General features: G+C 40.8%; 3 protein-coding genes across 6 annotated transcripts in view; 2 read left to right on the top strand and 1 right to left on the bottom strand.

Annotated features, from left to right (window-relative positions):
* Window positions 1-9669: 9669 nt before the first annotated feature.
* Window positions 9670-36034, bottom strand: yod1 (YOD1 deubiquitinase). 3 transcript variants are annotated; one of them, XM_078546561.1, is made up of 4 exons: window positions 35905-36034; window positions 21737-21952; window positions 17234-17931; window positions 9670-10721 (listed from the first exon to the last, which is right to left on the bottom strand). In XM_078546561.1, the coding sequence occupies exons 2-4, from the start codon at window positions 21948-21950 to the stop codon at window positions 10593-10595; spliced, it is 1041 nt and encodes a 346-aa protein (XP_078402687.1). In that variant the 5' UTR covers window positions 21951-21952; window positions 35905-36034; the 3' UTR covers window positions 9670-10592. The 3 variants fall into 3 exon arrangements, with proteins under 3 accessions (XP_078402687.1, XP_078402686.1, XP_078402688.1); XM_078546560.1 differs by lacking the exon at window positions 35905-36034 and adding an exon at window positions 35664-35809 and having other exon boundaries at window positions 21737-21964; XM_078546562.1 differs by lacking the exons at window positions 9670-10721; window positions 35905-36034 and adding an exon at window positions 35664-35809 and having other exon boundaries at window positions 13993-17931; window positions 21737-21964.
* An 88-nt stretch (window positions 36035-36122) lies between these two features.
* Window positions 36123-98674, top strand: LOC144683500 (6-phosphofructo-2-kinase/fructose-2,6-bisphosphatase 2-like). 2 transcript variants are annotated; one of them, XM_078546563.1, is made up of 15 exons: window positions 36123-36244; window positions 44051-44199; window positions 51589-51714; window positions 57204-57300; window positions 58884-58950; window positions 60431-60505; window positions 61522-61578; window positions 62895-63019; window positions 66470-66677; window positions 67035-67181; window positions 67520-67624; window positions 70786-70915; window positions 73972-74034; window positions 80556-80620; window positions 95029-98674. In XM_078546563.1, exons 2-15 carry the CDS (start codon window positions 44160-44162, stop codon window positions 95086-95088), a joined length of 1365 nt encoding a protein of 454 aa, XP_078402689.1. In that variant the 5' UTR covers window positions 36123-36244; window positions 44051-44159; the 3' UTR covers window positions 95089-98674. The 2 variants fall into 2 exon arrangements, with proteins under 2 accessions (XP_078402689.1, XP_078402690.1); XM_078546564.1 differs by lacking the exon at window positions 44051-44199 and having other exon boundaries at window positions 36158-36244.
* A 17158-nt stretch (window positions 98675-115832) lies between these two features.
* LOC144684071 (complement component receptor 1-like protein) overlaps window positions 115833-117830 on the top strand; it is a 49091-nt gene continuing 47093 nt past the window's right edge. The window contains exons 1-2 of the mRNA XM_078547786.1: window positions 115833-115923; window positions 116808-116978. Coding sequence (XP_078403912.1) covers window positions 115833-115923; window positions 116808-116978 — 262 coding nt within the window. The remainder of the gene's footprint in view (window positions 115924-116807; window positions 116979-117830) is intronic.

Below are 117830 nucleotides of genomic sequence, written 5' to 3' on the forward strand. Positions count from 1 at the left end.
GATCAGAGCTTGGCCTCAACTCCATTTCCCCACCCATTCCCACCACCCTCCATTCTCCTTTGGTTCAAAAATCTATCTCAGCCTTGAATAGATTCAACAATATGCCTTCCGTTATTTTCTGGGGTAAAGAATTCCAAAGATTCACAATTCTTTGAGAGATAAAAATTCCTTCTCTTCACGGTCTTAAATGGGTGACGCACCTCGTTCTGTAGCTACGACCGGGGACGCAGGGGAATCTATAGCATCTACCCTGCAAGTCCTCTCCAAATTTTATATCTTTCAATAAGATCGCTTCTCAAACTGCAGAATTATAAAGGTTGAACTTCAAAAAACATCAAATGACAGGAATTTTATTGAATAAGCCTCTGTGCAGCAAAAAACATGTGGTAAACATGAATCCAATGAAATTTCTTTTTATATACACAGCACTCATGACCTACCCAAATCAATGGAATCTAAACCAGTTTTATAGCTCAAATCACTCTACTTCTGCGGATTAAATGAGTGTTTAGTTCTCATTACAGACAGTTCTATAATATCTCTCATGCATCAAAGTTTGCAAGGTTTTTCAGATTACTTAACTGGTTAGGATGACGTCATGCTGAACTATGGTGTTTGAGTGCTTCTCAACTATAGATAATGGATAAACATTACTTCCGGAGTTCTTATTTAACGCTCTCACTGTCACTCCTTGTCCTATTAAGTTTTGTGTAATATCTAACAAACCCTGTTAATGTTTAATTAAAACTAAATTCCTTATGTGCTATAAATGAAAATGCAGTTGTGCCAAGCAAGTCTGTTAGGAATCACAGGTAAGGTAAGGGACCTCTGTACAAAACACAATGATGGCTATTCTTTCCAGATTCAACTCAATGCAATGTGTACCAAGCATACTACTTGTTGCAAAGATTTCTTTTTTTTTATTCATTCAAGGGATGTGGGCTTCACTGGCTGGGCCAGCATTTATTGCCCATCCCTAGTTGCCCTCGAGAAGGTGGTGATGAGCTGCCTTCTTGAACCGCTGCAGTCCATGTGGTGTAGGTACACCCACAGTGCTGTTAGGGAGTGAGTTCCAGGATTTTGACCCAGCGACAGTGAAGGAACGGTGATGTATTTCCAAGTCAGGGTAGTGAGTAACTTGAACGGAAACTCCCAGGTGGCGGTGTTTCCATGCGTCTGCTGCCCTTGTCCTTCTAGGAGGTAGTGGTCATGGGTTTGGAAAGTGCTGTCTAAGGAGCCTTGGTGAATTCCTGCAGTGCATCTTGTAGATGGTACACACTGCACTACTGTGCGTTGGTGGTGGAGGGAGTGAATGTTTGTGGATGTGGTGCCAATCAAGCGGGCTGCTTTGTCCTGGATGGTGTCAAGCTTCTTTAGTGTTGTGGGAGCTGCACTCATCCAGGCAAGTGGGGAGTATTCCATCACACTCCTGACTTGTGCCTTGTAGATGGTGAACAGGCTTTGGGGAGTCAGGAGGCAATTTATTCGTTGCACAATTCCTAGCCTCTGACCTGCTCTTGTAGCCACAGTACTTATATGGCTAGTCCAGTTCAGTTTCTGGTCAATGGTAACCCCCCAGGATGTTGATAGTGGGGAATTCAGTGATGGTAATGTCATTGAACATCAAGGGGCAATGGTTGGATTCTCTCTTGCTGGAGATTGTCATTGCCTGACACTTGTGTGGCACGAATGTTACTTGCCATGAGTCAGCCTAAGCCTGGATATTGTCTAGGTCTTGCAGCATTTGGACATGAACTGCTTCAGTATCTGAGGAGTGGCGAATGGTGCTGAACATTGTGCAATCATCAGCGAACGTCCCCACTTCTGACCTTATAATGGAAGGAAGGTCATTGATGAAGCAGCTGAAGATGGTTGGGCTGAGGACACTCCCCTGAGGAATTCACATGAAATTTCACACATGAAATTCTGATTTAGCTGTAACCCTCTCCCCCTCCCTAACAGATCTTGATCAGTGTTATTCAGATTAAGTTGGACTTGGAGAACCATCTGAATATCTATTATGCCCCCATTCTGGGTTGAGAAGCAAAGCACAGGTAAAGGATGGTAAGGGGATGGAGTATATCATTGATAGTAAGGTACACAATGGAAAAAAAAGGGTAGTGGTCCTCAAAAATTAGAGCTTTTTAATAATGCTAGGGACATGGCAAATAATGATGGCAGCAGCTTTGAAAATTTTCCCACATCTGTATATCTGAATTTTAATCAGAAAGCTGCATATTGTCTGGGTCTTGCTGCATTTGGACATGGACTGCATGGATTAAGAATTGGTTAGTAGGCAGAAAACAGAGTAGGAATGATTGGGTCTGTCTCAGAGTGGTAGGTGGTGATTAGTGGGGTACCGCAGGGATCAGTGCTTGGGCCCCAGCTATTCACAATATATATCAATGATTTGGATGAGGGAACCAAATGAATAATTTTATCCCCAATCCCACATGCTTTAATTTTACACACTAACCTCTTATGTGAGACTTTATCAAAAGCTTCCTGAAAATCCAAATAAATCACATCCACTAGTTCTCACTTATCAATTCTGCTAGTTATGTCCTTAAAAAACTCCAGTAGGTTTGTCAAATATGATTTCCCTTTCATAAATCCATGTTGAGTTTGTCTAATTCTGTTGATATTTTCTAAGTGTCCTGTTAACATATGCGTGAAAATAGACTAGAATTTTCCCTACTACTGATGTTGGGCTAACCAGTCTGTAATTCCGTGTTTTCTCCCTCCCTCCTTTTTTAAATAGTGGGGTTACATTTTCCACCCTCCAGTCTGCTAGGATTGTTTAGGAAGATGACAACCAGTGCATCCATTATTTCCATAGCCACCTCCTTTAGTACCCTGGGGAGTAGATTATCAGGCCCTGGGGATTTATCAGCTTTCAGTTCCAACAATTTCTCCAGAAATATTGTTTTAGTAATATTAATTTCCTTCAATTCCTCCTTCTCACTAGACCCTTGGTTCCCTAGCATTTCTGGGAAGTTATTTGTGTCTTCCTCCATGAAGGCAGTACTAAAGTAATTGTTTAATTGCTCTGCCATTTCATTGTTCTCTATTATAAATTCTCTTGTTTTGAACTGTAAGGGACCTGCATTTTCTTCACTTATCTTTTGCTTTTTACATACTTTATAGAAGCTTTTACAGTCCACTTTTATGTTCCTTGCAAGTTTACTCTCACACTCTATTTTTCCCCTCAAACAATCTCTTGGTCCTCCTTTACTGAATTCTAAACTTCTCCTCATCCTCAGGATTGCTACTTTTTCTAGCAACTTTATATGACTCTCTTTGGATCTAATACTATCCTTAATTTCTTTTGTTAGCCATGGCTGGGTCACTTTTCCTGTTGTATTTTTGTGTCAGAGAGGAATGTATAACCGTTGAAATGCATACATTCATTTCTTAAATATTAGCCATTGCCTATCCACCATCAAGCCTTTTAATGAAGTTCCCCAATCATTCTTAGCCAACTCACGCCTCACACCTTCGTTGTTTTCTTTGTTTAGAATTAAGACCCTAGTTTCAGATCGAATTACTTCACTTTCCATCTTAATGAAGAATTTTATCATGGTATTGTCACTGTTTCCTAAAGGATCCTGCTGAACAAGATTATTAATTAACCCCTTCTCATTGCACAATACCAAATCTAGGATAGCCTATTCCTCGGCATGCTGGTCTAAAAAACTCGCTCATACACACTCCAGGAATTCATCCACCACAGTACTATTGCTAATTTTGGTTTGCCCAGTCTATATGTAGATTAAAGTCACCCATGATTACTGTCGCATCCTTGTTACATGCATTTCTAATTTCCTGTTTAATGCCTCCCCCGACCTTATCACAACTGTTTGAGGCCTATAGACAACTCCCATTAATACTTTCTGCTCCTTGTTGTTTCTTAGCTCCACCCAGACTGATTCCACATCAAGGTTTTCTAAGTCAATACTCTCTCTCGCTATCGCGCTGATTTCATCCTTAATTAACAATGCCACCCCACCTCCTTTTCCTTTTTGCCTGTCCTTCCTAAATATCGAGTACCCTTGGATATTCATTTCCCAGCCTTGATCACCCTGCAGTGACGTCTCCATAATCGCAATATCGTACCTGTTTACATCTATTTGCGCTGTTAATTTGTCTACCTTATTGGGAATGCTCTGTGCATTCAGATACAGTGCATTTAGACTTGTCTTAACATTTTTACACATTTTTTCTGCACTATGGCCCTATTTTCTGCTAGCCCTGGTTTCCTCTGCCTTCCACTTTTGCTTTCTACTTTTCTGTCTTTCATTCCTATCTTTGTTTCCCTCTCTTTTGTCTCCCCACTCAGGTTTCCACGCCCCTGCCAGTCTAGTTTAAACCCTCCCCCACAATACTAATGAATATCCCTGTGAGGATATTGGTCCCAGTCCTTGCTACCACTGGCTGTTCACCCTCCCTCTTCAGAATGTCCTGTAGCCACTTAGTGACATCCTTGACCCTGACACCAGGGAGGCAACATACAATCTTGGTGTCACTTCTGCAGCTTCAGAATTGTCTCTGCCCCCCTTACAATTGGATCCCCTATCTCTATTGCTGTCCCACTCTTTTCCGTCCCCCTCTGTGCAGCTGAGCCGCTCGTGGTGCCACGGACTTGGCTTTTGCTGCATTCCCCTGGGAAACCATCTGCCCCAGCAGTATCCAAAACAGGAAATCTGTTAGAGGTGGAGATGGACCCAGGGAACTCCTGCACTACCTGCCTAGTGCTTTTACTCTGTTTGGTGCTCACCCATTCCCTCTCTGCCTGTGTACCTTTTATGCGCGATACAAGCACCTCACTGTGCATGCTATCCACAAATACCTCATCCTTGCAGATGCTCCGTAGTGACTCCAGTTGCAGCTCCATCCGAAATGCGGATTTCAAGTAGCTGCAGCCGGAGACACTTCTTGCACACATAGTCGCCCTGGACACTGGAAGTGTCCCTGACTTCCCACATTGCACAGGAGGAGCATTCCACTTTGCCAATCTGCCTTGCCATTACTTACCCTTGGAATTACTCCATTTACCAAGGCCGTTGCTCTTCTGACTGAAGGTAGAAAATGAAAGGATCCCTCCTTCCCTCTTCACCAAACTCCCCCTCTCACCAAACTCCAACTGAAGCACTCTAATGCAGCCCAAAGCAGCACTCCAGTAGTTTTTGCAAATTATCTGTCATCATTGAAAGAAACCATGCTCCTTTATATTAATATAAAATGACATTTTGCTATTTTTAAATTTGCTATCTACTTAGCAATTCTAGTTATGGCGTTAATTGGGGGGTGGGGGGGGGCGGTGGGGTAATTCAGGTCAGAAGAAATTCTTTTCTCTTTAATAGCACTTGATGCTAATGTAATAGATTAAGAAATCTCAATCCAAATAAACAATTGAGTGCCCGCAACACAAAATGGTGCTCATGTAGCTAAGATTCATCGTAACTTCAGGAGAGAAGAAATTTAGGCAGATGAGTAGACAGCTGAGAAATAGACTGGGTTACTGCAATATTTGGAAAGTCGTGGACCCTACCAGTGTCTTAGATGACCACATGTGCAGGAAATGAAACCAACTGCAGAACCTTGAGCTCCGGGTTTCAGAGCTTGAGCGGTGGTTGGAGTCATTGTGGCGCATCTGTGAAACTGAGAGCTACGTGGACATGACGTTCAGAGAGGTGGTCGCACCGCAGCTTAGGAACTAGGGGCAGAAAGGGAATGGGTGGCTGCCAGCCAGTCCAAGAAAACTAGGCAGGTAGTACAAGAGTCCCCTAGGCTCCTACTCACAAATCCGTTTCCATTTCGCATACTGGTTGGTTCCTCAGGGTAGTACAGTCAGATTCATGTTTGTGGCACCACAGGCAGCTCTGCTGTCCAGAGGGGAGGAAGAAGAGTGGAAGGGCAGTAGTGATAGTGGATTTGTTAGTTAGATGAACAAACAGGCATTTCAGTGATCATAGATGTGACATCAGGTTGGTATGTTGCCTCCCTGATGCCAGGGCCAAGGATGTCACACAGTGGCTGCTGGGCATTTTTCTGGGGGAGGGTCATCAGCCAGAGGCCGTGGTCCACGTTGGTACAAATGACTTGGGTAGGAAAGGGGTATAAGGTCTCGAAAGCAGATTTCAGTGAGCCAGGAAGGAGATTGAAAAGCAGGACCTCTGAAGCAGTAATCTCAGGATTACTCCCAGTCCTATGTGTGAATATAGAAATAGGAAAATAGAGCGATTGAACACTTTGCTGGAAAGCTAGTGTAGGAGGGAGGGCATCAGATTTTTGAGACATTGGAACCCGTTCTGGGGAAGGTGGGACTTGCATAACCCAGATGGCAGATGGTCTACACCTAAACAGACTGCAGGATGGAATAAATATCCTCGCAGGCAGATTTGCTGGTGCTGTTTTTGGGGTGGGGGAGGGGTGGGGGGGGTTGGGGGCAGCTTAAACTAGAGTGGCAGAGGGTTGGAAACCTGAGGGGTAAATTCAGAACAGGGAATAGGAGATGGAGAAATAGTGAGTGACTCTGAAAAACAGAGGCAGCACAGGTTAAAAAGTGTACAACACTGGAATTTGGCAGTGTTAAAAAGTGTATATGTAAATGCAAGAAGTATAGCAAATAAAGCCAAATGAGCTGAGGGCACAGAAAGACACAGCAGCATGATATCATTGCTATAATGGAAACTTGGCATAAAGAGGGGCAAAAATTGCAGCTCAACATCCCAGAATGTAGTAGGATAGAGAGGGGGATAAAAAGGGGGAGGTGTTGTATTATTGATTAAAGAAACAATTACAACTGTGAGAACGGATGATATACTAAATGAAGCAGCAAATGAGGCCATATGAGTTGAGCTCAGGAATAAAAAAAGGGCAGCCACACTGCTAGAAGTATACTCTAGACCTCCAAATAGTGGGAGTTAGAAGGGCAAATATGTAGGTAAATTTCTGAGTGCAAAAATAACGGGGCAGTAATAGTTGGCAACTTCAACCACCCTAATATCAATTGGGATACAGTATGAAGGGCACAGAGGGCTCAAAATTCTTGAACAGCATTCAAGAGAACTTTTTCAACCATATAACATGGCCAACAAGAGGGGACACAATTCTAGATTTAGTTTAAGAGAATGAAGCTGGACAAAAGGATGAAGCAGCTATAGGGGACATTTTGGAGATAGTGGCCATAATACAGTTAGATTTATCATTATGGAAAATGACAAAGATAGAATGGGGGTAAAAGTTCTAAATTGAGGGAAGAAAATTTTACAAAGCTGAGAGGTGAACTGGTGAAAGTGGGCTGGATACAGCTACTAGAAGGGAAAACAGGGTCAAATCAGTGGGAGACACTCAAAAGCGAGATTCTATGGGTACAGTGTAGACATATCTCCACAAAGAAAAAGGGCAGTACTGCCAAAACTAGACCCCCTTGGTTATCTAGAAGAATACAGGGTAAGATAAAGCAGAAAAAGAGAGAGCTTGAGAGCACAAAAATCTTAATAATGTAGAAAGCCTATAGTATAGAAAGTACAGGGGAGAAGTAAAAAAGGAAATTAGGAAAGCAAAGAGATGCAAAAAAATATTGGCAGGTATGATCAAAGAAAACCCAAAGATGCTTCACCAGTACATTAAGAGCAAAAGAATAACCAAGAAAGGGTAGGGCCTATCAGATGTGCATGGTAACTTGTGCATTGATGCTGAAGATGTGAGAAGGGTTCTCAATGAATGTTTTGTCCCTGTCTTCACGAAGGATAGGGATGATGCAGACATTCTAGTTAAAGACGAAGAGTGCGAAATATTAGGTACAATAAGACCATAAGACATTAGGCCATTCGGCCCATCGAGTCTGCTCCACCATTCAATCATGGCTGATAAGTTTCTCAATCCCATTCTCCCGCCTTCTCCCCGTAACCTTTGATCCCCTTAATCCCCAATAAGCTTAATGAGAGAACAGTACTGGAGGGACTGGCATCCTTGAAGATGGATAAATCACAAGGATCAGATGGATTGTATCCCATGTTGTTAAAGAAAGCCAGGGAGGAAATAGCGGACACTCGGTGGATCGTTTGCCAATCCTCACAAGATACAGGCAAGGTACTAGAGGATTGGAGGTCTGTGAACATTGTACCAATATTTGAAAAGGGTGCAAGGAATAGGCCAGAAAAATGTAGGCCGGTTAGTCTGACTTCAGTGGTGGGTAAATTATTTGAATCAATTCTGAGACACAGGATAAACTGTCACTTAGAAAGACACAGATTGGTCAGTATGGTTTTGTTAGGAGAAGATCGTGTCTTACTAACAGAATTTTTTGAGGAAGTGACAAGGAAGATTGATGAGGATAATGCAGTGGATGCTTTTTACTGGATTTTAGTAAGGCATTTGACAAGGTCAGAAAAGTGAGATTCCATGGGATACAGGGGAAGGTGGCGAGTTGGATCCAAAATTGGCTGTGACAGGAAAGAGTAATGGTCGATGGATGTTTTTGGGAATGGAAAGTGGCTTCCAGTGACATTCCACAGAGCTCAGTGTTGGGGCCCTTGCTGTTTGTCATATATATTTAATGGTTTGGACTAAAATGTTGGGAGGGGGGATGATTGGGGAATTTGCACATGACACAAAAGTTGGCCATGTAGTTGATAGGTGAAGAGGATAGCTGTTGTCTTCAGAATATTAATGGTTTGGTTGAGTGGGTGGAAAAGTGGCAAATGGAATTCAATCCACATAAGTGTGAGATAAAGCATTTGGGGAGGGCAAAGCAAGGGAATACTCAATAAATGGGAAGATATTGAGAGGGGCTGAGGAAGTGAGACACCTTGGAGTGCATGTTCACAGATCCCTGAAGGTGGCACAACAGGTGGATAAGGTGGAAAATAAAACATATGGAATGCTTTCCTTTATTGGACAAGGTATTGAATACAAAAGCAGGGATGTAATGCTGGAACTGTGTAAAACGCTTGTTAGGCCACAGCTGGAATTTTGTGTACAATTCTGGTCACCACATTACAGGAAGGGCATAATTGCTCTGGAGAGAGTGCAGAGGAGATTTACAAGAATGTTGACAGGGCTTGAAAATTGCAGCTATGAAGAAAGATTGGATGGGCTAGGGTTGTTTTCCTTAGAACAGAGGAGGAAGAGCACTGACCTAACTGAGATGTTCAAAATTATGGAGAGGCCTAGATAGGGTAGACAGGAAAGATCTGTTTCCCCTTGCTGAGAGGTCAATTACCAGGGGGCATAGATTTAAGGTGATTGATAGAAGGATTAGAGGGAACACAAGGAAAATCTTTTTCACCCAGAGGGGGGTGGGCGTCTGGAATTCACTGCCTAAATTGGTGGTTGCGGCTGAAACACTCAACTCGTTTAAAAGGTACCTGGAGCTGCACCTGAAGTGCTGTCAACTGCAGGCTACGGATCAGGTGCTGGAAAATGGGATTAAAAACGAGCAGCTAGCTTCTTTTTCCTCTTTTGATGGCCAGCGCAGACACAATTGGCACCCTAACTTTTCTATGGCTCTTACTGGCTCTAATGGCCTTTTCCTGTTACCAACCTATCAATAGTACAAAATCTTTTAAATCGCGAGAGCTCTGACGAAAGTAAAACAAAAAACTGAATTCCTACCATCGGAGGTGAAGGATACATGCAGGTATAAAATAGAATCCGCTCATGTAACGTTATATTCAATTTATTTTTGAAAAAAAGTATAAATTACAAATGACCTTTTATTCAGCAAGTGAACAAAGATGGATACAATAAAATTCATGAGCTTTTTTCCCGACCAACGGCATAAACACTGTACTCAAGTACTTGCAGCAGCAGTGAATTGTAAACAGCTTAATCTTATAATGCTGAAAAGTCATACTCTAACAATATTTGAGGTCTATTTTAGCCAAAATTACATTGCAATTTAAAACTCAGTTAAAACCATCTATCCCATTTTCACCAAGTCACATTGCATAAATAACGTTTATCATTAGACATAACAGCAAAAGGATATATATATATATGTTATGTACAATATACACACACACACTAAAATACAATTAAGCTCAATAACCGGATTGCTGAGAGAGGTCCTGAGAAGCACCAATCCGATACGTGCATGTTAGCACATTGCCCCTGAAGCAGAGAGAAATGCATTTGCAGATTTTTAGAAAGGTAATGTTTATAAGTTAATATTTTTTAATACACACAAACAGGTAATAAAGAGGCTATGGCTTCAAATTCAAATGCAGTACCTAACAGCTTCAAAAATGGATATACAGTACACCATGAAGTGCAAACATGCCAGTTTTGCATATTTCACAAATCCTTTAGCATTATATGAACTTCACAAGATGCAAGTGATGCATTTGTGTCTGTTCTTCACCTGTCCTGTCCCAATCCCATTTTATTTTTACTTCTAACAGCCATATCATTAGACTAGAGGTTATCCTAGACTGGTGATAAAAATGCAGGAACCACTTGAATTTACAAGCATTTTTCTTATACTCAAGAAAATCAAGTAGTAGCAAGCACTATACTTTTAGTCAAATTAGTAGTGCTGAAAGACTGTGCCTGAATACTTTGGATTCATACTGCAGGGTTTGATGTCACCATTGAGCGTGAACGGATGTCAACTTTAATCCCCCAAAAAGGTGCAGTGGTCCTGATATAAAAGTAGTAATCTGAATTTTGTATTTAGATATTCTTGGGTCTGTAGAACATATCAGGTTCATGATCTGCAAAACAAGATTGTTTCAGTTCTAGATTTATATGCAGCATCCCATTACATCGCAATATAAAATGACCAATGCATCTCAACATGCAAGGGGATTAATCCAAGGGCTGAATTTAATATCTGAACTTGGGTAAATGGAACAACATAGCTTAAGGCGCTGGAACTGATCAATTCCATAATATTGCCAAGGATATTTCTGGTCCTATTTTCAAATACTTAACCAAAACAGCATTTTTGGGTGGGGATGGGGTTAATGGAACTCAAATTAAATTTTGACAATTTATGTATCATAAAAATTAATTGAAATGTACATTGACAATTATAACTTTATTAGATGAGAAGGAACTTCTCTGTGACAACTGCAGTGTTCATGTGCCATAACATTTTCAAAATTGTTGCAGCTTCAACCTTTGACCAATTTATAGAAGCTCTACACAATAAAACTTTGATACTCATGAATTCACTGATGAATAGACCTATGTACACACACAGATCTCATTGTTTAGATTACTATTTATTACTGTTTATCTTGAAAAATTGATTTTTCCAAAGTTATTTGTCATTCACTAAACATAGTAAAACAATATTTAGTGGTTATACTGACCTATGTTTCTGTAAACAGGTGTGTTAAGTAGTCTTCCCAGAATAAAAAGATGTTATAAATTATATAGAAACTTAAATAGAAGTAAGAGTTCATATCAATAGTTTAGTTAAAACAGTTAAATAACTTGTATTTTATGCTGTGAACTAACCACAAGGTAGCTGTAATTTTATAATAAGACTAGTATACCAAACCAACAGAATTGCAATCTTCCTTTTCCATGGTTGAGCCTTGAACTAACTTTCTTTTCCCTTAATAACAGCTTCCATTTATATAGTGTCTTTAACATAAAAACATTTAAGCTCTTCACAGATGTAGGGGAAACAAATGCTGAGCCAGAAAAGGTTAATTGAGGGACCGGAAGCTTGGTCAGAAAGATGAATGTTGATTGCTTAAGGGATTTAAGAAGGGAATTCCAGAGAGTCAGAACCAGGTTTTTAACACTAGGTCTTTCATTTTAGTTAAAAACAAAATAAACAAAGAATGGTATATTGGCTTCCTGCCATCTTATGTTTTGCTATTGAAGGAGCATTTACCCATTTAATTATCTTATTGTTTAAATATTGGAACCTGTAGCACCTGAATTAATCAAATCACACCTCCCCCACACAGAAAAAATAGAAAATAGAAAATCTCTGTTTAAAAATAATTGCTCAGTTTCGGGCATTCTAATACAGCAGTCATCTATACCTGAATCTGAATACACCTGAAGCAGCAATTAACCATCTTAAACAACAAGTTTGATTAATTACTCTGAAACCTGTATCAAGTATCTTGCTTAAGCAACAGTAAAATTTAATGTCTAAAAGTACCGGGCAGCAAGAATTACCCTGAAGGCATATAATTACATTATTAATACATAAAAATCAAAGCTCTTGTATTACAGGACAGTGGAATCAATAGATGACAAATATTACCAGTCCACAACAAACACTTGTTCAACTATACAACAAACATGTACTTACTGTACTTTAAACACAGGCTCGTTGGGGAGGTTTATAAAAAATTAGGATCAGCATTTGGCATATAGTGTGCACAAACTACAATTGAAATATATGTTAATCCATTGCCAAATACACTGATTTGTCTGGTGGATTCAAGTTAATTTTCTGTTTGTTCATGAGTTAATTTGAAATTCTTTCAACTATACAAGTCATTTAAAATAATTTAAATTAATTTTCAAGTATACCTCAAAGATCTGATAAATATGAAATTGCAATTTTTAAAATGAAGTTAACTTACAATATTGTAAATGGAGTAAACCTATCAATGTAAAGCCTCCACTGTTCTGACTTTACACTTGCTTCACTTTTGACCTTATCTGTTAGTTGCAACAATTTAAAGTTTTGAAGCCATAACTTGGGTCAGAATATATAGGGAGGAAGTTTAATCCTTGTGGGCAATTTTGTAATTAATCACTCAATTTTGTCACTCTTGCACCAATCTCCATTCCCAGCAGCTAAATTAACAAAACTCTATTGCTGCAAAGGTGTCACATGATACATTGCAAAACACTCATGTCCCGGGCTTAACTACTCACTGCTCAACTTCAGTTTTGGGAAAATGAAAATTCTTCTGTAATATCATAAGGAAGCCCCCACAAGAGTTACCAACTAGGAAATTACCTAAGGTGTCACAGGGCAATTCTTTGGCCTACTGTTGAGCATGATGTCTTGCTCTACACTATTAACTATACATTATCTTGCATGCTCTTGCTATCAGTATGAATGTAAGACTGTTAATTAATGTTAATTGGACATTAATTGCTTATTCAAGTTTATTTTCAAATAACATTACACAGTCAGATTAACGTAACATGTGATTATTCCAATAGGACCTTTTTTTGAAAAAAGAAACCAGTTCTTTATAACTTTTTCCCTATGTAAAATATGCATTATGATCATGTTCACACTGGATGTAAAAGAATAGTCATTTATCATCTAGGTTAGTATTTTTGGTTTCTAGTCATGATTGTTATATTTTTATTCTCCATTAAACTTTAACAATTTATATTGTAGATGTACATTACATCTATAGGTAGAATAAACTCAGCATTCATACATTGACTCAATACAGCAAATACAGGAATTGCGTGGGCTGAGCTGCATTAGTTGGAAAATAAACTGAACATATTCATAGGAGAGAATACGTAATCCAACTGAACCCGAGGGTTTTTATATTTCCACATAGTACAAGAAAGAAATCTCTAACAAAGCAATTAAAAATTTTAAAACTGGAATTTAGTTATTATTTGCTTTACTGGCAGCATATATACGTATGTATACAGTACTCAGAATATACTAGTGTCAAAAATTCAGTCTTATTATGCAATAATAACCCAAATTTAATGTTATCTCTGTATAATTAAGTACAGAGGAACTTTGCCAACTATCCCTGTTACAATGTGGATGTGACCTGTATAAAAGTAATCCCTGCTCATCATCTTTCAATTACAGATCATTAAAAAGCACAGATATTTTCCATTTACTCTGAGCTTATTTACAATTTTGAGTCATTTATTAATGAAAAAGGCACTATGTTCCAGTATCGATGCTGTTAAGGGTTTTGGGGCATCATGTAGATGTTAACATTGGATGAGGCCAAACTAGTTTAGATCACTTTTAAGCTAATAAGCAGCTTTGCTACTAAATTAATATTTCATAAATTTGTCTTTTATGTTGAATAACATTTAATAAAATGGAATAATATTGTACACAATTGATTAATCCCAAGTAGCTGCATGACAAAAATTAAATTACTTAAATAATGTTATTTCAAATTTGTGTGTAAAACAAACACCACCCCCACCCCTCACCAAAATCTGACTTTGTATTAAGCCTTGGTGCCACAAAATGATTGATGGTGCTCTTAAAATTTGATTTCTACATCTACAAGTTCAGGCTGCCACTTGGAGGCTCTGAGCAGTACTACAGCTGTTTACAAAATGCAGAGTAAAGGAGTCTCATGCACATTTAAGCTACCTGCAGAAATGTTAACAATTCAATAATTTACTGACTCATGAAGGCTCATCAATTAAAACCATCGCTAAGTGAGAAGTTTGGCAAAAACATTCTTTATTTGGTTGATGGAGCATGGAGTTTTACCATGTAAAATGAGGGATAGATAATTTTACCTTTAAGAAAAAAGTGAGATCAGGGCAGAATGATTAGTTTGGTTGATCAGCAAAGACACAATGGCTCTTCCTTTTCTGTTATAAACTTCTATGGCGTTATATGAAGTACTTCAAAGGAATATGTTTTTAGGCAATAAACGTGTTACTGCAAAGGGTGAACTGGCACAAAAACGTAACCTGGCTTTTCATCTCTAGCCTACAATCTGCTAGCTTTTCATTTGTAGTCTTCAATCTGCTAGCCATGTAAAATAGGTTTCAACCAACTCAATCCAGTTCCTTTTGGATAAGTATCTACAATGAAAAACTGCTTTTAATTTGATACTAACTTGGTGACATGAGAAATAAAGTAATACACTGTTCTTCTGAGATGCAGCCCAATACGTGCTCACTTTGGGGATAAGGCACATTATTGCATCTGAGTAAAGAGAGTATTATTCTGTATGTAAGGACATTATATTTGAATCAAGAGTGCTTGATATAAAAGGGCCTGAAATATGACAGTTATCCAGTTCAGAGCATGATCTGCATTCATTTTGCTGAGTTAATAAATCATAACCTTATTTGGCACATTGATGCATTTCCATTGCAATTTATGTAACGTGGTTACATTTTACTTAGTTAGCAATACAAATTAATAGTACAGGATGAAAAGTTATTTTCTTCTACTCTATAGGAAAAAACTGAAAACATATCTTTTAGACCTTGTAATAAGAAGTTGTTACAATAAGAACAGCTAACTGCAGTCCTCCGTATGCTAGCAGTAGCATTAGGACAATTGGCTAAAGGTAACATTTGCTAACTGACCAATCACATCTGATTTGTTATTTGCAGTCGACTCAGCTTAAATTAATAACACTAAATTCTAAATCAAGTTTCAGAAAATGGCTTAAAATTTGACAGATAAGGCAAAATTGTAATATCAGAAATAGTTCTGATGAGGTCATCGACCTGAGCCATAGATGCTGTCTGATCTGAGTATTTCCAGCATTTTGATTTTATTTCATGTTTAATTTTGCTATATCATTAAAGTTTCACCATGCATAAAAGTAATTAAAAAATCTTTAAAAACAAACCCATAAATATTAAAAAACCTATAAGCATTCAAGTGGAATAACGCTGATATTTCTTTCAGGTTTATGTATATACTAAGTAAAGAAATCATAATTGTGATCAAAAGAGTTTAGTGCTGCATCAAATAACATTTATATTACTTTGGAGTAAACGTAAATTAAAAGTTAGCTCTTAAAATTAGCTTTAGAAAGCTATAACTTTCGAAAGCATTTCTTTGTCTATGTCTGGGAATGACCAATACATCAAATGGTCCTGATTCATTCACAATTTAAATGAGACACGAGCCACTTTTCCTCACTAATCTCTTAAGGTAGAGACCAAAACCAGAAATCTTCAGGATGCAGGGAGGATCTTAATTTTGCTAATGAATCAGGATGCACAAAATTTGGCTTAAGTGCGATCAGATTATACATAAAGTATTAATACATATGCAGCTTGTCAAGTATTCTACGCATAGGAGGCATTATTGTGTATTTGACCTTGATTCATTAAAGGCTTCCAGACTGGGTCATCTACAGACCTGCTTTTTGTCATGCCTTTGGTTTTATTTTGAAAATTAGTACTTGAGTTTCATGTGGGAAAATAGAAATCTCGTTGCTCATTTACAAACTTCATGCTGAAAACTCATTGAAAGACTGTTTCCATAGAGATGCAGCTTTTTAAAATACTTGTGGACTGATTCTTGATTCTATTTTCATTAATTTAAGTATCCATATCACCAGTAGATAATCTTTCCTGCTTCCATGCAATCATAATTGGAAATAAACTTTTAATTTTAGCCTGAATGTAGTATGTTGACAATGTAATATCTATTATGTTTTAAGTAGACAAAAATGTGGTGAGCATTCCATAAGGTGTCAGTTGCATTATATTGTAGTTAAGCAGATAACTATTAGTCCTGTGATACACAATCCCATTACACATATAAGGGGTGCACATTTCAGTTCAGAGGAATTTCGACCTACTCATGGAAGCTCTTTTTCTGCTAGCTGTCAAAGTAATTAGGTAAATGTTTGAAAAATAGCAATGACTCAAGAATGGTTTATCTAAAAAGATTACAGTACTCCTGAATTTGTCAACACAAGTCAGGGTTAAGGTAGTTGTTTAAGGGTGCACCTGTGATTTTCATGAGCTGATCACAAAACAGTTGTTAAAACACAAAAAAGACTTTCCCTTGGAGCAATTGGGCTACTTTAAATCTTAAGAATCCTCAAATGAATAGTCATAACAAATTAGTTTATAGGTTTACAGCTCATTTTTCTAGAGTTATTCTGCAATAAAGACTTTCCAAATGTGAGACTTGCGCATGTATTTACCTATACAGAATGAAAACTACTCAAATTTAAGATTTAAGAGAAACCACTGATGATTTACATATTTGTGACCAGAATTCTCAGGCATCTAATACTCTATTGGGTAAAGTAATTTTAATGGCTATCAAATTTGGAAGTGTATCTTCTATTAAAATATGAATCTTTCGTTAAATACAATAAACTAGGATGAGAGAAGTCTAATGCCATTTCTACCATGTAAACAGGAATTCAAGAATGAGGGCCAATTTTTTCAAACATCCAACAATTTGATCAGCTCATAGTTTAATCATCCTAGAGTAAAAAAATGCTTTAATATTCCATTTCATTCCTAGAGATTAATTATCCCAGTAGATTCTAGGAATGTGAGGTAGATAACAGTATTCTGGCTCTCATACCTCCCCAAAGTTGGTGTGTCCAGTCTCTTTCGCATGCTCCCTAGCCTCTACCTGACCCACCAGCCCCTTTTGGCAGATTACACATCGCAATGTGAATCTACTCAGATCAGTAAATTGTCGTTTCCTTCTAGCTTCGTCTGCCAACTCGAGTGCTTGAGCAAGCACAACATCATCAGCGGTGGAGAAGATGGTTTGTGGGGGTGTTTCAGGATCTTCAAACTGTCGTTCTAATGGGTCATAATGGATCCCATCATAGATCAGGAGGACACGTTTCATGTGGCCTATATCCTCCCCAAACCTGTCTACTCGAACAGTTTGTGTGTCCACTACACAGATCTCACACTGGTAAAACTTGGATAGAATAGAGATTTCAATGGCTCCTCCCCACGTGTCATTTTGTCGAATCCAGTTGCAGTAATCCCAATTACTTTTTCCTAGTACAGCTTCTGTGTACGAATCAGGGTCACTTGCCACAATGTGTGCTATCAGGTTTCGCATTTCCGGAGCACAGGTTGGCTCACAAACACCACCTTCTACCACGTAGTGGATGCTCGTGAAGAGACATGAATTGTCTGCAGGGACAACATGCCGGGTCAGCTGTGGGAAAATATTGTTATCTGAGCTTTTAGCACCAAATTTTGACACGGAGGCTTTGATCTTCAATGTATCCCTTTCCTCTTCCACAATCAAAGTATCTCCTGCAGAAAAATATAGTGATGCGTTTAATGCATGCTTACTATAGTACTGGTTCAAGAGTTACTATCTCCAAATAATTATAGGTGACACAACCATTTACACTAAAATAGAAAATAAATGTACAGAAAAATATGAGACACTTTTTAAAAAAAGGCATCTACAGCAAGAAAATCTTTAAAAGTCATGCATAATATTGTAAAGAATGTAGCTCGTCACAATCTGCTTGTGATGCTGATTATGATGCTGATTATGATGGTTTGTGTGGATTGGCATCAAGCAGATTATGTAAAATTCTGTAGTGACTATTTAAGCACATTTTTGTAAGTCAGAAATTTTTGCAAAGATTTGAAAAAAAGACTTGCACTTATATTGCTCTTTTCATGACCACCAGACATCTCAAAATACTTTACAGCCAAGGGAGTACTTTTGAAGTATAGTCACTGTTGTCATGTCGGAAATTGGGATATTAAACTGGGTTGTGAGAATCACAGTAATCTTAGTTATATATTGTAGGTATATACTTCATATATATGTGTGCACTTCTCGTTCATCATTCTTTAAGTGTCACACACTGCCCAAATGTTTGCATCACACTTAAAAATAGCATAAAAGGAACAAAGCCAGCCATTTCCAATTGCAGAAAATTTCTCCAGGAATAGAAGATATTGAAGTCATGATCCCTGCACACATCTTGATTGGTCCTGTCACAAAACATCTACATCTGAACAACTAACCTTTGCGTAAACTCACCCACACTTCCATGTTAATTAAACTTTGCAGGCCTTAAAGAGGTATGTTTTCCATTGTGTATTATTCCTTGGTGTCCTTATAAATAGCACAGCTCAGTCTTTTTGCAAGCCTTGCAAGAGAATATGTCTACATTTGTTTGTCTCATTTATTATCCAGTACAGAATATACCCACACACTAATATTTCCACAATTTGTTATCACACTCCCTATTGCACCAATCACATTCTACTATCAAAATTATAACCATGACATTTTCTCATCAACTTCACCTTCAGTCTCTACAGCCACCCCAAGAAACAATTTTAAGACAGTCGAATGCTTTTAAACATTTCATCCGCTAACTCTATATACATCCACGATTCTAGCTGCCTGGTCCCAACCACCAGAACTTGCCCTATCTCCTGCCCTCCATGCCTGGGGCTCAGCCTACCTCCTATACCCACCTGCCAGCAAACAAAAGTCAGCTTTCAACCTAAGTAAATACACACAAAAATAAACAAACATTAATTTAAATCAGTAGTCTAACAGCAGTCACAATTGAAGTTATTCTTCACATAAGTTTCTGTTGGCTAATATTGGAAAATTAAGAATTCTTCCTACTTCATGCACCATTTTCTTTCTCATATGCAAATCAATGGACTTCAGTTTGAGGTTTTTTTGGTTGATAATTTACTTTTATTTTGTTGTTAAATAATGGCCTGGTCCATATCAGTCAAAGAGCAACACTACAGAACATGTACTAATTATGAAAACATCCAATTAAATAATGTTTAGTTATGCAGCCCTAACAGATCTAGTTTTTTTTATTTTTGCAAATTATTAACAATGATCTCCTCCAAAGGCTCAGTGGATAAATGCACTGCTCAGAGGGATACTGATGTGTACAAGTCACAAAGTCCCAAGTTTGATCCCTGGTCTGTTCTGACTCTACTGATCTCAGTTAGGGTTGTTATTATGGTGCCCGCATCCCAGCCTAGACATGGAGAAGGGACAAGTTGTCCATGGTTTTCACTGCAGATTTGCTGCTGGAAATGCAGCATGTGCATCAATAGGATCAGGCAGTGTTCACTGCCTGGATTCTCAGACATTGATGACTATCACTCAGGAATGGTTCCAGCTGGCAGAGGCACCAATAGAACCACACCCCAAGCCTGAGTCAGTGCAGTTAGAAAAAGGGATGCGGGGGGGTGGGGGAAGCAAGGGAAGAGACAGTCCAGTTTTCACCACTCCACAAGTTTGTAAAAATTGTGGGTTGTGCAGATAAGCATCTAATTTTATTTAGGGTCATCATCAATAGCAATAAAATACTCAGGCAAAAATAATGAAAATCACTACTTACTTAGTGGACAACCTGAATGAAATTTATCCTTTCATTGTGAAATATCATGCAACAGTAAGAATCAGGTACAGAAACATCCAAAATTCTGGAAAACATAATTTTATGTCATGTTTTTGGATCAGTAACTAGCAAACAGTCTGGAGATTGCTGGTTGTGTTCTGTACCTGAAAAATAAATTGCACTATGATAGAAAATTGCTCAAAAGAACATAAATCTACTTGGGCTTGTATGGAACTCAATAGAATTTGGTTTAACAGTAAGATAGCAAAATAATAAATCAAAGTTTTGCTTTGTCTCTGGTGGCACCTCACTGAAAATAACATTGGATATCCCAAACCAATATAAGATAACACATTGACTGCAAAGAATTGCAAGGATGGCTTTAAACTTCAAACTACAAGGGCTAAGCTGCAGCAATTTGACTGTCATCTGACCTTGGTACTATTTATTTTTAGGATAAATTCCAATCTTATTTATAAGGAATACATGTTTGGGATTTAGAGCCTTGTTGGATATTTTTTTCTGACAGTGGCTGATGCAATTATAACCACCAATCGATAGCAAGTTTCCCCAATTGAACCACGATTTAAAACTGAGAGTCTTTTTCCAGTGATTATATCTTTCATTGAGATTTTGTGATCTGATCTTTCTGTAGCATGGTATGACCAAAATAGGCAAAAATAAAATCTATGCATGGAAGGGCAAGCCAGCTCCAGAGTGGAAGAACTGATTGACTAGCAGTGATTATCAATTTCTGCTTACCTACTCTTTGTATGAACTAGGCAGTTTCACAAGAAAAGACATGAACATTAGATTCATCAAATGTGCTATTCTTACCAAACAAACTATTGGAATTATCATGGTGTGGTTCTAAATTTTCTCGTCAAAGATTAATGAGCCATCACATTGGTCTCGTGAGCAGCTTACGAAATTGCGTCAGGTTACAGTTCATAGCACCCTCGCCTTTGAATCAGAAGGTTGTGGGTTCGTGTCCCACTCCCGGAAACCAAGAACTGTGAATGTACTCAAAAGAGTTACAATCTGTGACTGTTGATAACTCGAAAGAGTTACAAGTAGGGAGGAATTTGAAGCTGTTGGCCTTTTCAATCAACCCACATTTAAAACAGTTTACTGACAGAGAAATTATAGATTGTGAACAATGTAATCACAATACATTAGAATTGGTTCAACCATAAAAACAGGAAGCAAAGAAAGAAAATCGTGCATATTCTTTCCTAACAGGACATGTCAATTTTACGTCTTTTGAGAAATGAATTAGGACAATTCTCATTTTCGAGCTAAGAATTGTCTATTAGAATTTATAAAATGTCTCCTTGCTCCAAAACAACCTAGTGCAAATCCAGCTTATCAATATTTAATCAATCAATCAAGCCTGGTCACAAGAGCATAGAGACCAATATGTGAAGGGCGGGGGAAGAAATTAGAAACTGATTTCATAAAAACGGCCTTACTGGGCAAGTGCTATTTAAAATGTTACTTATTTTTAAATAAAAGTGATCAGTTTTAGATTTTGGTCTAAGAACCTTATAATTAGTATAATACCTTCTTTCAAATTTTTCACAAAATACACCCCCCAACCACACCACATCCCCCCCGATCTTTGTTGATAGTGTGGCTCTTGCAGGCATATGACTTTGGGTAATTAAACAGCAGATTTTTCATTCTTCCTTTGTACACATTGCCCTTAATGCACTTACCAGATTTGATAGGACAATCTTTGAGAGGCATTTCTCCATTACGAACATCTAAGCTGGATGGAGGAAATCCCACCATGATTTTTTGTAGTGCACATGGAATTCCAGTTAGTTCTTCTACTTTATCTTTCAACTCTTGGACACAGGACGCTGAAGTCAGCCCTTGCATCAGGTGAGTTCCATTCTTTGCTTTACATCGTAAACGTATCATTGTCATTTCTAGAGTACAATGTGAATGGTTGAATGTGCAATAAAGTATCCATCTCACAACATGCTTTACCAACGATGATATGAATTTTTTTCATCATCTACACATTTATACTATCTGAATTAGATACTAGAAAATCTAAAGGTTTCATTTGAAAAAAGAAACATGCTGTCGAAGCTTTTCATCTTCCATTCATCAGGACAGATTCCAATCAATCAGCAGCCTGTCCTCATGCAGCATAATTGTTGTTCCCTTTGAGATTTGGTATTCTTGCGAATCTTTGACAGCATGTCTCTTTTTTTCAGCAATACTCAAATTCTGTACTACCAAGCAAATAATTTAGAAGTTATTTAAACTACATCACACTATATGTTAACATAACCCCAATTATCTTTTGGGTCCATTGCTAACAAACAAAATAATCCATTTGCCACATATTCTAATGGTAAATGTAAACAATCACATTTTGCTTCTCCAATTTAAACAGAAACTCAAATCACTGGAATAAATTTAGTGAAACATAAAAGCTATTATTTTCTCTGCACTCAGTAATTATTTTTGACAGCCTAATACAAAATCTCATGAGCAGGGCAAGGTGGTGGTCAAATATTACTAGATCCAGAGGTCAACGACTGCTTGGTTTATCCTTGGCCTCTCCCATTTTTCATAGCATGCTGCCCCTTGGTGACATGATCCGAAAGCACACCGTTAGTTTTAATTTGTACGCTGACAACACCCAGCTCTACTTTACCATCACCTCTACTGCTAAATTATCAGACCTCTTCTCCAAGGTCCATTACAAAATGGGCAGAAATTTCCTCCAATTAAATTTTGGGAAGACTGAGGTCATGGACTTCAGTCCCCACTTCAAACTCTGCTCCCTAGCTACCAACTCTCCCAGGTTGCAACGTTGGTGTCTCATTTGAGAGGGATGAGCTTCTGACCATATCCCTGCACCATCACTAAGATCACCTATTTTCACCTCCACAGCATCACCCGACTGCACACCTGGCTTAGCTTATCTGCTGCTAAGACCTTTGGTTCATATCTTTGTTACCTCTTGAAGTATTCCTGGTTGGCCTCCAATGTTCTACCCTTGTATGCTTAAGGTCATTCAAAGCTCTGCTGCCCATGTCCTTACTTGCACCAAGTCCAGTTTCCCCCATCACCCCTGTGCTTGCTGACGCACATTGGCTCCTGGTCAAGCAATATCTTAATTTTAAAATTCATATACTTGTTTTCAAATCCCTCGATGACCTCACCACTCTTATCTCCTTAATCTTCTCCAACCCCACAACCCTCAGATATCTGTGCTCATCTAATATTGGTCTCTTGAGCATCTCTGATGTTAATTGCTCCACTAAGGCAATGCTTCAGTTCCTTAGGCCCCAAGCTCTAGAATTCTCCCCCCAAATCTCTCCAATTCTTTGCCTCTCTCTCTTCCTTTAAGATGCTCCTCAAAACCTACTACTCTGACTAAGCTGACTGGCCATTTGCCCCAATACTGCTTGATGAGACTGTTTCTAATTTTGCTTTATAACACTCCTGTAAAGTGCCTTAGAAAATCTCCTAAGGTGCTGTATAAGTTGTTGCTGTATATGGTACCAACTCCATGATCTATGGCCAGATATTTTGGTTCATGTCAGGCTACATTGCAAAAGAACAGGGGCAGACCACTCAAGCCACCCCCACCCCCCCACCCCCGTTCTGCCATTGAAGTAGATCATGGCTAATCTGTGCCTAAACTTTATCTACTCCAACTTGGTTCCACAACCCTTTGTATAACAAAAAGCTATCAATCTCAATCTTGATTGAATTAACTGACCAAGCCACAACAGATTTTTTGGGGGAAAAGACTTCCAAATTTCCAATGACTTTTGAGCAAGATGAGTTTCCTGCGTTCAGTCTACATAGCCTAGCTCTAACTTTAAGGTTATGCCTCATTGTTCTGGACTCCCCCATCAGAGGAAACAGTCCATTTCTATCTACCCTGTCAAATCCTTTAATTACCATATACACCTCAATGCATCACCCCATAATCTTTAATATTCAACGAAATACAAGCCTTGTATGTGCAAACTCTCGAGTTAATAATTTAACTCTTTTTAACCCAGGTATCATTCTGGTGAATCTTCCTCCAAGGCCAACATATCCTTCCTCAGATGCCAGGCCCTGAACTGAATGCAGTACTCTACATGGAGACCAACCACAGACTTAAACATCCAACATAATTTTCACTTCTTTGTATTGTAGAACCTTTGCAATAAATGCCAATATTCCATTAGCCTTTCTAATCATGTGTATCTGTCCACTAGCTTTTAGTGATTTCAGTGCTTGTACTTCTAAAGCCCTCGGTTCTTGCACGGTTCCTAGCTTCTTAACATTTAGAAAATACTTGGATTTATCATTCTTGGGTTCAAAGTCAATGGCCTCACACTGAACTCCATCTTCCAGATTTGCCTACTTACTTCATCCATCAATAGTCCACTGCAACTTGCTGCTCCCATCTAGGCTATTGACTGCACCAGTTAGTGTTGTAAGCAAACACTATACCTTCACCTAAATCATTTATAAATATTGTGAAAAGCTGAAGTCCCCAGTACAAATCCCTGCAAGACAGCATTAATCACATCCTGCCAATTGGGAGTACATATCATAGATGCTGCCTGACCTGATTATTTCCAGCGTCTACAGTATTTTGCTATTGCGTATTTTCTATCTTTTACATCCTAACCAATTCCCTACCATTGCCAGTAAGTTTCCTCCAATTGCATGCAATCTCATTTTTGTTAACTGTCTCTTCTGCAACTCTATGTAAATAATATCCATAGACCATCCATAATCCACCATTTTTATTACTTCAAATCTTCAATAAGGTTCACTAGATACAACTTACCAGTTCCAGACAAACATGATCCGATTAGGTAGTGAGAGAAATGGATGTTATTTTCTTTAATATTTTTGGGGAATATCATGTTATTCTGTGAAGAAGGCTGTGTGTGTGTCTGTGTATGATTTAATTCAGCTGGGCAGAGATTAATAGGAGATAGGTTGATCGGGGGGGTTTAAAACATGAAAACGATAGAGGCATTAGGTTTGAGGTCCAAGTAAATAGGCTGCATCTAACATTTGCATTTTTAGATAAGTTGAGAGATTGTTTGAATATCAAAGGGAAGTTAGAGGTGACACGAAATATGTTTTCACCTCACAAAAGTTCCATAGGCAAACAGAAGTGGGGATGTTATATTTTATTGACCCGAAGGCAAAGACAAAATAGAGATAGTCATTTGGTAGTATAGAACTTGAGTATTGCTTAAAAAAGAGGCATGAAAGATTTTATATTTGGAAGGATTTGAGTTTCAAAGAGGTGTGAGAACAATGGAATCTGAGATGAAAGAGGGAAAAGATATTTTAGAGTTATTGTAGCTGTAATCTATAGCTATGGAGCTGGTAGCTCTGAGATGGAAGGTGCAGGTTTAAATCAGCCACCAAGTCAAGCCAGAAAAGTCTTCGCCTCCAAAAAGCAGTTTTATGCTGAAGTTTGGATTTCCACAGCAGAGTGGGAGAAAGTTAAAGGTGTGCCTTTATTAAAGCTACAGCAGTTTGCCTTGGGTACTGGATTTTTATAGTTAAACATCAATAAGGGAATGTTGCATGGAAGGTGTTTACTTGTGGGCCTGACCAAGCAGACTATCTTTTCGGGGGAATGTGTTGTAAAACTAACCTTAATTGTGCAACTGTAATCTTGTGTGCTTAAGTTTTCTTCTATTCTTGTTAATAAAACTTTTAATTTTTAAAATCCCATAAGTGTTACTAGACTTCTTGCTGCTGAGATCAGTACGACAGCTTATTTTCAGAATACAAAAAAAAAGGGTATGACCCGTAAGCCAAGGTTTCCTCTGGGATTTGTCTGTGCAGCAATTAACAGCTGCTCAGTCACTCTATTCCTAAAATGGATTTGATATTAGGAAAACAGGCCTATAATTTCCTTATTTCTTCCAGGCTTCCTACATAGAGTGACACTGACAATTTTCTGATCCAAGAGGGAAATTCCTGAATCTAGGGTATTTTGGAAGATCATAACAAAAGCTTCTACAATTTCCTCATCTACTTCTTTCATTATTTTTCAATTAACATCTTTAAAATTATAACTAGTAGATTCCTCCCCTTGATTTTTTTCTAGTTTTCGTCGTATATCTGATATATTATCCTCATCTTCTGTGAAGGACAATACAAAGTATTTATCCTGCTTTTCAATAACAATATCACCATCTATTTTAAGGGTCCCACATTACCTTTAAGCCACCCTTTCTCCTAATATACTTGATATCCCTTGTAATTTTTTCTTTTGTTCTGTTTTCCCATTTACTTTCTTTTTATCCCATTTATATTCTTTATTCATTGTCAATGGGATCTCTACAGTTGTTTGCATTTGTATAGTATTAGTTTTGAACTACCTTGTTGACCAAGGTTGCATGGACTAGTTGGGCCAAATGGCCTGTTTCTTTGCTGTAATTACCTGGAGTGATTAGAGTTGGAATTTGATTGGGAGAGAAGCAGATGATTTAATTTGTGGTTTACAAGATTGTCAAAATCACCTTGTTGCCTGAACTACCACCGGTTAATTCCAATAATTGTTTGTTGAGGAAGAATGAGTTTAAGCTAGCTTGTACCTTAAAACAGGTTTATTTCCAAGACAGCGAAGCAAAGTCACAGACTCTCCCAATTCCTCCCAGACACCAAGAGTGAACTGGTTTACATAATCTTACAATGATTCCCTAATTCTTCCCTAATTGGGGACAGCTATGCTTAATTACCAAGTTAAAACATGCAATCTATTGCAGCACAATTTCAACATTACCACCACCTACAATACCTCAATTACTCATTATTCCTTATGCAATCAATAAAATTGCAATTATTACACAACAGCCCCAGAATCTGATCTCATAAATCTCAAGTGGACCAGCTTATTTTCAGTGGCTCACGAGTAACAAAACCTCTACAGAAAATAAAATTAAAAATTAAATAACTCCAAAAATACCTTTACCTAGAGGGATTTTTGCATGTCCTTTATTTCAAAATGTGGTTTTACTTACAAGTCATACAAATAACAGTTTAAAACTCAGCTTGTTTGTATAGAAGGCGATACTTTTAATTCATTCAGCAACTGTACTGCAGACTGATCATTTCCAGACTCAGATTTCTATTGAAGAAAATTAATTAAAACTAGGCTTTCATCAACATATGAATTAGGTACAGGAATAGGCTCCTTGAGCCTGCTCCACCATTCAATAAGATCATGGCTGATCAGAGTTTAACCTCCACTCCACATACCTGCCTACACCCGATAAACAAGAGAGTGAAAGGTTATCAAGAATCTATCTAGCTCTGCCTTAAAAATATTCAGATTCTGCTTCCACTGCCTTTTGAGAAAGAGAGTTCCAAAGATTTACGCCCCTCAGAAAGAAAATTCTCATCCGTCTTAAATGATTGACCCCTTATTTTTAAATCGTGACCCGTGGTTCTAGATTGTCCCACAAGAGGAAGCATCTACTCCATATCCACTCTGTCAAGACCTCTCAGGATTTTAAAGGTTTCAATCAAGTTGCCTCTTATTCCTCTAAACTCCAGCAGATACAAGCCTAGTCTGTCCAGCCTTTCCTCATAAGACAACCTGCCCATTCTAGGCATTAATCTAGTAAATGCTTCCAACGCATTTACATCATTCCTTAAATAAGGAGACCAATACTGCATGCACTACTCCAGATGTGGTCTCACCAGTGCCCTGTATAACTGAAGCATATTATCCTCACTTTTGTAATCAATTCCCCTCACAATAAACAATAACATTCTATCATTTATATTGCCTTTAACATAATAAAACATCTCAAGATGCTGCAGAGGCATTATAAAACCAGAGCCGCATGAAGAGATATTCGACAGACGACCAAAAGCTTGGTCAAAGACTTCAGTTTTAAGGAACGCCTTAAAGGAGAAACGCAAGATAAGTCAATGGAGAGGTTTAGGGATGAAATTCCAGAGCTGAGGGCTTACACAGTTGAAGGCACTACTGCCAAAGGGGGAGCAATTAAAAACAAGCACAGGAGTGATGCATGAATGGAATTTAGTGAAAGGCTATGATCAGGAAGGAATTTTAGTTACAGTAGTTTATTATTCTGGGAATCGCACAAATTGCAACAGAATGAAAATTGTTAATATGTTATTCTTGTTGTTACACTATAGTTATCTAAACTTTTGCTTGGGTGCCAACCCCGACTCCTTTTGATTCAGCGGCTTATGGATTAAGTAGGAGTGGTAGCATAGTAGTTATGTTGCTGGACTAGTATTCTAGAGGCTTGGACTTTTGGTCTGGAGACACAAGTTCAAATTCAATAGGGTAGCTAGGGAATTTAGATTTAATTAATTAAATTAATTGAACAAAAATAGCTACTATCAGTAATTGTGACCATAAAACTACTAGATTGTTGTAAAACCTCTGGTACACTAACGTCGAATACATAAGGAAATTTAGTGTCTTAACTCAGTCTGGCCTGCATGTGACTCCAGATCCACAGCAATGCGGTTGCCTCTTAGCTGTCCTCTAAAAAGGTCCAGCAAACCACACAGTTGTATCAAATTGTTACAAAAAAGTCTAGTTAATAAATACAGGTGACCTGGATTAGACAGAAGCACTAGATATGCCAAAGGCACAGCCAGCCTACTAAACCTGCAAAGTTCTCCTAACTAGATCTGGGTACCTGGGCCAAAATTGGAAGAACTGTCCCACAGATGAGTCAAGCAACAGCCCAGAATAATCTTTCTTACTCACTGAATCATACCTTACAACCAATTTCTCAGACTCGTCTATTGCATTCCCTGGGTATGTGCTGACCCACTTGGCAAGTCAAATCCACCAAAGGTGGTGGCAGTCGTGTACAGTCAGGAGAAAGTGGTTCTGGGAGTTCTCAGCACTGAATCCAGACTGCATAGTCTCATAACATCAGCAAGGCTGCCTTGTGCTGATTACCACTTATCACCTTCCATCAGTTAATGAATCAGTACTCCATGTTGACCACCACCTGGAAGAAACACTGAGGGTAGCAAGTACTTGAGTTGCGGAGTACATCATCACAGGTAAATTGGTAGCAACTCTATTGACCAAGCTGAGTCCTGAATGGAATAGCTTCTAAATTGAGCCTGCAACAAATGGTGAGGTAACCAAAAACAAGGGGCAAACTTACATAACATTGGTGGGAGTGCCGACCACAGTCCTTGTGAAGACGAAGTTCCATCTTCACAGAGGGCACTTTCTGTTCTTTGGTGTGGCACTGCCAACCGTGCTAAATGAAATAGATTCAGAACAGATCTAGCTGCTCAAAACTAGGCACCCATGAGGGGCTGTGGGAAAACAGCAACAGAACTGCAATCCGACACAATCTGTAATCGTGTGGCCAGGCATTTCCCTCATTCAACCATTACCATCAAGCTATAGGACCAACTCTGGCTACAACACAGGACTACGTGCATATTAAAGAACAGAGCTAATTTGTCCCATAGTCAACATATCAGGTCAAAAATCTGCAGTCCTGTCACATCCAGTTGTGAATGGTGGAGGCAGCCCCAGGAATAACTGCATCCTCAAAGATGACGAAATCCGCCAAAGAAAAGGACAAGGCTAAAGCATTTGCAACTATCTTCAGCCAGGTGCTGAGTGGATGATCCATCTCAGCCTCCTCCTGAGCACCTCAGCATGGAAGATGACAGTCTTCAACCAATTTGGTTCACTTCCATGTGATTTCAAGAAATGTTCAATGCATCGGATAAAGCAAAAGCTATAGGTCCAGACAATACCCCAGCTGTAGCACTGAAAATTTGCGCTCCAGAACTAGCCATGCTCCAGCCCTACCTGTTCCAATACAGCTACAATATTGGTAACTATCCGATAATATGGAAAATTGGTCTGCTGTGTCCTGTTCACAAAAATCAGGTCAAATCCAATCTGGCCAGTTACCATTCCATGAGTTTATTCTCTATCATCAGCAAAGTGATAGAAGGTGTCACTAGCAAAGCTATCAAGCTGCACTTACCAACAACTTGCTCACTGATGCTCAATTTGGGTTCTGCCAGGGCCACTCAGCTCCAGACTTCATCACAGCCTTGGTCCAAACACAGACAAAAGAGCTGAATTTCAGAGATGAGGTTAGAGTGACGACCCTTGACATCAAGGCAGCATTTGACCAAGTGTGGCATCAAGCAGCCCAAGTAAAATTGAAGTCAATGGGAATCAGGGGTAAACACTCTCCACTGGTTGGGGCCATACTTAGTATAAAGGAAGATGGTTGAGGTTTTTCAAGACCAATCATCTCAGCAAGACATCACTGCAGGAGTTCCTCGGGGTAGTGTCCTTGGTCCAAACATTTCCAGCTGCTTCATCAATGACTTTCCCTCCATCATAAGGTCAGAACTGGGGAAAGTTTGCTGATGATTGCACAGTGTTCAATTCCATTCATGAGTCCTCAGATAACGAAGCAAGAAGTTTGTGCCTGCATGCAGCAGGACCTGGACAATAATCAGTAGCAAATAACATCTGTGTGCTACCAGTGTTGGACAATGGCCACCTCTAGTACTGAGAGCAGAGGCACTGGCAGATTACTAGGGAAGCTGACTCAATCAGCAGAGCTTTATCCCTCTGCCGCTTGGACTCAGTTCTTGCACTTCTTACCAACTGTTACTTTTTTGATGTCTTCCACCTAAAGTTCAAAGTCATAGCTGTGGGTCTAAATTCTGGCCCAAGAGAAGTAGCAAAATGAACTATATTCAAAACCAATGTACGCTGTTGGACCACACATTGTGGAACAATAATGCAATGTGGTTGAGTTCCCTGCCTTAACAACACAAGTATTAGGGGCACAAATGCAACAGAGTCCAGGAAGCAAGTTGGCTTGGTAACCCCTTCAATTACAGGTGGCCTGTAATCCAGGAAATTAAAATAGGGGTGTGAGGGAGGAAGGAGACAAAGAATAAAAATTAGAGGATAACCTATCCTGAGACAGAGAGGTGGATCTGTACTACACAACCTAGAGGCAAAAAGATTTGAAAAAAATATTTTTTGGTTTTCCTCAGCACTGTATGTACTTATTGCTGTAGCACCCTCAAGGACAACAGCTCTGCTCAATTAATTTAGGCTAGTCAACCAATTTTCATATATTTAATGTGCAATAACATTGATAACAGGATAAACAATGTTGCAATAACAAAAAAAGTAAATTCTACAAGAGATTCTCCCTTGCCAGCTATTTAGTTTAGTACAATAGCATAGCAATTGTGCGCTAAAGCCAAATTGCTTCCTTATTAAGACAATAACTCCATGCAGGCTTGGATTGGAATTGTCAGGAAGGCAGGCTTTAGTACACCTTCCCCGACCCCTCAAAAACTGAGCAAACTTATCTTCATACTAGAAAACATGAACAGTGGTGTCAACTATAGCTCAGTGGTAGTCCTCTTCCCTGACTCAGAAGGTTGGGGATTCATGTTCCATCCAGAGGCTTGAGCACAAAACCTATGCTGACATTCCTTGTAAGTATTGAGGGATTGCTTTATAATCAGAAGTGCCAACGGGGAGGCGATGGCATAGTGATATTGTCGCTGGACTAGCAATCCAGAGACCCAGGGTAATGCTCTGGGAACCCGGGTTCGAAATCCCGCCACAGCAGATGGTGGAATTTGAATTCAATAGAAAAATCTGGAAAAGTCTGATGATGACCATGAAATCGTTGTTGTAAAAACCCATCTGATTCACTAATGTCCTTTAGGGAAGGAAATCTGTCGTCCTTACCTGGTCTGGCCTACACATGACTCCAGACCCACAGCAATGTGGCTGACTCTTAAAATGCCCTCGCAAGCCACTCAGTTGTATCAAACAGCTACAAAGTCACAAAAAAAGGTTTGAAACCGGACGGACCACTTGGTATCGACCTAGGCACCGGAAACGACAACGGCAAACTCAGCCCTGTCGACCCTGCAAAGTCCTCCTTACTAACATCTGGGGGCTAGTGCCAAAATTGGAAGAGCTGTCGAGCAGGCCAATCAAGTAACAACCTGACAGTTATCCTCACGGAATCATACCAGGCACCACCATCACCATCCCTGGGTATGTCCAGTCCCACTGGCAGGACAGACCCAGCAGGGGTGGCGGCACAGTGATATACAGTCAGGAGGGAGTTGCCCTGGGAGTCCTCAACATAGACTTCGGCATCATGAAGTCTCATGGCATCAGGTCAAACATGGGCAAGGAAACCGCCTGCTAATTACCATGTATCGCCCTCCCTCAGCTGATGTATCAGTGCTCCTCCATGTTGAACACCACTTGGAGGAAGCACTAAGGGTAACAAGGGCACAGAACGTACTCTGGCTGGGGGACTTCAATGTCCATCACCAAGAGTGGCTCGGTAGCACTACTGAACAAGCTGGCAGAGTTCTAAATGACATAGCTGCTAGACTAGGTCTGCGGCAGGTGGTGTGAGAACCAAGAGGGAAAAACATACTTGACCTCATCCTCACCAACCTGCCTGCCGCAGATGTATTGTCCATAACAGTATCGGTAGGAGTAACCACTGCACAGTCATTGCGGAGACGAAGTCCCGCCTTCACATTGAGGATACCCTCCGTGTTGTGTGGCACTACCACTGTGCTAAATTTCAAACAGATCTAGCAACTCAAGACTGGGCATCCATGAGGCGCTGTGGGCCATCAGCAGCAGCAGAATTGTATACAACCACAATCTGTAGCCTCATGACCCGGCATATCCCCCACTCTATAATTACCATCAAGCCAGGGAATCAACCCTGGTTCAATGAAGAGTGCAGGAGGGCATGCCAGGAGCAGCCCCAGGCATACCTGAAAATGAGGTGTCAACCTGGTGAAGCTATAACACATGACTATTTGCATGTCAAACAGCATAAGCAGCAAGTGATAGACAGAGCTAAGTGATCCCACAAACAACAGATCAGATCTAAGCTCTGCAGCTGTGCTACATCCAGTCGTGAATGGTGGTGAAAAATTAAACAACTCACTGGAGGAGGAAATTCCACAAATATCCCCATCCTCAATGGATGGAGGGGTCCAGCACACCAGTTGTAGCATTTGCTCCAATCTCCAACCAGAAGTGCCAAATGGATGATGCATCTCGGCCTCCTCCGGAGGTCCTCACATCACAGATGCCAGTCTTCAGCCAATTCAATTCACTCCATGTGATAACACTGAAAGCACTGGATAGTGCAAAGGCTATGGGCCCTGACAAGATTCCGGCAATAGTACTGAAGACTTGTGCTCCAGAATTTGCCGCACCCCTAGCCAAACTGCTCCAGTACAGCTACAACACTGGCAACTACCCAGCTATGTGGAAAATTGCCCAGGTAAGTCTTGTACACAAAAAGCAGGACAAATCCAACCCGGCCAATTACCACCCCATCAGTCGACTCTCCATCATTAATAAAGTAATGGAAGGGGTCATCAAAAGTGTTATCAAGTGGCACTTGCTTAGCAATAAACTGCTCTCTATTTGGATTCCGCCAGGGCCACTCAGCTCCTGGCCACATTACAGCCTTGGTTCAAACATGGACAAAAGAGCTGAACTCCCGAGGTGAGATGAGAGTGACTGCCCTTGACATCAAGGCTGCTTTTGACAGTGTGGCATCAAGGAGCCCTAGCAAAACTGGAGTCAATGGGAATCAGGGGGAAAACTCTCCGCTGGTTGGAGTCATATCTAGCACAAAAGAAGATGGTTGTGGTTTTTGGAGGTCAGTCATCTCAGCTCCAGGACATCACTGCAGGAGTTCCTCAGGGTAGTGTCCTCAGCCCAACCATCTTCAGCTACTTCATCAATGACCTTCCTTCCATCATAAGGTCAGAAGTGGGGATGTTCACTGGTGATTGCAGGCTGTTCAACACCATTCGCGACTCCTCAGATACTGAAGCAGTCCATGTCCAAATGCAGCAAGACCTGGACAATATCCAGGTTTCAACTGACAATGGCAAGTAACATTCATACCACACAAGTGTCAGGCAATGACGATCTCCAACAAGAGAGAATCCAACCATTACCCCTTGATGTTCAATGATATTACCATCACTAGCTCCCCCACTATCAAAATCCTGGGAGTTACCATTGACAAGAAACTGAACTGGACTAGCCATATGAATACTGTGGCTACAAGAAAGAGCAGGTCAGAGGCTAGGAATCACATGACGAGTAACTCACTTCCTGACTCCCCAAAGCCTGTCCACTATCTACAAGGCACAAGTCAGGAGTGAGATGGAATACTCCCCACTTGCCCGGATGAGTGCAGCTCCTACAACACTGAAGAAGCTGGACGCCATCAAGAACAAAGAAGCCTGCTTGATTAGCAACACATCCACAAACATTCACTCCCTCTACCACCAACTCACAGTAGCAGCAGTGTGTGCCATCTACAAGATACACTGCAGGAATTCACCAAGGCTCCTTCCACAGCACCTTCCAAACCTACGACCACCATCATCTAGAAGGACGAGGGCAGCAGACACATGGGAGCACAACCACCTGGAAGTTCCCCTCAAGTCACTCACCATCCTGGCTTGGAAACATATCGCCGTTTCTTCACTGCCACTGGGTCAAAATTCTGGCACTCCCTTCCTAACAGCACTGTCGGTGTACATACACTCCATGGAATGCAGCAGCTTAAGGCAGCAGCTCACCACCACCTTCACAAGGGCAACAAATGTTGGCCTAGCCAGCGAAGCCCATGTCCCATGAATGAATAAAAATAACCTTCAGGATGAAACCCCGTCTGCCTTCTCAGGAGCACATAAAAGAACTTGTGGCACTATTTTTAAAGACATAGGGGAGTTATCCCCAGTATTACAGACAACATTTAACCCTCAACATCACTCAGATGTATTATATGATCATATTGCTGTTTGTCAGACATTGATGAGCACAAATTGGCTGCCATATTTCCTACTTTATAACAGTGACTGCACTTCAAAAGTGCTTAGTTTGCCATAAAATGCTTTAGGATGTCCCAAGGTCATAAAAGGTACAATGTAAATTAAAATTCTTTCTTTCTTCAGCAATAGGAATAATTTGAACATTATTACAGTACTGTTTCATCATTTATCTGCTTTATACTACAAACACTAATGTTTGTGAGATCAAGTATGGAGCCACCTAGATATTTGCTTCTGCCAGAGACAAACTAAATTAACTCACCAACACACTTCGAATGAGTTTTTTTTTTAAATGTGCTGATAACATTAAGGATGTAATCAAGCATAAATTTCAGATAAGCTTCACAAAACAAAATGTAAGCGTTAATCTCACTTGAGGCAAATCCAGGTTGTACCCGGACGAATCAATTATTCATTCATTACTCGTACGATTTTAAAGCCACTAAATACATTATGCATTGCATTCTACTGTCCGACTATAAATTAAAGCCTACGTTAACTTTTCCATTAGATCCATGTTCCCCATCAATTACTTTTCACCCCATCGACACATTTCCCCACCTTTCCATTAACATACTCTGCTCCCTACACCCTTTTGTACAGAATTATTTTGTCCCATACAATCTTGAGCAACAGAAACGGTCCATTACCCCATACTCCTCAGTAATGTCCAAGTGTTTAGGGCCTCAGTTCCCTGGGTAAATTACCTTTTGCGGTGAATGCGCCGGCGAGATGCCCACAAACAGCGTCTCAATGGTAACCGGGCCTGGTAAACCACCCCCAGCAACCGACCCAACTTTCTTTATTAATTGCTGTTCCTCTTAACGGAAAAACCGAGCAGGCTCAACTACCCCATAAACACGTTCTATCCCCTTTACTTCAAAGCACAACATACGTTTCACAAACAACTATTTACCAATAAGGGCAGGACCAAAGTTGTGATCAGGCCACACCAACAAACACAAACACTCACCCTCGACCAGTCAGCACGTTGTTACTGCGCATGCGCCTGACATCACAAAGCCGGAATCCTTTATCACGTGGTCAGCTTCAAACCTGACTTGCCGCCGCCGTCCCTTCCCCACACACCCAACTCCCCTAGTTTCCCCTCAGGTGGTTTCAACCCACTCCCTCCGCACCCCCCCACCCCACAACCAGATAGTTTCAACCCGCACCTCCACCCACCCACCCACCCTTTCTTGGGCAGTGGGCGGAGACGCATCGACGTCACAATTGTTGTGCGACGTCACACGTAGGCGGCGATAGGCGCCTTGGACGGGGAGCCGGTAAAATGTCGCTGGCTGTGAGGAAAGGTAAGTTAGAAGGACGGGAGGGGGGTTAGTGGAGTTCAGTGGAGTGGAGTGGGTGGGTGGTGGGGGACTGTTGCTCAGGTTTTCCAAGGCCGAGACATGTTTGGAGCAGATGATGGGCGGGAGCATCGTCAGGCTGTCAGACTTCGTGTGTACTTGCAGCTGAGTCTCCCTGACCAAAGGTGGCCGGTGCAAGGTTACAGCAAACTTGGGGTGGGTGTCTGGTGTGCAGATTGAGTACAATCCTCTTCACACACACACACAAAATAATAACCGCATATACCCAAAATCCGGCTGGAGTTAACGTTTCAGGGGAGCAACCTAAGCATGAGGCAAAATGTTGTTCCCATTAAATCCCCAAGTGTAACAGCTGCGGGTCCTGAGCATCTGATATAAAAATAGAAATTGCTGGGAAATACTCGGCAGCGTCTGTGGAGACAGAAACAGATTACGTTTGAGGTCGATGACTTTTCATCAGAACCTTATCAGACTTGAAGGGCTGTGGAGGAGTGGAACTAGCTGACTTGCTTTTGCAGAGAGCTGGCGCAAACTTAGTGCCCCAAATGTCCTCCCTCTTGCTTAATGACCATTCTATGATTCTATGAATAAACTTCCCTTCAAGTCAATCCTAAATTGCTGACCCCTTATCCTTCAGACTGTGAATCCTAGTTCTATACATTGTGGTGATGAGGAACCACTTCTCAGCATCTGCCTTCTTGGGATTTTATGTTTCACCTCTTATTCTTCTGAACTCTGGAGAGTATAAGTCCATTCTACTTCATTTCTGCTCATGACATCCATCTCATCCCAGGATTCAATGTAGTGAAATAAAAACAGAAAATGCTGGAAAAACTCAGCAGGTCTGGAAGCTCCTAAAGAAGAATCATACGGACTTGAAACGTTAACTCTGTTTCTTTCTCCTGACAAATGATGTCAGGCTAACTCATCTGTAGCTCCCAGTTTTCTTTCCCTACTTTCTTGAACAGCAGTGTTACATTTGCTACCTTCCAGTTCACGACGATCACCCCAGAATCGAGGGAATTTTGGGAAGATCAAAACCAATGCATCAACGATCCTTGCAACCACCTCTCTTAGAATCCTTGGGTGTAGGCTGTTGTGGACATATTTGTTTTGTAAAAGACTTAAAGATTTAAGATAGAAATGAACAGATGTTTCAAAATTGTTGATAAAACCGAGACACGATTTTCTAGATGGTATCAAATTATTGTAGTGAATGTACCATTCAGTGGAATTGCTAAAAAAATGAGTTTAAGAATGCTAAAAGGAAACTTTCTTGAAATGGCACTTGGCAAACCTGCTTTTCATTTTTTTTGTGGGGTGTGGGGGGAGGGGGGGGGTGTTGGGAAGAGCCACTATTATTTTTATTTTGCCAACATCACAGTCAAACAATGCATTTTCAACCATGTATTATGAATAAATGGTCAAAACGCAAGAAATTTATTTCCTTTTTAAAAATCCTGAGAAGTTATAGAATGAGTTTATTTGGGATGGGATGTGAAGGAACTAGGAAGAAAAAGTCATCCTGTGTGTTCCATGAATGGTGTTGAATTGATGAATTGTGTGGCTTGAAGGAGTTTTACTGGACTTTATATTTAACCTGGTCAAATCAACAGATTATAAGAATGTAATGTGAACGTTCTTAGGTCAGACCACATTTTTGTTCAGTTTTGGTCACTTAGTTAAAAAAGACAAAATCCAGCGTTGGCTGGAGGTGATGCAGAGGAGAGGAAAGAACATGGGGAGAATCTTGAACAAAAACAAAAATACCTGGGAGAATCTTGTTTTTTTCCCCCCGTTCTGAAAGGAGTTGACTAAGAATGTACCTCACTGAGATATCGACAGGTTTCAGCTTGTGTCAGGAGCAACGTTTTTCATCTGAAGAATGGACTTTGGGTAGGATAGTGGAGGCAAGCAGCCTGGAGTTACTTGAGAACTAATTAGATGACACTGGAGGTGAGAGACTGTCAATTCATTCTGAATGAATGAGCTAGGATGGGCCAAATGAACATCTTATATCTATCAAGTGACTAAATTAAGTGAGGAAATTACATAAAACAATGGCTTAAAATACATTGAGCGAGGAGTGAACTGAGTAGCAATGTGAGTTACCACACTTTACACTCATATCTTGGATTATCAAAATCCTATTGGACGAACGGATCGGAATATGAGAGTGTTGGAAGGCATGAAATGTAATTGTGTTGATGTTATTGTAAATATACTGCAATTTTGGTTTTGCTCGGTATATTGTTATTCAAATACAAACAAAAATAATATTATAGAAGACTTGCAATGGCTTCTGCTCCTGGTCCTTTGGTGTTAGCTCTGATGTACCCCGAGGATCTATTCTTAACCCTTCCTATTTCTCATCTACATGGTGCCCTCAGCGACAACATCTGAAAGCACAGCATTAGTTTTTGCATGTACGCTGACACCTAGCTCTACCTCAACATCAACTCTTTTGGCTTCTCCACGGCTGCTAAATTATCAGGCTGCTTATTCAACCTTGAGGGCTGGATGAGCAGAAATCCCCTGTAATTAAATATTGGGAAGACTGAAGCCATTGTTTTCGGTCGCTTCAAACTCCGATCCCTAGCTAACAACTCCATCCCTCTCCCTAGAAACAGCCTGATGTTAAGCTAGTCTGTCTGTGACCTTGGTGTCACGTTTGACTCTAAGATGAGCTACTGACCTCATCTGTGCTATCATTAAGCCCATCTATTTCCATCTCTGTAACATCACCCGGTTTCACCCCTCTCTCAGTTCTTCAGCTACTGAAACCCTCAATTATGCCTTTGTTACCTCTAGACTTGACTATTCCAATGCACTCCTGGCTGGTCTCCCACATTCTACCCTTCTAAAATTTAGATCATCCAAAACTCAGCTGCCCTGGTATTAACTCGCACCAATTCTCCTATGACCCTTGTGTTCGCTGACCTACACTGGCTCCCAGTCAAGCAATGGCTTGATTTTAAAATTTTCATCCTTGTTTTCAATCCTTCCCTCCCTATCTCTGTAATCCCTTCCAACCCCACAACCCTCTCAGATATCTGCACTCTAACCTGTACAAAAAATGAAGAAAGCCTTTCATTTGTAATTGTGTTATTCCAGAAGACACCTTTTTTTTTTAGATTTAGGGTTCTTCACTGTACCCACTGTTAGCCTGGAAAGGGTCTGAGAAGAGCAAGCAGTACAGGCACAGGTTTACTGCTCAAACTGAGTGAAATCTGGGATTAATAGTTGCATTGCGAATTGAGAATAGTCGTGTGGAAACTTCAGAGAGATCAAGTGACTCAAATGTTTAATCAACTAGAAAATCTTGACTAACTAGTCTAGAGGGACCAGTGAATGTTTACAGCTGTGAACAGCAAGAACAAATTGTAGGCGCCTTTTGGTGAATGCTGCTACGAAACCTATCTATTTTTCACCATAAAAATTACGCATTAATGGCATGCAACATTATTAACATATAAAAGATACAGCAAAAATGGAGTATATGAGATACGCCATGAGTTGCATTGTGCCCTGCTTTGCTGCTATCCTTGATCCCCTCCTATCTCTCATCTACATGCAGCCTTTTGGCAACAATATCTGCAAACATATCAGTTTCCACACGTACACTTATGACACCAAGCTCTTACCTAGCAACCAGCTCCTTTGACCCCTGGTCCACTGTCTCTAAATTATTGGACATCTTGTTCAACATCCAGTGCTGGATGAGCAGAAATTTCCTCCAATTAAATATTGGGAACACAGAGGCCATTGTCTTTGGTCCCCAGTGCCATCTCCATCCCTCTCCCTAGCAACTGCCTCATCAGCTGTGTGGTTATCGGTAGGAGGTTTCTTTGCCCATGTTTGACCTAATGCTATAAGACTTCATTCTACCTGTAGCCAATGGTGAGGACTCCAAGGCCGACTCTCTTCCAACTTTATACCATTGTGCCAGCACCCGTGGTGGGCCTGCCTGGTGGTGGGCCAGGACATACCGAGGGGTGGACATGGAGGAGCCTGGGACATTGTCTCTAAGGCATGATTCAGTGAGTATGACTATGTCTGGCTGTTGCTTGACTAGTCTGTGGGGCAGCTGACATAATTTTGGCACAAGTCCTCAGGTGTTAGTCAGCAGGGTTTTGCAGGATTGACATGTTGTTTCCAGTGCCTAGGTGAATTGGGTGGTCTGTCCAATTTTTAGCTTTTCTGTAGCAATCTCATACAAGTGCAAAAAAAAATACTGTAAACACTCAGTCGGTCAGGCAGCAGCTGTCAAGAGAAACCGAGTTAGTGTTTTCAAGTCAATGACCTTTTGTCAGAACAGAAAGGTCATTGACTTGAAACGCGAATTCTGTATCCCTCCACAGATGTCTGACTTGCTGAGTGTTTGCGGCATTTTTTGTTTTCATTTCAGATTTCCAGCATCTGCAGTATTTTAGTTTCATGATACAACTGAATTGCTTCCTCGGCCACTTCAGAGGGCAGTTAAGAGTGAATCACATTGCTGTGCATCTAGAGTCAACTGCAGGCCAGACTGGGTAATGTTGGTAGATTTCCTTCCCTAAAAGGCACTAATGAATCAGATGGGTTTCTCCAACAATACAGTAGTTTCATGGGCACCATTACTGAGACCAGCCTTTTAACCCTCCTTCCTCCAGGTACCATGCCTCAAGTTGGTAACCGTGGACTTCCATTGGATTGGGTCCATGATTATGCTTGGCAAAGCACTGCAGTAGTTTGCTGTTGCCTTCTGCAGTATGGCTCACCAGGAAACTCCTGCTTTTTACTGCCAGCCATCAGGTGTATTGGAAAGACTTACAGGCTGATAATCAACCTGTTTGGTCACATTATGCATGTACCTTTTGTGGCCATCAAGTCCTGAAGTGGGACTTGAACCTGAACTTCTGGCCCAGAGATAGGGACACTACCGCTGCACCACAAAAGCTCCTTTTCAACCCAGATTTATTTAATTTTAAATTTAAATTTTGAACCTGTGGCTACAGAGCAATAGTCTGGGCCACTAGATTATTAGCCCAGTAATATTTCCACTATGTTACTGTTCTCCTTGATGAGAAGTACAAAGCTGTAGTTCCTTGTTAGGAAATCTCAGCATAAAGCAGGGTATAGTTTTAAGAGTAGCACACAGGTTTTCCTGTGACAGGACTTTAAATGCAAATTTATTCAACTAGATTAAATGATTTTAAAATAGCTAGCATTTTCAAATCACTTCTTATAACAGTAAACAATGTAAATATTTTTCGAATGTTTTACTTGAAATAATGATTATACAGTCCAAATCTTGCCTCAGAGACTGCTGAGGGTAAGATCCTTTCCTTTTTTGAATGGAGGTTTACATTTGTTGTTTTCTAGTCTGCTGGGACCTTTCCAGAATTAGGGAATTTTGGAATATTACAACCAATGCATCCACTATCTCTGCCTTTAAAACCCATTAGTTTTTCTAGTACTTTTTCTCTGGTGATCATGATTTGCCTCTTGATTTTCTACTGTTCTTAGGATGCTTTTTATATCTTCTGTGAATATAGATACAAGATATTTGTTCAAAGTTTTCCATTGTTAATTCCCCAGTCTCGCCCTCTAACAGATCAATGTTCATTTTAGCTTCTCTTTTCCTTTTTATATACTTGTAGAAACTTTTACTATTTTTATATTTCTTGTTAGTTTTCTCTCATACTCCAAATTCACGCTCTTTATTGTTTTATTAGTAATTCTTTGCCGGTTTCTAAAAATGTTTTCAACTTCTTGGCTACCACTAATCGTTGCAGCATTGTATGTATTTTCTTTCAATTTGATACCACGCTTTATGTCTTTAGCTAGCTGCGGATGATGCATCCTAACCGTGGAGCAGTTCTTTCTCAATGCAATATATCTGTTGACAGTTATGAAGCCTCCACTTAAATGCCTGCCACTGCTCCCCTTCGTGCCCTTGTAATTGCCTCTATTTAAGTTTAAGACTTTGGTTTCAGACCCAGCCTCAAACTGAATGTGAAATTCTACCATGTCATGATCATTCTTGCCTAGAGGATCCTTTACAATGAAGTCATGAATCTTGTCTCGTTACGTTACCAGGTCTCAAGTAGTCTGTGTCTTGGTTGATCCAGAACACATTGTTCTAGGAAAATGTACTGAATACACTCCATGAACTCAGGATTATTGCAGTACCTTTCTTACAAGCCCCCAATATTTCTTGATTTATACCCTGTCCTACAGTGTAGCTACTGTCTGTGGGCTTATAAATTATTCCCACCAGTGAATTTTTTCCTTTGCTATTTCTTATATCCATCCAAACTGATTCTACATTTTGCTTCTCCAAACCAAGGTCATTCACACTACTATCGAGATCTCATCCTTTATTAACAGAGCTACCCGACCTTCTTTTCTTTCTTCCTGTCCTTCCAAAATGTCAAATATCCTTGAATATTCAGGTCCCAGTGAGCATTCTGCAAACTTTGAGAATTGAGAGATAAGGCAATAATGTAGAGGGAACTGTTTAAAAACTATAATTGAAAAGGCAATGTATAACTGAAGCATGTCTTGGCTTTTTTTCCCCATGTTCTTGCTTTCGTTGGGTGCTTGTCACTGCCTGTTATTACCTTTACCAAGTTCCACTGAACCATTACTCCTGTGCTTGCTGAAGTACATTGGATCCCTGTAATGCCTGATTTTAAAATTCTCATTCTGGTATTCAAATCTTTTTATGGCTTCACTTTCCCAATCTCTGAAATTTCCAGCCCTACAACCCTCTGAGATCTCTGCACTCTCCCAGTTTTGGCCCCTTGCATTTACTTGATTTCTTTCAGTCCACCTTTGTTGGCTGTACCTTCAGCTGCCTAGGCCTTAAGCTCCTTTACCTCCTTAAATCTCTCTCTCTTTCTTGCCTCTCACCTCCTTTAAGTTGCTTCTCAAAATCCACCATTTTGACAGAAATTTTGGTTACCTGTCCTAGTATCTCTTTACATAATTTGGGGAATTTTATCTGAGTGCTCCTGTGAAGTGGCTTGAGACATTTTATTGTGTTAAAGATGCTATATAAATACAAATTGTTGTACCCACGGCTCTAAGCGAGAGAGAGTTATAATTATTTCATTTTCACCCATGCTGGTTTTCAGACTCTGATATATTTATAGCTTTGCATTTAGACTTGAACACTTTCTAAAGGTTGTGAGAAATGATTTCTCTTAAATGGTTTAAAATGTAAAAATGGTTAAGATAGCAGTAGAGATGGTGGTCATTTCACGAAGCTTAGGTATATTTAATATTTCAGAGTTGGTCAGTAATAATTAAATGACTAAATTCTAAAGGGCAGAATGAATATTTAACAATTGAGAGCATAAAATTAGACAAGGCAAGGGGCAAAGAAAACTCTGTGATATGTCATAACAATGTAACAAAATAAACATGATTCTGAAGGGACTAAGACAAACTTGTAGACTGAGAGCAGTTTTTATCACAATAGGTTTCAGTAGATTTACTGACAGAACCCGCCCCCAAATCACCTCCGGCCCACCCAATAGCAAAAGCAGTGAAACTCCTTAACATTACACTTGTGCTTGCACTGAGCAGCACAATTGGTGAACAGATGTCAAAAATGTTTGCTCCCAGATTTGTAAGGGTTTTGCTTCAGTCCCTGGAAATATCTTGTCATTTTGGCCCTGCTTCATGTGCCCTTCACTTGCCCCTCTCCTTACTTCAGGACTTTGACTCTCTGCTACTACTGCTATTGCCCTGATCAAGGAAAGTCCTACAATGTCACTACAATTGCTCTTGATTTTTCTCTAGTGGTATCTTTGGTGTCTGCTATTAAGGAGAATATCCGTACCTACTCTCTGAAGGAAAAATTCAGTTTAAATAATGAAGAAACTAAACACTGAAGACACAGAAAAACAAGATGCTTATGAAATTAAAAGGCCAGGTTCTAGATAAGAGATGTAAGTAATTGTAAAGACCAGAATATTTGCATTAGATAATTTTAGTACTGTTAAGTAAAGCACAAAAACTTAATTAACAGTATAGGCTGGATTTCAGTGTAAGCAAAGATAGGCAAATACACATAGCAAGCTCAGGCTTGTTATAAAAATTTAAAACTGGAATTGTCTTGTGTTCTTAAACAATATGTCAGTACTTTTTCGAGGCTTACAATCCTTCCAGCTGCCCATGGAGCTAAACTTTTGATGCTTTTATTTTGATCATTCTTGTGACATTTTAGTCTCTTAATGTTGACTTCCCTGTTCCCTTCTTTACTGACTACTGTTGTTTATTCTTTATATCTATCTGCATTTCGGTCTTTCTAGACTTGGTGAATCTCCCTGCTTTTTGTCTCTTCTCATTTAACTTGGGCAAGAATATTTGTACTTCAAGGAGAGATTAAAAAAGCATGAGTAGGTTTCTGCATCCCTAAAAAGATTTCTTATTTTTTTGATATACTAAGATAAACCTTGCAGATCAATTCCCAATAGACATCTACTTGCCATCAACTGCTTCCCTGATCGAATTTTTTTTCTCTTGGATGGAATATAGTATCTAAACTATATTTTTGATGCACCACTTCAGAGGACAGTCTTTGGTTGATGTCACAAAGGGACTGCATATAAATGAGAAATGGATGAGGGCTAAGTATAGATCCTCGGAGGATTCCAGAGGGAGTGGGAAGAGAAGCCATTTTAGGTGATGCTCAATTGGATATATTGTTAGAATCATATCTCCTCTCAAGATTGAAGTTTTCTTTTACAAAATGGAAGGACTTGGTATGATCTGGTCACCTGGAAACTGTAAACAAGCAGGCCTCTTCCAAGGAATCACCTGACCTATATTGCACTTGAGAAGAAGTTGTTTGTTTGTGTTGAACTGCAAAGAACTTTAATTAATGAAAAGCTGGGAGACAAAAAAGGCAATCACATGGGAGGGAAAAAACTGAAATTATGAACCTGCTTGTTTTGAAGGCAGTCTTGTTAGAGAACAAGCTGAGGAAAGAAGGCTACCTTGACTGGCTGTCTCTCTCTACCTTGCCTAAATATTTGTGAGGACATTGACTTGTAGCCAGAGATCCCTCATCTGAGTGGAACTAAGTCAGTATTTGGACCTACAAAGTTGAACCAGTTGGTGAGATCTTCCAGGCATCCATCGGGACCAGCGGCACACGACAGAACTCCAGGTCAACAGCATCAAGACCCTGTGGACTTTATCCTTTATTTTATAACGCCAATCCTCCAAAGCCCATCTTTGCAGAGAGACTCTATCTGTTTGTCTTTTGTTTGTCTGTGTGCGCTGGGGAGGATTCTTTAGGAAGAGATAGATAGTTATACTTTCCGATTACAGTTGTGTGTTAGCCAGTACTTGTAACTTATTAGAATAAGTTTTGTTTTAAAATAAATTAATCATTCTGAGTTTTTAAAGGAATCCAGGTCAGAGTCTCTTTTCTTCTGGGTACTAAATGTATAGTTACGCAATTGACGATTTCAGTAAGAAAGTTAAACATTTAAATAATGGTACGGCCTGCAGAGTAGTGGGGCTTGATAATTTGCGCACTCCTCCCATTCCGGTCGTAACAATATAAGAATGGAAGCTTGTGAGGGCATTCTTATTCTCATCCAGCAACTCTATAACTGGTCCTTTTCTGGCCATTTAACCATGCAGTCTGTCATTTTCTGTGACATGATTGCTCTGTATCAAGTACCTGCCCCTGCCCCACCGCCCCCTACCCCCAATATTCTATAGCAACCATTCTATACCACTATTGCTCCTCTCCTTTAGAAATCTAATTAGTCTGTAACAGGAATTTGACCTTGGAATGTAAAGTCTTGCTACATTTCCCTTCTATGTTAGTGGCAGTTTTTGCACCTTGTACCTTTCTGGTCCAACAGTGACCTAGAGGCAGGAAGTGGGGAATGTTGTCAAAATGGGACAGGAGCAGGTCAGTGAGCCTCTAGGCAGCATTGGTTCATACAATTTTAAAGTTCCAACATTATTATTCAAGACTTGAGTGAATGCATGTGATATAATCAACGCCAATGTGAAGCCTGGAGGTTACACAACAGCCTGGGTTAAAATTTCTTGCAGTTGTATATGATAAACTCTGCTTCCTCTTCATTAAAACTATTCCACCTAGCTATACGGTCCATGATGTTCTCCAGCTTCCTATTGCGGTACGTTCACTACATATGATTCTTTGTGCCTCCACTATTTCTTTGAAATTTCCTCCTCTGAACCTTTCTCTCTCAGACTACTATGGCTTCACTTCTACAGTCACCATTGTTCGTGACCTTCTCAAGGCCCATGGTAGTTCCTGCTTTTTTTTTCCTCACGTACTCGGTTTTTCTGACAATCTCCAACCCTTCTGCTATCTCCCCTTGAATGCAAAAAGCTAACTTACAACTTCTTCAAGCACCATTTCTATCTTGCAACTTTCTTCACTGTCTCCGCTTAAACAGAATATTGCTCCCTCTATTGGCACAAGATTGGCACAACTACCTCAAGATTTATCACCTATCCCAGAACATGGCCAGATCCTATTACCACTGCTTGACTATTACAAAGGTTAAACAAAATCTGGAATCATTTTCTTGTGTAGGTAAACCCTCCTTGGACTTCCTTTTCTGCTATTTCTAGTAGTAAGCACAAGGAGCTCATGATTTTATTTTGCCTCAAATTGAGGATGCCCGTTCTTTTTCTTAGATTTCTGCCAGTGGCCTCTTCCAACTTAAAATTGTAAGAGTCGGGCCATTCAGGTTGGTTGTCCCCAGATACTCCATATATTTCCACCAGGAACTCAACATCAATTCCCAACCTGCTACTTTCTCAGCTGAGCCTATCAGTGTGGAATCTTGGTTTGAACTTAAGTTGAAGTGTAAACCCCATATCCTGCCCATTACAAAACCTGCTTATGTATACTTCTAATATTATCTCCCTTTGCCTTTAACTTGCTGAAATCATGTTCAGGATAGGGCTATTGAACCAATCCATTGCTCTATTTGACAAATTCCCACTCCAATCCATCCAAAGCTCTGGCCCCTGGATCCTATCTAGCACTGAACCATTCTTTACTTATGATTACTATTTGTACTAAGCTGTACTGATTTGCTGCTTCCAGTGCTTGGACATGAAAATAGCACCTATAAGTACCTCTGTGAACTTACCCCATTATATCTCTGCTGCCTCGCCAACCCTACAACTCACCTACACCATACATCCTTCTTTCTGACTGGCCTTCTGTGTATCTCACTCTCCATCATTCCACTGAAGGTGGCAATGCCCTTGGCCATCATGGCCCTGTACTCTTTTCCTAAGCGCTTGTGGCATTTTCCCTCCGTCAGAAGCCCCCTTTAAAAAAGAAAAATTTTTCTCCTAATGCTGCTCTGTATATGTTTCTTCCCTTCCCCTTTTCTATTAAGTGCCTTGGGCATTTTCATAACTGCTCGCTGACTTGCATTGGCTTCCAATTAAGCAATGCCTTGATTTTTAAAATTCTCATCCTTGTTTTCAAATCCCTCCAGGGCCTCACCCCCCCCCCCCCCCCCCCACCACTTTCCTCCACCCCCATAATCCTCCAATACCTGTGCCCCTGCAATTCTGGCCTCTTGAATGTTCTCAGTTTTAATTGTTCCACCATTGGTGGCCATGCCTTCAAGGGCCAGGCACTAAGCTCTGGATTCCCACCTAAACCTCTCAACCTTTTTTTCCTCCTTTAAGCTGTTCCTTAAAATGCACCTCTTTGACCAAACAATTTGTCCTAATATCTCGAGTGACAACTTTTGTTTTATTATATTAAAGGCGCTAAATAAATGCAATTTTTTGTTGCTAAGGGCACTATTTAAATTCAAGATTTGTTTTCTCTCAGTTATCTTCCTACTCTTCTGCCAGACTATTGTTTACTTTCTAGTACCTTGCCAAAGTGGCTGCTATTCATTTGCAAAACTTGACAGTTGACTGTGGGACACATAACAGCTGAATCTAATCCTGTTCTCATGCAGCATCTGAATCTGCAGCAGTATTGAATTGGATGATGAAGATAGACCTTGTTCAACATTCTTTGCCTCCTTCCCTAACCCATGGGGGTATTGGGGCCAATTGTGTCGCCACCACCTTCCAGCTCAGATTGGCTGACTCGGCCTATACTAGGATTGGATCTGAGACTCTTGTGGTCTGTTTGATTCAGCTATTCTACGCATCAGGTTCTCATGCTTGCTATGTTACTATGTGGCTCAGTGGGAGTACTCTCACTTCAGACTAAGAAGGTCGTGGCTTCAACGTTTCACTCACACTTGAGCATGTTATCTAGCTGACACTTCAATGCAGCGCTGACAGATTGCTATACAGTCAGTGGCTTTTTCTTTAAGATGACGTGTTAATTTGAGGTAACATCTGTTCTGTCAGTAGATGTTAAAGGTTCCACTGCACTGTTAGAAAATTAATAAGGGGAACCTCTGTGTCCTTACCAGCATTTACAGTCAACAGCATCAAAAACAGATGGCCATTAATCTCTTTGCTGTTCGTGCATCGTTTTTTTTTTGCTAGCGTGCCGTTTGGCTGATACATTTCCCAACTTTACAACTGTCACCAACAACAAAAGTAATTTGGCCTTTGGCTGAAATGCATTTTGGGAAATCCTGAGGTTATGAAGGTGCTATATGATAAAGTATAATTTCAATAGAAAGGTGGCGTGTGTAGTATGCCCTGAAGTGTTTTAATTTTCATACAACTACTGTAACCTGTGGAAACAGGATAAGATTTGGCATAATGCTTTTCCTAGAATCATAGGGCAGGATTTTACCGTCGGTGAGCAGGGGCGGGGCCTGCTCGCTGATGCGTAAAATGACGCGGGATGATGTCAGGCAGAACTCCCGACGTCATCGCGCCCCATTTAAATTTTCAGGAAGGCGGGGGCGCAGCAAAATCAGCTGCGCGCCCGCCAACCTGTCAATGGCAAATTGAGGCCATTGACAGGATCATTTAAACAATTAAAGGACCTGCCCGTCCAACCTTAAGGTTGGCGGGCAGGCCAAGAGTCCCAGCGGCAACTAGAAAAAACATGAAACCTCATCCACCGGCGGGATGAGGTTTCATGTAGGGTTTTAAAAATTTTAATAAAGTTGTTATGGAAATTATGAACATGTCCCAACTCATGTGACATTGTCACATGAGGGGACATGTAAGGGAAATTTTTTTCTCTATTTTTAATATTGTTCAAAGTAGAGACGATCTCCCTGAGGTAGCACTTAGCCCCAGGGAGATGAGTGCGCTCTTTCGTGCGCATGCGCAAAAGAGCGCACTCTCGATTTTTAGGGATTCCCCCCGGGAAGCATAGCGCTTCCCTGCGGACGTCCGGCCCGCCCGCGCAAAATGGCGGCGTGGCCCGCGATTGGGTCAGCTCCGTCCACCTGACAAATGGAAAATTCAGCCCATAGAATCTAATAGCACAGAATTACGAAAGAATATGTAATTCAGTGAGGAGCTGATGAAAACTTACTAATTTCTAAATTACCTTCCATTGATTCTCAAAGCATGAGCAATGTTATCAGGCGATTGAAGATTTCATTGGTTAATATTCAGGGACCACAGGCTGCATTTTCCAGACTTGTTGGTGCCGTCAGTCCTGTCCCTGCTCATTCATCTAGAACAGAATACATACGAAAACCTGACACTGGTTTCTGAACTAGTTGCTAGCATCTGAAGTTTTTAACCCAGCCCCATGCATGCTTTTCTTATTGTGAGACTCCTATTGAAATTCATATGTACCATTCATGAATAATGTGTTGGGACCGCAAACTTAGGGAAAGATCATAAATATCTTTTACGAATGATTTTAAAAAAAATCATCTATGGCTGATGAGTGGAAGCCTATTCACCATTGTTCCACTTAAAGAAGCCATAGATGTTTGCACTGCAGCACGATATCATGGCAACCATTGCGTGAATCTATATTTGTTGAACTTAGGAACTTGGCAACTTGCGCAGTTGAGTTCAGTTTTAATGACACCATATATACCCAAATAGACCCAATAGTGTTGCCATGGTATCCCCTCTAGGTCCAGCTCTCACAAATATCTTTTTTGGGTTCCATGAGAAACACATCTTCGATTGAATGACACCATATCTCTTACCCCTTGCATATTTCTGATATGTGGCTGATATGTTTGCTGGATTTAAATCTGCAGCTGCATGTAGCAATTTCCTTATGTGTCTTAATGGGATCCATCCTGCGCTCAAGTTCACCTATGAAATGGAGCAGTCAAATGAACTCCTCTTCCTTGACGCACTACTTGAGAAATCTTCCAGGGGATGCTCTACCACAGTCTACCGTAAGCCTCCCTTCACTGGCCAATATACGCGTTGGGATTATTACAGCTCCATGCGCCAAAAGATTAGTCTTATCAGCAACCTTGTAAATAGGGCCAGAGCCATTTGCTCATCATGCAACCTTGATGCTGAAATAGGGTGTATCAAAGGCATCGTGCAGGATTATGGCTACCCTGATCAGATAATTTTGTGCTGTATGTCACGCAAACTCAAGGGCCTAAGGCCATCACTTTTGGCCCTGAAAAGTGCCCGGTCAATCTCCGATTACCTCGAGAGGTCAAGGTATCTCAAAAATTTGAGCAACAGTTGAAGCTAGCTGTTTCACGCTGCTACTATGCAGTAGCAACGCGAGTGGTGTTCGCCACTAGCAGGATGCTGCTGTCAAGCTAAAAAGACGCTCTGCCCATCACATGAATGAGTAATGTCGTATAAGATTTTCAGTGCCAGTGTGATGCTGGCTGTATGTCCCAAAAACTGGGGGATCGTATGAAACAGTATATCCCATCTGCTGTTCATGACGGGCAGTGTGGCACAATTGTGTGTACTGGAAACTACATATATTAGTACATAGGGCCCTGCTCTTTGCTGACAGAAAGAACATGTACATACATTGCATCTGTTTCAGTTAAACAAAATAAGTCTCAGCCATTCGCTGATTCATTCCAAGGCAATGCCTTGACCAATCAGGGTCAAGCTCCCTGGTTTAAATTTCAGACAATGCTTGGCAGTTAACTGTCAGTCACCATCACTGGTGCATTCTCCATGGCAATGCCACTTGCCAACCAATCAGCACTCTCTTCACATACAGTATAAATTGCTGTTTCCCCCTCATGTTGGTATTCTTGCAAGTGTCCTGATGAGTGCAAGATGAAAAACTTAGACATGTCTCTTTTTCAGCAATACTCAAATTCTGTACTACCGAACGATTATTAATATTGTACTTAAATTTTCATGGTAACCACTAATGCTTAACATTGCTCATGAGATTTCAATTTCCTGTGTCTAACATTTTATCCTAATTGCAGCCTGGGCATCCCACATGACCAACTCCCCCACATTGATCGTAATGGTGGGACTGCCTGCTCGAGGGAAGACCTATGTTTCCAAGAAACTCACCCGCTATCTCAACTGGATTGGTGTTCCCACCATAGGTAAGTTATGATGTAATCTGTTATTTTATAGATTTAATCTCAAGACATTGTGATTTGTCCAACCAAATGACAGGAGCAGCAAACTTGAATGTATTATTACATAGATGCACAGATGGGATTATTATATCACGGTAATAACCAAGAGCACTATTCCTACAATGAAAGATGTCTCTTTTTAGTGCACTCACATTTGTGAAAGTGCTTGACATAATGCAGTGATGCAGTCCATTGTGCTGATGCAGTATTACAATGCTAAAAGGTTTTATGATGATCCTACAAGTGACTTAATTCCACTTGTAGAATTGATACCATAATATATTTCAATTTTCTGAGAAACTACTGGTGATTTGTCCCAACCTCATCACTTATCTAAATCAGCACCTTGAAGCATGCTTGTCTTTCCTGATTCAGTAGGTGCCAGCTTCTTTAAAATGCAGCAAAGTTTATCGCTGAAGATCATGATTTGCTTTTTTTTCTGACCAAGAAAATTTTTGGGCTTGAGTGGTCTGTCAGTTTATCAATGCCCTTCCTGTGCAGATCATTTGGAGCAATTTTGAAAGGAGAATGAAAGCTGGAAATGCAGCAAGAAAGAAAAGGGGAAGAGGTTGCAGGGCAGGAGTTTATGGATTATATTGGATAAGTTTTTCAGTTTAATAAGTATCACTGCTTTATTCTGTTTTCAGCTGTGTGATGAATCTGTCTGCATTGTGTTCATAGGTTAGCTTGTTTTATACAATTGCAAAATGTTGGGTTCCTTTTAGGTGATTTCTGAATATTAAAAACCTCAAACCTTCCCTTAAGTGCGCAATTTTTCTTTTATTCTCGTGCCAGTCCAGTAAGTACCAGATTTGTTACATTTAATTACACAACTTGCCATGGCGATATTTGAATTCAATACCATAATCCTTACACTGCATACCCCTTTTCTTAAGCCATCTGCTATTTTGAATGGTAATTTCAATAGAATCACAAGTTCTAAGCATTGCATTTCTTCCTTGTCTTCCTACCCCAGCTGTTGATGGCTTTGCCCCCTGCATAGTGAAGTCTCACCCCTTGCCGATTAACAATAATTAATTGAAATTCAAGTCCTGGAAGTAAAAATCAGCCAGTCATATACAATATGCCCTTTGGGGTTTGTGGATCATCTTGCAGCATCAGTCATCCTGTTTATTGATGTTCAATAATAAGCCTTTTGATTACATTTGTGCCGTTGTTTTTTTTCCACTTTGTTTCGTTACCCCTATGGAATAGGCCATTCTGTCTCATGACCCTGTTCCACCATTCATTGGATCCAAGGGGTCAAATTGATTTTATAAGGTCGGCCTGATCCAGAATCCTACCATTTGGTATGAGCCACGTTCAACATGAGTAAGAAAAATATAACTAGTTGCATTTGAATTTTATTTCCCAACAGTGATTTCACTTCAAAAGTATTTCACTTTTGAAAAGTGTACTGGGACAGAGTGATCATTTGCGTGGTACACTAGTCCCACTGGTGTATGCACATCCAATTGATTGCATCTGCAAATGTGTCCAGTGTTCAGAGTGCCTAATGGAGAGGAAGCAGGATGTGGGGACTGCCTACTGAAGCATGTTGGCTCCCAAGTCTCTTATGTTACCTTGCCAAGCCAGAAGAAAATGTGGATCTGAGGCCTCGTGTGATAGAAAGCAAGAACCAGGAATGACTTACAAGTGGCCTGGTAAGTGCAGCAGCTGCCTGCCCACAGGCTTGACAAGGCAACATAACAGACTCCGGAACAATGTTCTTTGGCAGGCCTAACTTCAGGCAGCAAGCTCCACTGAAGGCAACTCCAAGTTCCAGGAACAGGAGACCAGAAATGGGACCTGCCCACAAAAGCACATTGCTGCCTGAAGTGGGGCCTGGTGAATCCCTTTGCTTCTGAGTCCGTTATGTTGCCATGCTGAGCAGGTAGCTGCTGCCGAATCTGCACATCTCTCTCTGGTGGTATGGTATTCATGCTGCTGTCCAGAAAGTAGCAGTAATGCATTCATACATTTAATTGTATGTTATGCTGCTTATCAGGCCACTTGTAAGTTGTTGCTGGTTTATGCTGTCACTGAGCAAGGCCTCAGATTCACATTTGAGTTCTTGAAAAGTTAGTGGCTGTCCTTTTTATGAGCAAGTGCATATCTTGCGATATGGACGGCACTGGCATGGCCAGCATTTATTGCCCATGCCTAATTGCCCTTGAGAAGGTAGTAATGAACTGCCTCCTTGAACTGGGTGTACGTACACCCATAGCACTGTTAGGGAAGGAGTTCCAGGACTTTGACCCAGCAACAGTGAAAGAATAGTGATATTGTCCCAAGTCAGGATCATATGTGTCTTGTAGGGGAGCTAGAAGGTAGTGGTGTTTGCATGCATCTGCTGCCCTTTTTCAAGCCGGTAGATGTCACGGATTTGGAAGATGCTGTCGAAGCAGCCTTGGTGAGTTGCTGCAATGCACTGCAGCTATTTGCACCGGTGTGGAGGGAGTCAGTGTTTCAGGGGTGGATGGGGTGTGCCAATCAAGCGATGGTGTCAAACCTCCACAGTGTTGTTGGAGCTTCACTCAAGAGGAGAGTATTCCATCACATTCCTGACTTGTGCCATGTAGATAGTGGACAGGATTAGAGGAGTCAAAGCGGTGAGTTAATTGCCACAGAACTCCTAGCCTCTGACCTGCCGTTGTTGCCACAGCATTTATATGGCTGGTCCAGTTCAGTTTCTGGTCAATGGTAACCCCAGGATCATGACCATTAGCAATGGTAATGCCAATGAATGTCGAGGGGGAATGAGTTTATTAGATTCTCTCTAGTTTGTGATGGTCATTGCCTGGTACTTGTGTGGTGTGAATGTTCCTTGCCATTTAGCAACCCAAGCCTGAATGTTGTTCAGGTCTTGTTGCATGCAGGCTTGGACTGCTTCAATTTCTGAGGAGTTATGAATGGTACTGAATACTAATCATCATCAAACAGACTAGCTTCTGACCTTGTGTTGGAGGGAAGGTCATTGATGAAGAAGTTGAAGATAGTTGGACCTAGGACACTACCCTGAGGAACACCTGCAGCCGTACCCCTGAGGCTGCGATGCTTGGCTCCAACAACCACAACCACTTTCCTTGAGAGTTTTCCCCCTGATTCTCTTTGCCGTTACTTTTGCTAGGGCTCTTTGATGCCACACTTGGTCAAACGTTGCCTTGATGTCAAGGGCAGTCACTCTCAATTCAATGAGGTCTGGAGCTGACTGACTCTGGCAGAATTCAAACTGAGCATCAGTGAGCAGGCTGTTGCTGAGTAAGTGCTGTTTGATAACTTTGTCAACAACATCTTTCATCATTTTGTTGATGATTGAGAGTAGACTAATGGGATGGTATTTGAATGGATTGAATTTGTCCTGCTATCTTTGGACAGGACATACCGAGGCAATTCCCCACATTGTCAGGTAGATGTCAGTGTTGTAGCTATACTGGAACAGGGTATGGGTAGTTCTGGAACGCAAATTTTCTGCACTAGAGTTGGGATAATGTCAGGGCCCACAGCCTTTGTTGTATTCAGTGGTGACAGCCATTTCTTGACATCACTTGGAGTGAATCAAATTGACTGACTGCTTTGGTTTCTGTGAGAATACTTTGGTGTGATTGGCTGCTTACCCTGCTTGCTGACATTGCTACTTTTGTATGCCTGGAGATGTACTTGTCTTGGTGTCAGCCTTAAACTGCAATTGGGAGAGGGGAAATCCACTCCAGGGATCACTAGATTTTTGTAAGCAAATTCCTTCAAGGTCAGCGGTGAACGCCCTTGCGTTAGCATTTATTGCAAAATCTAGGGCAGTAATTTCCATTTGGAACTCCTCTGTTATGTCATGGTTCCTAAAATCAGGGAATTTTTCTTGGTAAGAGTTTCTCAGTTCAGCATTGCCCTGTGCTGTTGTGTTGCACCGTCACATTGAGCCTCAACAGTACCTCATAGTGATTTCAAGGCAGGAAAATATATGCCAAGTTACTCTAGCAAAGTTGCTTCTTCCACAATTGAAGCTTCATCTTTAAGGCCCAAATGTTGCCATATTATTTTGTCAGCACTTGGTTGCATCTTTCTGTTGATCAAGTTCAGGCGCACTGTAATATTCACCACGAAAGCCAGATCTTGAATCCTTAGCATGATTAATTTTCAAAGTTTCACTGCAGAGAGCTCTAGATCTAAAATTACTGAACTTCTGGTTTGTGTTCTTGCTTTAAAATTTGGCCTTCTGTTTTGCCACAACTCAAGTTTTCTTGCCCACGATTGCTGGTACCCCATCTGTGACCATACTCACAGCTCTTGTTCAGTCCACATCCAATTAGTTTGAAACTCTTTCGAGTTATCAACAGTCACAGATTGCAACTCTTTCGAGTACAATCACAGTTCTTGGTTTCCGGGAGTGGGACTTGAACCCACAACCCTCTGATTCAAAGGCGAGGGTGCTATGAACTGAGCCACAGCTGACACCTCCCAATTAGTTTGAAGCTCCCACCACTTATTGAATAGTTAATTTGCTGTTGTCCCTGTCATTGGTGCCAATTCTACAAGCTCTTCTGTTAGACACAGTCTGCCATTTTCTTATTATTCATTATAACCTTACCTGAATCCATCCTTTTATGATCCCATGTTCTCCTTTACCGCTCTCTTTCTCCCAATGCATTTATAAAAGCTGTTAACTTTGATAGTCCTTACATGTATTTTTCGTATTCCCTTTTTGCACCTCTTATGACTTTCTTTGTATTGGCTCTCCCAGCCCACTAGATTTCCACTTTATCTTGAATTTGTTCAAGCCTTTTTAAGCTTGATACTTTCTCTCATCACATTTCTTGACCATGCTTAACTACCGAAGTGGAGTCTTTGCCTTTTAGGAGTATGCGCTGATTTTTGTATCAAACCAAATACTACTTTGCATAACCTTTTGTGGTCAGTTCATTTCTCCAGTATTTGAACTTGCCTTATTTAAATTTAAAACCTTGGTTTGAGACTCTCCCCTCTCTGTCTCAAACTTAATATCACACTCAATATTATGGTCGTTACATGCAAGATTCTCCCTTACTGTCAGATTGTCAACTTATTCTCTTTCATTACTCATCACTAAATCCGGTATGACATATTCCCTATCAGCTCTAAAACAGCTCTTGTCCTAGAAATAAAATTAATTCAGGCAAACCTGTTATGTGGCGTGAATTCCACTGCAGGTGTTGTAGGGACCTGGAACAACTTGTAGCTGCTCGCTTAATACTAGGAAATCTATTTTAGGTGTCACCAAGAGGTGGGAGAGAAATAGTGATGGGCAAATAAGGAGTGTGTGTGACATAACATAGCAAAATAATATATTACAGGCTCTTTCAACTAGAGAAGGGCAAGCTTTCCAGAAATTTCAGGAAACTGATAATTGGAATCAACCCAAAAGCAAATCCAACTTAAATATCCAATTTCTTTCTTGTACCTTTCTCTTTGACTTGCAGTTTTCAATCTGGGTCAGTATCGCCGTGAAGCTGTGAAGTCATACAAGTCATATGAATTTTTCCGTCATGACAATGAAGAAGCTATGAAAATCAGGAAGTAAGCAAAATTGTCTATCTTATGCTGAGTACAAAATGTTTAATAATTTGCCCAAATAATTAAGTAGATAACTAGTATTCACACAAGCTTGAGATATGCTACTGAAGTCATGTTATTTTTGTCACCAAATTCCCTGTCCGACCCCATCTATTCTGAAGACCTGCGGTTTCCTGGGCGTAGGTAACATTTGGGTACTCTGTACTCTGCCCATGTAACAATTCGTATGTAAACTTCAGGTTATTCGGCTACTGGGTGCATCACAACTGAGCTCCGTCCTTGTTCATGCACGTATTTCCAGCTATCAGAAACTGATGGACTTTACGCTTCTTAATTTGGGGCTCTGATTCTGTCAATGACTTGCATTTATATAGATTGTTAACTTATATATAAAAAAAAGTCCCATACTTCTTCAAAAAGATGTTAAGTAAATTGGCGTCAAGCAAAAGAGACCGAATTTAGGTGGCCTGATCAAAAGCTTGGTTAAAGAAGTGGATTTCAAAGGGGGTCCTAAAGGATATCAAATGTGGTGGTAAATGTCAAGCAAATTAACAGCTCCATGGCGAGTGAAGGGCCAAAGGCTTGGCAGTTCAGAGTTTGAGTATGTAAACAACTTGAGGGAAAATGTTTTGCCTCAGCACAAATTTAGATCAAAACTAGGATCTTACTGATCTTTTTGGTTGAGCACTTGTTGATCCACTGAGGAAGAGAAGTACCATTTTTCTTGATATTGTGTAAGCACTATGCTTTGTGACAGATTCTTCATTATGAATTTCATATCTGAAGAGGGGGAAGGAAAGGAGCTGATTTTCATTTTTGTAACCACTCAGTGGCTATTTTCAGAGCAGTGTTATCAAGACCTGTGACAAGTCACTGCCTTTCCTTAGTTGGAGGTAGTTACGTCATGAAGCTCACTGCATAAAGAAGGAGGAAAAGCACAAAGAATTGTAATTGCTCAATTCACACGGCAGAAAAATAGTGACTAAAAGAATGAGTTAGAGTATTAGGAAAAAATATTTAAGCTATGGAGCAGATGATAGGTTAATAGAATATACAGTATCCAGGATTATCCTTATCAAAAAGGTTCAAGATGGCTGTTGTGGTGTGGAATAATCAAGTTATATGCTATGTTTAATGTCTTTTTAAGATTTACAAGACTGGATTCATGAGGACTTAACTAAATTCAATAATGTGAAACAGCAGAAAGCCTTCTAGACAGCAAATGTGAAGGATGAAAAGGGATAATTATGACCACCCTGGAGACCACTGCATATAACCCTCATAGCTACAGAATTGCTGTGCTTTTATTGTGCCTCTTGAACTGTTGCAGAGATAAATTTGGCAAAACCTGGCTCCCTGTCCAAAATCCTCAATCTGTGCAGAGTTATTTAAAAGCAAAAAACTGCGGATGCTGGAAATCCAAAACAAAAACAAAAATACCTGGAAAAAGGGTCATTCGGACTCGAAACGTTAACTGTGCTCCTCTCCACAGATGCTGCCAGACCTGCTGAGTTTTTCCAGGTGTTTTTGTTTTTGTTATGCAGAGTTATTTGTTTGATTATTAATTTTGTCTTTGGTTTCCGTAGAGAATGTGCCTTAGCAGCATTGAAGGATGTGAAAATCTACCTCACAGATGAAAAGGGACAGATTGCGGTAAGATTTTTTAAAAATTGTTTTGGTTGTATCCACAACTTAATTTTTTATGGCATTTGGTCTTTTGACATTCAGCAACTAAGAGTGAAGTGCTCAGTTACACTTTTTTCATCAAGACATGAAAGAATTTTCCTGTTACAGCTCCCAGTATTGCACATGTTTATAACTGGGATTAAGCAAATCCTAATAAGTGAATTCATTTTATACTTTATTGAATCGTACAATTTGATATAGGAGCTACACCAGTTTCATTAAGTTGTGTAGACTGCAGAATTGTCATGCAATGAGAATTTAATGCCAAGAGATGTGAATGAGTATCTCAGTGCAAGGCTAATTCCAAAAGGATAGTTGCGAAAGGGATCTCCCTCTTCGTTCAATATGTTTATCCACTAATTTAATCCTTTGCAATGGCACTTCCATTCATATTCTTTTTAATGCCACTAAACAACTTTTGTGTTAATCCCTCCCCTTCTTTCTCAGATGGCTCTCCAACACTGCTCTAATTTTCCATCCTATGGTTTGTGATGCAGTTTGGTTGATGTCATGAAGAATCTGTGATTAGCTGATGCGAGATCTGGTTCTGTGACATTGCACCGTATTGACCAGTTTTTCCTCCTGTCTGAAATGTACCCCTATCGCTTCAGTGCAGTGCTAAGTCTAGCAGCCTTGCCATCTGCCAGATAATAAAACTAGTGGCCTAAAATGATACTTTAACAAAGAATTAGAAATCCAGTGCTCTCCATCTGTAGGTATGAGGTTGTTATTAAAACTATTTTTTATATATAAGTATATATATTTATATTAATATATTTATATTATTATCAAAATGTAAAATTATGGTTATTGGGAAAACAGTGTATGTGCTAGAGGGGATCCTTAAAGGCTGGTTCAAGAGCAGATCTGGATGTCTGCACATGTCACTTGCTCTTTCCAGCTTTACATGGACAAATGGTCAACACAATGTGTCAATACTTGGCACCTTGGCCATTGCCTTCAATCAACTTTACTAGTCATTAGAAATCCTGATAACAGGTATACTTTATTTGCATCCCGTGATTCCATTCCATGCTTTGTGGTCGAATATTAATGACCTCACGGTGGCTTAGAATGTCCATAGAGAGTGGTGAATCTATGGAATTCATTGCCACAGAGGGCTGTGGAGGCCAGGTCATTGAGTGTATTTAAGATCAAGATAGATAGGTTCTTGATTGGTAAGGGGATCAAAGGTTATGGGGAGAAGGCGGGAGAATGAGGTTGAGAAACTTATCAGCCATGATTGAATGGCGGAGCAGACTCGATGGGCCGAATGGCCTAATTTCTGCTCCTATGTCTTATGGTCTATTCTGTTACTTAAGGGTCATTTTTCTCTACTAGCATTGGGAGTTCATTTTTTGTATTTATGAGAAACATAATGAAAAACATAATTTATATACAGATTTAAATTTAGTGCAAATTTCTTTTCTTTTTTTCTCCATCCCAGGTCTTTGATGCAACTAACACAACCAGAGAGAGAAGAGATTTAATCCTGGATTTTGCACGTGATAATGCATTTAAGGTTAAAAATTGGGAGAAGTATTTATCTATTTTTTTTTTGTTATTAATAACGGAATCATTTGACTATGAAAATGTATCCAAATTTATCCATTCAGTTTATCATGGCTCATTGACATTTATTATTTTTATTAACAGTTGATGGAGTTAAAGTAACAATTGTCAGAAATGTAGTGTACTGATTGTTATGGCACGAGTAATCCAGAGAGCTGAACTGATGGTCTAGAAATATGAATTTCAATCCAGCCATGATAGCTTGGGAATTTAAATTGTTAATTAAATGAATCTAGTATAAAAAGCTAGTATCAGTAGTGCTGACCACGAAGCTACCAGATTGTTGTAAAATCTCATCTGGTTCACTAATGCTGTTTACAAGAAGGAAATTTGCCTTCATCATCCAGCCGGAATGAGCTAAGCGTGACTTCTGACACACACAAATGCGATTGACTATTAACTGGCCTCTAAAATGGCCCAGCAAAAACCACTCAGTTGTCAAGAAGGTGGCCCACCGTCACCTTCTCAAGGGCAATCAGCGATGAGCAATAAGTACTAGCTTTGCCAGTAACGGTCATATCCGATGAGTGAGTAAAAAAACTGAAAAAACCTTCCAACAAAGCCTAAATTATGCATGCAATTGTGAAATATAACGTTCTTTCTCAGTGAATTCTTCATGAATTTCTGATGAATAAAAATCCCTTTGCCACAAGATTTTATATACCCAATAGGAATTATTTGTAACTGCTTTCAGCTATGGCAGGTTAAAGTTCCTGTATTGATTACAGAAATTGTTATTTTTCTGGTATTGCACAGAGTAATACATGTGCTGTATACTTTTTAAATGAAATGCACAAAGATGTTTTAAAGAACTTTTTAATGAAAAAAGCTGCGTTGTTGAAATAATTCCGTTTTCTGACCTTTTGCATTTAATGTCTGGAGCATTCATTGTGTGTGATTAATGGGTATTAGGTGATCTTAGTTGACTGTTTGACTAAGGCAGAATAACTGTTTGTTTGTTCCCAGGTGTTTTTTGTTGAATCTGTCTGTGATGATCCAGATGTCATTGCTGCAAATATAAAGGTATGTGGTGGCATCTAGACCTTCCTTCTAAATTAAGATCTAGCAAACCATTTTCTTGCAAAAGGAATTCCATTGTTCCAGCTGCAATTGATAATAGGTCACCAGAAGAGAACAACGTTCCCTCTGATTTTTATTTTCTTCTGTCTTTTTGTGGTAAATAGCTTGTTTTTTTTCTGTACAGTGCCACTGCTGATACTACATACATGGTATGTGGAGGATGCTAGTGCTGTGGGCCTCAAATGTTCCTGCATGGCTACCTAAATCACACTGAGTATCATCAGGTTATGTAGTCCTGTGGAATCTGAAATTCCACTGTTATGATAAATATCAATAGGTTTACTTGTAAATTAAGTAAATATGGAATCTTTGATAAGGGCGAAACATTTTTTGCAAACCCTGCCACATGATACCTCCTGAAAGATCTGCAAAACGACAGTGGTCTGAATCAGGGAAGTCCGACATTGTTTGCTTTCACACTAACCGGTACTGAAATGGTGTTACTGCAAGTTTTTTTTAAGCAGTTGTGCTAATTAAAGGCAAAGAGAGTATGTTGTTTGAAGCTCTTGCCCCTTGTAGAAGAAATTGATTCAATGAAGCTAACACTTTAAAACAAAATCATGAAGTAATTTCTTTTGTCATTATGGAGAACTGAAGAATACAGTTTTTCATTCTGTTGCATTCCTCTGCTGGTATCAATTGCAGTAGTATTCCAAAGCAGGTTCACTGGAAATAGCAGCGCAACAACTTCAAACTGCGAAGAAGCCATGCAGTCCTAAGAAAATATTTTGTACGGAGGCTTGTTGCCTGAAATTGAGGGTCTCTCGGGCATCTCTTGGGTTTGTTTATGCATAACCAAATCCATTCTGGAATATGCAGAGCTGGAGGGAGCCTGATCTCACTCTCCATGGTAGCAATAAAGTTCATATTTTTAAAAAATAAATAAATAAAATGTAGAGATTTTTTTGTTAAAGATCACAAAGGAAGGGGCAGTATTTCAAAACCAAAAGTCACTGCTTTCCACCCCTTTTTACTTCGTTCTGAATGTTTCTTCTGTTTATGTCTGAATGGTGATGCTGTGACTTGCAATAAATCAATTAAAGCTGATGACTTGGCTTTGCTCAGATTATGTACCATATCTGAATATACAGGCATCTGCGTACTGGCAATGTCATTCTAAACATTTATTAATGCAACCTCTTTGCCTATCCAGCAGAATGTTAAGAGTTAAGAAACGGATGCATTATTTATTTCTGGTTGTATATCTAATCAGTGTCTAGTGTGGCTTATGTGAGATCTTCTTCACATATTATGGACAGGAGGTAAAGGTGTCAAGTCCAGACTATGCAGAATGTGAAGAAGGCCGTATTATGGATGATTTCCTCAAACGAATTGAATGTTATAAAGTCACCTATGAACCACTGGATCCTGATGATTATGACAAGTAAGGGTTTTAAAATATGTATTACAATGTCATCAGTGGCTCAAATTATGATCAGTTTATTGTTTAATGTGCAGGTCATAGTCATTTACCCACAGAATGAGGCACTTTGGCCCACCGGGTCTATGCCCACACTCCAGGGAGCAATCCAGTTAGTCCCATTTCCCCGCTTTATCCCTGTAGCCCTCCAAATTTATTTCCTTTAAGTGCCCATCTAATTTCCTTTTGAAATCGTTCATTGTCTCTGTTTCCACCACCCTCGAGGGCAAACGGGTTCCAGGTCATTACCATTTGCTCCGTAAAAACGTTCTTTCTCACATTCCCCCTGCATCTCTTGCCAAAACCTTAAATCTGTGTTCCCTAATCCAGTTGAGGGGAACATCTTTTCCATATCTACCTTATCCGGACCTGTCATAATCTTGTACACCTCTATCAAACCTCCCCTCAATCTCTTTTGCTCCAAGGAGAACAGTCCCAGCTTCTGCAACCTAATCTTGTAGCTAAAATCCCCCATTTCTGGAACCATTCTGGTAAATCTCCTCTGCACCGTCTCAAGGACCCTCATGTTACAATCCCTACAGAGACTGGTAACTATTAAAAAGTAATTTAACTTCCCAGTGACTTAAAGGAATCGCATTATAGAATTTCAAGTTTTAAAACTAAACATTACTTGGATAACTAATACTATAAACTAAAGCAAAAATAACCGTTATTAATGAGACCTATAAAGTCACACTGCATACATACTTTACACACTCCACAGGATTGCACTCTTTATAGGAAACAGTCCACAAACACTTGAGTTTACGTCTCCCCATTTTACCAAGCCATAGCATCCAGCGACAGCTGAAGATACTCTGACTCAAGCCTCTGAAAATTCCTGAACCGATTTTTAGTGGTAAGGCCAGTGATATCTTCTCTGAGCATCACCAAGACAAATATTTCACTGTCCTTAAATTTCTGCAGGTTTCTTCGCTTCAACCTATGAACAAATTTTCCCCAGCTTCCTGTCTGGTGGTTAACAGAAAAAACAGCCTTTCTCTGCAGACTGCAGTAATTGCTGTTCAGAATCATTGGCATTCTCTCTCTCGCCCACGTTCGCGCTCTCTCTTGCTCTCTCTCTTGCGCTCGCTCTCTCTCCCGCGCTCGCTCGCTCCCTCTCCCGCGCTCGCTCGCTCCCTCTCCCGCGCTCGCTCGCTCCCTCTCCCGCGCTCGCTCGCTCCCTCTCCCGCGCTCGCTCGCTCCCTCTCCCGCGCTCGCTCGCTCCCTCTCCCGCGCTCGCTCGCTCCCTCTCCCGCGCTCGCTCGCTCCCTCTCCGGCGCTCGCTCGCTCCCTCTCCGGCGCTCGCTCTCTCCCTCGGCGCTCGCTCTCTCCCTCGGCGCTCGCTCTCTCCCTCGGCGCTCGCTCTCTCCCTCCTGCGCGCGTGCCTGCCCTCTTTGCCCCGCCCGCCCTCTTTGCCCCGCCCGCCCTCTTTGCCCCGCCCGCCCTCTTTGCCCCGCCCGCCCTCTTTGCCCCGCCCGCCCTCTTTGCCCCGCCTGCCCTCTTTGCCCCGCCCGCCCTCTTTCTCTTGCGATCTCTGTCAAGGACATTTTCAAACAGTCTGCCTGGAAATCGCAATCCACGTAAGGCAAGACTGCTCCTTCTCTCTTTGTATTCATGCGTCAAATATGGCACATGGATTCAATAAATTTTAACCTGGGCCCCATATCCCTATGATAACCATCTCCTGGCCATTCTTTTTTTTTCAGGGGCATCTATTTTTCCGTAAGGGACTATTTAAACATAACCATCTTATAATCTCATATTCATAACCTCACATCCTTCCTAAAGTGTAGTGACCAGAACTGAATGCAATAACTCTAGTTGTGGCTAACCAGAGCTTTTTAAAGGTTCATCATAACTTCCATGATTTTTGTACTCAATGCTTCTATTTATGAAGCCTGAGATCCCATATGCTTTGCTAAGCATTTTGTCAGCATGTCCTGTCATCCTCAAAGGTTGATGCACATCCATTCCCATTTCTGTCATTAAATCTGTGTTGCCTCCCCTGATCCCTTCTGCCAAAATACATCACCTCATATTTCTCTGTGTTAAATTCCATCTGCCACTTATCTGCCCATTCTGCTAGCCTATCTATGTCCTGTTGGAGACAATACGTATCATCCTCACTGTTTGCCACTCCTCCAAGTTTGGTATCACCGGCACACTTTGAAGTTTTACTTTGTATTCCATGATACAAGTCGCTTATAGATATTAAAAGAAAAACAGTGGTCCTAGCACTTGCCCTTGGGGAGCACCACTGTCGACCATCCTCCAGTTTTAAAAAAATAGCCATTTATCACAATTTGCTGTTTTCTGTTCTTAAGACAGTTTTTTTTTAATGCAAGTCAATGCTAACTCCTATGAACCACGATTCTGTTAACCAGCCTTTTACGTGGTACTTTGTCATACGCTTTCTTCAAATCCATATAGACAACATCCAATTACTTCAACCTTCTCTGTTACTTCATCAAAAAATTCAATGAGATTAGTCATCAATGATCTGTCTTTTACAAATCTGTGCTGGCTGTCCTTAATTAACTCTCCAAGTGTCAGTTGATTGTTTTTCCCTGCTTATTTTCTAAAATCTTACTCACCACTGGTGTTAAACTAATTGGCATGTAGTTGCCAGGACTGCCCTTGCACCCTTCCTTGAATGAGGATGTCAAATTTTCTGCTCTCCAATCTTCTGGCACCTCCCCCCATACCACAGAAGGACAGGAAGATTATGGCAAGCCTTTCTGCTGCCTCTAGCCCCACTGCCTTTAGCAACCTGGGATGCAAGCCATTGGACCAAGTGGCATATCCAGTCTAAGCACGGCCAGCCTTTCCCAATACCTCACGCCTCTCAATTTTCATCCCATCCATTACCTCCATCATCTCCGCTCCGATCACTTTTTTCAGATTCTTCTTTCTTTATACACATCATTGCAAAGAAAAGATGGGTAGATCTGTTTCTATCATCATACTCGATGCTTAATTTACAGCATGAAACGCACTGGGGAAAGTGGATTACTGTTAAAATATTTATTTAAAAATATTTTTCTCTAAGACTAAGGATGATAAAGTGATCATTTTCAACTTAATTGGAATATGTAAAAACAATCTTAACAGCCACCATCTGTAAAATAGGAATGCCAGAAATGAATACAAATGGATCCCAAACCGCTAAGGAGGTTCAGCAGTCTCTGTTACATCATTGAACTTCGGTGCTGTATTTAGTTAAGTATGAAGCAGGTTGCTGTGATTGTACCGTATCAATGAAGCCTGGTTTGTTTTTTGGTTGGCTATGTTGTCTGTGTTCATTTTTTTAAGCTTTCACTTGCCTTACCTGGAGAAATTGAAAATGAATACTTATTTGGATTGCCATGTTGTTGATGTTTAACTTCTATGATTAAATTTTCTTAACTTCAGGGATTTGTCCTTCATTAAAGTAATTAATGTCGGTCGACGGTTTCTGGTGAACAGAGTCCAGGATTATATTCAAAGTAAAATAGTTTATTACCTGATGAACATTCATGTCTATCCACGTACCATCTACCTGAGCCGGCATGGAGAGAGTGAATACAACAGTGTTGGGAGGCTCGGCGGTGATTCAGGGTTATCTTCTCGAGGGAAACAGGTAATGAAAGGTCTCGCATTGTGAAATCCTGATTTGCCCAAAAAAAAAATGCATAGGGGAGATTCACTGTTTACAACGAAATTCTAAATAGTTGCACACACTGAAGATAATCCAAATCTTTTTCTGTTTTGTTCCTTTTGCAAACTTAAGGGGTATTATGTGTAAACATATATACTAGCGTCATGTTAGCACTTTGCCAGCTAAAAAACTAACTGGGGTCAATAAAATAGCTGAGTTATGTTAATTGTGCTGCAAGTAAAGTTTAAGAACTGATTGGCATTATATTTGAATAATCGTGGGTTTTTGAAATAGATGTTACTGATTAATAAGTAGTGCATTGTCATGTTTTCTTTACAGTATGCTGAAGCCTTGCGTCAGTTTGTTGATGAGCAGAAAATTCCAGACCTGAAAGTTTGGACTAGCCAGCTGAGGCGAACAATTCAAACAGCAGAGGCCCTAGGGGTTCCTTACGAACAGTGGAAAATCCTCAATGAAATTGATGCAGTGAGTGCAAAGAAATAATGTAACTGTTCAAATCATTTTATTAAGTAATTTTTTTTCCTTTAATGTACATGAAATTGGAAGGAAAACTGTTTATAACTACTGTTCAGTTTCTAAAAAATCCTAAATACCATTTTTGAAAGTACCTATTTCAGTCATGTTTTTACTGTACTTTCCTATCCTGCATTGTAGGACAAAGAAAGTTTGCATGTTACCGTAATTTAATTACAAAATCAATTTAAGGTCTATCTTTACATTTTGTGGAAATTTCATTGTATTTTATGTTTTTGTGTGTCATAGTTTGGCATCTGTAAATAAGTGTGCTTAACCTCACTTTGAAGGGTGTTTGTGAAGAGTTGACTTATAGTGAAATTCAGGACCGATATCCAGATGAGTTTGCTCTGCGAGACCAGGACAAGTACCATTACCGTTATCCAGGCGGAGAGGTATGAGTGCAGGGATGTTTTCAGTGTTCAACATTTTGTATGAAAAATAATTTGAAGTAATAAGGGTCACAACATCAGAGTTTAGCACTGGACACAAATATAAGAACACAACATATATGAGCAGGAGTAGACCATATGGCCTGTCGAGCCTGCTCCGCCATTCAATATGATCATGGCTATCTTGGGCTTCAACTCCATTTTCACACCCACTCCACATATCCTTTAATTCCTGAGGGATCAAAAATCTGTCAATCCCAGCCTTTAATGTATTCAACAATGGAGCATTCCCAATCCTCTGGGGTAGAGAATTCCAAAGATTCACAACCCTTTGAAGTAATTTCTCCTCATCTCAGTCCTAAATGATTAGCCCTTTTTCCTGAGAATGTGCCCCGTGTTTTAGATTCCCCAACTGGCAGAAACAATCTCTCAGCATCTACCCTATTAAGCCCCCTCAGAATTTTGTTGGTTTCAATGAGATCGCCTTTCATTTTTCTAAACTCCAGAGAATATAAGCCCAATTTACTTAGCCTCTCATTATAGCCTCCCCTCATCCCAGGGACCAACCTGGTGAACCTTCATTGTACTGCCTCCGATGCAGGTGTATCCATCCTTCCTTAAATGTGGAGACCAAAACTGCAAACAGTATTCCAGATGTGGGCTCAGCAAAACCCTGTACAATTGTAGCAAGGCTTCTTTATTCTTGTACTCCAATCCCCTTGCAATAAAGGTCAGTATGCCACCTGCATGCCAACTTCCTACCTTCCTTGTACAAGCACACCCAAATCTCTGAACATCAACACCCAGATTCCTATCCCTTAAGAGTGGATTAATAAACATGAACAAAGTTCATTTTTTTCTTGCTAAATCTTGTTAGGTTGTGGAACTTATGCAACAACTGCCGTTGGTCACAATTGCAAAATGAGTGCTTTACATACACAACAGCAATTTCAGCAGTGAATATTGCATAGGAATTTGAAGGTCTTTTTAAAAATCACATCATGAATATAGTGCTATTAAAGGATATACAGTCCCCACCACTGACACCGTGCCCATTAAACTTTCATAGTCACCTGCAATGAGTAAATATGGATTTAGCAATTTATCATCACCATAAACTTCAATTACAAAAGCACTGATTTATGCACAATGCCTATTTCAGGCAGTTCAGGCAGCTGTTTGCGTAATATCTCTTTACCATCCCAGTCACAAGTTCCATCCTCTTTTATGGGTTTAAAATTTACGTTTAAAGTTTACCTCTCCCTCTGACTAATTGAAACTGACTGTATTAACTTCTTACTGTCCCACACTACAGCTCCAAGCTCAAGTGAATTGAGGCCCCAAAGCTTTCACACGGGCTTAAAGAACTCCAACTCCGAAGCAAACCATCATGCTTGCAAATTGGATTAGTATGTTAACATACCTAATCTACTGATGCTGGCAGTTATAGGGTTCAAAAGACTGGCAAAATATGAAATTAATTTAAATCAAAACTTGGCTAGTTTGACATAGGTGAAGGCAGGTTAAGAATTCCCTTCCATTGTGGTTGATAAGGCCCCCCCCATCACAGCAGTCCCATTTTCCGCACTTAGTCCCTTACCCTCGCTCCCAGAATCACGATAGGGTCACCCTTGGCCTCACCAAGCACCACACCAGCCTCCACGTTCAACAATTATCTTCTGCCATTTGAAGCCACCACCAAACACACAAACCCCTCATCTTCTGGTCTACTCTTCCACCACCCCAAACACCACCTCTTCCCATGGCATCTTCCCAAGCAAGTGCAGGGGTTGCAACACGTGTTCTTCTACATCCTCCCTTCTCAACACCAAAGACCCCCATATGCTCCTTCCAGCTGAAACAGTGATTTATGTGTACTTTAAATTTATTACGTTATATTCACTCCTCTACATTGGGGAGACCAAATGCTGATTGAAGGATTGCTTTGCTGAACACCTTCATTCAGTCTGCCCTCTACATTATAAACTGTTACATCTCCAACTATTCCCAATTCTAATGAAAGGTCATTGACCTGAAAAGTTGGCACTGTTTCTCTCCATAGGTACTGCCTCACCTGCTGAGTATTTCCAGCATTTTCTATTTTTATATCAGACCAACCATAAACCTAGTCACTAGGTGGCACTATAAGGACAGGTTGGATTAAAATCAGAGAGCAAGTGGTTGAAACCTTTTTATAACAAGTACTTCAGAATGGAGAAATTAAGCCAACATATTCATTTTAATACACTGTATTGTGCAGTATTTTGTTTGTTAAATATGGTCTTATTTAATATATTTGCATGGCCAATTGAGCAGGCTATTTGGTATTGTAATAGTTTCAACATTAAAATTAACATTTACTTTTACCTATTCCTCAACTTGTTACAGTTCAGTTTCAAATTCTGTCACTTCATATTAATGTAGGCTATCAGAAATGAGCTTGAGATCTCCTGTTGTGATTATCTGCATTAAAACTACAAGCTGTAACAATTTTTAAAAAGTAATAACTAGTTGATCTTCCATGTTGTTACTTGAAGTGTTACATGTGAAGCCTTCAGGTGATGTGAAGTTAGATTCTGAGAACAATTAGACCACCCTACACAGATGTAACTCTGTCTCTATTTTAAGGCCATACAACATGTGCTTATTTTCCTTTCCATTAAAAATTACTGCATTGCCTCAGTTGGTAAGAGAATCTAATTACTGCATGACAAATTCACATGACTTTCTATTATAAATGTAGGTATGTAAATTATAACAGAAAATTGGCAGGTTAATATATTAAGTTGATGTACTTCCACTCATTAAAAGTTATATACCAGTATGCAAATAATATTGCATTTTGATTTTGTCTAGGGACTCTTAACTTGATTAGAAAATATATCATTAGTGAAACTGGAACATTGTTGTTCACCAATTGTCTAAAAGAGCAACTTCTCCTTGCTGTGTTATGCTCTGACAATTTTTAGCAGCTTCATTAAGAATAATGGGTTATATGTTCATATTGTAGTAATTGTTTGACACATTGCATTTTTTATGTTATCTAATCCATACCGAAAGCACTTTAAACTTTTTTGTTTACATTTTTCTAAATTCAAAAGGTATATATTTGAAAAGAAATACCACAATATTGACTATTTAGTAACCCACCTGTTTTTGTTTAGTCCTACCAGGATTTGGTCCAACGGGTAGAGCCTGTCATCATGGAGCTGGAAAGACAGGGAAATGTTCTTGTTATTGCACACCAGGCTGTCATGAGGTGCCTCATCGCTTACTTTATGGATAAGGGAGCAGGTACGACAATAAGAAAGTGGACAGTACTATACCTTTTAGACTTTTCCTTTCCCCTCCCCACCTTTGTTTTCTGCTAAACTCTCTTAATAGCACTGATTCGCAACGAGATGATTTCTTGAATGCCATCTGTCCGTTCTTCATTCTTAAGCTTCAACAGTGACTATTACCTGCTGTTGAACTGTGAAGGCTTGCAGCTGTGCTTAATTCTGTCTGTGGACATGTACTTTCCAACCAGATTCATATAGTGATGAGGAATGGGAACTTTGATTAATTGCCCCCAACACCCACCATCTTGTGGCTTTTTGCTGCATTACTATCACCACCCTGATTAACTCCTGTTGTTTACTTTCTTATCAACATTTTTCTCTCCTCTCCTGAACCATTGACTCTTTGCTGGAATATGCTTTCACAGGTACCTCTCTTGACTTGCGCAAGTGATCGTTGCTCATGTGAGCTTTGCCAGTGAGTGTCAGCATTATTTGACCATGCAACATCATAACAGAACACAGGGCGATCAGAAATCATGACTTTCACTAATTTAAAGAGTATTGGGGTCAGTTGTAGAGCCCCACTGCAGCTGAGATATCAACTAACTCAAAACAAACTTGTACCTGTATTTACCTCCTTTCTATTGCTCAGCTGGAAAAACTTGATAGACTTGCTGAGCTCTACTGCATTTTTAAAAGACCTGAGATTAGAATATGTTTATTTATACAAACTTCTCTTTAAATAGTTAGGTAGGATTGCATGACCTTCAATTTACCAAATGTGCACTGAAGTCAGTTCCTGAAGAATTGAAGGTTCATCACGATGAGGGGGAAAAAATTGAAAAAGCCCTCCCAAACCACTTGTAGCATTTGCTCTTATTATTTGAGTCGGCCAAACATATTCAGCCCCTTTGAAGGGATATAAACCTAACAAAATTGCCCAGAATCTAAAGTAGTATAAAGGAAGAGAGATTCCACCATTTACATAAGAAATAAAAGTAAGAGTAGGCCATTTGGCCCTTTAAACCTGCTCCATCATTCAATACAATTGTGGTTGATCTTCTACCTCAGCTCCACCTTGCATTATCTCACCCCCCCCTGCCCCCACCCCCCCAATCCCCCACTACCCAAAAATCTATTAACCTTTCTCTTGTATGTACTCAAGCATCCACAGCTTTATGGGATAGAGAACTTCAAAGATCCACAACTCTTTGTGTGAAGAAACATATCCTCATCTCAGCCCTGAATGGCCAATCCCTTATCCTGAGGCTGTAACCCTCAAGTTTTACGCTCTGCAGCCAGGGAACACGTGCCCCCCTCAGCATAGAACCTACCGAGCCCTCACCCACCCACCAAGAACTTTATATGTTTCAATGAAAGCGCCTCTCAGTCTTTTAGGCAATTAACCTACTCACTCTCCCCTCACAGGACAGCCCCCTCATCCCACAAATAAGTCTGGTGAACCTTCATTGCTCTCCCTTCAAGGCAAGCACATCCTTCCCCTGCTAAGGTGACCAAAGCTCTGCACAGTACTCTAGGTGTCACTTCACCAAGGCACTAAACAACTGCAGCAAGGCTTCTTCACTCCAAACTCCCCTGTAACAAGGGCTAATAAACCATTTGCCGTCCCAATTGCTTTCTGTACCTGCCTGTCAACTCTCTGTGACTCCAGTATAATGACATCCAGGCTCCCCTGAACACCAACATTTTCCAGTCTTGTCTGCTTTTCCATTTTTTCCTCCCAAGTGGACAACTTTGCACATCCCCACATTATATTCCATCTGCCATGTTCTTACCCATTCAATCAACCTGTCCACATCTCCCCGACATCCCCCCACCATGTCTTGTGCAAAGATTGTTCCCCAAACCCAACCCTGCATCATCAAACCTTGCCACACCACATCAGTTCCCCCATCCAAGTCACCACTACAGGTTATAAATAGCAGAGCTGCAAGTACTTACTGATCCCTGCGGCACTCCACTAGCCACAGCCTGCCAACCTGACAATGACCTGCCCATTCCAACACTGTTTCCGTACCAATATACTAGTTGAAATTCCTTGTGCAATGACCTCTTGTGTGGCACCTTATGGAATGCTTTCTGAAAATCCAAATTCACACATCGACTGTTTGAACTGCACCTACTCTGCTAGTCACAACCTTTTAAAAACTCCAGATTTGTCAAACCCAATTTCTCCCTCTCAAATCCATGTAACTCTGCACAATTCTCCAACTGTTCTCTCACCAAAACCCAAACAATAGACTCTAACATCCTCCCCCCACCAGCATATATGGACCTTTAATGTGTTGTCTGGGTGTTGCAGATTGAATGAAAACAGGGGAATATGCATTCTCGCTGATTCATATAACAAGCTGCCAATCTGCAGTTTCAATGCCTTTCTTTATTTCCTTGTTTTATGTTTTAGAACTGCAGAAACAAGGAAACTGGCAGTTTTTATAACTTTTTTTCACCATCTGATGTCAAGTACCATTGCAGGGGACTCTGCGTAATATGATCAGTTAGCATACATCTTTCTCATCCCTTGGAAGCTGTTCTGAACTCAACAAAACTGATGGAATAAATAACAATTGTGCGGGCCCCAAGTGAAAGGTGGTACATTGGACTTAACTCTGTATTTATTGGGCATGAATCCAATGGCAAAAAATGCCTGATTGATTCAGTACAAATTGGAACAAAAATAGCAATCTTATTTGAATCCACAGGCTAGCTGTTGAAGAAAGGAGAAAAACTTGAAACTGGTATTTTTCTGAAGCTGGAGTTAGGACGCATTGTTAAAACATCATGCATCATAAGACCATACAAAGTCCTATCTGTGAGTGCCAGGTACTGACAAGTGACAAAAATTGAAAGTGTACCATTCTTCAGCACTAATATCCCGAACATTGCTAAAGTACTTTTTAAAACGGAAAATAGAGTTTTAGTGGCAGAAATGAGCAATGCTGCTTTAATTCAGTGCCCCCCATGTGTAATGATAGTGAAGCAGACGTTATAGTGAGCAAGACCAACTTTCCCTTTAGTGGTTTAATATTTCGTTTTTTTTTGTTACAGACGAATTGCCATACCTGAAGTGCCCTCTACATACTGTCTTAAAACTAACACCTGTTGCCTATGGTCAGTAATCACACGCTTTACTATCATCATTCAAATCTCTTCTGTTAACAGTGAGCACAGGGGAAGGTAAATCAGTTGCTGAGCTTGTTAAATTTGAATGAATTTTTAAATCATTTGAGGATATTCTTTCTTGAATTTACACTTCAAAAAAATCCAGAAAAATTAAGACACATTTGAAACGTCATTTTACAAAGTGCCTACTATACTTTTCAGATTTCAGAAAATGTAAATGAAAGTATTTAATGAAGAAAATGATATCCGTGGAATGTGTGTATTTTACAATTTCCAGAAGATAAAAAATTCAGTAAAGGAGTGAGATGTGTCCCTCATCAGCCATGTCACGACTTTATATTAACCTGCTTACCACTGCCTTTTTTTTTGTAGTTCATGTGGCCAAACAAACATTGCTGAAACAAAATATTTAAATCATGCAAGCAGCACTTTTTATGTTTGTGTCCCAGAATTTGGTCAGTAATCTTTATTTTACATTTTTTTCTAGATTGTTTTTTCATGGGAAAATGTTTGCTTGTATTTTTGCACAGTAGACCTATGCATATACAATAACATCTAATAAATGGCTTGTGCTACATCTAAGTGAGGGACAACCAGATTTGAGGGGAGGGTACATGATGGGTTGGGGCATACGGGTATAAGAACTCAAATTTCTAACTTTAGTTCTGTTCATACGTTTGGAAGGAAATTATGCTTCTCTCCTTTTCTCCCTTGTTAGTTCTCTGACAAAACAAGCCAGGCACCAGCTGAGAAGGCTGCCAGGGAGCTACTTCCTGGCGGCCAGTGCCAGTGCAATTCTGTAATTGGTTACTAGAGTGTTAACATGAGAGCCAAGGGTGAAATTGAGATTTCTTTTTCCCCCCTCCATTTGGACATGCACCTGACTTCCATTCAGTTCCTTTAAGATTGGGAACTTTCCAGCTGAGGAATCCTGATGCTCGTTCCAAATCCTACCGCTCTGGCACATCGTGTTGATTCTCCAGCATATTTTTACACAGCCATAGCACTCTTAATCATATCATTAAAAAATAATGTTTTGGTTGGTATGAGTTGCAGACACATGTATTCATGCAAAAGGAAGGATGAGGAATGTGATTTTAAAATCCTCATTCTTGTGTTCAAATCCTTCCATGGTCTCACTCCTCCCCATCTTTTCAACCTCTTCCAGCCCTACTACCCTCTGAGAATTCTGCGTTCCTCCAACTCTAGCCTGTTGTTCAAGCCCACTTCCTTCACCCTATCATTGGTGGACATGTCACAGATGCCTAGGGCCCTAAGCTCTGACATTCCCTTTGTTAAACCTCTTCACGTTCTCTCTCTTTTATAACACCCTTTACTGCCTACATCCTTGACCAAGCTTTTCGTCATTGTTCCAATATCTTTCTTGGTCTCAATTTTGTCTCTTTTTGGAATGTTTTATCACATTAAAAGTGCTATATGAATGCAAGTTGCTGTTGATATTGGGAGAGGTGGCGTGGGTAGCATCTGGGCCATCAAAGATGCCTATCCGCATCTTATACCATTTCCTGGGAAAGGTCAAAGAAGAACCACAACAACAAACTTGAGGCCAATGTAGGGATAACTCAGGAGAAATTCATCTCCAACTCCCTAAAACGATCAAGAAAAGCTCCAGGTTGTTGCAGTGAACTGTTAAACCTTTCAAATTCCAATTAACCTTCAACTTGTCCTCTATAACTGGAAAGCTTCTTTCTGATAAAGTTGTTTGTTTAGCTACTTTCTGAAGGACTGTGCATAATCCTTTCTTGCCACGTACTTTAATAATCTGTTGCAGAGGGTGAGCTCTGAAAATAAATACACTCTAACGTTAACCTAATTCATTTAAGCTTTTATGTGCAACACAGGAAGCATACATGATCTGTCTTGAATAACTTATCTAGCTGGATTTAATCCAATTTCATGACACTTATAGAATTTTCCCTTCTTTAAAAATTAAAATATTATTACTTCGCTTTTCAATCAAATACAGTAATGAGTCAAAATAAATTAATGCTAAATTGAAGTCTGAACAGCCAATTTGGGGAGAATTTTCTCCCCGTTGGGAGGGTTGGGCGGGAGCGGGCGTGGGTGGGCATGCAGCTGATCGCTGCCCGCGATTGGCTGGGCGCCACCATTTTGCATGGGCGGGCCAATTAAGGCCCACCCAGCTGACATGCACCCGGAAGCACTGAGCGGTCCCTGTGTGGGTGGGTGGAGTAGGCTGAGCTGGGGCCTGCGCACAGAGCACAAAGAGCACAGAAATCTCCCTGAGGCACAGAGCTGCCTCAGGAAGATTAGTTTGGTTTTTAAAAATTTTAATAAAGAAAATAAAATGTTTGTAAGACATGTCCCCCCATGTGACAGTGTCACATGAGCAGGGACATGTCAATGAATTTTAATTTAAAACATTTATTTATTTAATTTATAAACCCTTCATGAAACCTCATCCTGCCCGTGGATGAGGTTTCGTGATAAATGCGAAGGCCGCCTAGGCTCTTCAGCTGCCCGCCAACCTTAAGGCAGGACGGGCAACTCAGTTAATTATCTTAATTGGAATTTAAATGGCCTTAATAGGCCTTTGACAGTTCGGGCACGCAGCCAACTCTGCTGTGTGCCTGCCGAACTGAGGATCTGAATGACGCGCGGTGTTGTTGGGACGCACGCCCGACGTCACTCTGCGCTCCGCTTGCCGAAAAGAAGATTCTGGCCTATGTAGAATTAAAGCCATTACTAAAGAGTCCATTCCCTTCCTAGTTTGCTGAGCGGCAACTCCCATATTTGTTAATCAACTAAACTTGACACTTGACACAAATAAGGCAGAATCCCTCATACTAATCATTAACATGGCAGAGAAAAGAACAAGTGACATGGCATTCTTCAAACTGGTGTTGATAAAAGTTGCTGTAAAACTGTGGTAAAAAATGGCAACATGGGAATTCGATGTTAATGAGGTAAAAGTTAGACTTTGGTGAATGTCAAAGGACAAGCTAAAGTCCCAGGGCAAGCCAGCCAAAGCCCCTGGACATGCAAAAAAAGGTTCGGCACCCACAGCTCAAGCAACAGCTTCTGGAATATATTCACCAACATTGAGCAAGTGGATATGCAGTTATAGCACCGTAGAAATTCATTTGAAAGCCCTTTATATCACAAAAGCTTTGGACCCCAAGAGCACCTTTAAAGCGTCTCCAAAAGGATGCATGCAAATATAAGACATATCCATACCTCGGCAACTTCAACCACATGCCTGATGATTTTGAAGGCAAGCTATGTCAGTACCAGCATTATATCATGAGGCTGCCAGTAGCAGTACCACCAAAGCGTCTCCGATACTGCAAACACGGATCAAACATCCCTCATGTTTGACATTCCATTCAGTCAAACTATTGGCTATCAAAGAAGAAAAATCGACCACCTTAAGATCAATTGGCAAAGAAAAGAATTGTTTCACTGTCATGCTCAGGGCATATGGAAATGAGACAATAATGCTGCCATATATTATCTTCAAATTAAAAGCTCTCCCAAGGAATATCACATGGCCACAAGGCATGAATATCCGTGAATATGAATATAGTTGGATGGATGAAGGTTTGACCAAAGAGTGGTTGGTAACGTGGTACAAAAGGCGCTCATGGGCATGTTATGTGCTGGGCCCCAACGTGTTTATGTGTCCTCGAATGTCACGCATCAAGGATATGCTACATGTTAATCGTTTAGATCTTGTCATTATTCTCAGGGGCTTGACAGGCCGGCTGCAGGTGATGGATGTCAGCTGCACCCAACCATTTAAACAGCAGATGTGCCAAAAGTAGAATGAGTGGCTCTGCTCTGTAGCATTTGCATTTACACTGCCAGGCAAGCAGAAGAAACCAGACATTGCCCAATGAATCAGAGAAGACTGGATTTTCATTTATTCATCCTTGACCTAGCATGGCTTCAAGAAGTGATGTTAACACATGCCATGGATGTTTCAGGAAACAACATCCTCTGGGACAATAATTAATCCTCTGAGATGGATAATGAAGATGATCTTTGTGGTGATGCCATTTACCTATTTGACGACAGCAATTCAGACGTGGCATTTCGAGGATTCCATACATGTAGATAAAAATATCTCAAAACTTACCAGTAACTTCTTGATTATTTCTTTTAGAAATTCATTTTATAAATGCTGGATGCAAAATAATTAATTTATTACTGTTGCGGACAGGAGGTGGTGTTAATTTAAACAGTGCTAATTTTTCCCCTCGCTGCCCATCCGTAAATAGAAAGGTGTTTTGATTTGTTTCCCTCTTTATAAGCTCAATCTCTTAATTTTGGTGCGATCCAATTTCTTATTAATAACCCCACCGCAAACCTGATTTAGGATGAACTCAAATGGTTAGTATATTTGCACACGCTCAAAATGCAGAAGAAGGTTCACAATGTCTCTCTCTTATTCCGAAAGTAAAGAGAGGGATAAAGAAAATATTTACAGTGGAGACCACAGAAAAAAGAAATATTGGCCAGAATTTTCCCGTTGGCGATTTGGGGGCGGGGCCTGCTCGCCGACAGGAAAATTACGTGGGATGACGTCGGGAGGAATCCCCGACGTCATCCCGGTCCATTTAAATTTTTAGGAAGGCGGGCGGACAGCGAAATCAGCCGTTCGCCCGCCGACCTGTCAATGGCCAATTGAGGCCATTGACAGGACCCATCAAGCTCATTGAAAGACATGCCCGTCCAACTTTAAGGCTGGCGGGCAGGCCAGGAGCCCCAGTAGGCTTCTGATAAAAGATAAAACCTCATCCACTGGCGGGATGAGGTTTCATCTCAGTTTTTAAAAAGTTTATTAAAGTTTTACTCATATTTATTAACATGTCCCATCTCGTGTGACAGTGTCACATGAGGGGGACATGTTAACAATGTTTTTCTTTCTCTATTTTTAAAGTTTTTTAAACATTCAGCACTCTCCCTGAGACAGCATTTAGTCTCAGGGAGCAGTGCACTCTTTGACAGATGGGGAATCCCTCCACCCCCCCCGCACAGGAAACGCATAGCGCTTCCTGTCGGGCAGGCCGCAAGGCCTGCCCACTCAAAATGGCGGCCGGCCCTGTTTTGGCGGTGGAGTTCAGCTGCCCGCCCGCCGCCGAGCCGGTGGGGCCCGCCTGCCCATCAAGGTCAAAATTCTGGCCATTGTTTGACATGGGTTCCAGAGTCCAGAATCAAAGTCCAGTGAGATATTCCTTTATGGAGGTTGGCGGGCTGAAAACCAATGTTGTAGAATTCACTTTTCCATTGGTGTTGACGCCACATGATTAGGTAGGCATGCAGAGATGAATCAGTCTTGTCGGCGATGGTACAGAAGTTCCAGCAGAAGCAGTGTAGATGGGGCCAGGTGTTCAACCTGGGCATAGCTCCTTTCCTGTGAGGCTGCCAATCAGATGGTAAACAGTGGACTGAGCTATTCAGCTCAGCAAGGTAATATTACTTGTTCCAAGCCAGAAGCCATGCCACATGACTTTACTAGGACACAATGTCTTCAACAATGGATATTTATCCAGTGTCTGAAAATTGGTTTTGTGTTCCAGGCTGATAACATCTCAGCCATTATGGGTTAAAAGGAATGTTTGAGGGGCCATTGTCTTAGTAGACATTCAGTTTCCGCTGGCCAGCCTGGGTTATCAAATACAAATGGCCTTTGTGCAGCTTCCTTTGAAGTTGGGCTGTGCAGTCCCCGGATGATTGTTAGCAGCTCCTTGGAGATAACGAGGTATAGATTTCCAAAAGTGCAAAGTAGCTTCTTTTGTTCTGGGTTCACAGACGGAGACAGTTTCAGCCATTTTAAGGATCTTTGTTTAGTTTTAAATTTTAAAAAAAGCCATGAGGAAATCTGTTTATCTTTTATAAAAATATACAGTGCGAGGTCTTAGTCCCTCACATTACCATGTGTAATATGCACCTGAGCTTGTAGGTACATTTTTAGATTTTAAAAATGTATTATATACAGAAAACTGCAGTACTTCCAGATACAAGAACAAAGTAGAATAAAAGTCTGGAAAAAACTCAGCAGGCCTAACACCATCTGTGGAGAGAAAGACAGAGTTAACATTTCGAGTCTGTATGACTCTTCTTCAGTCATATGGACTCGAAATGTTAACTCTGTCTTTCTCAACACAGATGCTGTTAGACCTGCTGAGTTTTTTTCCAGCATTCTTTGATTTTGTTTCAGATTTCCAGCACCCACAGTATTTTGCCTTTATAGAATAAAAATCTGTCGCATCAAATGATGGGACATGCTAGAGTCAAGTTTTATGATTTTCCTTCCTTTGTCCTTGACCTGATAAATGTTGAGCATATCAAACAGTAGTTTGGAGTTAATATAAGGAATGTTTGGTTTTGATGTCATTGTATTCAAATTCATAGTCCATGCGTTCAGCAATCAGCATTGACAACTGAATACAGCATTGATGAGTGAGTTTTCATAATGTACTACATAATTTCGTATTCATGTTTAAAACTTTCTTTTCTTTCAGGTTGTAAAATGGAATCAGTTTACTTAAATGTAGAAGCAGTAAACACACATCGCGACCGGCCACTGGTAAAGATTGTGTTTTTCTTCAACTAGCTTTATAGCTGTGTGTGTTAAGTCCTAAATGACAGTGTAAATGGTCTTTTCTATTTAATTTTTCTTCTTTGTAAGCAAAGTTCTCGGACATGGGCATTGTTGGCAAAGCCAGCAAGTACTGGTCCTCCCTACTTGCCCTGAGAAAATGGTGGGCATTCTTGAACTTTTGCAGTCTGTGTGGTCAAATTATTTACATAATGATAGAGAAGATAACACAGCAAATTTATGGCACACAAGCAGGTCATTCAGCCCATAATGTCTACATTGCCAAATTTGGGTTATCCAGCCTTATCCCACTTTCAAGCTCTTAAAGAAAATTTATGATATTGGATATGGAGTTCCAGAACTTTAACCCAGTGACTATAGGTAATGGCAATAGATGTCCAAGTGGTGTGTGACCTGAAGATGTGTGACCTATCAGACTGTTTGCATCTCACATCCCAGCTCAATGATTCTGAGCCAGAGAGATTGGAGACAGAGACACCTACAGCAGATGTGTTTGCTCAGGACTGCCTCACTGTCCACTAACCCTCAAATACTCCAGTCAAGGGACATGACCTGCTTTGCCATTTCTTAGTTTTAAATTATTTCTTTTAATTGTGTATGGTTTTTAGTTTGTACGTTTTTTCCCCCTTTTTCTAGAGTGCTACCTTGCACTGAGCAGTGGACAAAGAATATAAACAACTGCTTCAAGTTTAGAAGCATTGCAAGTTTAAAAAACAAGAATCTCCTCCAACCTTATTGAATTTTTTGCAGAGGTAACAGAGAGTAGTCAACGGCAATGCAGTAGATGAAGCTTTAATAAAGTGCCCCATAATAGACTAATGAATAAGGTCAGAGAATATGAAGTCGGGGGACGTTTGGCAGAATGGTTTGCTAGGTGGCTTCAAGACAAAGCAGAAAGTGGAAATAAAGGGTAGGTATTCAGAGTAGCAGAAACTGGTTTAGTGCTGGGACCAGTGTTGTTCACAATTCACATAAATGATTTGTACTTTGAAATCAAAATCACAATTTCTTTATTTGCAGAGAACACTAAATTGGGAGGGGGAGGGAGATATTCTACTGAGGACGACTGCAACAAATTACAGGAGGACATTAATTAACTTGCAGAATTGGGAAAATAATTGACAAGTGAAGTTAAACACAGATAAATGAGAGGTAGTACACTTTGGTAGGGAGAATAGGAAGGTCACTTATTACTTGAAAGATGCAGGTTTAGGTGAAGTAGAGGAACAAAGGGATCTCAGAGTACAAATACATCAATCACTAAGTTGCAAGGCCAATAAAAAAACAAACACTAGGCTTTATTTCTAGACGGTTAGAATTGAAAAATAGGGAAATTATGCTAAACTTGTATCTAGCCTTGGTTAGAACATTTTTTTCCATTCTTTTCATGGGATGTGGGTGTTGCTGGTAAGGCCAACGTTTGTTGCCCATCCCTAATTGCCTTTGAACTGAATGGCCTTGCTAGGCCATTGCAGAGGGCAGTTAAGAGTCAGAACAGGTAAAGATGGCACACTTCCTCCCCTAAAGGACGTTAGTGAATCAGATGGATTTTTACAACAATCGGTGATGGTTGTCGTGGTCACCGTCACTGAGAGAGCTTTATATTCCAGATTTATTAATGGAATTTAAATTCCACCAGTTGCCATGGTGAGATTTGAACTCGTGACCCCCCAGGGCAGTAGCCTGGGCCTCTGGATTACTAGTCCAGAGACATTACCACTACATTACTGTCAACCCCTTAGAGTACTGCAAGCAATTCTCGTCGCCATATTTTGAAAAGGATATAGAGGCGGTGCAGAGATAATTTACAAGAATGTTTAACCATAAATGTGTGGATATATGTACCAGGAAAGGATTGACAGGCTGGGTCACTTCTGTTGAAAAAGAAGGCTGAGGGGTGACCTAATAGAGGTCTTTAAAATTGAGATGTTTTAATAGATGGATAGTGGATACTGAGAGAATGTTTCCTCTTGTGGGGAAGAGCACAACTAAAGGCCATCATTATAAGATAGACACCAAGAAATCCAGGAGGGAATTCAGAAGAAACTTCTTTATCCAAAGAGTGGTGGAAACATGGAACTTGCTGCACAGGGAGTGGTTGAAGTGAATTGTATCAATGTATTTAAGGGGAAACTAGGTAAGCATATGAGGGAGAAGGGAATGGATGGGTTACAATTGTAGATTTAGCTGAGAAAAGGTGGAAGGAGGCTCGAGTGGAGCATAAACACCGGCAAGGACTGGTTGAGTTGAATAGCCTGTTTCTGTGCCTTATACCCTATGTAATCCCCCTGTGCACTGAATTCCCACCTGCAACCAATTCCTGACTTTAACATTCTATTAGTGCTGCACTTTTATTATGACCACTCCTTACTACCATTATGGAGAATATTAGTACTTGACCATTTTAGTCTAAGTAACCTTATAAAAACATGGTAAGTTTCAAATACTGTCAAACAACTCTCTAGCACTGAAAATTAACTTTAACAAATATGCAGTCTCATTCCTTTAAATATTAATATTTGGAGATTTGGGAAAATACTTTTACTTTTTCACTTTTTTATCTCTCTCTCTCTTTCTTACCCCCTCTGTTTCACTTCCTGCGCCTGACTTTACATTAGATTAAATATTCTAACTGACACTCCCTGGTTCAGATTTCATGCTACTCATTAACGATTCTTCAGTCTGATTGGTTAAGGAGACACAAAGTCACTTGTACTGTTAACCATTCCCAAATAGTTTGAAGAGGACATTGAGTTTTTGATGATTGATGAGAACTTCAAATGCCCATAAAAATTCTACCTGCAGTGTAACTGCTGCTGCTGTTTGTCACTGACCAAATTTCTGGCCCATTGTTTCTTTGTTATGGTAACTTATGAGTATTATTTATTTGTGATAAAGTTTATTTGGCAAGGTAAGAGGCTGCTTGTACAATATTCTATCAGCCTTTGAACTCAGAACAAGAAAGCCAGCACTCAAGATATCCTTGGTTGGCCTTTGTGCTTAGACCTCCCTTACAAGCAAGGTTTTCTTTGTAGCTAACTGTGTTTTCTCAGAGGTTGAACAAGAAGAAACCTTAATGGTCTGTTTTGGAAGCATGCTACAAACTAGAATACTCTTGTTCTGTATTTTTTTGAGATTTTGGAATTTAGAAGGCCTAATTTATCCTGGCCTTATGTTGGGTAGCTTTTGTATTTTTTTTCTGTCTTCACATGGGGAAGGTAGATATAGTGCATCAATTTATCATACTTGCAACGGCAAATGTTGCTGTGTGTGAAACAGTTGATGCGTGCAAGCCAGCATACATCTGTTCTCTCAAATGGTTGAGAAATTAAAATTAATTTCATCATAAAGAGAAGCCCTATGTACAATGACTCATTTTACTGTTGAGTTTGTTTTGTTTCTCGTTTTGTTTTTTGCTATTCTTGTTGTGGGGAGCCGGAACATTTATTGTTGGAAGTATGGTGAGAATATTTTTTAAATGCTAAGTAATCATTTAAAATCAGGTTGGGTGCTTGGGATAGGAGTAATATTAAATAAAAAAACAGAATTAAAAAATGTTTATCATGTTGAACATGGCATGATCCAGAGTGACCTTCTGTAGTTTTGAATTGTTTCTCAGATCTGATTAGTTTGTGCTGCTTACATGACCGTTAATGCCAGGTGATTAACTTGGACCAATCAGCAAGCTAGAAGGAATTCCACAAAAGCAAACATTGCGTAAATAGTTAAATGTATAGATACCTAGAACAAATATTTTGCAACAATTCAAATGATTAGGGTAATATTGGCATTTGTGAATTTTAAGAAGGGATAAGATGTTTTCCAAGAGTGTTATCTATCATCATTTGGGGGGAATTTACACCAGTTCTTAACCATTTGGAACTGACAGCAATACATAAAGATTGGCTCAACTTTTCTACCTTCCTTTCCTGTCCTTGGGTTCTTTATAACTTATATTCAATCTCTCCAGTAGTATCTCTGATCTATCTTATTTCTTCACCTTTTTTTTTGTACCTAAGTATTCTAGCTCTGAATGTTTCATCAAACAATATGTTCCTGTGTGATTTAGTTTCAGTGAATCTGTACTCAGACTTGCATAGAATCTAAAGCACAAAAGAGGCCATTTAGCCTAACTGGTCTGTGTCACTGTTCATACTCCACATATTGTCATTCTCTCTTCGTTTACCTCTTCTATGCAAACTTGGGTAAAGTAGCTATTCAGTGTACTTGCTATTTCAGTATCATCTGTTGTGAGTTTATCTTTGTCACCTCGATAGGCCCCATACTTATTTTCTTTATCATTCTGTCATTTATATGCCTATTAAAAACTTTACATTTGTTTTTATATTCTTTGATATTTTCCATTCATATTTCATCCTTGCCTTCCTCATGTTTTTAACCTCTCCCCTAAGCTCATCATATCCCCTTTTATCATGCTTTCCTTTATTGCTCGCATGCTTTGCATCTACCTTTTTCTCTAGACCACACAGAATGTATTTTATTCCAATGCCCAGGGCAGGACATCTGGACAAATTGTCTCCTTGATTTCATTCAGCTCTGCACAAAGTTCTCACCTGTCAAAGCATCGTCATTAAAATGTTCTCTGTCAAAGGTGTAATGGCACAAATCTGCGGGCAATGTCTAAATTTTATGACAGGGATGTAGTTTGGATCTAAATGGTTAGAAGTTGGTTTTAAGTAGATTGAAATTGAAATGTTCCTTTTTCCTACAATTTTCCAAGGTTAGCTCATCAACATAATTCCAGATGCTGATTTGGACAGGGAGTGGAAAATTCCATGCCAATGCAATTTAAATGATGTGAAATATTAATGGGCAATAAGAATTCTGAAAACTATTGGAAAGGGACCTAAACCCATTAACAATCTTTTCCATGGGAAAGTTTGTTGAAACAAAATGAGCAGAAGTAGAGGAAAAAGAAACCCAAGGTACAAGCACAAGTCTGCAAGTGAGTGATAGTGCAGTACAGCACCCAACCCCAATTTGACCACTGAAATCAAGTGGGTGCTGCATAAAATAGATGTGAAGTGCTTGGCCCTTTTAGTCACATCATGACACTATTCCCGTGGATCAGCACTGCAATATGAATGAAAGAGGTTGTGGATGGGTTGGGCACTGGGTGCACAGGCCCTCTACTCCTGGAATCCTAGCACCAAATAGTGCAGCCCTACTGACCAGGACCCCATGAAGACAGTTCCCCCACAATCACCAAGAGGGAGATGTAAAAATTACTACAGAGATGATTGTCGGCACTGTGGAGGATATGACCAAACAAGCTGTGCTGTCTTTGCATAGTCCATTCTTTCATATAATACCATTGAAAAGATGGCACATTATGACTGAAATATTTCCAAGGAAGTACTCTGCATTAGTTTGTCAAATGTTCATACATCTTCATGGTGACATCTGATCACTTTCCTTTAGAAATCAGGGTTCCCAATTGCACTAACTGTCTGTCAAAGTCAGGTATGTTAACCTGTATCAAAGGTATGAGTACAGATGAGCACAGAGAGCCTCTCATGAGGTATGACATCCATTGAGTTCTCCTCCTTTCAGATAGGCAAAGTTTACATTGAGAAATTCATTGGGGCTGCTAAGAACCCATTAACCATCAGAAAAATAACAAAAAAATTAACGCAGTTGAGAAATGACTGACATGGGCACTTTCTTTAGCACTATAATACGCTTTCCATGACCTTTTATGCATTTTTACCATGGATGTCCAATTCAGATAGCTATGATTACGAATGGGCATCCTGTACACATCAGCATAAAATGGCAGACAGAACATTGCCACCCCCAAGCTAACATTTAAATGAAGTAGCTATCAGTTTGAGACATGCACTTTTGACGTTTACTACCATGACGAAAAGTGGTTGGTGATCTGATATTACAAGATTGGCAATTATACACAATTGCGTCATGTAGGTAAGGTAAACTTGATCACAAAATCTGGACTCAGCTGTGGGAAAATTTGTTCTGTAGTCCACAATCTTTTCAAGTTGATCCATTTTCTAGCTTGCTTCGAAATTGACACTTACATGTGATGCAGAATAAGTTCTGTCTTTTGTAATAACATAATGTCAAACATAAATATCCAAAAAATGAATTAAACTTGGGAGAGTGATAACTTTTGAGACATCACATCTGGATAATTAACAGGAATATGAGAAAGCGCTTACTTCAGATTTGTCCTGGTTCACTTCATACCCAGTGGATGTCCAAAAATCCTAAAGGATTTAATCCTTTTTTATTAATTCATTCACGGGATGTGGGCTTCACTGGCTGGGCCACTAGTTGCAAGTAGGGAGTATTCCATCACACTCCTGACTTGTGCCTTGTAGATGGTGGACAGGCTTTGGGGAGTCAGGAGGTGACTCCTGCAATGACTCACATCGATTCCTAGCCCCTGACCTGTCCTTGTAGCCACAGTATTTGTATGGCTAGTCCAGTTCAGTTTCTGGTCATTGGTAACCCCCCAGGATGTTGATAGTGGGGGATTCAGTGATGGTAATGCCATTGAATGTTAAGGAGTGATGGTTAGATTGTCTCTTGTTGGAGATGGTCATTGCCTGGTGCTTGTGTGGCGTGAATGTTACTTGTCACTTGTCAGCCCAAGCCTGGATATTGTCCAGGTCTTGCTGCATTTGGACATGGACTGCTTCAGTATCTGAGGAGTCGTGAATGCTGCTGAATATTGTGCAATCATCAGTGAACATCCCCACTTCTGACCTTATGATGGAAGGAAGATATTTGATGAAGCAGCTGAAGATGGTTGGGCCGAGGACACTACCCTGAGGAACTCCTGCAGTGATGTCCTGGAGCTGAGTTGACTGAGCTCCAACAACCACAGCCATCTTCATTTGTGCTACGTATGACTCCAACCAGCGGAGAGTTTTCCCACTGATTCCCATTGACTCCAGTTTTGCTAGGGCACCTTGATGCCACACTCAGTCAAATGCACCTTGATGTCAAGGGCATTCACTAGGGGGAAGTGATGGCGTAAACCATAGACCCAGGGTAATGTTCTGGGGACCCGGGTTCAAATCCCGCCATGGCAGATGATGGAATTTGAATTTAATAAAAGTCTGGAATTAAGAGCTTAATTAAAAGTCTAACCATTGTCTATTGTTGTAAAAACACATCTTTCAGGAAGGAAATCTGCCATCCTTACCTGGTCTGGCCTACATGTGACTCTTTAAATGCCCTCTGAAGCCAGTCAGTTGTATCAAACAGCTACAAAGTCTCAATCCTTCAAGGAAGAGAAAGTGTCCAGATGACAGAGAATATGTTGAACACTATCTGCATGTAGCAAAAATATGCTTCAAGAGATTGATCTTGAACCCTTTAACTGGGAGCTGTAAGTGACAAATGTTTGAAGGCAAACAGGATAGCTTTTTAAATGTGCTATAAATAACATGTGCCATGGTCAGACATGCACTACAAACAAAATGTGTTTGTGTGCATTGCTAAAGGCTCAGTGCCGGTGAACTCTAAGAATTACCAACACTTGGTTAATAATGTGAATTGTACAATTTCAGATTATTAGTTTGGTGTTGTCATGCTTTACTGTGATTTAGTTTTCAGAGTTGGTGTGTATTTGATAGAGTTCAAAGTACAAGTAGCCTTTGGCAGCTTTTCAGTTTTTCTTTTAATTTAAAAGATGCAGTAGCTTTAGTGTAGTAGCAGCGATTGATTTTGACATCTTTCGTTGTCTTCCTGCATGGCAGTCTTCGAAAGCCTTCACTCATCCTCTTCCAAAAGCATGATTCTCTTTGGCTACATGATGACCCTAAATATCTCAACTACTGCAATTGTAATGTCAAAGCAGGCAATTTGATAGATCATAAATTGGCTGTCATCACCAAAAAAGACGCATTTGATTTGAATTGCTTGAGGCTGCAGTGAATCTTCTGTCTGTGCCCCCACCGCCCCCCCACAGAGTTAATGATTATCCAGTGCACAATAAACTTGTACCTGACATTGAGAGATTATTTCAGGATTTCAATATATAAGCACAGTTAAAATATGAATGCCAACTAAAAATTCAGTGAGGATATATTGGGAGGCTATTGAAGCTCAAGATACTGACTCTTCACAACTTCCCATTTCTTTGAAGAAATTGACTCAAACAATTAAGTCCACTTGCAGATGTCTTTGCACTTTAACCAATGGCAGAGGATTGGAAAATGATAAATTTGGCCCCCACCTTTAAAAAGAGAGCAAAGATGAACCAGCAAGTTGTCAGATCTGTACTGAGACCTCAGCTTTTTTTAATATGCCAAAAAGCTGAGCCCCAAATTATGGATCCCTGGGGGAATCCCACTGCTCGCTAATCAGAGTACATTCTCTACTCTCCATGTCCTATCTCTCAACCAATTACCAATTTGTGTCATAAGGTTACCACCCAAGTTCCAAGCACTAATTTTCATTAATAATCTCTCATGCAGAACCTTGTCAAATGCCTCTTGGAAGTCCATATAAACAGTATCCATTGACACACTCCTGTTCACATTCCTGCTTGCTTCATAAATCCACCCTGACCCTTTTATCAGCACATTTGTTCAAGGCTTTAATTTTAATCGTAGTCCCTGATTATAGATTTGAATGCCTTCCCACAATTGATAAACTAATAAGTCTGTATTTTTCTATTTTTTGCAGGCTTTAATTTGTGAGGGGGTTTATTTAACTCTGTTAAAGCTAACATATAAATGCAAGTTGTTGTTGTAAAAGAGTTCAGGAAGTTGCAAAAAGACATGCACAGATTAAGTGAGTGAGTAAAACTGGCAGATGAAGTTCAATGTCTAGAAATACGAGACCATTCACTTTGAATCCAAGAAAGTCAGATCAGATTTTCTTAACGTTGAAAGACTAGGAATGATGGAGAAGCAGAGGAATTTGGGTATCTAGGCACACAAACCACCAAAAACTAGTGCACTGGTACAAAGTAATTAGTGCTAATAGAATGTTGGCCTTTATCTCAAAGCAGTTGGCAATAAAGTTTCCTTCTGTTGTCTAGAACCTTAGTCAGACCCCATCTGAAATACTGCACTCTGGATGGATATTTTGGTCTTGGAGTGGGTATGTGCAGCTTCACCTCCATCACACCAAGGTCTAAAGGGTTAATTTATGAGGCCAGGTTGCATAAGCCAGTCTTGTATTCCCTTATTTAAAATGATAAAGGCATTCTATAATGTAGATACAGTGAAGCCTTTCCTTCTCATGGGCAATAACAACTTGAATTTATGTAGTTATGTAATCTCTCAGGGAGTGTCATCAAACAAAATTGACAACAAGCCAAGCAAGGTCACCATGTAGGAGATATAGCCAAAAGCTTGATCAGGCAGGCAAGTTTTAAGGAGGGCAGAGAACTAGAGAGATGGAGATGCTTAGGAAGGATACCCAGAGCATGGAGCCCAGGCAGTTGAAGGCAAGGCCCGCCAGTGTGGAGCAATTAAAATCACGTATGCGCAAGAGTTCAGAATTGGAAGAATGGAGAAATCTTAGCGGGTTGTAGGGCTGCTGGAGATTTGAGATGGGAGGGGTGGTGAGGCCATGGAGGGATCTGAAAACAGGGATGAAAATTTTAAAATTCTGGCATTGCCAGACCAGAAGTAGGTCAGTGAGCAGCAGGACAATAGTAAACAGGATGGTGCGAATTAGAATATAGACAGCAGAGTTCCAGTTTATGTAGGTTGGAAGCCTGGAATCTGGCCAGAGAGCATCGGAATTGTTGAGTCTAAAGGGTTTCAGCAGCTGATGAGCTAAAGCAGGGCCGGAGTCAAGTAATGTTATGGAGATGGAAATGGGTGGTCTTGAACCACTGCAGAATGTGTACTGTTGGTAAAATCACAGTGCTTTTAGGTAAGGAATTCCTGGGTTTTGACAGAGAAAGAATGGGGATAATAGTTCCAAGTCAGGATGGGGCGCGGCTTAGAGAGGAACTTGCGTGTGGTGGCGTTCCTGCACTTGCTGCCCTTGTCCTTTGAGATGGGGGAGATTATGGGTTTGAAAGGTGCTGTTGAAGGAGCCTTGGTGTATTGCTGCAGTGCATCTTGCATATGATACACACTGCAGCCAAAGTGTGCTGGTGATGGAGGGAGTGAATGATTAAAGGTGGTGGGTAGAGTGCCAATCAAGCTGGCTGCTTGTCCTGGAGTGTATTGAGCTTGAGTTTTGTTGGAGCTGCACTCATCCAGGCTAGTGGAGAGTAATAATCTACCAGCATCTTAACTTGCGCTTTGTAGATGGCGGACAGGCTTTGTGGGTAAGGAGGTGAGTCACTCACCACAATTTCCAGCATCTGACCTGCTCTTGTAGCCACAGTATTTATGCGGCTATTCCAGTTAAATTTATGACCAATAGTGATTCTACCCCAGGATGTTGATGGGCGATTCAGAGATGGTAATGCCATTGAATGTTGAGGGCAAGTGATTAGACTTTTTTGTGGAAGTAGTCATTGCTTGGCACTTGCGGCACAATTGTTATACTGAACGTTGTCTTGGTATTGAAACATTGGATGTGCACCTACTTGCAGTGGTCATTGTAGATTAAAAGCGGGCAATCGAATTCCTCCTGTAACTGAAACAGTCATTTCCCTTGGATGGGGACCCATCTAACAGGTCATTCAAATTGTTTGGAACAGATTGCTGGGTCAAACCATTTAATTCAAATACAAACATTGTGTAAGCCCAAAGAGCGCTGGTTGACATTTCCAGTATTGAAGCTTCCTCTGAGCTGGCTGTTTTTGTTTCAGATTTCCAGTATCCACAGTATCTTTTTTATAGTGCATGTTTAAGAACTACATTTGTGCCACCTTTAACTCTGCAAATGGCTGATCACCTAATCTAGTTATGAGAGATGCAGGTTTTAATGTCCGTTTGCTCTGGGGAATCTCAAAGAAATTTGGAGCTAAATCTTGAGTGGTAAAGACAGCAATCAATCTGAAGCCATCAGGAGTATTGGATACAAAAACAGAATTACCTGGAAAAACTCAGCAGGTCTGGCAGCATCGGTGGAGAAGAAAAGAGTTGACGTTTCGAGTCCACATGACCCTTCAACAGAACTGAGTGTAGTTAGGAGAGGGGTGAAATATTTGGAGTATTGGATGTCAACTTACCGGATAATTAGTCAGCTCCCGCTGTTTGCGACCCCCTCTGTCACAAATTTATTTATCTGCATGAATGTTTTTGTACACCCGATTACGGTTTGCAGCCCCAAAACTTTGTTCATCCGCGATTTAAAATTTTGAACTTCACACCTAAACACACATTGGTCCTGAAAGGGTAATAAAACACTGAATTCAGAGGCCATTAAAAACGCTGCTTGTCTTTGCCATGTAGAAAGCGCGCACTGCGCATGTACCCACACTGCGCATGTGCCATCTCCAACTGCATGTGATTTGCTGTGATTTACACATTACAGTAATCCCCAACCAATATTTTGCAATACGTGTACAATACAGTACTTTACTAAAAATGAGCAAGTCAGAGCCAAGCTGAAAATGTCCCAGGAAAGTGATGACACTTGAACAAAAATTCACAATCTTAGACTGAAAATTGGTGCAAGTGTTAACATGTTGGCCAGGGAATAGTCTGTGGATTCATTCATAATCAGATACATTAGGCAGTCTGAGGAAAAAATAAGGACCAGTGTCAATGTTTCTGTTAGTCATAGTGCCAAGTTAACTTTTGTGAGCATGAGAGATCTACACTTGGAGAAAATGGAGAAGTTACTCAACGTGTGGAGAGAGCACCAAAGGGCGGCCCCAGTTAATGGTCCAATCTTTCGAAACAAAGCAATTGAATTGTACCAGCACATAAATAGTAAAGAGGGTAGTGCTGGTGTCACCGGTGACAGTGAAGGCGATGCAAAAGGTGCCTCTCCTTCAACTTCCAAAGGATTCTCAGCAAGCGCTGGATGGTTCAATCGTTCTAAAAAGCGTTTTGGGCTGCACAATGAGAAGTTGGTGGGGGAGGCTGCTTCAGCTGACTATGCAGCTGCAGGAGAGTTTCCCAAGGTGTTGCAGGAATACATTGAGGAGAGAGGCTACCAGGCAAAGCAGGCCTTCAACAGCCGAAACTGGCCTGTTCTGGAAGAAGATGCCAGATACGACCTACATTTTGAAGCGGTTTAAAGTGGCAAAGGAAAGTCTGACACTTCTGCTATATGCCAATGTGGCTGGCTTTAAATGTAAAGCTATGCTGGTTTATAGGTCAGAAAACCCTCAAGCTTGCAAAGGGAAAAATAAATCTCATCTGCCAGTACTTCGAAAGGCTAACAGCAATTCCTGGGTTACAGCAATCGTATTTGAAGACTGGTTTGCCAATTGCTTTCTGCCAGAGGTCTGCACTTATCTGGGGGGAAAGAATCTGTCTTTCAAGATCCTGTTAATCTCCAATAATGCACCTAAGCATCCACAATCTCGCAGAGAACCATCCAGATGTTGACATTTTTTTTTTACCCCCAAATACCACCTCACTTATCCAACCAATGGACCAGGGGGTCATTTCCTCATTAAGGCTCACTACACCCAACAAAGCTTCAGCCACATCTTTCACCTTCTGGAAGCAGACCCTTCAACCGCAGACCGTGATTGCTGGAAGGAATTCAACATCCTCATAGCAGTAGCCATAATTAACGACTCGTGGGAGGAAGTTTGAGTTTCAACTATAAATGCCTGCTGGAAAAAAGTTTGGCCTGAGGCTGTGAATGATTTCACAGGGTTCCCCAATGTGGATGCTGAAGTGGCCAGGATTGTTAACTTGGCAAAGCAAGTTGGAGGCGAGAGATTTGAAGACCTGACCACAGCTGAATTGGATGAGTTGTTTCAATCTCATCAAGAGGAACTCTCAACGGAAGAATTGTTTGAACTAATGGGATTAAATGAGCCTAAACAGGAGCAGGAAGAGGAGCCTAAAAAGGTTCAGTTCACAACCAAGATGATGACAGATCTCATAAGGTCAGCCAAAGATTTGAAAATCAGGCGACAGACCATGATACAAGCATGGAAAGAAGCTTTGCCTTTTGTAGAGCGATTGAAGCAACTATTGCTCCTTACCGAGAACTTTACAAAATTGAAAAACAGAAAGTGAAGCAGTCAACAATAACACCGTTCTTTTTATCCACATCAACGCCTACATCAGCCATGTCACCTGCTCCCACTACTTACACTCTCATGTAGAGTACAGTACCTGTACAGTATTTTGTACTATTGTGTGACAAGTTTTACATTGTTCTTCTTTTCTTGCATTGCCAAACAATAAAATTGTCTTGAATTTATTCAAAAACATCATTTTTATTGCTTCTTTTCCTTTAAAAATGTCCAATTTGGGGATGGCTGGAACCTATCTAATTCACTCCCATTATATAGTATGTTCACTGTTTGCGATTTGACCTTTTGAGACTTCTCAGGAATGGAACCCCTACAAATGGCGGAACTTTACTGCATACAGAAAATAAGCAACCATGATGCAGGGTTCAGTTTGTGTTCAGAGTTATTGCAGGAGAAGCATTTTTTGTTAGTTTTGATATTTTAAAGATGATAGCAATGTTTTTTATCACTACATTAATTACTATTCCTTTCCTGTTTAATGTTTGCTAAGTTTATCAAATGACATAGCCTGAACTGTGGTACAATGTGTATTCTTACAATTATTTCAATAAGCCAGAGAGTAATGATCAGCATTCTTCGTTTGACCCGCAGGTCTTGTTATATTTACTTAGATATTGGCCACTTCAAGGTGTGCCCTCAGGTGTGTAAGACTTGTAAGGGCCAATAATGGTTTCATCATCACAGGTCACTTCCCAAGGAATTTTGTAGTGTCAAAACCCAAGTCCCTAAAGCCAAGCAGGGTATTTCTTGGGTGTGAGAGAAATAAGGATTGATATTTATGAGTTCCAGCATTCAAACCAGGAGAAGCAACACAAAGTACTCTTAAACTTGAATCAACCTGTTGCATCATTCCAGCAATAACATCAGATCACGAACACTTCCTGCAAACAGCCGTCTTCAAGGACAAATGTCAGTGATGTGATTTGGGCAATAGAGAGAAAATTCTTTTGGGTACATGGATGAAAAAGATCACCTAGGAAAGTTTCCCCCTACAGATGGAACTGGGGTTTCTTTAGATGAGTTTTTCTACGCAGGTTGTTCTTGGTTTAGATTTGGATACGTTCCTGCATTCCAAAGGCCACAGGAAAAAAATACAAGGCTTTGCTTCTATTAAACGGCCCTTGGGAGAAAAACAATTGCCCCTACATATATTTTTGCAGAACCTTTCAGAAATAAGGTTTATAGCTTTGACTTTAGTCAACATTATATTATGATCTATTAACTGTATTTTCTTCTTCCACAGAATGTTTCATTAAATCGCACACGGGAGGAGGCACTGAGTACTGTCCCACATCATAAGTAATTGGAACCTTTTCAATGAATAATTCAACTGGTTATTAACATGATGTTCATTTGGACCCACCAAAATTAATTTACTAATTTTAATGAACAGCAATCCAAGAGTATTTTCTGGAAGTATAGGGTTATAAAATTATTTGAGACCTGCTTTTGTGTAATTTGCTCAATCTTGCAACCAAACAACCTAAAATCCAAATTTTGCATCTTTTCATATGGAGTAATTCATTCCTTTTTCAGTTAATAGCTAGAAGTTAACTGGCTGAAAGAGGTATCTATGATTATCTATGATATTAGGTACTCACCTGCAAGCTGAATGACTGAAGAACAATTTCAGAAGCACAGTTGTAGTCATTTAACCTTTCTTTAATTTTGACAATCTAGTAGACACTGATGAACAGAAGAAATATGGAAAATATTTTCACCAATGGATTGCTTAATTGTGTCATTTGTGAAGTCAGTCTAGAGGTGAAAATATTTTTGTACTTCAGTCATGTCATATGGTATTCTGTTTGTCACAAAATGTTTTTATTTGCATTTTTCATGCACATACATCAGTCTCTGTGTGACTGTTATAATTTAAATACTTTATATTTTAACCCTTATTTATTTCCCTGTAAATGTTTAACTTGTTTGGTGAAACACGAGATGTTTCATTCCACCAGAGTACAATCTTGTATATTAAAAATATTCTTGTTTTTTCAAATATCTTTAACATCATAAGATGATCATGCTCTGTTCTCATAGCATTTGTTTTTCTGAGGATCTAGTATAAAACAGCAAATAAACCAAATACAAGCCTCTCAGAAGAACTTAGTAAAATTGCTATACATCATACTGGTCAGCATACACTGCCAGACATTTTCCCCATGTTTAAACAAAATTGAAACTTGAACACTAATTTGGAAAGCTTTACTGAGGTCCTAATTTAGTTTTTTTAAAAAGGTTTTTCCTCACCTGTGGTGTAACAGGCCTTAACCTTGTCTTACTATTTATAGTATTTTATATTTTGTCATGAGGACAATCTGTTTTCCCAAAAAATTATACAATGTAGTAGTCTTCTATAGAGTAGTAGCAAAGTACTGTTGTTAGCAGTGTAATGTTCTGAATTGCTTTGTTTTATTTCTTTTATATTTGTATTCCAAACTTTTGGTTGTCTGTTACAATGAAAATTTTAATCTGTTACAATGATAATTTTAATCTGACTGGAACGCCATCTAGCAACACAATGAGTTGTATCAGGGAAGCCACAACCAACAAGAAGGGGGCCTCAATCTTTTACATAAATATATGGGTTTAAGCCAAGTGACTTCTGAAAAGCATGACCACAAATTTCAGTTGTGCTTAAGTTTTTTTCCATTTTAATAAGGGGATTTGAGTTTTAATAATGCAGCTGAAAACAAAGTGAGCAGTTTGTTAATTGGTAACTAATAATTGCTCAATACTTAAGGTTGTAATCAACTCTCAGTAGGAACTTGAGAATTAATAAAACACTGGGCATTCATCTTGTTGAGTTTCATTCCTGTAATAAGTGGAGCTTCAGACCTTATTTGTACTACAGTAAAACTTGTAAATTACATGTTAGGAACTGGCATTGTGTCCTTTATTTGCTGGTGTCCTTATTTTCAAAATAACTGTTGTGTGCATTGTAAACATTTTCCAATAGAATGTGGAGTTCTTAACCTTGCATTCATAGCAGAGAAAGTGTTCTATACCTAGGGTAGAGCCATTCCCCAAGAACAGTTTCTCTGCAATGTGAATGCTGAGTAAAGAACTCCAAATTCAACAAAAGCTATTTCTTTACAAAAGGCATTGCAACCTCATGCTAAACAGCATTCACTGACTTCACAAGAACTTGGAGACAAAGGAAGCAAGCTGCAAGAGGAAAACCAGTGATCTCAACTTAGCGAAATTTCCAGATACAGCAACTTTGCAGCAGGCTGCATTCCATGGTGTAAAAGTGTTTCATGCATTGAACGCAGTCCGCTATTTCTAATTTAGAGTCTGTGGTATCAGAATGTCTCTTGTATATTTTATTATGCAAATTATTTGGGTCTCAATAAGTGTCTGTTTTTTGCAGGTGTCCGTTTTTTGGAAGAATCCATTTTCGCAGTTTTCACTGTAGTTTGCTTTAAGCTTTGAGATTTATCTGCATTCAGTGATATTGCGAACAAATGATAACTTTTAACTTGGGTCATCTTACCTGGAGTCAGTTCAAAATTTAGTGAAGTGTTATAAACTTGACTATGCCTCTTATAAAGTAAGTGCTACTCAGTCTTTCATGTTGGTACAATTATTTAAGTGGGATAAGTATTGCCATTCTGTGAAGGGAGTGCAGATTATACACGCTTAGCGAAAAACACATGGCTATCAATTCATAGTCAGCAATTTAATTTTTGTCCGCATGGCAGGGTGAAAATGTGAGCAGTTAATAGCAGCAGATCTTATTCAGATTAGTTTGGTGACCTCTCCCAAAACAATTTTAATGCTTTTGTCAACTTTGTTTTTAATTGTTTACGTTTCCAGACTTTTTAAGCGGGTGAACCGTTATTTCTGGCTGAATTACTGTCTTTGTGCTGTTTCACAAGGTTACCAATAAGTCATTCTGCCATTATTTGGATCAATTTTCTAAATTTCCACAGTCTGCCGCTTGACTAGGAATTGACACTATTCACATTGCTGGAGATGTACAGCAGAATCCCACAAAGCACTTAACATTCACTAAGATTTTATTTGCTTGATTCCTCATTATCTGATGGGTAAGATACTCAGCTGTCCTATGCTTGAATCAGGTATATGTTGTTGCGGTTCAAGACTGGGATTTGCTTATTATAGGGTTTGAATTCGAGATCACTATCAGAGGTCAGCTTAAGCTCTGTGCTGTTAAATCTCAAGTTCCCTTTTTTTTGTTCTTGACAGTTTTAATTATATTTTATTCCTCACCAACCTAATCAGAACAAACTGAGTTCATGCCACTGACTGTTACAGCGATTGTGTGAGACTTATTTCATGCTACCATCCAGCTACGTAACCAGAGGTGTCAAAAGTAAATTGAGTTTACAGAAATATCAACAGTGTTAGAATGCACACTCTGACCTATTTACTGTGAGAAAATAAAGGTCTAAACGCAAAGTTAGACATATGTAAACGCACAGTGTACATGCTCCCAGAGTAATGTGTAAACTATAAAAGTTGTAAATTTAATATTGACATATTTATAAATGTAACAGTGGAAAAATGCATCTTTAGTTTTAAAAATCTGTGTCTAAGGATTATTTTGAATTATTGAGTATGTTAAATGATGATTTCATTGTCCAGAAAGATGAATGAATTTCAATGAAGAAAGCTCATCCATCCAGGAGAAATACTGTACCAACATTTTGCACAAAGCAGTGAAAAAAAAGTACATTAAATTATCAATTTTTAAACTTATGTAATTATTTTATCTTTGTACTTTGTAACTGGGAGGATCTGTGTGCCATTGGTTAAATAGAATAAATCATGTTTATGGACAGTTATTATGTATGCTTTTTACTCTAAGAAAATTATTGCCTGATTTCTGTGTGTGTATAATTCTGAAGAAGGGAACGTGTTTCATCTGGGGCAAAAAAAATAAATTCTTTCCTGTATAAAACAAACCATGTCTTGATGTTCATTTGGTTATACACCACCTAACAAAACACTTGTACTTCCTTTTAAGTCTGCTCATTATTCCATTATGACTGCATTATCTCGTCTGAGATGTATCTAATGTATTTATAGACTGGATTGATTGTCCAATGCTGAGAAATAAATACGTCAAACTGCTGAGTAGTTACACCAGGATGGGACAGAATGTTGCTCCTAAACAGCTTCAAGGGCCTGCTGGAGTGGAAGAAAATGGCAACAAATTGCCTGCATGAAACAATATTATTCTTGGTGAAAAATTTGCATTACACCAATGAGACCAGACTCTTAATAGGACTGCGCACACCCCTCTTCAACTTTTATCCCAGACCTCTTCCTCTCCCCACCTTTCTTTCGCTACCCCTTACTGCATACTATACACTGAATTTTTTTTTATTCATTCATGGGATGTGGGTGTCACTGGCTAGGCCAGTATTTATTGCTAATCCCTAATTGCCCTTGAGAAGGTGGTGGTGAGCTGCCTTCTTGAACCGTTGCAGTCCATGTGGTGTAGGTACACCCACAGTGCTGTTAGGCAGGGAGTTCCAGGATTTTGACCCAATGCAGGGGTCTTGCAGGAAGGCCCTATATCCTCTGATTAAATAGCACAAGTAATTGTGAATATACTGAATGTTATTTCATATTTTAAACACAGTCACTCACATGGGCAAATACAGTTTTACCTGATGAGATGTAGAGGGGTGAGAACATTGTGGGATGTGTCCCAAAGTTATCTTCCACCTCTGCCCATCTGAGATCTGCACTAAAAAAGTGGCATAGAAAATACTAGGCTTGGAAATCGCTACTTTACTCCAGTCTAAAGAGCAGGGTCCATTCGATCAGAAAAGCAAACTTCTGTTGGATCTCTTTTAGTATTGTTTCAGTATTTTTGTAATAGAGCTCGTGTAAAAATGAGAACATAATCAGGAATGTAAATTGATCTGTTTTGATGTGAACTGTTGCTGTTTGTGTTGCCTCCATTATAAGTGATGACATTGATCAAGGCCTTATTTCATTACATTTTATTTTACAATGGTAACATTGAGAGTACCTGTCACACCAAATCTGTAAAATATGAGAAAGAAAGGCAGCCCTTTGATACTGGGATCAATTATAGGTTATATACTCTTGGTGGGGGAAGTTTGCAGACTACCATTAGAGCCAAAAATATGCAAACACCTTTTACCCTGTAAAATGCCTTCAGCAGCAATGGCTATACTCTGAGTGCAGACTTATTTATAAACATAGACTTTATGGTCTTCAAGGCACAGACAACTGAAACATTGCTCCTTTTTAGGAGTGGGATAATGCATTTATCACAAAGTATCTTGCTTTTGTCACTGTAGCATATTGTGATATACCCTCTCACAGACCAAGATTGTATTGGTCACAGTCCTGTTTTGAGTGCTTCCTCCATGTTTCCATCATGGATTGCACTCATGATTCCTACCTCTCGATGCACTGATTTATTCCTCTTCTAGATAATGACGTTGGATGACTTTGTCCATGGACACTGAGTTAGTTTTCAAATGTATAGTGATGAGACTCAGCTCTGCTTCACTACTTCATTTGACCCCACAACATTGATAATTCGACATTGTTATAGCAAATTCACACCATTCTTCAACCAAGTATTTGAAAGAACAAAGCCGGCATTTTCGGTCTCCACCATAAACTCTGCATTCCCTCCCCAGCCTTTCGCTCAGACTGAACCATGCAAGGAGAATGCCCTATAAATTACCTAAAACATGTCATCAGAGTGAGTTTAGGCTTAAAGATGTCCAAGAAAATGGAATTGGTAATTAAACTGACTGATGAGAAATCAAAACTACTTAATACCATGAAAGCTTCTGAAACCAGTTAAGCCACACCAGCTTGTGTATGTAAAAAAAAAACATTGCTTTTGAGCATATGAATTTGAAGCAGGAGTAGACCACTCGGACCCTCAAGCCTGCTCCGTTAACAGCAATAAGATCAAGGCTGATTTGATTTTATCCTCAACTTCACATTCCTACCTTCCCCTGATAACCTTTCACCCCCTTGCTTAACAAGAATCTATTGACCTCTGCCTTAAAGTTATTCAAGGACTCTGCCTTGCCCACCTTTTGAGGAAGAGAATTCCAACCCTCTGAGAGAATTTTTTTTCCCTCATCTCTGTCCTAAATGGGTGACCCCTTATTTTGAAACAGTGACCCCGAGTTCTAGATTTTTCCACAAGAGGAAACATCCTTTCCACACCAACTCTGTCAAGTCCCCCCAGGATCTTATATGTTACAATCAAGTCGCCTCTTACTCTTTTAAGCTCCAGCAGCTACAAGTCTAGCCTGTCCAGCCTTTCCTCAAGACAATCTGCCCATTCCAGGTATTAATCTCGTAAACCTTCTCTGAACTGCTAATGTGTTTACATCGTTCCTTAAATAAGGGGACCAATACTACGCAGTACTCTAGATGTGGTCTCACCAATGTCCTGCATAACTGCAGCATAACCAACCACACCCCCCGCCCCTTAATCTTGTGTTCAATTTTCTATACACATGCATACTAAACTTTTGCAATTCATGTACTAGGACACCCTGAGCCTTCTGCATCTCAGAGCTCTGCAATCTCACCATCTAGATAATATGCCTCTTTTTTTTGTCCTGCCAAAATGGACAACCTTACATTTTCTCACAATATACTCCATTTGCCAGATCTTTGCCCAATCACCTAACCTATCTGGATCCTTCTGTAGCTGCCTTATGTCCTCTTCACAACTTACTTTCCTACCTACCTTTGTGTCATCAGCAAATTTAGCAACCATACCATTGGTCCCTTCATCTAAATAATTTATATACATTTAAAGAGTTGAGGCACTGATCCCTGTGGCACACCACTCATTACATCCTGCCAACCAGAAAATGAGCCATTTATGCCTACTCTGTTTCCTGTTAGCTAGCCAATCTTCTCCCCATGCCAATCTGTTACTCCTTACAAAAGGAGCTTTTATTTTACACAATAACCTTTGATGAGGCACCTTATCAAATGCCTTCTGAAAATCTAAGTACAGTTCATTCACTGGTTCCCCTTTATCCACAGCACCTGTTGTTTCAAAGAACTCCAATAAATTGGTTAAACAATTGATAGTGATAGAAAGGCTATTTTGGAAGACACAAGCTGGGGATAATTCATTAATAAGACATAAGTATGTTGTGCCTAATCTGTGTAGGATCCATCGCTAGAAAAAAAAGATTCAGGAGCTGGAAATTTATTCCAGATTGTTCAACATGATTGACACCAAAAGAGGTGAAACCTCTAAAAGTATCACCCAGATTGATCCATGAGCAGAAAAGGGTTTTAAATGCAGACTCTGGTACAGGAAGATTCTTACAGTTCTTATTAGATGTAGATTCTCTTTGCCCTCTTCAGCCTTCTTCCGTAGAAGTCATTACCTAGCATATGTAGAAGGGTGCCTGTATAAGTGATTCCATAGGATATATGGCACAGAAACAGGCCATTCAGTCAAAGAACAAAGAACAAAGAAAAGTACAGCACAGGAACAGGCCCTTCGGCCCTCCAAGCCTGCGCCGATCATATTGCCTGTCAAACTAAAACATTTTACACTTCTGGGGTCCGTATCCCTCTATTCCCATCCTATTCATGTTTTGTCAAGCTGCATCTTAAACACCATTATTGTACCTGCTTCCACCACCTCCTCTGGCAGCGAATTCCAGACACTCACTACCCTCTGCGTAAAAACTTGCCCCGCACATCTTCTCTATAGTTTTCTCCTCTCACGTTAAATCTATGTCCCCTAGTAATTGACTCTTCCACCCTGGGAAAAAGCTTCTGACTATCTACTCTGTCCATGCCACTCATAATTTTGTAAACTTCTATCAAGTCACCCCTCAATCTCCGTCACTCTAGTGAAAACAATCCAAGTTTCTCCAACCTCTCCTCATAGCTAATAACCTCCAGACCAGGCAGCATCCTGGTAAACCTCCTCTGCACCCTCTGTAACGCCTCCATATCCTTCTGGTAATGTGGCGACCAGAATTGCATGCAATATTCCAAGTGTGGCCTAACCAAGGTTCTATACAACTGCAGCATGATTTCCCAGCTTTTATACTCAATACCCCTGCCGATGAAGGCAAACATGCCATATGCCTTCCTGACTACCTTATCCACCTGCATTGCCACTTTCAGTGACCTGTGGACCTGTACACCCAGATCCCTCTGCCCGTCGATGCACTTAAGGGTTCTACCATTTACTGTATAATTCCTACATGTATTAGACCTTCCAAAATGCATCACCTCGCATTTGTCCGGATTAACCTCCATCTGCCATTTCTCCGCCCAAGTCTCCAACTGATCTATATCCCGTTGTATCCTTTGACAATCCTCTTCACTATCTGCAACTCCTCCAACCTTAGTGTCATCTGCAAACTTACTAATTAGTCCAGTTACATTTTCCTCCAAATCATTTACGTACACTACAAACAGCAAAGGTCCCAGCACTGATCCCTGCGGAACTCCACTAGTCACAGCTCTCCATTCAGTAAAGCACCCTTCCACGGCTACCCTCTGTCTTCTATGACCAAGCCAATTCTGTATCCATCTTGCCAGCTCACCTCTGATCCCGTGCGGCTTTACCTTCTGTACTAGTCTGCCATGAGGGACCTTGTCAAAGGCCTTACTGAAATCCATGTAGATAACATCCACTGCCCTTCCATCGTCGATCATCTTTGTCACTTCCTCGAAAAACTCGATCAAGTTAGTGAGACACGACCTCCCCTTCACAAAACCAGGCTGCCTCTCACTAATACGCCCACCTACTTCCAAATGGTAGTAAATCCTGTCACGAAGAATTTTCTCCAATAATTTCCCTAACCAGTCCATGCCAGAAATCAGAACAAAGGAGGTTATAGAAGTTCAATTGTTTGGCTATTCCTGCCAATTACAGGTAGAGATAATTTGTGTTAAATAATTATATAAATTGTTTCAGATTGAGGGAAGTGAGAATTAAGGCAGTGAAACTCACACAATCACCACACTTGACTGTCCTCTCAGTCTATTACCAAATATCATACCATGGGGATGCTATTCTTCAGTCCCACATTAATCCTTGCTCTGCCAAGCACCCTTACATTACAATGGCATGCAGGCACATCATACAACATCCCCCTTTCTTCTCCAAAGAAAACTTTCCTTTCCAACAGCGTATAACTATTTGTAATACAAAATTTACTTGCTATCCCTGCATCTCTGACTTCATAGATTTAGATGGTCTTGAGGCTTGAGGTTCTTCCACATCTCGGTCTTTCATGTTTGAAAGAACACCAGTAGTCCTCCATGTTTCTGGTACTTGGCAATCTTCATTTGATTCACTTTTTGCACTCCTTCGAGTTGCGTTTCTCTATTAAAAACTCGTCTGCTTTTTTCAGGCACTGTGGGTTTGTCCCATTTCTTCCAAGGGCACTCCATTCATTCATAGAGTGGACTTGAATTTTCTTTGTCTGTGGTGTCTGCCATGTTCTTGCTGAACGCTGCGATTCACAACGCATAATTCATTTCCAGCTGTTTCACAATTTCAACCAAACATTTGTTGACTCTTTTATTTTCAAATCATTTTGCAAGCTTCTGAATCCTTTCATTCAGCTCACTAGTTTTCAGCACATCTTGAGACATCCAGTGCTTTTTCTTCTTCTAGGGAAGAATTTTCTCCCCCATCAGGGGGGGCTGAGCGGGAGCGGGCATGGGCGGGTGCACAGCCGATTGCTGCCCACAATCAGTGGCACGCCACCATTTTACATGGCCAATTAAGGCCCGCCCAGCATGACACGCACCCAGAAGCGCTGAGCGCTCCCTGTGCGAGTGGGGGGAGGAAGCTGAGTCGGAACCTGCGCTCTTTCGCACATGCGCACATGACAGTGTCACATGAGCTGGGACATGTCAATGAATTTTAATGAAAACATTTATTTGATATATAAATCCTTCATGAAACCTCATTCCGCCCGTGGATGAGATTTCATGAAAAATGTGAAGGCCGCCTGGGCTCTTCACCTGCCCGCCTGCCAACCTTAAGGTCGGACGGGCAGCTCCATTAATATTTTAACTAGTTTTTAAATGGCCTTAATAGGCCTTTGACAGTTTGGCAGGTGCGCAGCCAACTCCAGTGTGCGCCTGCTGAACTGAAGATCAGAATGACGCGTGGTGACGTTGGGACGCACGCCCGACATCACCGCGCGTAATTTTACGACCAGAAGATTCAGGCACTAGTTCCTCGCGCTTTAGTGTCTGATTTACATTTTCTGATATTATTTATATTATTTCTGTCTTATGTTTCTCTGTCTGCAACAGAACTTTGTCCTTGAAAGTAATTTTGGATTCACTGTTGGCCATGTCTGTCTCTGGCAAAGTGTGAACTTGTTTCAGTTTTGTCATTGTGTAATTCATTACTTCATTGTCTGCTTGCAGTTTTGAAAGCGTTAGAGCATTTCTTTTCAATGCTTCCCCTTTTCAATTCAACTGCATCTTCAGCTCTTCAGTCTCTTTCTTATAGCCTTCAGCTTCCTCCTGGAATATTGAGCATTGCTGAGTCTTCAGTTTGTTCAGAGCGCCATTCAATTCATTTTCCTCCTGTTCGTAATTTTCCAGAGGAATCAACTTTGTCCTCAGGAATTTGTCATGAAAACATAATAATTTTCATAATATTATTGTGATTTGTTGTAAAGGTTGATTAATTGTGGGGTTTGGATTCGTTTCCGTGTGTGTGTGTGGTGGGGGGGGGGGGTGAGGATTTAATTAAATTGAAGACAGTCTGCAGCATTTGAGTGATCAAAAAGGAAGCTAGGTTTGAAATGCTAAATACGTAAACATGGTTGAAGTTTTAGAATGTGAGGTGTAGGGAACATTTGCATTTTTAGATAAACCACAGTAGTGAATTTGAAAGAGATGGTAAGGTGTCACACCTAGCCATAAGAGGCTAAGCCAAACAGTGTGTTTATTTTTCCCAAAGGTTACTGATAATATGAGTACTATGGAAGATTTATATTATGAGAAAAGTAAAGTTGCAAAGCCATCTTGGAACAATGCAATTTACGTTAAAAAGTGAGACACATCTATAAAGGAGATGTGGTTATATGTAAGGGGGAAGGAATTCAAGTATAATACAAGTGTAAAAAGCCTCTAGCCTTTATGCCCAAGCTAAGAAAACTCACTGTGAATATCACTGTCCAGGGTATTGTGTGCTTTGCCTAGGTCTGTTAAAATTTATTTGTTTTTACTGTTGCCTTAACAGAGGTGTAACTTGGAGTCAGATTAATTAGGGGAGCTAGGAGTTATTATAGTAGTAATGTGTAGACATATGTATGTGTTAAAATCTTTTGTTATTAATAAATGTTAAATTTAGTTTTATAAAAACCTTTAGGTCTCAGTGGACTCATTACTACTGAATTCAAGGCACATATCACAAAATAAAATACAAATTGCAAAACAGTTATGGCAGCTGTTTCAAGTTTCCTTCTGGGATTTGAGCACTACGGCATTTACCATCTGCTGTGCCATAACAAAATCTTGTAGCGTGTGAATGTCTGTCAACAGGGTTTCCTTTTCTTTGCAAAGCTCATTTGCTTCATCTTGAATTTTCCTATAATTGAGCAAGGTTTCCTCGAGTTTCTTCTGCTGTGCTTCCATTCTGCTGTTTAAGCCAGTTTTCATTTCTTCATGTTGCTGAATGGTTACACATTCCTTTTGCATTTTGATCTTGAAGGACAACCAACTGTTCTTGCAACTATCTATTTTCTTGTTGACCTCTTGCCAACTCACTCTGGGCTTCAGTGCATTGTTTTGTTGCTACTGATAGCTGCAACACAGCTTTTTCTGAAGCAATATTCAACATCCTTTTTAGCTCCTCCTGTTTTTCCATGGCTATATATTGATTCTTCCAGGCATTTTTCAGGGTTTCAACTTCTTTGTGTGCCTTTTCTGTCTGCACTTTTGCCTGGCTGTACATCTGGTTGAGTTTTCCCAACTCCTGCTTTGATTTGCCAACTGTGGGATTGAATGTTGTTATCTCTTCCTGGTACCCTTGTACCATCTCTGAAATTTGTTTGTTCAGATCTTGAACAGCTTGGTTCAGTGAAGACTTCAGATTTTCGTGTATTTTCATAGGTAGCTACTCAGCCTGAATCTTGTGCTTCAAATCTTCCTGTTCAGCTCTGATGCAAACATTTTCCTGTATTACAGCTTCATTTACATTTTGCACATTTTGCTTCTTTTGAGTTACCTCAGGTAGCTTTACTTCATTCATAGCTCACTCTGCAATGCCATCTGGCTCCCTCACTCTGGGGTCTTTTGGCTCCCGCTCTCTGGGGTCTTTTGTTGCCCTCTCTCTAGGACCTTTTGTTACCCTCGGCACTTTATTGGGAATTGCCCTCTCTCTGGGGTCTCTTGTTGTTGCCCTCTGTGCTTTATTGGGAGTTGCCCACTCTGTGGTCTTTTGTTGTCTTTGAAACTTTGTTGGGAATTGCCCTCCCTTTGGGGCCTCTTGTTGCTGTCCATGGTTGTTTATTTTTTCTTGTAGTTACAGCTTTAAATGTTGTTACCCCTTTAATACTATCTGTGCAGTAACCATTTTTTCACTCAGGCTGTCTCTGTTCCTGCCAGTTTCTCTAACTGTGATTTTCCTGCACTTTTTGAATTTGGTGGGCTCTCCGGTGATTGTCTGCTTCATTTTTTTTAACTTTTAAAAAGAAAATGCTGCAGCATTTATTTTCTGGGCACTGAAAATTGATTTCAAGGCAATTCTTTCTATTCCCTTACTCTACAGGTCCTTTGCACTTTGAATGTCCTATGCTCTGAGAGTTTTGGTGGGTGCACACTTTTTTAAAAATGTTGCAAGCTGTCAACTCTGCAACGATTTCTTCTTTTAAACACTGCAGGTTTTCTATGTTTCTTTTATTGTGCCTGGTGGGTTTCTCTCTTGACACTGCTGGCAGATTTTTTTAAATCTTCAGTGCAACATGGCCACCACTGTTGCAATCTGCTGAGCCCTGGAACTGCCGCCTATTCTTTAATGTAATTACAGCTTATTTTGTTTTGCACATTTGCTCACCTGTATCTGACCAGGTGTCTTATCTCTGCATCACTTAGGATCTTGCAATTTTTGTATTTTTGCTCACCGTCTCATGAACTGTGTCACTCAGGTTATTGCAATTTTCTGTAATAGATTTCCATTCACTCTGGTGGATTCCTCACTTCCAAGTCTGTAGTGAAGCTTCTTCAACTCTTTCTTCAAGTTTGCTTCTTGGGTGCGTGTCTCTCTAGTTAGGCTTCAGTTGCTTATAGTTTTCATACCTTGGTATGCTGTTCTGGGTTCATTCATTTAGCTGCCACCTTTCATATCAATGTGGATCACCATGTTGGATTATGGTACTTTCTCTGATGTTATATCTTTTAGGAACTCCCACTGCTGCCAATATGGTGTACTATGGTGTGTGGTGGTGTCCCAACATTGAGATCTTGAGATTTGTATATTTAAACATGAACTGCTTATTGTTAACCTTTACATATTTACAGATCCCAGGTTACTGTGACGCATGGTGCTGTTACCTCCACGCAGCCTGGTTCCAGATTGTTCTTGCTAGACTTCGCTCAGTCTATTATCATGTGACTCTATACATCATATTGTGGGCGGTACTAGACTCCAGTCCCACATTAACCCTTGTTCTGCCAAGCACCTTTACATTACAATGGCCTGCAGACAAATCATACAACATTGGGTATCAATTTCAGATTTGATGTTTTGAAAGAGATTTAATAAATTCTCTGGAATCTGTACATTTGTTTTGACCAAAAACAATTGCAACTATTTAAAAATAAACAACCTGGGTCCTTAAACTATCCACACTTTCTCACTCAGTGACTTTTGAACCTAAAGCCGTTTCAGTTTGCAAATTGAGAAACGGAGAATATTCAGCATATATCAAATCCTCAGTACTGTCTATTTATTATTAAAATCAGAGAAACCATTGGTTAGATATATTAATCTCTATGTTGTTCTTTAGTTTGAGTACTAGTTTGTTGCACTGTTTGCCTTCAGTCATGTCCAAGTGCTACGTGAGCCTTCATGGTGACTGATGACAAGCTATTCTACTGTGTGAGCCTACAGTGCTTCTCTTCTCACTCCTGCTGTATTACCCCTAGTTCAGCATGCTGCAAATTAGTGACATCTGAAATCAACATAGGAGTGACTATTTGCAAGGAATAGTATCAATCCTTCTGTGCACCCATTTTGAGACTGCGCATGCACACTCAATCGGTCCCACCCACACACGCTTCAACTCTAGAGAACTGACCGAAGAGGAAACCTGAAGTGGGGCCTACTTTGCAGAGCCTGGAGTCTGAAATGTGTGGAGCTTGAAGTTGCCTACGGCCTGCCTTGCCTGGAGCCTGGAGCCTTGAGTTGCTTGCTATTTGAAACATGTAGAGCCTGGGGCCTGAATTAGCTGCAGTTATGCTGATCTGTGAACTTGCTGCTGCTTGGACCTTGGTACCTTTGACTATGCTCTGTTTTGCACTTAACCTCAATATAAGGTAACCAGACATCTCGATTTTGCCAGGACTTTTCCGGTTTTTCACTAAATGTCCCCACGTCCCAACAATTTTCTCCAGATTGCTCAAACGTCTGGGTTTTCGGCACACGAGGGTCCTCCCTGATGAGCATTCGTTTCAGCTCAGTTCTGGAGGCTTAAGCAGAGTTGCATAGCTGGGTGTAAATTGTAAATTTTATTTGTGATATGCCCTTTGCAGCTAAAGTTAATTTTAGATGGACCGTTTGTTTAAACACATGCTCCAAGCTTCAGTTCTACAACTGAAGGTTGTAGAGTTACAACCTTCAACATGTAAATCCATCCTTTCATCAAACCACTGCTGGTTTTGTACACACTTGTTAACTGACCTTTTTTCAGAGGGGTTTGCCAGAAAACCATCTGCATGAGACAGTAAGATTCTTTTTGCTGAAGACAGTGATCCTGTGCAATTTGTAAAAGCATTAATGCTGCTGACTGAGAAAACACCCGTTCCCTCATTTGACAGTTCATTGTGCCAATGAAGACAGTATTCCTTTCACTTGGGTCTTTTTTAACAATGTTTCAATTAAACTGAGTAATCTGACAAAGACGAGCTACTTTCCCTTTTGATATATTTGCCATGTTGATTTCATACACATGACCTGTGCATATTTATATATAATACACATCACTTGTGAACATGAGAGGTGTAATGATTAGCTTTATTGAACACTTTTATGAGCTGCTCTTGATCTTATTGCATCTTATCAGAAATGCATCTTCCAGCTGCTGATAGTTCAGTTTGGAACAGCCTTAGTTACTGTCTCTAAAGGCGAGCTGTATGTATAAATATTACTGCAACAGAGGGGAAGTTTAGAGTAATTGCGTAGCCTCAGGGACTCTCTCCAATTCGACTTCTACATAAATCAGGCTGTTACTATCTACACCGTTAAGTCAACTTGATGTGTGAACAATTGGCAACTGGTTCTTTTTCAGATGCCTCAAAATTATTAACAGCCTGGTGCGTCCTCTCCCCGACACCCACCCCCAATATTCTTGTTTCCTTGATGCTTTATTCATGTCCAAAGGAATCTTGTACAAAATTTTCCTTTTCAGATTTGTGATTTTTCTAATAAGTGAAAAAAAAAATCTGACCAGTTTATATTCACCTATTTGTAGTTTCACAGATACACTTTGCAGACTGAAGTAGTGGGCGGAATCGTCCTGAATTTGCACCAAGTGCAGTCGCGGGCGGGTAAAAAGATGTTGTACCCGCTGGCCTCGATGTTGGTTTTCACGCTGTATCGTCCCAAACCCGCTGTATTACTTATGTGTTCCCGGGAAACAGGCTGCTTCCTTGGCGGGCAGGCTTTCATTCATCCACCACGCCATCACTTTGCCACTTCACCATGCTGGGCGCCATATTTAAAGACCAGCCATGCGCACACCTCTCAGCGCTTCCAGACCACGACCACTGCAGGGAAGATGCCTAAGAAAGGCAAAAAGACTGCAGCCCCCAGGTTTAATGACGTGTCACTGGAATGCCATTTGGACACAGTGGAGGCACACGGGCAGCGGCATCACCAATCCAGCATGGCGGTCGGTGGCAGCGGTGATCAGTGCCAATGCTGCATAGAAGAGGTTGGCCATCCAATGCAGATAGAGGGTGAATGACCTCATCTGTGCAGCCAGGGAATGGCAACCATCTCATCACTCTAAACTCACACACTCACAAGGCCATCGCACATTCACTGACATCTCACTCACTGCCAGCCCAGGGCACATCACAAACCCTCACACCTCCATCTGGCCTCATCTCCTCTGGAGACTGCCTCCTCAGCCCTCACCATGTTGAGGCCACTTGCACAGATCAACATGTGCCCCAACACACACCCTGGGTTACCCTCCTTCCCCAGTACAGCCCTCGTCCTGCAGCCTCTTCCCTTGCCTGAGGCCACTTCTCCCCCTCACCAAGCAAGGCCTTGCCCTGCAGCCATTGAAAAGCCACCCCCATGTGGCTGGTCTGGTAGGTAGAGACCTGCCCGTGAGCCCCCCTAAAAGTGATGTGGTTCTGTCTGTGAAGCCTGGCGCTGATGACTGTGAGTGCTGCCCGAAGCAAGGTAGGCAAACAAACCTTGAAGTCACGAACAAAGTGCAGTCTGCCAGATGCACGTTGCTTTTGTGCTGTTGTGAAACACATCAGCGTGTTTTCCCGCCAAGGTGGACAGATGGTCCAGCGCGGAGGGGTGGGGGAGGGAGATGAGTCTGGTGGGCTGGCCTTATAATGATATGCAGATGTATTATAACGAGGTTCTTGACGTCGGATGGCGGGAAACATGGCCCGCCATCATTCGTGGTGTAGTGAGAAATTTTGGGACTGAGGATCTCTAGGATAATGTGTTGGCCATATCATTTCTAAACCTACTATTGCGTTGTTTTCCTATGTGTTAATCATTTGAGTCCCCAGACGTCAGTAAAACTATACTTTTTAAGTGAAAAATATTCATGCCGATAGGCATTTTATTTCGAACAATGCAATATTTTGAATCATTGGTCTTTAGCATAACTAGAATTTCATTATGCAACAGTTTAATTATTTAATTCAAGCCAATTAAAAACATGAATTACAGAAAACTTTACCTACAGGATATGGAACAAAACTGGGTAAATAGAGTTAAGATACAGGTCAGCCATCATTTAACTGAATGGCAGAACAAGCTCAAAGGGCTGAATGGCCTCCTCTTGTTCCTGTGTACCTATCTCGGTATCAATGAATGGGGCTTGGCACATGTGTGCAAGCATTCATGCATCAAGCTCTTTCTCCAATCAATTAGACCTAGTCCAGATCTCAAAGAACCATTAGGTTAGCTAATTAATGGCTTGCACAGTACCTCTGATTTTCTGCAGCATTTGAGGTTAAGTGTTATCAGGTCCAGCAACCTGATCAATCTTCAGTGCCTTAAACCAAGTTAAAGCCATTTATGCATTTACATTTAAGGAGTCAATTTCTAAGGCATTTGTACCGACCACTGTATCATTTTCAATAGTGAAAATTAATACAAAATATATATTTAGCATTTCAGCCTTATCCTACTCCTCAATCCTAGCCACCATAATAAATATTTCAAAGGACCTATATGGCTTTTCTAGCCTCTGACAGAACTTATAGGGAAGAATTTTACATTCAGTGTGCACCCGACGTGCCCGAGCGTAAAATGACACGCGATGAATTCGGGCTAGCGTCCCGTGTCAACGCACAATCACGCGATATTTCGCTCAGTGGGCACCCGCCGGAGTCAGCCGCACGCCTGCTGATAATTGAAAGGCCTAATAAGGCCATTAACGAGCTAACTAAAATCAAATTTACGCTGCCTGTCCAACCTTATGGTTGGCGGGCAGGCGAAAAGGCCAAGCGGCCTTTACATTTTTTAGAAACCTCATCCATAAGCAGGATGAGGTTTCCTAAAGCAAATAAGCATTAAATAAAAACTTCATTTTGGAATTAAAAACATGCACATACGCCAGATACAGCCTGTCTGTGAGTGTGTGTGAGAAAGTCTATGTGTGAGTGTGTGTGTGAGAGAGAGAGGCATTGGGCAGAATTTTGCCGTCGGCGAGCTGGGGGCGGGGCCCACTCGCCGATGTGAAAAGGACACGGGATGGCGTTGGGCGGAACCACCGATGTCATCCCGGTCCATTTAAATATTCAGGAAGGCGGGTGAACAGTGAAATCAGCTGTCCGCCCGCCGTCCTGTCAGTGGCCAACTGAGGCCATTGACAGGATTATTAAAACAATTAAAGGCCCTGCCCATCCAACCCTAAGGCTGGCGGGCAGGCCAGGAGCCCCAGCGGGCTTCTGATAAAACATGAAACCTTATCCACTGGCGGGATGAGGTTTCATGTCTGTTTTTAAAAAGTTTAATAAAGTTTCTGTGCTTTTTATTAACATGTCCCATCTCGTGTGACATGTTAATAATTTTTTTATTTTTCTATTTTTGAAGTTTATAAAGCTTTCACCGATCTCCCTGAGAATCGCCCCCCCACACCCCCCACCCCTGCACACTGTGTGAATGGTGTATGTGAGAGAGAGAGAGTCTGTGAGAGTGTGTGTGAGAGAGACACAGTCTGTGTGTGTGAGAGAGAGAGACTGTGTGTGAGAGAGAGAGAGACAGTGTGTGTGTGAGAGAGACAGTATGTGTTTGTGTGTGTGAGAGACAGTCTGTGTGTGCGTGAGAGTGTGAGAGACTGTGTGTGTGTGTGTGTGTGTATGAGTGAGAGAGAGACTGTGTGTGTGTGAGAGAGACACAGACTGTGTGTGCTTGTGTGTCAGTGAGAGAGACCGTCTGTGTATGAGAGAAAGAGAGAGAGACAGTCTGTGCATGTGTGTGAGAGAGAGAGACAATCTGTGCGTGTCTGTGTGTGAGAGAGAGAGTCTGTGTGTGTAAGTGAGACACAGTCTGCGTGCGTGTGTGTGTGTGTGTGTGCATGTGTGAGAGAGAGAGATAGTCTGTGCTTGAGAGAGAGTGAGAGAGACAGTGTGTGTGTTTTATGACTGATGCAGTTGGTTGGAGGCTTGCAGCTGCCTTTTGATCTTACATTGCCTCTGCCCTGCACACCCGAAAACTGTTGAAGTTATACCTACCGCCCCTATAAAATGTAAATTCTCATTCTATCACCAACCTCTGAACTAAACCTTTTAACAATGAAACCCCTTTCGTGGTACCAATTTTTAAAGTAATATAAACATATTGCTTGGTATCTGCTAGATAGGCATCAGTTTTCACCCCACTTCTTGAATGCTCTATTCATAAAATGCAAATGCACTCCCCCTCTCTCTTTATATCTCAAAACTAATACATATCAAAGCGCCCAGACTAGCTGACTTTAATCCAATTAAGACTAACCCACAGACTAAATCTCTGTTGTAAAGAAAAATATTTTCCAATAATATTATATACATTCATAGCTTCATGACAGAGAGTGTGTGTGTGTGTGCATGTGTGAGGTACATAGTCCATGCTTGGGGGAGAGTGAGAGAGACAGTCTGTGTGTGTGTGAGAGACAGAGTGTGTGTGTGTGTGTGAGAAAGAGAGAGACAGTCTGTGTGTGTATATGTGTGTGTGTGTGTGGGTGTGAAAGAGAGAGATTGAGAGAGACAACCAGTCTGTGTGTGTGTATGTGAGAGACAGAGAGAGAGCCAGTCTGTGTGTGTGAGAAAGAGACAGTCTGTGTGTGTGTGAGAGTGAAAGAGACAGTCTGTTTGTGTGTGCGTGTGTATGTGTGAGAAAGATACAGTCTCTGTGTGTTTGAGAGAGTGAGAGATAGTCTGTTTGTGTGTACGTGAGAGTGAGAGAGAGAGACAGTCTGTTTGTATGTGTGTGTGAGAGAGTGAGAGATAGAGAGAGACAATCTGTGTGTGTATGTGTGTGTGCATGGGTGAGAGAGGGTGAGAGAGACAGTCTGTGTGTGTGTGAGCGAGAAGGAGAGTCTGTTTGTGTGTTTGCGAGAGAGAGTGAGAGACAGTCTTTGTGTGTGTCTGTGTGCGTGTGTGAGAGAGACAGTGTGTGAGAAAGCATCTGTGTGTGTGAAAAGAGTCTGTGTGTTTGAGAAAGAGTCTGTGTGTGTGAGAAAATGTGTGTGAGAAAGAGTTTGTGTGTGTGAGAAAGAGTGTGTGTGAGAGAGACAGTCTGTGTGTGTGTGAGAGAGACACTCTGTGTATGTGAGAGAGAGAGACAGTCTGTGTTTGTTTGTGTGTATGAGAGAGGTTTTATGTGTGTGAGAGAGACAGTCTGTGTGTGTCTGTGTATGTGTGAGAGAGATTGCGTGTGTGTGTGAGAGACAGCCTGTGTATGTGTGAGAGAGATTGTGTGTGTGAGAGAGGCAGTCTGTGCATGTCTGTGCATGAGAGAGACCACCAGTCTGTGTGTGTGTGTGAGATAGTCTTTGTGTGTGAATATGAGTGAGAGAGACAGTCTGTGTGTGTGAGAGTGTGAGAAGAGAGACTGTGTGTTTGCAAGAGACACAGTCTGTGTGTGCCTGTGTGTGTGTGTGTGAGGTGACCAGTCTGTGCGTGTGTGTGTATGTGGGTGTGTGAGAGAGAGAAACAGTCTGTGTATGTGTGTGTGTGTGAGAGAGAGACACACACAGTCTGTGTGTGTGAGAGAGAGTGAGAGACAGTCTGTGTGTGTGAATGAGAGAGAGTGAGAGAGAGTCTATGTGTGAATGAGAGAGAGCGAGACAGTCTGTGTGTGTGTGTGAGAGAGTGAGAGAGATTGAGAGAGATAGTCTGTGTTTGTGTGTGTGTGCGTGTGTGAGAGAGATAGAGAGAGAGTCAGTCTGTGTGTCCATGTGTGTAAGAGACACAGTGGGCAGAATTTTACCCTTGGCGGGCAGGTTCGGAGGGGGCAGTTGGAAAGCCGATTGCCTCCCACGATTGGCATGGCACCATGGTTTCACACTGGCGGGCCAATTAAGAGCCGCCCATCGTGAACTGTGGCTGTGGAAGCTCCGAGAAGGGGCGGGCGGGGGCAGGGGCATGATGTCCACTGGCAGCCTGGTGGCTGATTCAAAAGCAGCGCAGGTAGCTCCTGGAAGGATGCCAGGGAAGGACGCTGATGGATTCCAGTGTGGTTGAACACAGCAGGCGGAAGGGCAGGTCAGTGGGGCAGTTGGCCCCGCGTTTCTCTGATGTGCTTCACAGCCCTCCTGGAGGAGGTGGCAGCAAGGAGGGGACCCTTTGTCCCCAGAGACGGAAGGAGGAGGCCCCCCCCACTTCACCAAAAAGGCTTGGGAGGAGGTGGCATCCAGGGTGAGCAGCCACAACATGGTGAGGCGCACATGGGTGCAGTGACGGAAGCACTTCAATGATCTGCTGCAATTGGGAAGGGGGAGTACCGTGTTGGCATAGGTCAGTGTGCAGAACAGTTAAGGGCTGGCCATGCCCCCGTGGACCTCAGTGTGAGTGGGAATTGACAATGACGCTAGAGCTGGCCAAGGGGGTGAGCCTTGGCTGCTTGGACTGTGTGCCTTGTGGCTCCAGGGCCACGAATCGGCTAAGCCCTGCCAGCTCTTCCTCATGTGGGGTTGGCCAGGCTATAATGGCGATGCAGGTACAGAATGGACTAATCAATGATCCTCTATTCTTTCAGAAGACATCCCAGAACAATATTGAGAGGTCACGGACTGGCGGGGGACCCCCACACCTCCTAATCCTCATTTGCTATGAGCAGGAGGCACTAGAGCTCGAGAGCATGACCTCAGTCAACCGGCCGCGATGAGTTTGGGGAGCCAGATGAAGGTAAGAGTGCAGTGCGCTGAGGTGAGAATGTCAGTTATTGCAACCATTCTAGTGTGGTCTCTATTTTGATGTGAGCCTCGAAACTGGAGTTCTCATTGATAATCGAAAGACGAGGACACCATGATGCAGATATCTGTTGTCTTACCAGGGTGCCTGGCATGCACAGTGACAGTGACATGACTTAAACTAATGACATGTCCTTCTTCTCCCTTTTAGGCTCATCAGCAGCTTCTCACAATGAGGACCCTGAAGGTCCACCCCTGACTCCTGAGGACCACCATGCTCGGCACGCACCAACGACACACCCTCTCTGCCAAGCAGGCACCAGCACAGATACCGGTACCTCGGTGGGCAGAACATCGCCATCTAGTATTTCAGTGCACATTGGTGAGGGCGCTTCATACTCGCTTGAGGTGCAGGTGGAGGCAGAGAGTGTCCAGGGCGCCAGCTGTCAGAGGAATGCTGAAGACCAGGAACATACTCAGTCGATGATTGATGATGGGCCTCTGGAATCGTCCCTGAGGCAGCAGCTGCTGGAAGTCCAGCAGGGTGTGCGGGAGGATCTGGCAGAGATACATGAGGGAATGCGAACCACGGTGTCCGTTGAGGAGGAGTCCCTGTGGAGCGTGACCACTGCGTTGACCCTCATGGCCAAGCTCAATGCCTCCTCCACGGAGAGTTGCGACTTGCATGGAGAGTCTGCTCCAGGGGCACAATCAGGGGTCCTGGGGTTGCACTCAGACCTGTTAGCCCTCACATCAGCAATGACCTCAGCTGGGTCAGGGTCACTGTCAGTGTAGGAGATGGATTGGACACCCAATATCCCAGCTAGGTGCCCATCCATCAATGGTGAGCAGGGAGGTCCAAAGCGACCTCACGTTGGCACATGAGCTGCCTGTTATCTCTGTGGGCTCCTCTCAGGGCGCTCTGGATGATGCCAGCAGCTCCTCCGCCCCTCTGCCAGTGACCGTGGCATCTGATGAGGCTGCGGCAACTGGGGAGATGCCAGCCATGGCACTGTCCAACCCCTCCCAAGGGGGACAGCGGAGTCAGCAGGCTGTCTCCAATGCCGGTGCCAGTGAGGGGGCAGCACCTAGACATAGCACCCACAAACGTAAATGTAAAGCACCTTAAGTACAAGATGGCCTTATCACGGGTGATATTTTGTTCCCCCATTGTACTTTAACTTTTTTAATGCTCTGATTAAGAACACCGGTTAATGTTCATTTCAGTTACGTT

The sequence above is a fragment of the Cetorhinus maximus genome, chromosome 8, assembly GCF_964194155.1.
Source record: "Cetorhinus maximus chromosome 8, sCetMax3.hap1.1, whole genome shotgun sequence".
Classification (NCBI taxonomy): Eukaryota; Metazoa; Chordata; class Chondrichthyes; order Lamniformes; family Cetorhinidae; genus Cetorhinus; species Cetorhinus maximus.

Bases quoted from the DNA above. Each gene is read 5' to 3' on its own strand.
- yod1 (XM_078546561.1), bottom strand. From the start codon at position 21,950: ATGACAATGATACGTTTACGATGTAAAGCAAAGAATGGAACTCACCTG. The intron at 17,932-21,736 runs GTAAGTGCATTA...ATTTTTCTGCAG, and splicing joins AGATTGTCCTATCAAATCTG to GAGATACTTTGATTGTGGAA. The intron at 10,722-17,233 runs GTATGAGAGCCA...CTTGTTTTGCAG, and splicing joins GACACACCAACTTTGGGGAG to ATCATGAACCTGATATGTTC.
- LOC144683500 (XM_078546563.1), top strand. From the start codon at position 44,160: ATGCTTATGAAATTAAAAGGCCAGGTTCTAGATAAGAGAT. The intron at 44,200-51,588 runs GTAAGTAATTGT...TCCTAATTGCAG, and splicing joins CCAGGTTCTAGATAAGAGAT to CCTGGGCATCCCACATGACC. The intron at 61,579-62,894 runs GTATGTGGTGGC...TATTATGGACAG, and splicing joins TCATTGCTGCAAATATAAAG to GAGGTAAAGGTGTCAAGTCC.